A 118,242-nucleotide genomic window follows, 5' to 3' on the forward strand; every position below is an offset into this window, starting at 1 on the left:
TACATAGTGAATTGCAGGTCAGCCTGTGCTAGAGTGAGATCCTACCCCGGGGGGCGGCGGGGGAGAATGCTTGCATGGTTCTGCACTATGGCACTTGCTTGACATGCATAAGACCCTAGCACTATCTCTAGAATTGAAAGTGAAATAGAGAAAACAGAAGTAGGGAAAGGATTCAGTTTATTGAGAAAGATGAGGTCATAGTAGGTATTTCACACCGAACATTTCCTGTGAGCACAAAGGAGTCGTTTCTGAAAAATGTGAAAGTGCTATCCAGTCTATACAGGAAGATTTTTTAAAATTATTTTTTAGTTAATTAGAGAGAGAAGAGTCAAATAGAGAGAATGGGCTTGCTGGGGCCCGAAGCCACAGCAAACAAACTCCAGACACAAGCACCACTTTGCACATCTGGCTATGTACTTGGGTACTGGAGGATCAAACCAGACCCTTACACTTGCAGGCAAGATCCTTACCCACTGAGCTATCCCTCCAATCTCTTGTTATTTTCTTTCTTTATCTGATTTCTTGAAATCATTCCATCCAAATCTAGTGACTTTATTGGGGTTATGAAAGCAAGACCAGTGACTCAAAGGCAGCTGCACCTCAAAAAGCCCACATCTGCATGGGCTGTGAGTCAATGAAGCAGAATCCCGGAAGTTCTACAGTCAAGTGCAGGAAGCTGAGCTCCTTGGAGTCTGAGGACATTCCTTCCTTTAAAAAATTTTTATTTTATTTTTATTTATTTATTTGAGAGAGAGATACAGAAATAGGGAGAGAGAAAGAGAGAGAGAGAGAGAGAATGGGTGTGCCAGGGCCTCCAGCCACTGCAAACGAACTCCAGATGTGTCCGCCCCTTGTGCATCTGGCTTACATGGGTCCTGGGGAGTCGAACCTAGGTCCTTTGGCTTTGCAGGCAAGTGCCTTAACCGCGGAGCCATCTCTCCAGCCCCATTCCTTACTTTTTACAGACTCTTGTGGAAGGGCCTTGTGAATATTATATGTTTCAGGAATTTCCTGAGACTTGGAGGTGTTGACTTCCTGGGCCATAGAGAACTTTTCAACTTCCTAATTATCCCTCATATTTCAGTTTAGAATTTCCCAAGGAGCCTCACTCCCATATGAAATGTTTCTACATGGAGGAAATTACTACACAAGTCAGGAAATCCTGGCTGGAGGAAGAAATGTGTCAATGGTTAAAGGCACTTGCTTGCAAAGTCTGCTGGCCTGGGTTGAAATCCCCAGTACCCCACAATTCCCAAGTGCCTACTAAAAGCCAGATGCACAATATAGCACATGAGTCTGGAGTTTATTTGCAGTGGCAGGAGACCTTGGCACACCCATTTTATTTGCAAATGCATATGGACTTGGCAGAATCTACTGTTACTGCAAATGAATGCAAGATGTTTGCACTACTTTTCTATCTGGCTTTAGATTGGTGCTGGAGAATTGAATCTGGGTTACCAGGCCTTGCAAATAAGTGCCTTTAACCTTTGAACCATCTTCCCAGACCCTTTTTGGTTGTTGAGGTAGGGTATCACTGTAGTCCAGGCTGACCTAAGACTAACTCTAGCCCCCAGGATGGCCTCTAATCTCATGAATCTTACCTCAATTCTGGGATTAAAGGCATGCACCACCACACCAGGCTCTTGCTGGGAGTCTGAATGCAGCCTGGGCTACATATTAAGTTCTAGAACAGCCTAGCTAGGGACTGGCTCAACCTGCCCCACCTTGAGAAGAAATAACAAATAGTGGATGAGTTTTCTTATATTTCACAAGCTGAACATTGAAACTTTTCCCATGGAATGAACTGAATATTGTCAGGCCCTTTAAAAAATTTTTGGCTATTTTATATTGATTTGCAAGGAAAGAGAGAGAGAGAGAGAGAGAGAGAGAGAGAGGAGCCAGGAAGAGAGAATGAATGTGCCAGGGCCTTTTGCCATTGCTAACAAACTCTAGACATGTAAACCACTTTGTGCATCCAGCTTTACATGGGTACTGGGGAATTGAACCCTGGGTCATTATGCTTTGCAAGCAATCACCTTAATGTAAGCTATCTCTTTAGCCCCTGTGACTTTTTTTTTCAAAGAAGGACCTTGCTCTAGGTCAAGCAGACCTAGAATTCACTATGAAGTTTCCAGCTGGCATTGAACGCACAAATCTCCTACCTGGGGCTCCCCAGTGCTTGGATTACAAGCACTCATATTTTTCTTATTTCATTTATAAGCATAGAATGACAGAAAGAGTATGGGCAAGTCTGGGCCTACTGCCATTGCAAAGAAACTCCACACACGTGCCACTTTGTGCACTTGACTTCATGTGGGCACTGGGAAATCAAATAGAGGAAAAGTCCAGGATGGCAGGCTTTAACCAATGAACCATCTCCTCAGCCCCTCTTCTTTTTATTTACTTATTTAGTGTCTTTTTTTTTTAAAGTGAATTTTTTAAATTTTTTATTTATTTATTTGAGAGCGACAGACACAGAGAGAAAGACAGATAGAGGGAGAGAGAGAGAATGGGCGCGCCAGGGCTTCCAGCCTCTGCAAACGAACTCCAGACACGTGCGCCCCCTTGTGCATCTGGCTAACGTGGGACCTGGGGAACCGAGCCTCGAACTGGGGTCCTTAGGCTTCACAGGCAAGCGCTTAAACGCTAAGCCATCTCTCCAGCCCTAGTGTCTTTTTTGAGTTAAGGTAGGGTTTTACTCTAGCCCATGGTAACCTGGAACTCACCCTGTAGTCTCAGGCTGGCTTTGAACTCACAGTGATCTTCTAACCTCTGCCTTCTGAGTACTGGGATTAAATGCATGGAAAACCACCCCAGCAACCATAGGCATATATATTGAGTGCTGGGATTAAAGGCCTGCACCACTTATCCTGTTTTATTTATTTATTTATTTCAGAGAGAGAGAGAGACAGATAGAGAGAATGGGGATGCCAGGGCCTCTAGACACTGCAAACAAACTCTACGCATATGCATCATTCTGTGCTTATAGCATTACATGGATACTGGTGAATCAAACCCAGATCCTTGGGCTTTGCATGCAAGTGCCTTGACCACTGAGCCATCTCTCCAGCTACCCTTTCTCCCTCCCTCTCTCCCTTTCTCCCTCCCTCCCTCCCTCCCTCCCTCCCTTCCTTCCTTCCTTTCTTTCTTTGTTTTTTTTTTGTAAAGTTGGTTCTCATTCAAGCCCATGCTGACCAGGAACTCACTCTGTAGTTCCCGGCTGGCCTTGAACTCAGTTATCCTCCTACCTCTGCCTTCTCAGTGCTGAGATTAAAGGTGTACACCACTACGCCTGCCTTATTTTTCTCTAATTAAAAAATACAGGGCTGAGCCAGGCGTGGTGGCACACGCCTTTAATCCCAGCGCTCAGGACGCAGAGGTAGGAGGATCACCGTGAGTTAGAGGCCACCCTGAGACTCCATAGTGAATCCCAGGTCAGCCTGGGCTAGAGTGAGACCCTACCTCGAAAAACCAAAATAAATAAGTAAATAAATAAAATACAGGGCTGGGGAGGTGGCTTAGCGGTTAAGCACTTGCCTGTGAAGCCTAAGGACCCTGGTTCCAGGCTTGACCCACATTAGCCAGATGCACAAGGGGGCGCACACGTCTGGAGTTCATTTGCAGTGGCTGGAGGCCCTGGAGTGCCCATTCTCTCTCTCTCTATTTATCTGCCTCTTTCTGTCTGTCTGTCACTCTCAAATAAATAAATAACAATTAAAAAAAAAATTACAGCTGGTCCAGGTGGTATATACCTTTAATCCCAGTATATTGGAGGCAGAAGTAGGAGGATCACTGTTAGCTTAAGGACATCTTGAGACTACAGAATGAATTCCAGGTCATCCTGGGCTAGTGTGAGACCCTAACTCAAAACCCCCCAAAATATAATAACAATTCTTTTCTTTTTTTTTTTTTTTTTTTTGAGGTAGGGTTTTGCTCTAGTCCAGGCTGACCTGGATTTCACTATGTAGTCCCAAGGTTGCCTTGAACTCAAGGCAATCCTCCTACCTCTGCCTCCCTACCTCTGGGATTAAAGGCGTGCGCCACCACACCTGGCTCTATAATAATAATTCTTGCCTGGCGTGGTGGCACATACCTTTAATTCCACTACAAAAGCAGAGGTACGAGGATTGCTGTGAATTCAAGGCCAGCTTAAGACTAGTCAATTAAAGGGCAACCTGGGCTACAAGAAGACCCTACCTCAAAAACAAAAAAACCCAAAGAACAAAACCAAATGCATACATACACACAAACACACACACAGAGAGAGAGAGAGGCAGAGAGAGAGAGAGAGAGAGAGAGAAGAAGAAGAAGGAGGAGGAGGAGGAGGAGAAGGAGGAGGAGGAAGAGGAGGAGGAGGAGGAGGGGGAGGAGGAAGAGGAATGGAGGAATGGGCTCACCATGGCTTTATGCCATTGAAGATGAATTATAGATGTTGTGCATCTGGATTTATGTGGGTACTGGCAAATTCAAACCAGGGACTTTAGGCTTTGTAAGCAAGCACCTTTCTTTAACTGCTGAGCCATCTCCCAGACCCATTCAGAAACTTTTAAAAAAACGTTATTAAACATTTATTTGAGAGAAAGAGAGAGGTGGGCAGAGAGAGAGAGAGTATAGGCACACAAGTATAGGCACCCTGTCACTGCAAACCCAGATGCATGTGCCACTTTGTGCACCTGGATTTACGTGGGCACTGGGGAATCAAACTTGAGCCAGCAGGCCTTGCAAACAATCACCTTTAGCCACTGAGCTATTTTAAAGTTGGTTTATTTCTTTGAGAGAGAGACACACACAGAGAGAAAGTGGGCAAGAGAGAGAAAGAGAGACCCCTCCTGCAACAGGCTATGTAGCTCTTTCCAGAACCATGACAGCAGCCAACAGGGAGCAGGCTTCCACCTCAGCTTCAGCTTGATTTCTCAGTGTCTTGCAGGGCAGTCCTGTGGTGTCTTCAATGATAGGGTCTGGCTTTACATGCCCAATAGCAACACAACCTAGGACTTCAGTCTTTGCAAGCAAGCAACACTAACCACTGATCCACCTCTCCATCCTTCCTGTTTTAACATATATAACACATATAAAGATGAATGTCTTTAATTCTAGCACTCCAGAGGCTGGGGTAGGAGGATTGCTGTGAGTTCCAGACATCCCTTGGCTAGGGTAAGACCCTACTTCAAAAACCCAACAACAGGGCCTGGAGAGATGGCTTACTCAATGAGGCACTTGCCTGCAAAGCCTAATGATGGAGGTGACCCAGGTTCGATACACCATTACCCATGAGAAACTGGATGTATGGTGTGGCACACGCATCTGGAGGTCATTTGTAGCAGCTGGAAGCCCTGGCATGTCCACACTCCCTGATACACCCACACTCTCTCTCTCTCCTTACAGATAAGTAAAAGAAAAAAATTTTTTTTTTTTTTTTTTTTTTGAGGTAGAGTCTCACTCTAACCCAGGCTGACCTGGAATTCACTATGGAGTCTCAGGCTGGCTTGAACTCACGGCAATCCTTCTACCTCTGCACCTAGCAAATTGTTGGGTTTTTTTTTTTTTTTTTTTTTTTTTGGTTTTTTTGAGGTAGGGTCTCACTCTGGTCCAGGCTGACCTGGAATTAACTCTGTCATCTCAGGGTGGCCTTGAACTCATGGCAATCCTCCTACCTCTGCCTCCCAAGTGCTGGGGTTAAAGGCGTGCACCACCACGCCCGGCTAGCAAATTGTTGGTTTTTAAAAAATATTTTTTTACAAGCCGGGCGTGGTGGCGCATGCTTTTAATCCCACCACTCAACAGAGGTAGGAGGACTGCCGTGAGTTCAAGCCAGCCTGAGACTCCATAGTGAATTCCAGGTCAGCCTGGGTTACAGTGAGACCCTACCTCAAAAAAAAAAATATATATATATATATATAGGGCTGGAGAGACGGTTCAGTGATCAAGGTGCTTGTCTGACAAGCCAAAGACCAGAGTTCAATTCCCCAGTATCCACGTCAAGGCAGATGCACTGGATGGCACATGCATCTGGAGTTCATTTGCGGTGGCTAGAGGCCCTGGTGTGGCCATTATCTCACTGCTGGCAAACACCTTTAATCCCAGCATTCAGAGGACAAAAGCCAGGCATGGTGGTGCAAGCTTGTAATCTCAGCATGTGAGAGATGGTGGAAGGTTGATGAAGAACTCAAGGCCACCTTTATCTAAATAAGGAGCTCTGAGCTCATCTAGATTTTACTGGACCTTGTCTTAAAAAAAAAACAAACAAACAGCATGTCACCCCAATGTCTACTCTCATGTGGTCTGTTTGAAGAAGGGCACTAGGGAATTATCAGCTCAAGAATAGATTTTAACATGAAGCACAGAAGCAAGAATTTAAGGGCTGAGGAGATGGCTTCAACTGCAAAAGTGCTTACTAAAAAAGGCTTTCCAACAATGTTCAGTCCACCAGTCACTTCCAGAAAGCTGACATTTATTTGGAGTAAAGAATCTGGCTTGCAAACACAACATGTGTGCATATGTGTGTGTGTGTGTCTGTGTGTGTGTGCGTGCACACACATCAGTGCATCTGAAAAGTGGAGCTTGTCTAAACCAAAGTGACAGAAGGCTGGAGAGATGGCTTAGCGGTTAAGGCGTTTGGCTGCAAAGCCAAAGGATCTCGGTTCAATTCTCCAGGACCCACGTAAGCCAGATGCACAAAAAGGAGCACACATCTGGAGTTTGTTTACAGTGGCTGGAGGCCCTGGCATGCCCATTCTCTCTCTCTCTCTCTTCCTCTTTCTCTCTCTCAAATAAATAAATGATATTTTTTAAAGCTGGAGCTGAGGGCTGGGGAGTTGGCTAAGCAGTTAAGGCATTTGCCTGCAAAGCCAAAAGATCTCGGTTCAATTCTCCAGGACCCATGTAAGCCAGATGCACAAGGAGAAGCACACGTCTGGAGTTCGTTTACAGTAGCTGGAGGCCCTGGCATGCCCATTCTCTCTCTCTCTTCCTCTTTTTCTCTCTCTCTCTCAAATAAATAAATAAATAAATAATATTTTAAAAAGCTGGAGCTGAGAGCTGGAGAGTTGGCTTAGCGGTTAAGGCACTTGTCTGCAAAGCCACAGGACCAGGGATCAATTCCCCAGGACCCACGTAAGCCAGATGCACAGGTGGCACATTCATCTGGAGTTAGTTTGTGGCAGATGGGGATCTTGTCATGACCATTCTCTCTCTCTCAAATAAAAATCCATTATTTTGGGCTGGAGAGATGGCTTAGCGGTTAAGCGCTTGCCTGTGAAGCCTAAGGACCCCGGTTCGAGGCTCGGTTCCCCAGGTCCCACGTTAGCCAGATACACAAGGGGGCGCACGCGTCTGGAGTTCGTTTGCAGAGGCTGGAAGCCCTGGCGCGCCCATTCTCTCCCTCTTCCTCTGTCTTTCTCTCTGTCTGTCGCTCTCAAATAAATAAATGAAAAATGACCAAAAAAATATTTTAAAAAAATCCATTATTTTTAAAAAGCTGGAGTTGAGATGGAAAAAAATGGTGAGAGAAGCCTTAGTATATGCACTTAAAGATTTAGAAGGCAGCTTCATGGGCATAGATATACCTATTTCGCCAATAACAGTACTAGCTTACTCCCCAGGGCTTATGAACCTCTCCAGCCACGTGCACTTGACTACAGTTTCAGTACCAGGCAGGAATTCCCTCCCAAGGAGCAGGCCTCAAATCCAGTCAGAGAACTTTTGATTTCCCCCCGTAACAGACATGCCCCATTGCACCAGCGGACAGATTTGGCCTGGCTGGGCGCCGGCCAAGCTTGCAGGGTCCACTTCTGTTAAACCATTGTCAGCCAACAGGAAGCATCTCAGCTCCAGCTTGTTTTCTCAGTGTCTTGCAGCGCAGCTCTGTGGTGTCTTCAGTGACAGGGTCTGGCTTTACACGCCCGCTAGCAGCAGAACCTGGGCCTTTGGTCTTTGCAAACAAGCACCATTAACCACTGAGCCACCTCTCCAGCCTACCTGTTTTAATATTTACAACGCATATAAAGATGCATACCTTTAATCCCAGCACTCAGGAGGCTGAGGTAGGAAGATCGCTGTGAGAAACAGACGTCCCTGGGCTAAGGTAGGACCCTACCTCAACAATCCAACAGCAGGACCTGGAGAGGTGGTTTACTCCATGAGGCACTTGCCTGCAAAACCTAGTGACATGGGTGACCCAGGTCACATACACCCGTACCCAAGAGAAACTGGATGTGTGGGGTGAAGCATGCATCTGGAGTTCATTTGCAGCAGCTGGAGGCCCTGGCATGTCCATACTCCCGCCACCCTCCCCCACCTCCTTACAAATAAATAAAAATAGTTTTTAAATTGCACTAATAACAATAAACAAAATGCGACCCTTCTGTCACTCACCCCCCCACCCCCCCGTTTTTCACCACTTGGATGTGGGTTTTCTCACCCATGTCCACACCTGAGGTTCTTAGCAAGCCTAAGTGGTCCCTGGGAAATTCCAGAACCAAGCATTCCTGGCTGCTCCCAAGAGCGTTGGTGTGTTGTTGCCCTCTAGTGACCAGAGAGGATCACAACAGCTCTGTGGATGCAAAAGCTGACTTCTGGACCGCTGAGTGGACCTCCTCTCTGACCCTGCTGACCTCGAAGCAGGAGCAGTAAATTCCTGAACTTCTTCTTGTCTTTTTTATCTTTAATTAATTAAATTTATTTATTTATTTATTTATTCATTCATTTGAGGGAGAAAGAGCACACCAGGGCATCCAGCCACTGCAAAACTCCAGATGCATGTGCCCTTATGCATCTGGCTTACGTGGGCACTGGGGAATTGAACCTGTGTCCTTTGGCTTTGCAGGCAAGTTTCTTAACTTCTTTTTTTTTTAAATTTTATTTATTTATTTGAGAGCGACAGACACAGAGAGAAAGACAGATAGAGGGAGAGAGAGAGAATGGGCGCGCCAGGGCTTCCAGCCTCTGCAAACGAACTCCAGACGCGTGCGCCCCCTTGTGCATCTGGCTAACGTGGGACCTGGGGAACCGAGCCTCGAACCGGGGTCCTTAGGCTTCACAGGCAAGCGCTTAACCGCTAAGCCATCTCTCCAGCCCAAGTTTCTTAACTTCTAAGATAGATAGATAGATACAAGCATACAGAGAGAGAAAGAGAGAATTGGCATGTGAGGGTCTAAGTCCCTGCAGAGGAGTCCAGATGCATTCTCTACCTTGTACTCATGTGCAATCTGCACATGAGCTACTTTCTGTCTCTGGCCTACCTGGTTTCTGAGGAGTTGAATATGGGCCCTTAAGCTTTGCAGGTAAGAGTCTTAACCATTAAGCCATCACTGCAGCCTTTTTTTTTTTTTTTTTTTTTTGGTTTTTCGAGGTAGGGTCTCACTCTAGCCCAGACTGACCTGGAATTCACTATGGAGTCTCTGGGTGGCCTCAAACTCACGGCAACCCTCCTACCTCTGTCTCCCAAGTGCTGGGATTAAAGGCGTGCACCATCATGCCCAACTTTTTTTTTTTTAGTTATGTATATAGTGTGTATACAGCCATCGTTAGCCTTCTCCCTGTTGTCCCCCCCTGCAGATTGTGGATGTTGCATTGTGGGGGTGACCATCAGTTATGGGGGAGAGGCAGTGCATCTGTGCATAATGACCCAACTTATGGCTCTAACAATCTTTCTGCCCCTCTTCCGTGAATTTCCCTGAGCCAAGTTGGATTCATTTTAGGTCTGTTTCAGTGACAGGAGGTCTTGGGAGTCTCTGTGTCTCTGGATATCTTATTTGGTAGGAGTTGAGTGTTCTCTGTGTCTGTCTCCTTCACCCTTGTGCTGGTACCAGATTCATCACAAAAAAAAAAAAAAAAAGGGATCTCTTTCTCATTACTCTATGGTGCCCAGGTGGTGTCCTGATGAGGTGTCCTGGTGGGGCTTTTTAACCGCTGTTTCCACCAAGCTGGCTACTTCAGCAGCTCCCATTAGCAAGAGAGTGGGACCTGATAGGATTGAGCCATATTAAGATTAAGGTGTCTTTTTCATTGTCTTCCAAGTGGGCAAAGGAAATAACAAGGCTCTGTCACTTAATCGCTGTATTTAGTTAGCTCCTTGTACACATTGGCCATTATGACGTCAGAAGGACTCTAGGTGTAAATAGAGGGACTCAGTTTCTCCTTTCTGATGCTCTATCATTCTACCTATAAGATGGTAGATAGTATGTCCAAGTGTAAAGTCTTCATGATATTCATGTGGCCAAAAGTCAGTGTGGGTTTTGTACCATGGAGGTAATCTTGAACCAGAGGAAAGGCAAGGCTGATGTGGTGTGAGTGGGTGTGTTGTCTTCTGGTGCAGACTGGATTGGGTGAGCCACTCTCTCTACTGGCTTTATTCCAGGGCTCCCTGCTTCACTGCAGGTGCACATTTACACTGCACACAAAAGCATCAATCTGCACACAGGTAATCCCGCCTGTTTTCCTGACCCATCATCTGCCCCACTCTTGTTTATCTGGTCTGTGCTACCTTTTGCATGAACCACGTATGTGTTCTGGAGGTTCACATTTTGATAGCTGGTGAGTTGGGGAGAATTAATGTATATGAGACAGAGAAAAATGTGTGGAAGCAGCAATTGTCTCATGTCACTGCCTGGACATGAAATGGGACATCTCCATTTATTTGATGTATATTAATCTAATATTTTCTCAAGCAAACAATCATTCCTTGACATGTGAGTATCCTCTTTGAAAGTTTCTTCCTGTCTGAGACCATATGAATTTATACTGTAATTTTATTTCCCATTCTGACTGTTCTGAATTGAGTCAATTAGCTTAATGTAGATTAACTTTGGTCACTCTTTGCACTTGACTTCAGTGATTCCTGGCATTTCATAAGGATATGCCTTCACTGACATTAACCCAAACCCTCCTGACTGTCCTGATCACAGGGAATCACACATGTGTGTACCCAATACTATGCAAGATGGAAAAATGACATTAATGGTGCAGTCAGGTTCACATTGCTGGTAGAAATCACCCAATCAAGAGAAGCTTGTGAGGGGGAAAAAAAGAGATTTATTTTGGCTTACAGGCTCAAGGGGGAAGCTCCACGATGACAGAGAAAATGACAGCATGAGCAGAGAGGAAATCACCCCCTGACCAACATCAGGCAGACAACAGGAACAGGAGAGTGTGCCAAGCACTGGTATGGGGAAACTGGCTATAACACACATAAGCCCGCCCCCAACAATACACTCCCTCCAGGAGGCATTAATTCCCAAATCTCCATCAGCTGGGAACCTAGCATTCAGAACACCTAGGTTTATGGGGGACACCTGAATCAAACCACCACATTCTGCCCCTGGCCCCCATAAACTGATAACCATACATGACATAAAATGCAATGCATTCATCCAACTTTAAAATTCCCCATAGTTTTTTTTTAATCAATTCCAATGATGTTCATACATCTCCATAGTCCAAGAGCTTTTAACTGAGCCATAATACCAAAAATTAATCTCAAAAAACCTATAATGGCACAGAATAAACATTCACACTGCAAAAGATTGCATTTACTATGCACTGGGCATAGCAAAGAAATATTTAACCAATACAAGATTTAAAGCAACCAGGGCAAACATAAAACTCTGTAGCTTCAGGTCAAACAACTCTAGTCAATGACAAATCTCCAAGTCTGATAATTCTAACCAGCAACGAGTCTCTGGCATTCCAATTCCACCCCTCCAGCTAGGCTATTCACCGTCCTGGAAAACTTCATCGGGGCCGGCAGCTTTCCTTAGTAACCATCTCGTGGTCCCGGCATGTCCACTGGGTCTCCACTGCAATCCACGGTTCATTCTCTTGGCTCCATTCGGTCTCCATGCAGGCATGCGGCAAACCTGCTTCACACTGCCCATGGCCACTTCCAAAACACAAGACCATGTTGCAAACTCAATTACCCTCTTTTTCCTGCATTTCTTTTTTTTAAAAAATTTTTTTGTTCATTTTTTATTTGAGAGCGACAGACACAGGGAGAAAGACAGATAGAGGGAGAGAGAGAGAATGGGCGCGCCAGGGCTTCCAGCCACTGCAAACGAACTCCAGACACGTGCACCCCTTGTGCATCTGGCTAACGTGGGACCTGGGGAACCGAGCCTCGAACCGGGGTCCTTAGGCTTCACAGGCAAGCGCTTAACCGCTAAGCCATCTCTCCAGCCCTTCCTGCATTTCTTATACTCCTCAATACCAGGTAGAGTGCCAATTTGTTAATCTAGGGGGGAATAAAGTAGACTTTGAAGAACAGAACACTCCTTGAGCACTTGGGCCCCTTCAAAAGAGTCTACGTTCTTCCTGTTGCCCCAGTGCAGGTCAGCTGGCCCAATCTCAAAGGTTGTAATCTCTCAAAAAATTTGCAGGTGAGTGGGCAACAATTTAGGCCCAAAGGTTTCATTTTTCTGTGCATATCCCTCTGCTTACACCAGTTCATTTCTACACAAAGCAACCCTGCACAACAACCCTGCTATAGGCCTGGACACTCATCTCTCTCAGTGGGTGAATCCTGAGCTTTAGCCTCCTACACACATTTTAATCTTCTTGCTGTCTTCTGATCAGGTCTATCTTTGGTTCAATCTATGTTCAAACCTGGGTCCCTAGGTCCTTTTTTGAAATAATTTCATCCAAATGTAGTGGGTTTATTGGGGCTATTAGAGCAAGACAAGTGACTCAAAGGAGGCTGCACACCAAAAAGCCTACCCCAGCACAGGTTGTGACTCAGGAAAATGGAATCCCTGGAGTTCTACAATCAAGTTTGGGCAGCTGAGCTCCTTGGAGTCTGAGGAGTCTGTATTCTTCATGGCAGCAGGGGTGTCCCCGGGGGTTGTCAAGGCCTAGGGCTGTCGTTGGTGGTGGGGGGAAGGTCACCATCTGGATAAGGTCTCAGCTCTGGGGGGATCCTGGCTACCACAGCTGAAAAAATAACATTAAGAGAGAGAGGAAGATCATACTCCGGAACCGTTCTCTTCCTTGTCCAATGGACTTTTCTTTCTTTCTTTCTTTTTTTTTTTTTTACAGTCTCTGTAGAGACTGTCAAAAATTGCCAATGCCGACTATATTGCAGTCGTCACGGCAGGGTATTGGGAAAAGTTTTCAATTAGCAATAATCGCGCCTCGGATAAACCTCATTGGCTACGATACTGCCACTGCGCAAAGCTCCAGTGGACTTTTCATTTATTCATTAATTCACTCATGTATGTCCTTTCCATGTGCTAGGCCCAGCATGCTGCAGACATTAAGCACATAACACTGAGAAGATTGTGGGATTTCTTTTTATAATGAGAGAAAGGATTTGTTTCAAGCATACAGATCCAGGAGGAAGTTTCATCAGTGGTGGAAGAACATACTTCCATAGATCCAAACACAGAGAAACAATTGCAGCAAGCAAATGCCAACACCAGCCAATGCAAACCCACTAGAGCACAGACCTCCCTTACACCTTTGGGTTGGAATCAGATCTGCCCCCAGGACACCTTAGGGCTGGACTCCAGGATCCACCCTCAGTGACACCTCCTCCAGGTAGGCGGCTAGAGATCCAAGTTACAAGTTGAACACCTGAGTCAATGAGGGACATACATTCACACTACCACAGCCTCCATGGCTCCCTGCTACCCTCCAGGAGCTCTTATTACCCTCCAGAGCTCTCCCTTCCCCCTCCAGTGACTGTGCCACAGATGACCATCTCCCTCCATGGCTTCCCCCCACATCCAGCCCATCTGTTCCTTTCTTTGACAGTTCTCCTGGCATCAGCTGCGAGAATCTTCTGAAACACTCACCTCAGTGTTTTGCTTTGCTGTTCCCCGCACATGACTGTCACCTCAGACAACACGCCACAGGCCCATTCTAGAAGCTGCTTCCTGTTTCACTGCCACCTAGAATCACTGTGGTCATAACCATGTCCCATGCAGTGCACTTTTCTATGTGATCGGGTGTAGAATGGACTCTGTGGGGCAGGGGTCCTGCAAGCGCGTTGAGGACCTTGGTGGTCCTCAGAGCCCATGGCACCAAGCTTTTTTCTTTTTTCTTTCTCTAGCTCAGTCTGACCCAAAATTCACTATGTAGTCTCAGGGTCCACTTGAACTCACAGTGATCCTTCTACCTCTGCCTCCAGAGTGCTGGAATTAAAGGCATGCACCACCAAACCCATCTTACCTAGCCTTTTTGACAAAGACTCACAAGGATGAAAAAACGATTTCTGTGTGTGTGTTTATGCAACTGAGGATGAAACCAGAGGGATTGTGTAATCTAGACAAGAAATCTACTGCTCTACCACTGACCATGACCTCAGCCCTCACTGTGGATTCTAGGCTGTCACTATCACTGACCATGACTCTAGAGATAACGGTGGCTGTAGGAGGAAGTTCATAGATATACGTGAAGTTGTGGGGTACATAAATGCTGTGCTTGGGTGACATAAATTTTACAATAAAATTTCAGTGTCAGAGTCAGAGATGAAATGCTTTCCATCCAGTTGTTGCTCATGTAGGATACTTATTCTCCCCCAAATAACAGGTATTTCAAGGCTCTTGGTTGCCCACCAGAACTAGATGGTAAGACCCTAGTGATCAAGACACCACAGGCTTGGGATGCAAGATGCTGAGAATTCAACCTGGAGCTTAAGTGGAAGGCTCCTCCCTATTGGCTAATAGTCATGGTGCTGGACAGAGCTATGCAGTCAGTTGAGGGAGAAAAGTCATCCATGGTCCTCACCAGCACCAGGCTCTGTAAGTACTACAGGTAATCAGCCAGGAAAAATGCACCAATGGATGCAAATGCACTCCAAGTACATGTGCCACTTTGTGCATCTGGCTTTATGTGGGGAATAAAACCCTGGTCACTAGGCTGTTGCAGGCATGTGCTTTAACTGCCATCTCTTCAGTCCAAGATAGGAACTTCTGAAGACACTCTTCGTCGTATGAAATCTTTCTCAGAGGCATGGCTGAGTAAGCACAAAGGGAGACACCAACCATCATGTGGAACAGGGAAGACACTCCCTGGCCAGATGCTGTTGTGGAACCCTCCATCCTGGCATGACATGGTCATTGCTCTCTTGACCTGTCAGTAATTGTAGTGACAAAAATACTCAGACAATGTTGGCCCCAGTTAATTCTTTAAAAAAAATTTTTTTTTTGTTAGCTGGTCATGGTGGCTCATACCTTTAACCCTAGCACTTGGGAGGCAGAGGTAGTTGGATCACCATGAGTTCGAGGCCACCCTGAGACTACATGGTGAGTTTCAGGTCAGCCTGGGCTAGACTGAGACCCTACCTCAAAAAACCAAAAAAAAATTTTTTTTTGTTTATTTTTATTTATTTATTTGAGAGTTACAGACAGACAAAGAGGCAGATAGATACAGAATGGATGCTCCAGGGCCTCTAGCCACTGCAAACAAACTCCAGATGTATGTGCCACCTTGTGTATCTGGCTTACATGGGTCCTGGGGAATTGAGCCTCGAACTGGGGTCCTTAGGTTTCACAGGTAAGCGCTTAACCACTAAGCCATCTCTCCAGCCCTATCCCTGTTAATTCTTCATCATAGGAGTGTGGTGTCTAGAGGTCATGCCATGCTAATGAGGTGGCTCTCATGCAGGGGATTTAAGTACCCTTCACAGTTGCTTGGGGAAAAGGACAGGTTCTTCTGTGAGACATTCACTCATAAATTGCCCGTGCTCCTGTGTGAAGCCTGATGAACCCCACTGTTTCCCCAAACTACACTTGCGCAGAATTATTGTTATTTTGTTTCTGTCACTGGTGCTTCCTCTGTGGAGAGCAGGTGTTTGTTCACATCTACTCAGAAGCTCAAAGATCAGGTGCCCACCACAGCTCAAGGGTGTGGATTTAAGGTTGAACTGTGAGCCATGTGCATGTTAGGCAAGCGTTCCACCGCTGATCTGCTCACTTCCGAGCCCTCCCTTTAACATAAACATTGATACTGATTGAGATTTAAAATCCAGTCGGTCTGGAATCTATAAATAAAATTAACAGTACTAAAGAGCAAAATGAAAGTCATTATCCATACTTATGCTGAAACATTTAAAAAAAATGGTAGGGCATGGAGTGTGTAAAATTTGATGAGATTTTATACCTTGTGGTAGTTTCAATGTATGTCCCCCATAGACTCAGATGCTTTATTAAAGCTTGTAACTTGAATCTCCAGCAACCAGGCTTTAGAAGGTGTAACTGGGGTTGGATCCTGAGGAGCAGCCTGAAGATGTGGCTTTTTTTTTTTTTTTTTGTCCCTTCCTACCTAACATCTTAGCTCCTCTAATGTCCTGATTCTCCAGTGCATTTACATGTAACCTATCCAATGGGGCAATGCTTATATTACCTAATGCATTTAATTGACACTATTTTATTAAAATTAGACATAAAACAACAAAATATATGGGAAAATATCGGGGCCTCATGAAATACCTGAATTCAATACCTTAGGACCCTTCTCTTTTCATGAAATGATGGTGCATTATTTCTCCAAAATCATCTGGCATTGACACACTGAACAGCAATTGATGTCTCTGTGCTATTGGGTGGTCAGTATGGGAAGAATTATGAGAATGGGAAGAGGATCAACTGAGGGGAGAGAAAAGAGCAGCCCACCATCATGCCCTCTTCATGGGGCTGGATTCTAGGGAACCCTAAAATCTACCCCCAGATACCCATAAAATGCTCTCCTAATCAATCACTTCTGAACCTCTCCAACAAATATTTCCTTGGAGAAGAAGTGACAGATCTCACCTGAGCTGGGCTGCAGGCCACTGTGACACTATTTTGCCCCCAACACTATCTCTACTGTGTCCAAAAGAGGTTCAGATGGAAGAATAGGAGCCAATGCCAAAGGGACCTGGGGGCAAAATACTGGGGTGTGGGCACACGTGGGGATTGGCCTGACCTCCACACTGGGAGTCAGGTAGACAGAGAACTGCTGTGCACTGAGGCCCATTCAAGCCATGCAAAGTGTTAGGGGACTATGCAAAATTGGGAAATCGGCTTGCTCACAGAGCATCAGCGCCATCCCTGCACAAGGTGTGTGTCACGAGCCTGTGGAGAGCTGGCTGACCTCAATACTCACATGTTCTGGGCCCCAGCAAGTGGAAAGCTTGCTGATCCACACAAAACAGTGTGTTTGGGGCTGGCCCACAAGCAAGGTTCTGCCTGCCATCATTGAGCCTAGACCATCCCCACAAATGTATGGCCTAGGCAGGCCTTGCAAGCACCGTGACTGAGTTGTCAAGGTACAGTCTGAACAGCAGGGCTCCTTCTTTCCCAAGTTTTGTCTGCCACCAGAAGCCACAGCCAAGCCCATCATCAAGGACCAGGCATCGAGTAGCAGAGGTGAAACAAGTCCCTGCTTGGTCACTGAGTTGGCCAGGCCTTCCAGGGTCCCACGCAGAATTGCTAGGAGACTGCACTCACAAGGAAGACCCAACTCAGACTCAAATGCACCCAGTCACAACCTGCAGATATACCACTGTCTTACTACCATCTTGATGAAACCTGAGAAAAGCAATCAACACAGATGTGGCAAGAGCTACTAGTTGCTGCATTTTTAGCAAAACAAGACAAGTACTTCGAGATGGGAAAACCCCAATGTAAATCGGATAACGCAAGACACCACGCCTGGCCCCACCGAGGATGCCTGGTCCCATAATGGAAGCGTCCATTGCAAACTTAGAGGAAACTCCAGCCACAGAATCCCCAAATAAAATTGTGGCAAGCACATTAAACAAACTTAGTGAAGCCATGGAAAAGGCTGAAAGAAACGGAGGAGAATCAACATAAGCAAGTCACAAAAGAATGTAAAGCATGGCTGAATGAAGAAAATCAACAAAAAGAACTCAAAACATGGCTGAAAGAAATGGAAGCAAATCAACAACAAAAAAAATTCAATGCATGTCTCAAAAAATTGAAGAAAAGGCAGCATCTTGAGATCCTAAACTCTGGGATGCAGACCTGGCATGCCAGCTTTCCTCTTTTTTCTTTCTACCCAATAAAACTTTGCTACACACACACACACACACACACAAATTGAAGAAAAACAAAAATAACTAATAGAAGGATAAAGAAAATGGGGCAGTGCTGGGCGTGGTGGCGCACGCCTTTAAACCCAGCACTCAGGAGGCAGAGGTAGGAGGGTCACTCCTGAGTTCAAGACCACCCTGAGACTACATAGTATGTTCCAGGTCAGCCTGAGCTAGAGTGAGGCCCTACCTTGAAAAACCAAAAAAAAAAAAAAAAAAAAAAAGGAGCAGAACCAAGAAAAAAAATGCAAACAAATTCAAGAACACATCAAAATTATTGTCCAGCTAGATCAAGCAGGATGCATCCCAGGAATGAAGGGAGGGTTCAGCATAAGAAAATCAACAAATATAATATATCATATAAATAGAGTTAAAGACAGGAATCACATGTCCATTTCAACCTAGTGCCAGAAAAGGTCTTTGGCAAAATTCAACATCCTTTCATAAAACACTGGAGAAAGTAGGAATGGAAGGATCACAGATCAACATAATAAGGACAATATACAACACACCTAAAGGCACTATCATGCTCAGTTGGGAAAATCTTGAAGCATTCCAATTCCGGTCTGGACCTAGACAGTGGTGTCCACATACACCACTGATTTTCAACATAGTACTTGAACTCTTAGCTCACACAAGAAGACAAGAGAAATGGCACATCTTCTAGGCCCCTAAAGTCATTACAAAGGAAGTGGAAGCACAGTACTATTCTCACTGCTATCGTGAAAACCAGTTCTAGGAGATGGCGACAGACACTGTAGCTGCCCAAATCCCACCAAAACTGATATCTAAAGGCTACAAAGAATTCCACACTGAATTAAATTTCTAACATGCCCTCCAAGGCTGGGAGAACATTGGGGAAGAAGGGGTGGAAAGATTGTAAGAGCCTCAGGGTGGGTCGGATTAGGCCCCATCCACAGACACTGAGGCCTTCTAACTTCTCAATGAATACCAATAACCCCACCGAGAAGGGGCCTTGGTGGAATGGAGGCAGTGGAGAGGAGATACAAGAGTATAACCTTTTTAAAAAAATTAAGTGAGGGTTGGAGAGATGGCTCAGCATTAAGCGCTTGCCTGTGAAGCCTAAGGACCTCAGTTCGAGGCTAGATCCTCCAGGACCCACATTAGCCAGATGCACAAGGGGGCGCTCGCATCTGGAGTTCGTTTGCAATGGCTGGAGGCCCTGGCATGCCCATTCTCTCTCTATATCTGCCTTTTCCTTTCTCTGTCTGTCACTCTCAAATAAATAAATAAAAATAAAAAATAAATGAATAAAATTTAACTTAAAAAATAGGAGCTAGGCCAGGCGCGGTGGCGCACACCTTTAATCCCAGCACTTGGAAGCAGAGGTAGGAGGATCCCCGTGAGTTCAAGGCCACCCTGAGACTACAGAGTTAATTCCAGGTCAGCCTGGATCAGAGTGAGACCCTACCTCGAAAAACCAAAAAAAAAAAAGAAAGAAAGAAAAAAATAGGAGCTAGGAGATGGCTGAGTATTTAAAGTGCTTGCTTGAAAAGCCTGATGGCCAGGGTTTAATTTCTCAGTACCCACATAAAGCCAGGTGCACAAAGTTCTTTTGCAGTGGTACATGGCACTGGTGTGCTCATATTCTCTCTCTCTCTCTCTTTCTCTCTCTCTCTCTCTTCCTGCTCTCCGCTCTCAAATAAATAAATAAAAAATAAATCATTTTACCAATAACTGGGGGCTAACTCCACAATGCACGACCCATTTTCATTAACAAGGAGGGTCTAATGGGAGGGGGTAGATCACAGATGAGCCTAAATAATGGTACCAAACTGCCTGTATTTACTGAAAAGAAAACTAATAAATTAAATTAAAAAAAAAGATAAATAAATAAATAAATAAAAAAGAAATCTAAATAAATAAATAAAATAAATCAGATATCTGTCATGCCACCAAGGGTCAGGGAACATTGCAGAAGAGGGGGTAGAAAGACTGTAAAAGCCTCAGGATGGGTGGGGATAGCCTGAGGCAACATGTTCCCTTCCATTTCTCCCACAGACTGACTGAGACCTCTTGGTCTTCACAATGCATACAAGTAACCCTCCCCCCCCAAAAAAAAGATCCTCACCAGAATTGGGGATGTGAGGGAAGGTCTAAGTACCACCTTTCTTAGTTAAAAAAAAAAAATCAATATTTTAAAATAAAATAGGTGCAACAGCAGCTGGAGAGCCCTGGAGCTGGCTCAGCAGCTCCTGTCCTTGCCATGAGGCCGCAGCAGGCACCTGTGTCCGGGAGGGTCTTCATCCAGCGACATTAACAGCAATAGCCCACGCTGCCAGTTCTAGACCATGCTCCCCACCAAGCTGGAGAACAGGGTTGATAGACAGCAATTTGAAGAGAGAGTTTGAACTCTAAACAGCCTTTATGCAGAAACCGAGAAGCTTGGGGGCCAGTCATATCTTGAAGGCTGTCTGGATAGTTTGACATCATGCACCATCTTCTTGTGCATGGAGACCCACTACAAGAAAGTTCTCAAGAAGATCTCCAATACATTCCAGAACAGAATGAGAAGATATGTGCTCCTCAAGGCCTCCTCCTGACAGACCCCATTGAGAGAGGGCTTCGAGTCATTGAAATTACCCTCTATGAAGACATAGATGAGCAGTGGCACATAGAATTACAGATCCCCCCTCCAGCTGGACCCCTCGTCTGTCCACTGGCCAATGGTAGAATGCCCCTACCTCCTCTCCAGAGCATCATTCCCTTGTTTCTGCTGTCCCAGCCACGGTGTCGTTTACTCCAACAACTGACTTTCTCAACTGCCACACCTGTGGTGACCTCCAGTCACCCAGCACCCACTCTGCGTTTCTAAATTGCGTTGAGCTCTAATCATTTGATTTGTTTCTGAAAAAAGAAAAAACGTAATGAAGCGTTACACTTTTTAAAATTCAAAGCCATTTAAAAAATACGCAGTTGGTGAACCCATTCAAAGTTTACTTCCCCCTTGCCACTAGGACGGCTGGTTCTCTTCATGCCTTGGACCAGTTTCTCAGGTGGCTTCAGACTGAACAAGTCGTAGCTGGTGTTCAGCTATCCTCCAAGCTAGGACAGGGCTTTCTCCAGGCAAAGGTGTGTTGTGTCTGTGGTTTTGCTAATGCAGCTCCCACATTTCACAGAACTGCCAGTTTTGCCCTGATGTAGATCCTGAGACTTATTTCTGCTCTTCAGTTTCAGAAGCTCATTGAAAATAATGTATAATGTTGTTTGTTTTATTATTGCAATTATTTCCGACTAAAACAATATTTAATGCAATCTCCAGTTATCTTTCTTTGGGACTTTTATGTTAGTGTGCATTACCTGGAAATGTTTGGAAGATGTGTGTGTTGCTTGTTCATTACACCTGTAAGTAAGCACAATGAGTGGATTCTCAGCCATCAGATGCACACACCTCTGCTATCTCTGATTGTGTAAAAAGCAAGTGTCATAAACCATTTTACCCATTGTTTTGTTATAAACATAACTTAGGAGGAAAATGTGATAGGAATAATACTTCATGTTACTATTTTTGTTTATTTGTTTTGGTTTTTGGAGGTATTTGTTTTGGAGGTTGCTCTAGCCCAGGCTGACCTACAATTCACTATGTAGTGTCAGGGTGGCCTTGAACTCACGATAATCCTCCTACCTCTGCTTCCCAAGTCTAAGATTTAAGGGGTGTGCCACTATGCCCAGCTTATGTTACGAATTTTAATGTTCCTGACAAACTTTGTGATTCAAAGACTGTCATACAATACTCATTACACAGGCATATTAATGACTAGTCTAAGTAAAGTCAGCTATGACGTTCAGGTTCAACTTGCAAGTTCAATATTTCTAGTTCTTTTTGTCTCTATGTTCTTGGTATTGGAATTTCCTAAACCTTTCTTTTGGGGTTTGAGAGCACTGTATTTGGGAGAAATTTCAATATATTAGGATTCTTGAGAAATAAACAGTTAAAATTTGACTTTCTTTTTTTTCTTTTGTTCTTTGTTTTTTTTTTTATTTTAAAGTTTGACTTTCAAAGATACAGTAGATATTAATACTGATTTAATCTTTAAGATTTAATATTTTTGCGGGTCTTATAGTTATTCAAAAAATCCCATAGGCCTGGGTAATAATTTAACTGTATAAAATTTATTTGTTACTTAAGCCTATAATAGTATCTTCTTTTTTTCTTTCAAATTTTTATTAACATCTTCTATGATAAAAAAAATCCCATGGTAATACCCTTCCTCCCCCCACTTTTCCCTATGAAATTCCATTCTCGATCATATCCCCTTCCCATCTTAATCAGTCTCATTTTATTTTGATGTCATGATCTTTTTCTCCTCTTATGATGGTCTTGTGTAGGTAGTGTCAGGCACTGTGAGGTCATGGAGATCCAGGCCATTTTATGTCTGGAGGGAGCATATTGTAAGGAGTCCTACCCTTCCTTTGGCTTTTACATTATTTCTGCCACCTCTTCCACATTAGACCCTGAGCCTTGGAAGGTGTGATAGAGATATTATAGTACTGAGTATTCTGGTCAATTCCTTCCACCACCTTCCATGACACCTTCTGAGTCATCCCAAGGTCATTGCCATCTGAAAAGAGAAGATTCTCTACCAAAAGTGAGAGTAACATTAATATAAGGTATGAATATTAAGAGAAGTGCTTACTGGACAGTTTGATAAGCATAGTATATACATTTAGCCAGACAGCAGCAAACGTTACACCCCTAGGGCTCATGACTACCCCTGTTTTAAGTTTTCAGTATCAGGGATGTATTCCCTCCCATGGAGCAGGCCTCCAGTGCAATTAGAGGGCAGTTGGTTTCCACCATGATAGACGTGCCACTATTGTACCCATAGGTTCATTTGGCCTGGCTGGAAAAATATAAGGCTGTAATGTCCATTGTTGAGTCTCTTCACTGGTGATTTCTCTTTCTCCCATTGAACTGCATGTAGAATGGCTTCTTCCAGCTTTCTGTCATCTGGTCTACATGGAGGAGGTTATCAACTCAATTCCAGCACGATTTCACAGTGGCTTTGCAGCCCAATTATGTGGAATCTTCAGCAATAGGGTCTTACTATCTATTCCTGGTGGGAAACCTAGGGCCTTGGTAATGGTCTATAATGTTTTGAGGGTATCAGGGACCTCCCAGGCCAACAACTCACTGGAAAATATCCCATCCCTGTCACTAAAAATTTTCTAGCAACAATCTACGGCTCCTGAGTGTTACATTGTCCAAAAAGTAAGATTCCATATGATTTATTTATATTCTCTTAGATTTTGATTAGACCACCCTCCACTTTTCCTTTATTCAATCTCTTCCCCTAACCACACTTTGGGCCTTTTCACCCCCCATTAATCTATTCTTCTATTTACATATGTACAATGCCATCCTATTAAGTACCCCCCTCCCTTCCTTTCTCTCCCCTTTATATCTCTTTCTTAGCTTACTGGCCTCTGCTACTGAGTTTTTTCCTTCTCACACAGAAGCCCAATCATCTGTAGCTAGGATCCACATATGAGAGAGAACATGCAACACTTGGCTTTCTGGGCCAGGGTTATCTCATTTAGTATAATCTTTTCCAGATCCATCCATTTTCCTGCAAATTTCATAACTTCATTTTTCTTTACTGCTGATTAAGAACTCCATTGTGTAAATGTGCCATATCTTCATTATCCACTCATCAGTTGAGGGACATCTAGGCTGGTTCCATTTCCCAGCTATTGTGAATTGAGGAGCAATAAACAAGGTCAAGCAAGTATTTCTAAGGTAATGAGATCAGTCCTTAGGATACATGCCTAGGAGTGCTATAGCTGGGTCATATGGTAGATCAATTTGTAGCTGTCTTAGGAAATTCCACACTGATTTCCACAATGGCTGAACCAGATTGCATTCCCACCAGCAGTGTAGAAGGGTTCCTCTTTTTCCACATCCCCACCAGCATTTATGGTTATTTGTTTTCATGATGGTAGCCAATCTCACTCCTGTCATTTTTAATCTGCATTTCCCTGATGACTAGGGATGTAGAACATTTTTTAGATGCTTATACACCATCCGTATTTCTTCTTTTGAGAACTCTCTATTTAGTTCCATAGCCCATTTTTAATTGGTTTGTTTGATTTCTTATTATTTTTTTGAGTTATTTGTATATCCTAGATATTAATCCTCTATCAGATATATAGCTGGAAAATATTTTTCCCATTCTGTAGGTTGCACCTTTGCTTTATTCAGTGTCTTTTTCCATACAAAATCTTTGTAATTTCATGAGGTCCCAGTGGTTAATCTGTGGTTTTATTGCCTGAGCAATTGGGGTTATATTCAGAAAGTCTTTGCCAAAACCAATATAGTGAAGGGTTTCCCCTACATTTTCCTCTAGCAGTTTCAGGTCCAATGTTAAGATATTTAATCCATTTGGACTTAATTCTTGTGCATGGAGAGAGAAAAGGATCTATTTTCATCCTTCTACAGATGCATGCCCAGTTTTCCCAGCATCATTTGGTGAAGAGACTGTATTTTCTCCAATGAGTATTTTTGGCATTTTTGTCAAATATCAGGTGGCTATAGCTACCCAGACTTACATCTGGGTCCTCTATTCTGTTCCACTGATCTACATGTCTGCTTTGTGCCGGTACCATGCTGTTTTGGTACTATGGCTCTATAGTATAGGTTAAAATCAGGTATGATGATACCACCAGCCTTATTTTTGTTGCTCAGTATTATTTTAGATATTGGAGGTTTTTAATAATTCCAATGAATTTTTGGATTGTTTTTTCTCTTTCCATGAAGAATGCCATTGGAATTTTGATGGGGGTTGCATTAAATGTGTAGATTGCTTTTAGCAAGATTGCCATTTTCACAATACTGATTCTTCCAATCCAGGAACAAGGGATGTTTTTCCACTTCCTAGTGTCTTCTGTAGTTTCTTGCTTGAGTTTTATAAAGTTTTCATTGTAGAGATCCTTTACTTCTTTGGTTAGGTTTATTCCAAGGTACTTTATTTTCTTTGATGCAATTGTGAATGGGAGTGATTCTCTGATTTCATCCTCTCTGTGTTTGTAATTAGCATATAGGATGGCTACTGATTTCTGTGTATTTATTTTGTATCTTGCTACATGGCTGTAGGTGTTTATCAGCTCTAACATTTTGCTGGTAGAGTATTTAGGGTCCTTTATATATAGAATCATGTCATCTGCAAATAATGATAACTTGATCTCTCCCTTTCCAATTTATATCCTTTTTATGTGTGTCTCTTGTGTTATTGCTATGGCTAAGACTTCCAGTACTATATTAAATAAAAGTGGGGACAGTGGACACCCTTCTCTTGTTCTTGATTTTAGTGGAAAAGTATCCAGTTTTTCCCCATTTAGTAAGATGTTGGCTGTAGGCTTGTCATAAATAGCCTTTATTATATTGAGATATGTTCCTTCTATTCCCAGTCTCTGTAGGACTTTTATCATGAAGGGATGTTGGATTTTATCAAATGCTTTTTCTGCATCTAAAGAGATGATCATGTGATTTTTGTCTTTTAGTCTATTTATATAATGTATTACATATATCAATTTGTATATGTTGAACCATCCCTGCATCTCTGGGATAAAGCCTACTTTGTCAGGATGAATGATCTTTTTGATATATTCTTGTATTCTGTTTGCCAGTATTTTGTTGAGGATTTTTACATCTATGTTCATGAGGGAGATTTGTCTGTAATTTTCTTTTTTTTTTGTTCTATCTTTGCCTGGTTTTTGTATCAGGGTGATGCTAGCTTCATAGAAGGAATTTGGTAGGATTCCTTCTTTTCCTATTTTATGGAAAAGCTTAAGGAGCAATGGCGTTAGTTCTTCCCTGAAGGTCTGGTAAAATTCAGCAGTGAATCCATCTGGGCCTGGACTTCTTTCAGTTGGGAGATTTGTGAAAACCACTTGGATCTTGATACTTGTTATAGGTCTATTTAAGAGATTAATCTCATCTTGATTTAATTTAGGTAGGTCATATAAATCAAGGAAATCATCCATTTCTTTCAGATTTTCATACTTAGTGGACTATATGTTTTATTTTTCTTTTTTTATATTTTATTTTTATTTCAGAGAGAGAGATATACAGATGTAGGCAGGTAGACAGAGAGAATGGGCTCGCCAGGGCTTCCAGCCACTGCAAACGAACTCCAGATGCGTGCGCCCCCTTGTGCATCTGGCTAATGTGGGTCCTGGGGAATCAAGCCTCAAACCGGGGTCCTTAGGCTTCACAGGCAAGCACTTAACCACTAAGCCATCTCTCCAGCCCGACTATATGTTTTTATAGTATGTCCCTATGATTTTTTTAATGTCTCTGGTATCTGTTGTGATGTTACCTTTTTCCTCTCTAATTTTATTAATTTGTGTCTCTTCTCTCTTTATTTTGGTCAGACTTGTTAAGGGTTTATCAATCTTGTTTATCCTTTCAAAGAACCAACTCTTTGTTTCATTGGTTCTTTGGATTGTTTTTTTGGTTTCTATTTCATTAAGTTCTGCCCTAATTTTTATTATTTCTTCTTGTCTAGTGATTTTTTGTTTGCCTTATTCTTCTTTTTCCAAGGCTCTACGGTGAAGCATTAGGTTGTTTACTTGAGACCTTTCTAATTTCTTTATATAGGCACTTAAAGCTATAAATTTACCTCTTAGGACTCCCTTTATTGTGTCCCAGAAATTTTGGTATGTTGTGTTCTCATTATCATTTGACTCTATAAATTTTTGGATTTCCTTTTTGATTTCTTCATTGACCCATTCATCATTTAATAGTGCAGTGTTTAGTTTCCGTGATTTTGTGTATGTTTTATAGCTTTTCTTGCTATTGATTTGTAGTTTGACTCCATTGTGGTCAGATAGAATGCAAGGAATTATTTCAATTTTCCTGTATTTGTTAAGATTTGCTTTGTGTCCTAATATATGGACTATTTTAGAGAATGTTCCATGTGCTTCTGAAAAGAATGTATATTCTGCAGCATTTGGATGAAATGTCCTGTATATATCTGTTAGGTCCATTTCTTCTATAACCTCATTTAGTCCAGATGCCTCTCTGTTTATTTTTTCCTGGGATGACTTGTCAATTGATGAGAGTAGGGTATTGAAGTCACCCACTACCATTATGTTTGGTGTTATCTGTGACTTTAGTTCTAATAACATTTGTTTGATGAAGTTGGGAGCCCCCATGTTAGGTGCATAGATGTTTAGGATTGTAATGTCCTCCTGTTGGAGTGTGCCTTTAATCAATATAAAGTGACCTTCCTTGTCTTTACTAACTAATGTTGGACTGAAGTCTACCTTGTCAGATATTAGAATAGCGACCCCTGCTGCCCATTTGCTTGCAATATCGTTTTCCAACCTTTCACCCTAAGGTAGTATCCATTCTTTGTTGAAAGGTGGGTTTCTTGGAGGCAATAAACTGCAGGATCCTGCTTGTAACCCAGTCTGCAAACCTGTCTTTTGTTTGGGGCATTGAGGACATTGATATTAAGAGGTATTATTGAAAGGTGTGTATTTATTTTTGCCATTTTTTTTATAGTTCTTCTGGTTTTGCCTTTGCTCTCTTCTTTTAACTAGTATTTGAGTATTGTTTGTTTTTTCCAGGTTCCTTATATGTGTGCTTTACTTTCTCTTCAGCATGGAGAATTCTTTCAAGTATTTTCTGTAGAGCTGGTTTTGTCTTCAAATACTCCTTTAGCCTGCTTTTGTTATGGAATGTCCTGATTTCTCCATCTATTTGATTGGATAGCTTTGCAGGATAAAGTAGCCTTGGTTGACAGTTGTTATCTTTCAGAACTTGGAATACATCACTCCAAGCCCTTCTGGCTTTTAAAGTTTGTATTGAGTAATCTGCTGTGATCCTAATGGGCTTGCCTTTGTAGATAACTTGATTTTTCTCTCTAACTGCTTTCAGTATTTTTTCTTTGGATTGCGTGTTTGGTAGTTTGATTATAACATGGTGAGGAGAGATTCTTTCCAGGTTTTGTCTGGTTGGTGTTCTAAAGGATTTCTGTATCTGCATTGGCACCTCTTTCCCAATTTGGGGGAAGTTTTCTTCTATGACTTTGTTGAAGATGCCTACTAAGTCTTTGGAGTGAAATTCTTCTCCTTCTAATATACCCTGTATTCTTATTTTTGATCTTTTCATGGTGTCCTGAATATCTTGAAATTCCCGTTCATACTTTTCTACTAGTTTGTCTTTCTTTTTGTTGGACTGTATGGATCTGCCACCTGGTCTTCTACTTTAGATATTCTGTCCTCTCCTTCATCCATTCTACTGGTGAGATTTTCCACAGAGTCTTTTATTTCATTAGCTGTGTTCTTCATTGCTAGTAATTCTGAGTAGATTTTCTTTATTATTTCTATTTCCTTATTTTCCTTATTTCTTTATTTTTCCTTATTTTTCCTTATTTTATTTCACAAATTGGTGTCCTGTGTTTTCTTTGATTCCTTTGATTTCCTCTTTCATTCCTTTGATTTCTTCTTTGACCTTTTTTAAAAGATTTTTTTAAACTTTATTTATTAATTAGTGACACAGAGAGAGGAATGGGTGCACCAGGGTCTTTAGCCACTGTAAAGGAACTCCAGATGCATGCGCCCCCTTGGGCATCTGGCTAACATGGGACCTGGAGAATCGAACCAGGGTCCTTAGGCTTCACAGGTATATGACTTAACCACTAAGCCATCTCTCCAGCCCTCTTCTTTGACTTCTTTGAGCATATTTATAATCTTTCTTTTGAAATCTTTCTCAGGCATTTCCTCTAACTCGTTCTCACTGGAGGTCATTTCTGATGCATTAATACTTTTTGGTGGATTTATATTGTCTTGATTTTTGGTGGTTCTTGTGTTGTAATGTATATATTTTTGCATCTTGGATTATTTAATGCTTGATTTTCTAGTTAGCTGGGTATTATTATATGTGTCAATCAATCTGATGTTATATATCTTCAGGGTAGGAAATTAAGGTGCTATGTATGACTGTCATGGCTCTCAGAGTATCTACAAAAGTGACCCTAGGTGTTACGTTTGCTTGCTATGAGAGTATTCAAGTAGGCTCAGTGGAACAAAACACACATAGTTTCTAAAATTTAACCAACAATGTACACATTCAATGAAAAACAGCACAGAGCATTTATGCAAGAGTAGGTATTAATATAACCAGATTGTCTGTCCCTTAGGCTGTGTGGTGCCTCACCCACTCCCTTAATCCTGACAACAAGACAGTTAAGATTTCTGGTCTATTGAGGGTTCAAAGTCAGCTTATGACCAAGTGAGACCCTTCCCTAATGTATAACAGAAGAGGAAACAAAGCCACTATCAATCAAGAAGCAACAAATAACAAGCCCAAAATATAGCTTATTTAAGGATGGCAAATCTGACCATCCATCAGATTCAACATATAATTTATCCTGATATAAAGGTGCAATTAACACTTCCATGTCAGGCCATTATACCAGGTTTATTAGACGGGTATGAACTGGTGTAATCCCAGTTACCTTTTGGGATGATTTTGGTCTCAGTTGTGCTGCGCTCCTGCTTGGGTCCCTCTTTGGTGCACTGTGGGTTCAAGTAGGCTGGCTGGGTCACTGGATCGCTGCTCTGGTCGCTGGTGCTGGGTGCTGTGATCGCTGCTCTGGTCTCCAGTGCTTGCTGGCACTTGTGCTGGAGGTGGGGGAGGGGAGGCTGTGGATGGTGGCTCTAGTTCTCCTGCTGGTCCACATGATCATCTACCTCGTGATCTGCGCTTCCAATATTCACTGCCGTTCTCCCTTCACATTTCTGGAGTTTGTGAAGAGCTCCGGTGTGAGTGGAAAATCCCCTCACCTGGCTTTTCCTGTGGCTCAAGCTGAGCCTGGCAGCTGTGGCCCAATGGACCTGTTGCCTCCACTGCTGCAGCCGCTTCCACTGGCCTGTGTGGGCTCTAGATGATCTGTAACCTCCTAATTCTCTGCTGCCACTTTAATTGCTTATACACCTCATTTATGGTAAGAGAGAGACTTTTGCTTGGGTATTTTTTGGCTTTCTCTCCCCCAGGTTGCTTTGGTGTGGTTCCCACACCGCCAAGTTAATCAGAAGCCACTGTCTGTTTTTCAAATGCATTGCAATAACATTACAGAAATATTAAGAGATTAGTAAAACTTTTCTTAAACAAAACAAAATAAATAAATCAGAGAGGGGGTCTGACAGGAGGAAAGAGCGAGGGAGAGAGGGGGGGCTGACAGGGAAAAGGGAACAGGAGAGAGGAGGGCTGACATAACGAAAGGGAGATGGAGATGGGGCTGACAGGAGGGAAGGGAACAGGAGATGGGGGTCTAACAGGAGGAGAGAGAGAGGGAGATGGGGGGCTGAGAGGATGAAAGGGAGAGGGAGGGCGGCTGACAAGAGGAAATGGAATGGGAGAGAGGAGTGGCTGACAGGAAAAAAGAGAGAGGGGGGCTGACAGGAGGAAAGGGATCAGGAGAGAGGGGGCTGACGGGAGGAAAGGTTAGGAGAGACAGGGAGCCTGACAGATGAAAGGGAGAGGGAGAGAGGGGGTGACAGGAGGAAATGGAGAGGGGAAGAGGGGGGCTGACAGGAGGAAAGGGAGAGGGAGAGAGCTGAGACAGTTCCTGCTGACTGTCACCTTGACAGGACCTAGAATCTCCTAGCACCCAGTCTCTGAAGATGTCTGTGACAATTATCTTGGTTAACTTGAGGTGTTAAGACCCACCCTTATTGTGCATGGCACTATTCTGTCTGTATGGATCTTGGACTTTCAGAAAAGGGGACCCACTCGCATATCCAAGTCCTTTTCTGCTGTACTCATAGCAACTAGAAAGTGGAATCAACCCAAACATCTCTCCACTGATGACTGGTTAATTAATATGTCATGCAAACACACAGTGGAGTTTTATTCAGCTGTAATGAAAATGAAATTATGAAACTTAAAGGAAATGATAGAACTGGAAAGATCGTTACATGATATGTGAGGTAACCCTAAACCAGAAAGGCCAAAATTGCATGTTCTCTCTCACATGTGGATCCTGTTAATAATATTGCGTGCAAGTCCATAAAGGGATGTGAAAGTGGGTGCACGCTATGAAATTGGACAGGAATCCACAAGAAGGAAACAAGGAACCGGGAAGGGGGAGGGGAGCAAAAGTATACATGTGACATAAAAGCAGAAAAGAGGCTATTTTGGTAGGAGGGCAGAAGAGCAGGACAGGGCAACAGCAATTTTGTTAGAAAAATGCCAAAATTAAATTTGATTCTTTGTTAAAAATAAAAGGAGACCCGGGCGTGGTGATGCATGCCTTTAATCCCAGCACTCGGGAGGCAGAGCCAGGATTGCCATGAGTTCAAGGCCACCCTGAGACTACATAGTGAATTCCAGGTCAGCCTGAGCTAGAGTGAGACGCTACCTCAAAAAAAAAAAAAAAAAAAAAGGAGAAGGCTGGAGAGATGGCTTAGTGATTAAGGCATTTGCCTACAAAGCCAAAGGACCCAGATTCAATTCCCTAGGACCCATGCAAGCCAGATGCACAAGGTGGTGCATGCATCTGGAGTTCGTTTATAGAGGCTGATGGCCCTGGCACGCCTGTTCTCTCTTTCTATCTGCCTCTCTCTCTTTCTCTCTCTCTCAAATAAAAAAAAAAATACATTAAAAAAATGAAAGGAGAGAGTTAGCTGAGCACTGGCATTCCGCACACCTTCCTTCATCACTGTTGACTGAAAGTCACCAGCTCCTAGCACCGTGTCTTCTCCTCCATGATGGACGGTGATCTCTGTCCCTCTCCCTCCCCTTCTCTCTCTGCCTTTTCACACACTCCTTCCTTCTCTCCTCTCTCCTCCCCTTAACTGAGGAATGAACCCAGGACTTTGCATATACTGTATTAGGAGGTAAATACTCTCAGTGAGCCACTGAGCTATAGCCCAGCACCCTTTTTATTTTGAGATAAGGTCTTTCCAAGTTGCCCAGACTGGCCTGAACTCTGTGCGTGTGCAGCACTGGTGGGCCTCAAACATATTTTCCTCCTGCTTTAGTAATCTGATCACTGGGCTTATAGGCCTTCACCCCCAGGCTTGGGTAGGAGCTAATGTTGCCCTTCATTCCCTTCCCTGCGCCATCATTGGGTTCGGCTGCTATTCTTTCTGTATTTTCAATTCTGTATGAGCAATGAGGACATTGGTTTGAAGGCCTTTTAGTTGCTTAAGTATTTATTCATGGGTCAGAATTTTCCAGTTGCATAGTTAAGTGTATCATGGTTACATTATCCTTCAATTCAGAAATTTCACTTCAGTTTTCCTTTCTCATTTCATCTATTTGTTATTGAAAAGCCCTTCACTTTGTTTAAACAATGAAAGGGTGTTAGTTACACCTAATTGCAGAATCATATCTCCACAGTTCCCAGAATCCTCAAGTGGCATATGAAGTATGTATGACAGCTGGGTTCCCTAGTTACTATCCACTGGGGGCAGATCCAGTGCCCTGAGATGTCTTAAGTGCCCCTCTATGAAGTGTGGGGTCAGGCTCTTCATGGACAGGTAGACTTCAGAGCAGGGTGGTGGCTGGTCTCACCTCTCAGGCAGGAAGGAGGTGCAGCTGTCACTGTCAGCATATCTTGAAGTTCACCTTGGGCTTAGGTCCCATCCTGGATGTGATTCCACAACCTGGAGTGGAGAGAGTGAGAGCCTGGGGACCTGAGAAGGACAGGGTCCACCTAACTGTCCATCTTTCTATTTTCTCCTGTCCATCATTCATGCCCAGGAATTCCTCTGATTGGGGAGAAGGGAGGCACAGCCCCCATCCTCCTGAGCCTAGACAGTTTCATCTAAGTATATGTCACTGTCCAAGGGTCTTTCTCTTCTGGGCTCTGTAGCAGGGAGTCAGTAAGACATAGACAGTGTCTCCTGTTTCGCTCAGGATTTCCCCAACCAGATTTCCACAAGGTGGCCAGAGTGAGGCTTGAGACAAAAGCATCAAATTATGGCATTCCTAGTTGGGTCTTGGTGGGGGGGGGGAAGCTTCCTCAGTCCTTAGCTGGTCTGGCAGCTAGCTTCCTCCCCAGATTCTGGCCTCTCGTCTGAGCACAGTGCGTGTTGCTCAGTTGATGCTATCTACACAGTCCATCTTCCTTAAAGCACATGTTACTGCTCCAGGACCTTTGTCTGCGCAGTTACCCGTTTGTAAGAGCTGGTCCATTAGATGACTATGAGAGCCTCCCCAATTAGGCTTCATCTCAGAATCTGCCCCCAGTGGATTTTTAAAAAAAAAACATTTAGATTCATTCACTTATTATTACTGCAGCTCAGCACTCATTTGCATATTGTGAGGTTGACACCAGGTAGATGGGCAGCTCAGCTCTCTGCTGTATCTGCAACCCTCACAGGCAGCCTGGTCAAGAGGGAGCTCCCAGGCCTGGGGAACTTGCCCAGTGGGGAAAGCGCTTGCCCTGCCAGCATGGGAAGCTGAATTCAGTCCCCAGCCCACGCCCATGTGCAAAAAGCCAGGCAGAGCAGTGCATGCCTGGAACCCGGAACTGGGGAGGCGGGGCAAAGAGGATCCCCCAGGCTTGCTGCTCAGCCAGTCTGGCTGAACTGGTGGCTGCAGCTTCCATGACAGATCCAGCTCCAATGACAAGAAGGAGAATTGATTGAGGAATAGCACCCAAACACTTCAACCACTGAGCTGCAAACCTACGTACCCACACATGCCCACACAAGAGTACACACACCACACAGAGAGGGAAGCTCCCTCCAGACACCTGGGTGAATGAGTGGGGTAGTGGCTCATTAACTCATGTGTCCTGTTTTTTGGTTTTTTTTTTTTTTTTTCATTTCTTTCAGTGCTGTGAATCCAAACCAAGACCTTTCATATTTTAGACAATCATACTGCCGCTGATCTGTAAATAGTGGCAGCCCTTCATGTGTCCTTCTGAGATCCCAGGGAGATACCAAGCAGCCAAAAAAAAAAAAAAAAAAAAAAAAAAAAAAAAAAAAAAAAAAAAAACGAACAGGAGGAAAGGATCCCATGGTCAGAGGAAAAACAAGAATGAGTGGGGTCATACATAAAGAAGGCAGGTGCTTTCAGCAGGGAGGGCTTGGCTGAGCAGGGAGGACAGGGAAATGTCTAGTAGACTAAACTTAGCCATAAGCTCTTCAGCACTATGGGGTGGGGGGAGCAGGCTTCATGATATACACAGTTCCCAGCTGCTCTTCATATAGGTAGGACCTCCAAATAGTTCTGTGAGGATTCTTTTTCCTCCTGCAGTTAAGCTTCTGGGCCTCTGGGATTCTGTGGATTCTGCTAGATGTCTGAAAGACTCTCGGGCCCTGGACACAAGCTGAGCTGACACAGGATGTGGGTGAGTTTAAAGTCTCCAAGGGAGCCTGAGGATGGAGCAAGATCCCCAGACAGATGCACTCCACAGCTGTTGGGATGCAACTGGGGGGGGGGGGGCCTGGAATCCCAGAGGATAATGAAAACAAGAACAAGAAAAGGGTGAGGGGCAGGAGGCTCCTGCAAGGACCCCAGTGTCTACCAGCTGTCCTACATGTGCCCTGAGGCCTCTACAGGACCCTGCTGCTGCTCATTGGAATCTTCTGGAGCTCGGTAAAAGGCATGGGATCTGTATACCTTGATGGAACCCTGTTGGTATCCACCCCTCGGAGAGGTGAATTCCATTCCGGCTGACCCTTCCCTGGGTTCCCTCACTGGAACCCCAGCCAAGAGCTCTTGAGTTCAGAGAGACCATGGTACCCTTACCTGAGACCATGACTTCCATGGGGTCACTGTGGTGTGACAAGAGGTGGGGGACAAGTCATGAGAACCATAGCACCTGCAGGTTCCTCTGAGGTCCAACGTCACAGCACTGATGAAGAATTCTGCCTGATACTGCTGACCTTGGGACATTGATTTCAGACTCAGGGTGGCATCAGCTATCCCCTCTCTATAAAGAAGAAAAGTGTCCACCTGGCTCTGTGACTGACACAGCAGGGCCACAAGCCTTCCTGAGGACACTTTGGGCCTGGGTGCACTGAAAGGGAGGGTGTGATAAGAAGGTGTCTGAGACAGAAGGGTGGGGGAGAGGCTGCCCACCTTGTTTTGCACTGAGACCTCACCAGGGCCTTCTCCTAGGACCTGGATCATTCTCTGTTTTCTCTGACTCTGCCCCTTCCTCATTCCCCTCCTCCATATTTTTCCCTTCCTGAGACTCCAAGCCCTCATCAAGACCATCACCTCCTGCCATCCCACAGCAGGTCCTGTGCAGAATCTGGGTCTACCTCTGCCTCCCAAGAGCTGGTAGTAAAGGCGTGCACCACGGTGCCCCGCTGAAAAAATATTTTTAAACAGTTCAGCTGGGAGTGGTATCTTATGCCTTTCATTGCTGCACTCAGGAGGCAGAGGTAGGAGGCTTGCTGTGAGTTCAAGGCCAGCCTGAGAATACAGAGTGAGTTCCAGGTTAGCCTGGGCTAGAGTGAGAGCTTACTCAAAAAAAAAAAAGCACAACAAAAAATTTAAAGAAATATGTGCCAACCACAGGTCAGGTATATGGATTTAGAATTAAATCACTGGTCTTAAGCCGGGCGTGGTGGTGCACGCCTTTAATCCCAGCACTTGGGAGGCAGAGGTAGGAGGATCGCCGTGAGTTCGAGGCCACCCTGAGACACCATAGTGAATTCCAGGTCAGCCTGGGCTAAAGTGAGACCCTACCTCGAAAACAAACAAACAAACAAACAAACAAAATCACTGGTCTTGTGCTAATGTTCCACTGCTTATTTGACCATCCATAGACCCTTATTTAATGTAAGTGTCCAAGGAAGAAAATTTAAATACCAATTTATGATCTATCAATAAAATTAATAATGACAAAGAACAAAGTGAAAAACATTTGATGTATCATTGACAAATAAAAGTGCATGTGTTTAAGGTGTACAGTTTCATGATTTTATAAACATCTACACTGTGAAAGAACTGGCCACAATCTATCTAATCAGCATATCTGTCATATACACATTCTCTGTCGTGTTTCCCTTGTAGTGAGCACACTGACCATACATCCCCTTGAAGGTTTCAGGTGAGTAATGTACTGCTGCGGTGTGCAAGACGCAGGGCTGGGTGAGGAAGTTCAGAGGTGCTGGCCACAGAGGACATGATGCAGCTATGCCAGACGGTGGGGTTCCAGGAAGCTGTGCACACCACAGGGACTGTCGTGAGAGATGATGTGGACACATTGGTGGGTGATGATTTTCACTGGGGACTTAGGACTGGGTTGAACCCCATGTCTCTCCTCACAGTTTGCCATGGCTCCCATGCCTGCCATGCTAAGTTAGGCATATGTTGTGTGGTGAGCAAGAAGAATGTGAACTAGGGCAGTGATGACCACAGCCTGCTCATTTTCTGACAGATTAGTGTGTGGTCCTCAAGGACAGGTCAGTGAATTTAGTTTCTCACACACTACTGGCAGCCTTCTCCATTGGATGTTACTCGGTGATAGTCACTCTTTTTAAAAAAAATTATTTTATTTTTATCACTTTATTTATGAGAGAGAGAGAGGAAGAGAGGGAGGGAGAATGGGTGCACCAGGGCCTGTAGCCACGCAAATGAACTACACGTACATGTGCATCTGGCTTACATGGGTACTGGGGAATTGAACATGGGTCCTTAGGCTTTGTAGGCAAGCACCATAACCTCTAAGCCATCTCGCCAGCCCTGTGATGGTCACCCTTGATAGTCAATGTGACTGACTCTGGAATCCATGAAGACACGTGCTTCTACACAGATCTGTGCGGGCATTCGCAGGAAGGGTTGGCAGTGGGAGAGCCTTCCTCAGAGCAGGCACCTCTTTCTGGCAGCAGCCCAGATGCACAGGTCCCAGCAGAAGCCAGCACTTCCTCGGGTGAGCGCGTCTCCCTGCTGCCAACACCCAACTTCCTCAGCCGTCCAAGATGACCTGAAGACCAGCAGCTCTCCAGGAACATTCCTGATCTTCAGCACCACATTGGGAGCGCTGAAACATCCAGCCCTAAGAGCATGGTTCTCAGGGGAAAAAAAACAAACAAACCACTAGATGTTTCCTGAAGGAATAACTGACAAGAAATTAAACATGAGTGTGATGAGAGTTTGCATGCTCATGGGTCACACAGTGTGGCTGGTTGATTTTACACTTCAGTGAGGTGTCAATCCCCATGTTCTAGAACATGGGTCATCCCATTTTCCACTCATGAAGCATTTTCTTTCTTTCTTTCTTTTTTAAATTTTATTGACAACTTCTGTAATTGTAAAGAATACGTGGGCTGGAGAGATGCTTAGTGGTTAAGTGCTTGCCTGTCAAGCCTAAGGACCCGGGTTCGAGGCTCGATTCCCCAGGACTCACGTTAGCCAGATGCAAATGGAGTGCACATATCTGGAGGTCCTTTGCAGTGGCTAGAGGCCCTGCCGTGCCCATTCTCTATCTATCTATCTGCCTCTTTCTCTCTCTGTCTGTCGCTCTCAAATAAATAAATAAATAAATAAATAAGAATATCCTATGGTAATTTTGCCCTCCCCACCTTTCCCCTTCCCCTCTCAGTCTTTTATTTTGATGTCATCATCTTTTCCCCCTATTATGATGGTCTTGTGTAGGTAGTGTCAGGCACTGTGAGGTCATGGATATCCAGGCCATTTTGTGTCTGGAGGAGCATGTTGTAAGGAGTCCTACCCTTCCTTTGGCTCTTACATTCTTCCCGCCACCTCTTCTGCAATGGAGCCTGAGCCATGGAAGGTGTGGTAGTGATATTTCAGTGCTAAACACTCCTCTGTCACTTCATCTCAGCACCATAGTCATCCCAAGGTCACTCGCTATCTGAAAAGAGAAGCTTCTCTACCCAAAAGTGAGAATAGCATTAATATATGGGCATGAGCTGGGCATGGTGGCGCATGCCTTTAATCCCAGCACTTGGAAGGCAGAGGTAGGAGGATCACTGTGAGTTCAAGGCCACCCTAAGACTACATAGTGAATTCCAGGTCAGCTTGGAATAGAATGAAACTGTACCTCAATATATATATATATATATATATATATATATATATATATATATATATATATATATACACATATATATATATATATATATATATATAATATTTTGAGGTAGAGCATATATATATGTGTGTGTGTGTGTGTGTGTGTGTGTGTGTATGTGTATATATATATATAGACATACATACACACACATACATATATATATGATGAACATTAAAAGAAGTGGTTACTGGGTAGTTTGGTGAGCATAGTATATACATTTAGCCAGACAGCAGCAGACGTTACACCCCTAGGGCTCACGACTATCCCTGTTTTAAGTTCTTAGTATCAGGGATGTATTCCCTCCCATGGAGCGGTCCTCCAGTCAAATTAGAGAGCAATTGGCTTCCCCCAAAACAAATATGCCACTATTACACCTGTTGGCTCATTTGGCCTAGCTGGCCAAATATAAGGCTTACAGTGTCCACTGTTGAGTATCTTCTGGTGATTTCTCTCTCTCCTAATGAACTGCATGCAGCTTGACTTTCTGTCAACTGGTCTACATGGAGGAGGTTTTCAGCTCAGTTCCAGCAGGATTTCTCAGTGATCTTGCAGCCCAAGCATGTGGAGTTTTCAGCAATAGGGTCATACCATCTATTCCTGGTGGGAAACCAAGGGCCTCAGCAATGGCCTGTAACACTTTGGGAGCATCGGGGACCTCCCTGGCCAACAACTCACTGGAAGTTATCCCATCCCTGGCACTGAAAATTTTCTAGTTAATAATCTATGGCTCCTGAGTGTTCCATTGTCCAAAAAAGTAGGTTTCCATATAACTTATTTATATCTTCTTAGATTTTGATTAGCCCTCCCTCCATCTTTCCTTTACTCAATCTCTTCCCCTGACCTCACTTAGGCCTTTTTGCCCCCATTAATCTGTTCTTCTACTTACATATATACAATACCATCCTATTAAGTACCCTCCTCCATCCCTTTCAATTCCCTTTATATCTCCTTTCTGGCTACTGTCCTCTGCTACTGAGTTTTATTCCTACTCACATAGGAATCCAATCATTTGTAGCTAGGATCCACAGATAAGCATTTTATTTCTTTACTTCTAATAAGTCATTCCTACATGACCCAGGGATCTACACCTTTCATACAGATTTGTAATGGGAATTGTGTGTACATGCTTTTCACTCATCCATATTAGTCCATTTTTCTCTTAATTTCTGGTTTTGATTTTACATGCAATTGATTCTTAGTATTTTTGCATACTTTAAGTCTTGGGAGACATGTGAATGAGTGGGTTTATATCAGAGTACTATCATTCTGCAGTGTTGTGTTTCATATAGAAAATTTCTTTAAAGTATATCCTGTTTTGACAATATTCAGCCCCTTAAATGTCTGTCCTTAAGTCCATCCCACCCCTGTACACTTCTTGCAAGTCTCTTCCCTTTCCCTCATCTCCCTTCAACTTTCATATACATACATACATGTGTGTGTGGTTTTATGTATCTATAATGAATTTGGGGGCTGTACAGATGGATCTTTGCATAATAGTACTTTCAATGAAAGCATAAGGGTATGATGGGCCAGTGACTACCTGAGTTTGATTTTTTTGGCCTTTTTTTGGCGGATGCAATAGAATCCATAGGAAATCTGTCGAAGAGGAGGCTGTAAATGAATCCAGGGGACTGCTACCTGTGGGCTGAGGGAGAGGAGCCAGGACACGCTTGTAGCGGGAAGAACCACATGGCGAGGAGCCCGGGTCCTGCGACTGGAGCTCTGTGCTCCAGGAGGCGAAGCCCTCAGTCAGAAACTTTCTCTGAAATTTCAGTTAGCATGGTGTTGCAGTGAGGTCCGCATCGCTGGTAGAAATCACCCAACCAAGAGCAGCTTGTGGGGAAAAGAGGCTTATTTTGGCTTCCAGGCTCGAGGGGAAGCTCCATGATGGCAGGGAAAATGACGACATGAGCAGAAGGTGGACATCACCCCCTGGCCAACATATGGTGGACAACAGGGACAGGAGAGCATGCCAAACACTAGCAAGGGGGAGCTGGCTATACCCATAAGCCCACCCCCAACAATACACTGCCTCCAGGAGATGTTAATTCCCAAATCCCCATCAGCTGGGCACCTAGCATTCAGAACAGCTAAGTTTATCAAACGCATAGTGTTGTGAAAGTTGGGAGGTACGGTAGTATTGTAAGTCAAGTGTTCTCAGCTGATAGTCCATGTTGTCGTTATCTTTTAGCTGCTGGGACATAGCACTCAACCCAAAGAAGCTGATGGTCAGAAAACTGTTATATTGGCTTAAAGTCTCAAAGGGAAGCTTCATGATGGCAGGCGACTCATGGGCATGAACACAGAGTGGACAGTACCTCTACCACAGCAGGTGATTAACAGCAGCAGAAGAGTGAGCAGAAGCCAGACTCAGGGAGCTGGTTATACCACCCTTAAGCCTGCCCCCAGCAGCACACCTCCTCCAGCAAGGACCCGTGTTCCAAATTGCCATCGCTAGAGACCCTGCTTTCAAACACATGAGTTCATAGGGGACATCTGACTCAAACCACCACAGTCCCAGTGCTATTTATGCCATAGTCTCTTACTTTGGCCCTTTTCTACTGGGAAGATCACACTCAGCTAACGGCCATCTTGGAATAGAGACTTCTGTGGCCTGGTATCTATGACAAAATTGAGCAGAACAATACAGTGACAGTCATTTATGGTAACAGGACTACTGACACTTTCTTTTTTTTTTTTTATAGCAGCTGGGCGTGGTGGCTCACACTGCTATTTATTTATTTATTTATTTATTTATTTTTATTTGTTTGAGAGTGAAAGACACAGAGAGAAAGACAGATAGAGGGAGAGAGAGAGAATGGGCGCACCAGGGCTTCCAGCCTCTGCAAACGAACTCCAGACGCGTGCGCCCCCTTGTGCATCTGGCTAACGTGGGACCTGGGGAACCGAGCCTCGAACCGGGGTCCTTAGGCTTCACAGGCAAGCGCTTAACTGCTAAGCCATCTCTCCAGCCCGACTACTGACACTTTCTAGTGAAGTGAGGAGCAGAGAGTCTCAGAACGCTTACCTGGGTTCCAGCCGTCCTTCCTTCCATCTGTTACCAGGCTGTGAGTGAACTTATGAACTAGAAAGTTAAGTGGAAAGGGGACTCTATGATGCACCCTCCCTGAGATCGCCATCTATGAGGAGGGGGGGTGGGTCAGCTATTACGGGGTCACTCATACTGCAGTAGTAACCCCTCCCTCACGGTCTGTAAAAAAGCACAATAAATCCATCGATTTTTTTTTTCCAAGTTCAACTTTGGTGGAATCTTTACTTAGGTCTGTCATCTGGTCACTATCTGGAGTGGATGCAAGTTTGTTCATATCTCCCTAGGAACAGGTAACAGAATAAATTGATCTCCGAATGTGAGGCATGAGAGAACTAAATATGAGTTGGGGGTCCATGGTCTTGGGTGTGGGTAGCAACGGATGCAGTTGAAGCTGAACAAGCTGGGAGTCGAGCACCTGTGGGAGAAGCCCCACCATGGGCACGCGGCGTTTGCTGGTGTGATGGTTCACTTGGAACCATCTGCCTGTATCTAATCTGGACATAGGTGCCCATTACTCTCATGGAATGGCGGCGCCTGGAGGTCAGCGACTGACCCTGTCCCTGGATGACTTATGTAAGTTTCCCAGACATGAGCTCATTGTCGCTCAGCGGTACACTATGAATCACCTCCTTTCAGGAGGGCTTGGGACAAAGTCACGCAGGTTGAGCACTGCACAAGAGAACCATATCAAAATCTGTCATTTACCTCACTGGCTTGGGTCTTATTTTGACAACTTTACAGCAGGTGGTAGTAAAGTGACTTTTTCTAATAAAATTACTATATTTTGGTGATTTTTATCAAAAAAGAAAAAGATATGTCATAAGGAAATTAACCCTTCCAAGTTCGATTATTTTATAAGTGGTCCTACACACAAGTAGTAGTAGTAAGAAAGCTAGAATGGGGTTTGGAGAGAGAAAGACGGGGGGTAGTAGGAAGGGATGAGAGGAGAGAATATTTGACAGGCAAGTGGAGGGACAGAGTACAGGGGCTTGAAGGGTCTGGGGGTGTTGGGCAAGGCAGAGAGAGGAAAGAGAAGAGACACACGAAACTAAAGATGGCATGAATTGGTATATTATAAACCTTCCTTTTGTTTAGCTGATTCAGAGATGTAGCTCTCTTAATAAGAGAGTTTGGGGCTACAGGGATTGCTTCGTGGTTAAGGCACTTGACTGCAAAGCCTAAGAACTCATGTTCGATCTCCAGGTCGCACGTAAGCCAGACACACAGTGACGGAAGCGTGCAATGCCACACATGTGCATAAGGGGCACATGTATCTGGAGTTCGTTCCCAGCAGCTGAAGGTCCTGGCACATCCATTCTCTCACTCTCACTCTCAAAATAATAAAATTAAATAAGTAAAAGAGTTTGGGTGAAAAACCATTACACTAAAATCCTATTGCTGAAGACATCGAAGGCTACCTTTGCAGAACATCGAGAGGTTGTGCAGGAATTGAGATGGAAGCCAGCTCCCTGTTGGCTAGATTTCATAATGCTAGAAAGTTCTTTGTGAGTTGTTGGGGAATAAAGGTCACCAACAACATGAAAAACTTTGGATTCTGCAAGTTAAAAATCAACCAAACGGGCAAGATGTACACTCTGTTGCAACAGTGGTACACAGGCTATGGGGGTAAGCAACTGGTCTGTGATGGGTACGAGGTCAGCTTAGTGGTATGGAATTCATACCAGGCTCTGAGAGCCAATTCAGAAGCATATGGTCCAGATGGTCATAGGCCCTAGAGGGAAGCTTCCTCTCTTCTTGGGCTAAAAGGAGAAGTTATGTTCATCAAAAGTCTTCTTGGAGATGGAGAGATGACAGCTTAGTGGCTCATATACTTACCTGCCAACCCTAACAACCTGGACTTTATTCCTCAGTACCCACATAAAAAGCCAGATACACAGTGGAACATGCAACTGGAGTTCATTGTTCAGTGCCTGGAGGCCCTGGCACACCTATTTTCTCCCTCTCCCTCTCTCTCTCTCTCCCTCTCTCTTCTTGCCAATAAATAAAAAATAATTAAGTCTTCTTAATGTCTGTATTTATCCTTTTTGATCCATTCTGCTGTCACTCTTGGTTAGAGAATCTGCTTTATATAGATAACACTGAAGGGCTGGAGGGATGGCTTAGCGATTAAGATGTTTGCCTACAAAGCCAAAGGACCCAGATTCAATTCCCCAAGACCCAACAGGCCAGATGCACAAGGTGGCACATACATCTGGAGTTCGTTTGCAGTGGCTGAAAGCTCTGGTGTGCCCATGCATTTTCTCTGCCGCCTTTCTCTCTTTCTCAAACAAATTTAAAAAAAAAAAATAGAAGACACTGAATACCAGGGAGACCCAAGACCCATTAGCATGATCAGAAAGAAAGTCTAGCATGAAACAAGTCCATCTCTATCACATTTACCAGGGCTGAGGAGACATTACAGAGGAAGTGGCAGAGTAAGTATGAGTGCTGCTCTGGCTACTAACTTCCAAGGAAGTGGAGTTAGACACTAAGGAGACTCAAAACTAACCAAAGCTGAGAGCTCAATATTCCAGGAGACTTATAACACCCCTCCAAGGCTCAGGGGCTATTGCTGAAGATGGTGCGGAAAGAATATAAGACAGTCAGGTTGGGAAGGAGTATTCTGAGGCATTGCCACAACGAGACTTGCTGGTAGATTCATGATCCCACAGTCAATATTAATAACCCCAGTGAGGAAGGCCATCAGTGGACGGAGGTAGGGGGAGGAATAGAAGAGCATAATCCAATGGGTTTATGGCCAATATGAAGTATGTTTATACATTAATGTTCTCAATTTTAATAAAAGAGAAACATAATCTTTCTTATGTGAAAAAATACTTTAGTGGATGCCCCCAATAATAATAAAATAATCAACAATAATATAATTACATATTAAGATACATGGTAGAGCACACAGCATCATGGAACTAATAGCGAGATAACAGGATGACGCAGGCCTGGCCTATGATGGAAGCCATACATCGAGGAGAAGTTGTGGGAGGAGAGAGCTGAGGGACATCCTGTTTACAATGAGATGTGGAGAAGCAGGTGGCAAGTGTCTTCTTCCCTGTCTGCATTGTTAACATTAGTGCTCTACAAATGTGCTGGAGTTTCTGGTTCTTCTTTGAATTCCTTGTATCATCCCTCTAGTTCACTCACTAATAAATTTTAAAACTGTAACATGAGGGCTGGAGAGATGGTTTAGTGGTTAGGGTGCTTGCCTATAAAGCCAAATGGCCTGGTTCAATTCCCCAGGACCCACATAAGCCTCTCTCTCTCTCTCTTTCTCTCTCTCTCTCTTTCTCTCTCTCTCTCTCTCTCTCTCTGTGTGTGTGTGTGTGTGTGTGTGTGTGTGTCTGCCTCTTCCTTTCTCTCAAAAAACTCAAAAAATAAAATAAAACTCTAACATGGGCTGGAGAGATGGTTGAGTGGGTAAGGCATTTGCCTGCATAGCCTAAGGACCCAGGTTCAATTCCCCAGTACCATGTAAGCCAGATGCAGAAGGCACATGCATCTGGAGCTCGTTTACAGTGGCTGGAAGCCCTGGTGTGCCCATTCTCCCTCCCTCTCTTCCCCCTCCCCCCCTTTCTCTCAAGTAAATAAATAAAATATTTTAAAACTTTAACTTCTTTTTTATTCCATTCATGAATAACACTAAATAACTTACCTGTTCTGCACTGCTGAGGACTGAACCCAGGACGCGAACACGCTAAGCAAGCAGTGTACTTCTCAGCTTTACCCCAGTCGTGCCTTTAACCTTTTAGAAGTTGTCTTTCACAGAACGTATTTATAGAAGGACTCTCGGGTGGGAGGGAGCATGTGCCAGTTTTGACTCGGTCCTCCACCAGGAGGCACAGGGATCAGCTCATGGGCAGCGTTGCCCCGGCAAGCCATCATGAGACCAGTGCCCGACGTTCTATAAACTGTGGGTTTCTGAGGACACTGTGACCAGTCACAGAGCACAGTGCCAACCTGAACCCAGGCCTTGGACCACGAGCCAGGGAGGAAAGATGAAGCGAATCTCATTGTCTCAGGTCCCAATAGCATCTCAACTCTCTCTCACCCTGGGGACACTCCAAGACTAAGTTGTCTCCTGGCATCAGACAAGCCCCAGCTACTGGAGAGAGCCCTTCTAAAGTCAGCATGTAGAAACGATGAAAGTTCAAGGTGATGGACATAATAGCTCAACTGAATTGCCACTGCAACATGTACAGGAATGGAAATACCACCTTGTCCCACATCTGTGGATCCTGAACACACGCGGACCCCACGGGGCGCAGCCTCGGGGCTGTCACGGCGCCCGCTTCGTCAACTCTTGGGCAGCCGCTCCATAGATGACATCTTAAATCTCTCAGCCGATGTCACACGGAACTCGCTCTCCTGAAGTCCCAATTTCTTTGGGGGCCCACCTCGGCTTTCTGCGTAGAGTCTATACAATATGGACAGTGAGTTTAAGCCCATTAAACTTCATCTTGACTGCACACTGAACACCCCTGTGTCCATTCGATTGAGAGTGTCTGCTCTGGGGTCAGAAGGATGAGGTCATTAGGACAAAATTACTGATGACAAATGTTTTGTCAACTGTGACTGTTGCTGCTAGTGAATTGTACAAGCCTGAGGCTAATTGTATTTTTGAAAATGCTATGAAAAAGCTACATGTTCTTCCTCTGTACCAAACCTGTCCCCCTCCTCTCTCTCCTACCCTCCCTCCCTCCTTCTACCCCCCCCCTCTCTCTCTCTCCGCTACAGGAAGTCCCATAACTTTCACTGAGAGTAGAACCAACAGACTGCTTTCTTTCCACGCCTCCCAGCCCAGCCCCCAGTTCACAGGGTTCATGATTCCTCCAGGGGAGTGAGAGCAGAGCCGGAGGAATGTACCAGAGACAAGTTACTACCTCAGAGCAGATCAGCCTTCACTTCCTATGAGTCATTATGTCGTATTTTAGGGTTACAGTTGACCAATCATGGAAAATGGGTCAGCAAAATCTTGATCTTGCCTTTGTTCCTTCCTCCACAGTGGAGGAATGGACACAAAATTAGTCCATAGAGACCTGAATCCCAAGAAAGGTGAGTTCTAACCCTCCAGAAGTCCCTGTCTCAGAAGCTGAGACATGACAGAGTGGAAGAGCAGACCATTGCCTCTGGCAGATGGGAGAACAAAGTCCTCTGTTTTGAAATAGTAAGTCAAAGTCTCCATCCCAAAGGTGCTTGAAGCAACTCAGCTTCAGAAAATGACTCAGTGTATCTCAAAACACCATGGTTGGGCTGGAGAGATGGCTCAGCTGTTAAGGCATTTGCCTGCAAAGCCTAACGACCCAAGTTCTATTCCCCAGTGCCCATGAAAAGCCAGATGTACGAAGTGGCACTTGCAGCTGGAGTTCGTTTTCAGCTCTCTGTCTCAATCAATCTGTCTCTTTCTCACTTTTTGCTTGCAAGTAAATAAATGTGGGGCCTGTAGAGATAGCCTAGCAGTTATGATTCTTTCTTACAAAGCCGAAGGACCCAGATTTAACTCCCCAGGTCCCACACAAGCCAGATGCACAAGGTAGCACATGCATCTGGAGTTTGCTTGCAGTGGCTGGAGGCCATGGCATGCTCATTCTATCTCTGTCTGCCTCTTTCTTTCTCCTTCTCTCTCTTTCAAATAAATAATGATAAATAAAATATTTTATTTATTTATTTATTTATTTATTTATTTATTTATTTATTTATTTGAGAGGGACAGACACAGAGAGAAAGACAGATAGAAAGAGAGAGAGAGAATGGGCGCGCCAGGGCTTCCAGCCTCTGCAAACGAACTCCAGACGTGTGCGCCCCCTTGTGCATCTGGCTAACGTGGGACCTGGGGAACCGAGCCTCGAACCGGGATCCTTAGGCTTCACAGGCAAGCGCTTAACCACTAAGCCATCTCTCCAGTCCCAAATAAAATATTTTTAAATAAATAAAGGGGAAAAAAGAAAATAAAACCATCATGTTCCCCAAATGAGGTGTTCCTTCCACAGTATTCTATTCTGTGGTTGCTATTGTATGTGACCAGGTCCCACTATGCAGCCTAACTTTGTTTGGGGCTCACATCAATACGCCTGACTCTGTTTAGTGCTGGGGTTACAGGCGTTAACTTTAACTTCAACTCCAGTCTCTGAGCCCGTGATTACATGTGTCTGTAGGGTGGGTTTTAGACGCCCATAGAAGTCAGCCCCATGGACAGGGCAGGGGTGGGCTGCTCCTTTCTCCTGCCTCAGCTGATTCTCTTCCCCTTCTTATAGTTCTTTCCATACTGGCCCCCCAAAAGCACTGAGCACTCAATTGCTGTTCAATATGTCAGTGACAAATGATTTTGGAGAAACTACACACGATCATATCAGGAACAGAAAAGGGTCTTCAGGTAACATTTTGGATCTAGCTATTTAAGATTGGAATTTTGCCCATTTATTTTATTGCTTTTATCAAATCTTGTGTTTGAATTGAGGAAATAGAACATCAGTAGTGTGCATTATGGGATGGGGGCACTGTCCCAACTTGGGACAGGTTCGGTGACAGTGCACTAGAGAATGAAGACATTAGGGGTGCTTAGGGGTGAGGAAGGAGGGAACCAGTCTGTGAATGTCAACATGACTTGGGGAACGTGTTTCCCTGTATCCTAAGCATATCCCTCCACTCAAGACTCCTAACACAGTATTCACTTAATGTGAGCCCTAGGATGTTAACAAGATTTTTATTAATTATAAACTTTATTGTATGAATAAATCATGTGTTGGTCATATTCCCATCAGGTTATACTCATATCACATTTCTCCCACCACCATTACACTGAGAGTCCTCCTCAGTGAGGTTACTTTTTTGTAAGATTTTCTTCCAGAACCTTCTCAGCTTGCAGGGTTCCTCTCCCAGGCTCCACCACTCTGTACTGGGCAGTGTCTTGTCTCCTATTTACCTCCCGCTGCACCTGCAGTTTTTCTCTGGCTTTGCCAAGCCCGAAACAGCAGAATCCCAAGAGCCATTAGGACCAAGCCAGACATAGCCATCCGGATGAGATTCTCCACTGTGTGATCCTGGAGCTGTGAGCCTGGGGGATTGTGGATGAACATGTCATGGAGGTGAGTGACTACAACGTAACCCCTGGCTCTGTATTAACCCCACCACTGAGAATGGTGCTTGCTCACCTGTGGTATTTTCTGATGTCTTTTGGGACTGGCTAATGATTTCTTCTGTTTATGAGAAGCAAAGAAAAGCAATGGAAGGTGTGAGGTTTATGAGAACACTAAACTTTTTCTCTGGGCTCCTCACTTCATTTTCCTCTATTTTTTAATCTTCTGTATTTCTGCATTATGCTGATCACATAACTTCATGAAAATATGAGAGGAATATTTTCTTATTGTAATAGAGTTTCCTTTGTTCTGTTTTTTTAAAATATTTTATTTATTTATTTATTTGCAAGCAGAGAGAGATAGAAGAGAGACAGACAGAGGGAATGGGCTACTTAGCGTACCTGGCTTTATGTGGGTACTAACGAGCCTGGATCATTAGGCTTTGTAGGCAAGTGCCTTAGTGCTAAACCATCTCTCCAGCCCTGGATTCTTTGTTGTTGTTGTTTATGAGAGAGAGAAATACTCAAAGAGAGAGAGAGAGAGAGAGAGGGAGAATTGGCCTATCTGGTTCTCCAGCCACTGCAAACAAACTCCAGATATATGCACCACCTTGTGCATCTGGTTTATTGCTACGTCCACGGCGACCTCGCCTGTGTAGCAAAGATGCCTCTACACTGGATGAGAGCTGAGGACAGAGGGCCAGCGCTCCTCGGAGGGATGCCCCCGGTGACCCCTTGGCAGTCAGCTACTGTAATGGTTCCTGCTGCCTATAAGAAGTCACGACGACCTAATTGCTGGCGCCAGTGGGCTATTTTCTGTGCTTTATTTCTTTTCTGCTTTCTTCTGGTTGTTTGTCAAAGAACAGCTAGTTCTACGCTACGCTTACTGGTAATCATGCACACAATCAAAGTACAAGGAACAATTTGAGTATTGAATGTGCCCCTCCTATGATTAGGGCAATGGAGAAAATGTATAACTCTACTAGGAATAAAAAATTAACTCTAGGACAGTTTTTAGATGGTGTAGAGTAGAAACAGCTTATGATGACTGAAGACAATACTGATCCTGAGAAAGTGAAAGTAGAAATGTTAATCGGTAATGTTCATAAGAAGCATGACGATTCTGCAAAAACGAAGTTACAAAAGTTGGGCATTCCCACCAGAACGCTTCCTGGGGGGTATGTTCAGTACTTGATCAAAGGCAGATGGTGGACTTCACCAAGGTGGACTCCCAGAGCTGGAAAATACCTAGATCCACTCCCTTATGAGGGAGGATATGATAAATTCGGTGACAGATGGGTAAGTTATAAAGGGAAAAGGAGGCTATGGCATTCTCTTCCATTTATGGAACGCTTAGCAAGGACACGTAAGCCTTGGTGCTTATACTCTAGATAAGAAAGAAAAGAATTCCTGGAAAGCATTAAACCAGCCTTAAAACATTGGTGGTCTTTTGGATAGAAACACTTTTATAATAAATATGAGGATTATATAAATAATCTAATAAGTGGAAAGAGATGGCTCTCTGCTCGGTTTATAAGAAATAAATAACCTATTGTTCACCTTATACCTCTTGCCCCAAGCTTCTATTCATGTAAAGCTGTGGTCAGTAGTGCGAGACGTCCTCCTTAAAAAAAAAATGAGTACATTTCCTGCCTGATAAATATTACATGGGTGCTTAGAATAGAACAATACTTAAGATTGTTTAGATTAATGATTTCTGAGATCACTTGTTAGCTTGCTAAGTTTCCTTGTTCAATCTGTATAAAACCTTCATAAAACCTTCAGTAAATTGCAGCAGCATATTCAACTTAGAGTGTGTCTGTCTGTCATTTCCTCGCTGAATCCCGAGTTCTCCTTGAGCCTTCGCCCTTGTTCTCCCTCGGTCCTGATCTCCCCGAGAGTCAGTCCGCGGCAGTTTATGTGGGTCCTGAGCAATTGAATCTGTGCTCTTTGACTTTGCAGGCAAGCAGCTTAACCACTAAGCCATCTGTACAGCCCCTTGGACTTTTTTTTTATTTTGTTTATTTACAAGCACAGACAGAGAAAAGAGAGACAGATAGAGAGAATGGGTGCACCAGGGTCTCCAGCCACTGCAAATGAACTCCAGATGCATGTGCCACTTTGTGCATCTGGCTTTATGTGGGGACTGGGAAATTGAACCCAAGTCATTAGGCTTTGCAGGTAAGTGCCTTAATTGCTGAGCAATATCTCCAGCCCCTTATTGGATTCCTTAGCCCCATTGTGATCTGGAAATTCAGAACTTGTACGTCATTAGTTTAGAACAAAATTTATCTAAGCCTTAACACATCTGGATTAGTGAGCTGAATAGTCTTGCATTACATAACTAATAATGCCCTCGTATTTTGTCACAGGCCCATCTAGGACATGGGCTTCTGTGCACTCACTCCTCTGGAAATGAGTGTCAACTGATTACAAGCTCAGGATCCAGGACACAGGGCTGAGGAACAGGTCCTCAGAGGGATGTGTGGCACGAGTCTCTGCAGCCTCCCCTTCAATGCACTGTGGATGGTTTCTTTCAACCTTCTCATCCTGAGAACCCATCAGTAACTAAGCTTCACATCATGAAAAATACAACACACAGACACCTAGACTCACCCAGAAATGTATGTAATTTGTAAATGGTGGTAATGACATTGAAGAGGATATTTTACAAGTATAAATCCACAAAGAAGGACAAATGCTAAATAAGTAAGTTTGTAGCTGAGCAACTTTTTATTGATTTGAGATAGATATGTGGAAGATAGATACATGAGAGATGGATAGATAGGTGATTGATAAAGAGAGAGAAAGAGCAAGAATATGGGTGTGCCAAAGTCTCCAGCCACTGCAAACAAACTCTAGATGCATGTGCCACCTTGTGCATCTGGCTTACATGGGACCTGGGGAATTGAACCTGGGTCCTTTGGCTTTGCAGGCAAGTACTTTAACTACTAAGCCATCTCTCCAGCCCCAGCTGAGCAATTTTAAGCACATGAATAAGTCTCTGTGAGTGTCAATACACACAGAGTGTATACATAATCATAGATGAACATGCATGCACTCATCCTGGTAGATAGATGTGCCTCTGTGTGCTTGTGTGTGTACATGCACACACACGTATTTGATAAAAATTGGTGTGCAACTGAAAATGAGAAATTAGATGAAAAGTTTCCTTTTTAAGAAAATATGGAGCCAAGCATGGTGGCACACACCTTTAATCTCAGCACTCAGGAGGCAGAGGTAGGAGGATCACCATGAGTTCAGGGCCACCCTGAGACTATATAGTGAATTCCAGGTCAGCCTGGGCTAGAACGAGACCCTACCTCAAAAAAAAATTATATATATGTATGTATGTATGTATGTGTGTGTATACACACACACACACACACACACACACACACATACATATGGACTGGGCATATGGGCTGGGCATATGGGCTGGGCATAGTGGTGCATGCCTTTAATCCCAGCACTTGGTAGGCAGAGGTAGGAGGATAGCATTGAGTTCGAGGACAGCCTGAGACTACATAGTGAATTTCAGCCTGAGCTAGAGTGAGACCCTACCTTGAAAAACAAAACAAAACAAAGTAAAAACATGTATATATATATATGGAGAGAGAGAGAGAGTAGTGACCAGGCGCAGGCTGAGACCAGGAACTTGGTCGCTGCCCCAGACCGTGGCTGGCTGAAAATATATTTAAAAAAAATTACTGGCTACCAACACTGCAGGATCCTGCACAGAAAGCTTTCGTAGGTGTCACATTTTTTAAAGAAGTATTATTATTCCTACTAAAACCCAACGTAGTTGCTCATTACAGAAAACATAGTAAGTACAAAAGGAAAATTTAAAGGAAAAAAAAACTAAGATCTCTCCCTGGTACCTTACCACCACTCAGAAGCTATCAGAAAATGCCTGGCCAGGGTGTCCTGTCCCAGCCTCTCGCCTGTGCGTTTTTGGCTTTATAAATAAATGACAGTCTTGTCATGGGCGAGGCCTGAGCTGCTCTGGATGGGTCGTGAGGTGGCACAACAGTCCCGCAGCCTGGGCAGAGCGAGTCAGTGCGTGGTTGGCTGGTTCCCCAGTGGCTTTGAGGATGACACTCTACGCAACCCAGTCCTGTGGGTCCTTGAACACCATAGCAGGCGCCTGAGCACCCTTCTCCCGACCATTACCAGGCACGACAGCCCTGTGCCTGGATTTTAAATCAGGTACTAACTCCATGGACCCAGGGCAGGTTTTTCCCATGGTCTGCTGAACAGTGTGTTTTGTGACAGAAGATTCTGCTGGCAGACCATCTCTTGCCTTACAGTGTGAGCACAGAAGATGATCAGTTGAAGAGCCACCCGTCTGTGGGCATTCTCCCCTCCGTGCCCTTTCTAACCCTAAGCATCCACGCTAGTAACTGCTAACAGTGTGACTGCCAGTTCTTAAAGCGGCACTGACGGGATCCAGGGCTCTGTGGCTGCCATCCTCACCAACCCTATCATAGTCAAGGAGGGGAGCAGCGCCCTGATTATGGCATGACCGACCCACAGGTTTAATTCCCTAGGCAAGCTGTTGAAAGAAGAGGAGAAGGAAGGAGGAGGAAAATGGCAAACACTGGATGGAGGCTTCCAGAACATCACAAGGTGTCTTTCTCAAGCCCAGGTATATACACATGCATGGCTTCTACCATCTGCGGCCCTGTGGACAACACGGTGACCCTGAGGATCGTCTTTACCTCTGTTCCGCCCAGGTGTCTACTCATGGTCGCGTGCCTCGTGGCCTTCACCATTGTCATGATCCTGAACCGTGTGGGATGAGCCGCTTGAAGAAGACCCAGAAGGCCATCAACGAGTACTTTAGGACAGAAGGTGCTGAGAAACCCCACAGGGTATTTGAGACCACTAAGTGGATGCCCACCATCACCTCAGCCAAGACTCTAGAGCTTGTGACCCAGTTCAAAGCCTTGGCGTTTGCCTGGTACGTTGAAGAGTTTGCCAGAGTGCGCCTCTGCCTGCCCTCAACATGAACTGCAGGACCTCCATGGAGGAGATCATGGCTGGGCAGGAGGAGCAAGGCCAGAACTTCGTGAGGCATACCCCAGAAGGCCAGGAGGCTGCAGACACAGTCAAGGTCTATACAGTCCCCAAATCTCTGAAGGGAAGCGACTCTCCCACTGCCGACTCCGATGCTTCATCCCTGCATGAACAGCCTCAGCGGACAGCCATCAAGGTGTCTGTTCAGCCCCGGTCCATAAAGGATCACGTGGCTGACTAAGAGAGTGGACCGTTTGAGGACAAAGATGAGGAGGAGACAGAACCATCAGTGAACATTCCCCAGAAAGAGCTGAGCGTCCTACAGTCATAACGACCACGGAGGTAACATCTGGAGAGGCCACACCTACAGAAGGATGAGAGCAAGGACTGCCACCAGCTCACCTGGAAACAACAGAGCCAGCAACGACAGATGACGCAAACACCTGCCTTATTTATGAAAGCCATGTCTAATATGTCTGAAAGGCTGGGCATACCCAAGAAAATCAGGGGCTGCTCCATGGAACACAGATGCCGTGCGCACTTGCCGCTAAGCCTTACCAGGGACTGTCATCCCTTAGGTAGGAGTGGTGCCAGGTGACAGGGAGAAGTGCCTGCCTACAGCTCATGTCACTGGACACGTCCCAGTAGAAAAAGGATGTGAGACACATTGAGGTGCAGCATTGTTAAGATCGGGCAGAAGATCTCTGTCTGTGTGATCTGGATTTTAGAGACCACTCTTTGCCAAATCCCCTAGTTGGTGACGCCTTTTTGGCAAACAGTACACTACTGTAGAATATTTGCGTGCAGGAGCCCTGTCCAATGCTTACTGCATGGCTTTTTCTTTTAACAATTATATCTCTGTTATAATAGCAAATGCTCTCACTTTCTCCTCAGTCTTAAGTACCTTCACTGTTCCTTTATAATGGAGTAGTGGTGATCATACTAACAAAAAATGTTCTCTCTGCTTTAGTCTTTACCACTTTTGTCCGTGTGTGTGTGTGTGTGTGTGTGTGTGTGTGTGTGTGTACGGCATGTCTACTGCTGTTCTCATCTTTTGTACATCATCATACTTGCAAAAAGAAATATTAATACTCCAGCTGGGTGTGGTGGCGCAGGCCTTTAATCCCAGCACTCGGGAGGCAGAGGTAGGAGAATCGCCATGAATTCAAGGCCACCCTTGAATACTACACAGTGAATTCCAGGTCAGCCTGGGCTAGAGTGAGACCCTACCTCAAAAAAACCAAAGAAAGAAAGAAAGAAAGGGAGGGAGGGAGGGAGGGAGGGAGGGAGGGAGGGAGGAAGGAAGGAAAGAAAGAGAGAGAGAGACTAATACTTGACTAAAATCTCTAGGAACCAATTGTGATAATGTGATATGTAACATGTATAAATCACTCTAGAAATAGCTGAATGTTGTCACCCTTCCCCAGCACGCTGTGTCATGTCCTTAATCCAGAATGTCTGGAATGCTTATGAGCCTGACATCCCACACAGTGGAGTCTGGATTCTTCTTCCCTTCTTCATCTTTGTTTCTGCTTGCTTCTTTAAGTACACATATCTAAATGTTGCTCAAACTTCCTTTTGAAGAGCAAAGAAAGTAACTTGAATGGATTCAACCATGGCTATGTAAATCACATCAACAGACTGACAGGCAACATGCTTTAGACCTAAAGCTTGAGTTGTTCTTTTTGGTGACCTAGGGTCTGTTCGGCTCTGCAGTCCTGGAGGAAAATGTCTAAGGGACAAAGTAACTGTGACACAAGAAAATATATGAGATTGAGATGGGGAGGTAATATGATGAAGAATGGAATTTCAAAGGGGAAAGTGGGGGGGGAGGGGGAACTACCATGGGATATTTTTTTATAATCATGGAAAATGTTAATAAAAATTAAAAAAAAAAAACAAGAACAAAAAAAAGAGAGAGAGAGAGAGAGAAAATATATGAGGTGCTGAGTGTGGTAGCACAAGTCTTTAAACCCAGCACTAGGGAAGCAGAGGTAGGAGGATCACTGTGAGTTCGAGGCACCCTGAGACTACATAACAAATTCTGGGTCAGCCAAGGCTAGCGTGAAACACTACCTTGAAAAAAAAAAAAAAAGAGAGAGAGAGAGAGAGAGAGAGAGAGAGAGAGAGAGAAAATATATGAGAATACGCTTTTCAAATGAGTTTTTTTTGTTTTTATCTTTTAGGGATGGAGTTTGTTATATACATTATCAATATATTATTATCAATTAATTATTATTAATTATAATTACATAATAATTATATTATATTATAATATAATGTATTATTTATATATTATATGTAATTATAATTCTATAATTAGAATTAAATCCAGGGACTATAAAAACTACAAAACTAGAAACTAAGCAGTTATGAGAATATGTCTGGCACAAATTAGTTTTACTTAATATTTAACCAACAAGAAAAACCTCCTTCCAATACTGTAGAACCACAAATGGTGAGTTAGGATCAAAGAGGAGGTTTCCACTACTCTTTGTTTTACTGTATTTCACTAGTTTTGTTAAACTGGAATATAAGATGAAAAGTGCATCCTTTTTTTTTTTTTAATTTATTTGAGAGTGACAGACACAGACAGAAAGACAGATAGAAGGAGAGAGAGAGAGAATGGGCGCGCCAGGGCTTCCAGCCTCTGCAAACGAACTCCAGACGCGTGCGCCCCCTTGTGCATCTGGCTAATGTGGGACCTGGGGAACCAAGCCTCGAACCGGGGTCCTTAGGCTTCACAGGCAAGCGCTTAACCGCTAAGCCATCTCTCCAGCCCCAAAAAGTGCATCTTTAAAGAAACGTCAATCTAGTGATTTTTGTGAACTAAAAGTGTTCACTTAAAATAAAGATGCAAACAAATAACTAATAAGTTGTTATTGCCATGGCAAAAAAAAGTGACAATCTTGTATCTTGATTATTGTTCTAACAAAGTGTTTACACAGGTGTAAAAAATATGGAAAGCTAGAGAGATAATTTAGTGGTTAAGGCACTTGCCTGCAAAGCCTAAGAATTCAAGTTCAAATCTCCAGGTCCCACGTGGCCACACGCAGTGACACAAGCATGCTATGTTGCACATGCACACAAGGGGGCGCACGTGTCTGTAGTTTGTTGGCAGTGCGCCCATTCTTTCTCCTGGCCTCTCTCTAAATAAATAAATAATAATAATAAATATGGAATGCTTCATGTGTTTGCGTGTCATCCTTGCGCAGGGGCCATGCTAATCTCTGTAGCATTCCAATTTTAGTATATGTGCTGCCAAAAATGAGCGTGATGACAAGGGTTCTTGTTTTATCTGATGTAGATGTTATCAAATCAAAAGAAATTGATCAAGCAGCTTTTAGGAGTAGGAGAGTTCCAGGTTAATAAAGAATAAAATTATACTTTCAAGCCCACTGTCTTTATACTCATATGCGAGTAATATGTACAAAGTTACTAGACATACAATAAAATCGCTCATTTACAAATTACTAAAATCTCACAAAAGACAGATCACACAAGATGCAAACATAAAATGGGGAGCAGAAATGACCTGACTTGTACAAAGGCAAGCTGGGTGGAGACCCCCGGGTCACTGTTGGGAGCCCTTCCTTAGTTCACTGAGCGTGGAGACCCAGGTGAGCTCAGGAAAGCCCCTGAAGACTGGTGCCCCCAGCTTGGACCGCTTCTTTCTAGGGGAGCGTGTGTGCTGAGGTGGCCGCCTCCTCCCTAATCACACGCGCTGTGACCTGAGCAGTGTCCTGTTCGGATCAAAGACGCCAAGGCGTGGGTGAGTGGCTGCCTCCTCATCTCTCTCAGAGATGAGGAAAATGGCTGCAAATGCAGTAGCCCCAGGTTCTGTCCCTAACTTGTCCACTGTGTCCTCCTCTCCAGTGAGCCTGAGCACAGTCTCCAGTTCAGGGCGAGGCCTGGACACTGCCTCCCGCCCACCAGCCTGATCTTCCTTCTGTGACCCTTACGTGTCCACTGTAACCTGCAGGGTTGAAGATGCAGCCAAGGGCATCTTCAGCGTGCTGGGCAGGACCTTAAAGACAAAATCCGAGTGATCCTGAATGATCTTATGGGCTGCACCAAACACCAGGGTGGGGTGGGAGCTGTATCTAGACCAAGAGGTTTCATTATCTTTGTGGTTTTCATAGTACCTTGACTTCCTCTTACTAATCTGACGCCTTAGGTCAGATAGATGAAACCCAAACCCTGGTTTTCCTTCCTTAATTTTTGTTTTTGTTTGTTTTGCTTAGCAAAACTCAAAGTTGTTGAGATAAGCAATGCACACCTCCGAGAGGGCAGGGGATTTGAGCAGGTCGAGAATGTGCCTCATCGCAGAAGCCTGAAATGCCAGCAAGAAAGGATCCCTGGAGGTCACAGCTAGGCAGCTCCGCGTGTTCAGACAGGGCTGCGCAGAGCTAGCGGATGAGGCAATGAGACCTACGTAGGTGTCACCTTCACAGGACTCTGCTGGAGAAACGCTCAGCCCAGGAAGGTCTATCCCAAGGTGCTGCTCCGGGAAGTCACTTATGGAAGAGAGGGTTCTCTCTTCTGCTGGTGAGCTCAGAACATTGAACTTAGATGATGTGAAGTGGGGGGACCTCCAACCCCCTTTTTGCACAAAAGAAAACTGTCTCCCAGTCTCTACATTGTTGGCATAGCACCATCTCCTACCTCTGAGGACACTGTGGGGCTGGGCTGCACTCAGAGGGAAGGTGTGACAGGGAGCCATCCTAGAGAGAAGAACAGGTGAGGAACTGCCCATCTTGTTCCAAGCCCATCTGGTTTGTCTGTTTCTGTCCCTTCCTAACACCCCTATCTTTGTATTTGTTGCTCCCTGAAAAACCAGGCCTCACCCTGCCCGACACCCCCTTTAATCCCCAGCACTGGTACTGTAAAATCCTGGCCCCTTATTAGACACACTGGGCTGCTGTTCTTTGATCAGGATGTCCAGGGGGTCATTGGGATCAGACCATTAGAAGGAGAAAGGGTGTGTGTATCATAGCATCTGGCCCCCCATGGGAGCTGTTCACAGGGCCCAGAGGGAAGGCAGACTCAGAGAGTCCAGCCTAGGGCTTTTGACCAGACTGGAGGCAGATGTGACCCGCTTCCTTGGGCAAGGTAAAGCTATCATCCCAGCATCAGAATAACACTTGTAGGGCCAGGGTATCTCCAGGGAGGGAGGGGTAAGACAGAGCCATGCTGAAGGCAGGAGGGCTCCCTGGACTGTTCTGAAGGAAAGACTGTTGGAGCTAAAGACTAACGGGCTAAGGAATTGTCCCGTTAAACCTCCACCTTCCCTTCTTGCCTTCAGGTCTCACTATCCCTCACACACTGTGTCTATGGCTCAGAAACCCTGCAATCCAGCCAGACAAGATATACATACCTGTGCAATAGTGCCACTGAGCCTATGCAGGCAGCTTGTTAATCAATGAGAAGGAATTCATGGCTGGTACTGAAAACTAGGTCAGAATCCTATGGAGATGAGAATCATGGCCTCCAGTGAGATGCTCCCACGTGTCTTTGACCAAAAAAGAGGCTACACTCAAGAAAAATTCCTCTCAGTTAACTCTGCTCATCCCCTTAGCCCACATTGCTCTCCCTATCTATTGCAAAATCTGTTTCCTTTGTTACAGGAGGCAGCGAAAACTGGGGAGAACCAAAATCTCATCAACACTAAGTGAAAATCTAGATGTCTCCGTATCATGAGATGAGCTAACTTTTGCACGTCCAGGTCAAACCACAGAGGAACTGGAGGTCAAACGTGAGTGCTGCTCTGGCCGCAAGTCTGACCACACGCACCAGGAAGAGGGCAAAAGACAGTGAGGACACGCAAACACCAAAGCAGAAATCCAGAAGTCGCTGAAGCCGGGCGTGGTGGCGCACGCCTTTAATCCCAGCACTCGGGAGGCAGAGGTAGGAGGATCGCCATGAGTTCGAGGCCACCCTGAGACTCCATAGTGGATTCCAGGTCAGCCTGGGCTAGAGTGAAACCTTACCTCGAAAAACCAAAAAAAAAAAAAAGAAAAGAAAAAAAAGATACAGAAGTTGCTGAAAGCTCAACACTAAAGTAGACTTAGAACACACCCGCCAAGGCCCAGAGAACATTGTAAAAGACGGGACAGAAAGATTGCAAGAGCCACGGTGTGGGAAGGGATACCCAGAAGCATTGCTGCCCCTCTCAATGACTGACTGCTGCAGTCATAAACATAAAACCCATAAGCCCATGGTTAACTCCACTGAGGAAGGCCCTTAGTGGAGTGGAGGTGGGGAGGAGGGGATTGGGACCAACACATGATTCATCTAAACAACCAAGTTTCTTACTAACAAAAATTAAAATAATAAAAAGTTTTTAAAAATTAAAAAAATCCACACAGCTACTGCAACTTGTGTCACCACTGGGAACAGGGCTCGTAGCAATGTTTGGGGATCCTGAAGTACTCTTGTGTCAGAATTGAGGCGTCCTCACCTGAGAGCAGGAGTTCCAGGGAGTCGCTGGGCACTGACCACACCTGGGAGGTTTTCCTGTAAAAGCCATAACATCTGAAGGACCACCTATGGCCATAAGTCACAGGACCCACAGGAATCAGGGCTTGCACATGCCCGTTGGGATGTCGCTGAGAGTCCTTTGTCCAAGAGACATTGTGTTCTCCTTCCTTGATCAGAATGTACTTTGTATACACCTGGTGTGAGTCACACTGGAGGGTGACATTCCCTCCTGGTGTCACCAAAGCACTGGGCAGGGCTGAGAGGCTGGGTTTGACATAGAACCCTGGGAGAAAAGGAGGCATCTTGTTAAATGGACTTACATGTCCCACATTGTCTCCCAGGACTGGGTTGTGAGAGGAAAACACCCCAATAACAGTACCCCTTCCTGAGCGCAAAAGCTTGTCCTCTCACCTGTCACCACCAGCTCCAGGGTGTCGCTGCCCTCTGACTGCCCAGCAGGACTGCGGTAGTAACAGTGGTATAGCCCTGCCTGGTGCTCTGTCATGGACAGGATTGAGAAATTGGCCTTGTCCCCGGGCTCCACTTGGGTCTTTCTGTGCCAAGGAAATTGACTTCTATCTTTAAGTAGATAATATTCTTGGGCCTCCTGGGTTCCCAGACACCAGAGGGTCACAGGTTGCCCCTTGCTGACCACAGAGCTTGGCTCAGCCCAAAGGGTGGGTTTGGGGAGGGTCCCTGGAAGGAAATCAGAATCTTAGTTCCAGGATATTACCCCCATCATATTCCAGCTCACAGCCCCAGGACAGTTCAGACATCCCCAGCATCAGTCTGCGCTATTGTCCATGCCTATGCCCAGTGCCCAAGGGCATCCTCTTGTCCACAGCATGGAAGCAGGAATAGTTAAGGATGGGAATGAACTCACCTGCAACCACTGTGGTCCTGAGTCCAAGACTCACCCCTGGAAGAGAGTTCCCTGTGAGAAGCTTGACCCCCGAAGCTTGAACAGGTTCTTTCCTCCCAAGCACCTCCTGAGCCTCTGTGGTCTCCCGGAGGAGCCAGAGCTTGGCGATAGGGTGTGATTCCTCCCCTATCTGTATGCCCTCTTTCCACCCTGAAAACCTCACCCAGGTAGATCAATTCCGTGAGAGCGGGCATCATGATGACTCCTGCCACTGGCCTCAGCTGTGGAGGTGGACGAGACTATGCGGTGCTCTGCAGGAGATGTACAGAAAATGCGTCCACAACAGTCCCAGGGCTCTGCAGTGGATTGTCACATGCAAGGGTCAGAGAGGAAGTGTCTTCCCCACAGTTCAGGCTCTCTATTCCCTATGGCTGAGGCTGGCCTGAGCACAAGGAATCTTGTTGAGGCCATAGAGAGGAACAGGGTTCCAATCCCATCCACCTCCACCTCTTCTCTTCCTCTCCCAAGGCTGAAAATAGATGCAAGCGGACTCCTGCCCTTGCTGAGCTGCCACTTCCAGATGAGGCCGACTGAGGCTGGTCTTTCCCTCTTAGACCCCCTGCATTGGGTCTCCTTCACTCTGCCAGCCTGGCCTCCCCTTGGCAGGACAGCAATGCCAACATCTCCAGCCCTGGAGCTGCTTCGGGGAAGATGCAGGCTGATGACTCAGACCAGACTCCGAGCGGCAGAGACGCAGTGACTCCCTAACCGTGCAGACAATCTGGAAACTCTTACAAGGATCTTTACGAACTGTGCCAAGCCTTTGCTCTTTTCAGGCCTCAAACAGATGCAAGAGCTGTTCCTTCCTCCCTTCATCCATGCAAGTTACTCCTATTCCCAGAGCCCTTACCATGCCCTCCTCTGTCCCGGGCATGAGAGTCCCTGGTGACACACACTACTTTCTTTTTGGATTCGTGGATCTCAGAGTGCTGCGCAGAGAGATTGAACGGGCTGCAGCAATGGGCAACTCAGTGGTTGCTTTCTGGGCTACACTAGGAAATGAAGCCTCAATACTAATGTCCCTCTGCTGAGCCCTCAGGGTGAAGACACACTGAACAGGAAGGGGCCCGATGTAGAGCAAAGGGCAGGACAGACTTGACAGTGGTTACTCAATAATGAAGAACATCACATTTTCCTAGAAGTGAAACTCCCATAAGGGTTAGAGGCCCCATCTCAGACTTGTACAATGACTATACTCAGGGGTTTCATCATTAAGGCAATGGGAAATATTTTTATGAGCGAGAGAAAGAATATTATGGAGTGAAGGTCTCTAGCCACTGCAATTGAACTCCAGACACATGTACCACCTTGTGTGTATGTGTGACCTGTGTGCATGCATCACCTTGCAAGGCTGGCACATGTGGGTCAAACCTGGGTCCTCAAGCTTTGCAGGCAAGTGCCTAAACTGCTAAGCCATCTCTCCAGCCCAGCAATGGGAAATCTTTAGTCAAAAGAACATATGAATGTTATTGTTGTTGCTGTTGTTAGAAGACCAGCAGTTGGTAACAAATGGACATGGGTAACCGAAGACAGAGATAACACTCCAGTGTCTGCATGCAAAAGATACGCCCTTCACTATTCTTTGTGATATATGCAGGTATCCTGTGTGGCCCCAACACAGATCTTACTTCATGAAGACACTTAGGGTTGAGTAGCTGAGACAGGAAGACTTCTCTGGCCCTATCCCAAAGAGGATGTTAGCATGGTGCTTTCTTGGCTCCCACTGGCTTAGGGCACAGACTGTGAGAGATATGTGTGTTTCAGTGACTGAAGAGCTAGCTATATGTTTGGCAAGGGCAGCTGCGGTGAGCTTTCCCTGTGGGGCTGAGTTGGCTTTGCTGGTGGCTATATTCACTCAACTGACCGTGAATATCCGAATGAGATACTGTGTGGTACAAGAAGATGCCACCTTTTTAAGGTTTTAGTATGGTGTGGGGTGAGGGCCTGAGGGGTTGCTAGAGGAGTCTCTGGAGGCTGAGAGGGGCAGACTGCAGTGGGAACAGGAGCATGGAGGGTGGCAGGAGGAGGCTAGAGTGATGGTCCAACAGAATATCTTGAGTCTCATTGAGTCTGGACTATGACGATGCCCGGGGGAAATGGGCAGGTTGTCGGTGGGGGGAGTTTGGAATTAATATTGAGATAAGAAGGGAAAATAGAAAAACTGAAAGAGTCACTCTGCCTGGGTGACTTGAAGATAAAGGGACTGTCACAGGACAGGAGGTCTGAGAGAAGGAGGTTGGGGGAGATTTTCCAGAGATTTAGCAACTCAGTGAGGTAATTTCCCCTCCTTCCTGGCCTGGGCTTGTGCTTTAATTACTGGTGAGTTTCTCCATCTGACTTCCTCAATGCTTCTGCAATAAACGGAAGTACCTATTCCTAACCTATCCCCACCAAGACCTCTTATCATTTCTTTTTCTGACTTTGAAGTATTTTATTTATTTATTTATTTGCGAAATTTGAGAGAGAGAGAGGCAGATAGAGAGAGATAATGGGTGCACCAGGGCTTCCAGCCACTGCAAACAAGCTCCAGATGGATGTGCCACCTTGTGCATCTGGCTTTATGTGGGTCCTGGGGAATGAAATTGGGCATTTAGGCTTTGCAGACAAGCACCCTAACCGCAAAGCCATCTCTCCAGCCCTCTTTTTTCGTATCAAAAATCATTTTTTCAAGCTTCTGTATTCTCAGGACTTTATTTTTTAATTTTTTCAAAGATGATAGTTAAAATTTGTTTTGACAATATTTTGCATGTATGTGATGCACTTCAATCACATTCCTCCTCCCTTTTACTCTTTTTGCTTCCTCTAAACCCCTTCTTTTTCCCAACTAATCTTCCTCCTTCCATTTTCTTTTGTGACCCACTGAGGTGAATTAGGGTTGCTTTCATGGGCTTGTTCGGGGTTTATTTAATGAAGTGTGGGCACCTTAACAGTGGCTATACCATTGAAGAACATGACTCCTCCTGGCCAACAACCAAACTGCGCATTACTCCTCGGGGAGGAGGGAGGGAAGGGCTCATGAGTCCCTCCATGATGAAATGTTATGAGTTTTTTGTTTTGTTTTGTTTTTGAGATAGTCCAGCTCTAGCCTAGGCTGACCTGGAATTCACTATGTAGTCTCAAGCTGGCCACAAACTCATGGTGATCTTCCTACTTCTGCCTCCTGAGTGCTGATTTAAAGATGTGTTTCACCATACCTGGCAACTTCAATCTCATATAGGAAACTACAGTTGCAGCTAGTTCATGACTGTAAAAGTTCAATCAAGTTAGGAGACAGTATTCCATAGCACTTCTCACCATGTTCTGGCTATGACCTTCTTTTCCTCCCTCTTTTCTAAGATATTCTTTGAGCCTTGAATGGCATTGTGTATGTTTCTCAATTTCATTACCATTCATCACTTGATGTACATCTAGGCTGATTCCATTTCATAGCTTATCTGAGTAGATCAGCAATGAACATGGATGAAAAAGTAGTTCTGTCATATGATATGGAGACCTTGAGCTATATGCCTGCAAATCATATATATAGCTGGGCCACATGGTAGTTCTGTTTTTTAGCTTTTGGAGAAACCTCTACACTGGTTTTCCTTGTGGCTACAGCATTTTACATTCCTACCAACTATGAATCGGGGTTTCCCTTTTCCCACACCCTGGCCAGCATTTGTTTTCTTTTTAAAATAATTTTTATTTACTGATTTGAGAGAGACAGAGAGAGGCAGATAGAGAGAGAGAGAGAATGGGCAAGCCAGGGCCTCCAGCCACTGCAAATGAACTCCAGACGAATGTGCCACCTTGTGCATCTGGCTTATGGGTACTTGGGAATTGAAACTGGGTCTTTAGGCTTTGCAGGCCACTAAGCCATCTCTCCAACCCAAGCATTTGTTTTCTTAATGGTTGTCATTTCATCATGGTGAGCTGGAGTCTCACCTCATAGTTTTGATTTGCATTTACCTGACGACTAAGGATGTTGAAAACTTGTTTTTTAAAATCATCCATTTGTACTTTTTATTTTTGTAGTCAGTTAATACAGTCAAGTTGGTACCATTGTTCGCCTCTTCCCTATTCTCCCCCCTCCCACAGGGACCCTTCTTGTTGGGGTTTATGGGTTGTGCATTGTGGGGTTAGCCTTTAGTTTTGGGTTGAAGGAAATGTCTCTGCATGTCATGACCCAACGTGTGGCTCTGACATTCTTTCTGCCCCCTTTTCCACAAAATTCCCTGAGCCATGTTGGGTTCATATTAGGTCTGCTTCCGTGTTGAGATCTTGGGAGCCTCTGGGTCTCTGGATCTCTGGTTTGGTAGGGGTTGGCTGTTCTCTGTGTCGATCTCCTTCACCCTTGTGCTAGTTCCCGGTTCACCAAGCAAACAGCATTCTTAGGCAGGCATGGTGGAGCACACCTTTAATCCCAGCACTCAGGAGGCAAAGGTAGGAGGATCATTGTGAGTTCAAGGCCACCCTGAGATTACATAGTGAATTCCAGGTCAGCCTGAGCTAGAGTGAAACCTTACCTCAAAAAAATAAAAAAATAAATAAAAATTTTAAAGCCGGGCATTGTGGCGCATGCCTTTAATCCCAGCACTAGGGAGACAGAGGTAGGAGGATTGCCATAAATTCAAGGCCACCCTGAGAATACATAGTGAATTCCAGGTCAGCCTGAGCTAGAGTGAGACCTTACCTCAAAGAAAAAACAAAAAGAAAGAAAGAAAGAAAAAAATGAAAAAGAAATAATGAAAACCGCATGCTTGAATGTTTCCCCAATTATTCTTAGTTTCAACTGGGGCCCTTTTGAGGTATGATGGGGTGGTTCTGTGTGTCATTCTGAAAAAGAGAAACAGATTCTCCAGCAGAGAGTAAAGTTAGTGTACGATGTCTTCAGCAGTAGGGTCTTACCACTAACCTATGGTGGGTCATCACGCGCTCTGACATAAATCTGTCTTCTTTGGGGAGTCCTTGTAGGTCTCTCTGATCAAAAGCTCATTGTGGATGATATCCACCTGTTCTACTGGGAGTTACATGTCAGCGCTCAAGAAGGGAAGGAAGAAAAGGATGAGTGATATAAAAGAGATAGAGAGATGAGGGATAAGAGGGAGGGAGAGAGAGAGAAAGAGGGAGAAACAGAAACAGGAGGAGATAATGGCCAGTTTTTGTTGTACCCTCTCTAAGGCCTTGTGAATCCGGTGTTCCCTCAAAGGGCCTGATGGAGGTTCAACCATTTGGTCTGTCTTTTAGAGTTTTATGGTACTATTGCCTTTTGGGTCCAGTTTTGTGTCTCCCCCTCCCTCCCCACCCTCCCTACTGTCTGGTCCTCAAGATGCTTGCTAGGTATGTAGGCAACTTGGGTAGATTTGGGTTAGGAGCTATAGATGAGTGAGACTATGTGGCGATTATCATTCTGTGATTGGGTGAGTTCACTGAGAATGATCTGTTCCAGGTTCAACCATTTTTCTTCAAATTTCGTTGTGTTGTTTTTCCTTAGTGCTGTGTAGAATTCCATCGTGTAGATATACCACATCTTAGTTATCCATTCATTTAATGATGGACATCTGGGTTGATTCTAGCTCTTGGCTATTAGGAATTGAGCAGCTATAAAGATGGTTGAATATGATGGAGAATGGAATTTCAAAGGGGAAAGTGGTGGGGGGAGGGAATTTCCATGGGATTTTTTTTATAATCATGGAAAATGCTAATAAAAATTAAAAATAAAAATAAAAATAAAAAAGATGGTTGAGCAAATCTCTGTGAGCTGAAGCATGGAGCTTGTAGGGTACAGGCCCAGTAAGGGAATAACTGGGTCTGTTGGTAACTCTATAGTCAGCTTTTTTAGGAGTCTCCACATTGGTTTTTCAAGGTAGGGTTTCACTCTGGTCCGAGCTGACCTGGAATTTACTACTTAGTCTCAGGGTGGCCTCGAACTCACAGTGATCCTCCTACCTCTGCTTCTTGAGTGGTGGGATTAAAGGTGTGCGCCATCATGCCCAGCTTCCATTTGCATTTATTCATTTGAGAACTCTCTATTCATTTCTGTAGTTTTTTTTGATTGGTCCATTTTTTTTTTGATGTTTAGTATGTACTTGTTTTATATTTGAAATATTAATCCTCTGGTAGCTGTGTAGCTGGTAAAATTTTTTCTCCCATTCTATAGTCTGCCACTGGATTTGATTGACAGTTTCTTTTACTGTACAAAAGCTTTTGCACTTCATTAGGTCTCAGTTGCTTGTCTTCCTGTGATTGAGCAGTTTTTTCTCCTTTCTGAATGTTCCTTCCATAGCTGGATTACTGGTGCTGCCCAGGTCTGGGCAAAGGGCTGCAGCGGTGGGGTCTCAGCTGCTGGCTAACCCTCTGCTCATTCCACCAGGACCCTTCCCTGTGCAGCTCCAGCCAAGCACTGAGAGTTGCTGGGGTCTGTGTGGAAGTTCCCATGCGCAGGCTAGATCCCACACGGTGTTCAGCTTGCTGGATGCTGTGTAGATCTCATTCAACGTTTCTTTTCTCCAGTCTTGCAATATTCTCCTCCCAGTTCAAGTGTTTAGCTCTATGCCAGCTGGTTTCAGTTTCGCCAGATTATGGTTCACAGAGCTCTCAGGATTGCTGCTGCTCTGTTGATTCTAAGTGCCAACCACCCAGTGCCAAGGAGAAGGGATGTTTCCCCACTTCTGCTACTGCTGCTGCCTCCCTGGGCATGGCCTTTTTTCTCAGCTGTTACTCCTTTTCTTTCATTTTGTTCTTTTTCTTTCTTTTTTTCTCCGAGGTAGGGTTTCACTCTAGCCCAGACCGAGAATTCACTATGGAGTCTCAAGGTGGCCTCACGGCGATCCTCCTACCTCTGCCTCCCAAGTGCTGGGATTAAAGGCATGCACCACCATGCCCGGCTCATTTTGTTCTTTTTAAATAATATTTTAGAGCTGTAGAGATGGCTTGGCAGTTAAGGTGCTTGCCTACAAAGCCTAAGGACCCAGGTTCGAATCCCCAGTACCTACGTAAAGCCAGATGCACAAAATGGCGCATGCATCTTGAGTTCGTTTTCAGTGACTGAGGCCCTAGTGTGCCTATTCTCTCTTTCTCTTTCACTCTTTCTCTCCCTCCTTGCAAATAAATAAATAACAAAACTTTAAGTATATATTTTTAAATTTATTTACTTTTGAGGGAGAGAGGCAAGAGAAAGAGATGATTGGATACACTGGGCCCCCTTGCTGCTGCAAACAAACTCCAAATGCAAGCCCCACTTTGTGCATCTGGCCTTACATGGGTGCTGGAGAACCACATCCAGGCCAGCAGGCTTGTCATGCCTATGCCTTTAACTGCTGAGCCATCTCTGCAGCCAGTCCATTGCTTTTCTGATAGCTGTTTCCAGAACCTTCAACAGATTATTCCTTGCAGATGCTGGCTGATCATTTCTGAGTGTTGTCCACTACCTTGGAGCCAATCCACTTCTTTCTTAATGTCTCTTCTCTCCAGCGTCTGTCCTCTGACATTACAAATTCTGTCTCAACACTACAGGTTCTAATGCTCACTGAAGGAAATTCACCAGTTTCCAGTCAACATGTTGGGGAAACATTTAACATTGATCGAACTCAAGGAGGTGCCATACTCCTTTCTACCTCCTTCTGGCTGGTCATGACTTTGTTTCTGATTTGATGTGAGGCTGAGCCTGTCCAGTCCCATGGGAGGGTTTAAGTCCACAGTGATTAGCTTTGCCAGAATAAGAAATGAGGCACAAGAGTCAGTACAGTGGGAATGAATCACTAATGCCTCAGATCTGTCCTCTCAGCTACAAGGAGGCATGAGAACCCCCAGTGTATTCAGGGGGGACAAAGAATTACAGGATGCAGGTCACCACCGGAATTCTGTTCTCAGCCACACTGTCACTAACTTCGGAAGGTAAAGATTTCGTCACAGCAGCAATGTCCAGGTGCCATGACCCTTACTGCTTAAGACACTGGGACAAGGTACTCCTGCTGAGGCTGTAAGAAGTGCTGCTATCTTTTCTCTTATCCTTGGAATGATCTAAAATTCTACATAATATAAATTGAGCCATTAAATACTCAGAAGTACGCACCCATGATGTGGAGCACATTCCCAGTGTTGCATGACCAGCACCTGTACCTAGTCCTAGACATCGTCACTACCCCAAGCAGAGCGCCTGCCCACTCAGCAGTCACTGCCTTCACCCTCTCTCCTCAGTTCTTTCTTTCGACATCTGTAGACTGGGCTATTCTGCACGTGCTTTTAGACTGACTCACACAGCATACGGCGCGCTGGGTCTAAGTCCCTCACTGGATACCTTTCCAAGTCCATTTACACTGCATGACGCACCCCTGTTTCATCCTCCAAATTACACACTGTCCCATATCAATATTTTTGCTACTTGCTATATGCAGACACTTCTTCTCAACAGATAGGAAAGCCAGGCATGGTGGCATACACCTCTAATCCCAGCACTTGGGAGGCAGAGGTAGGAGCCTTGTTGTGAGTTTGAGACCACCCTGAGGCTGCAAAGTGAATTCCAGGTCAGCCTGAGCTAGAGTGAGATCCTACCTAGAAAAAAACAAAAGACAAAAAAGATAGGAAAGATTCCACATGGATTCAGAGTTTTCAACAAATATAGCCATTAATTTCTAAGTCTTTCTCCTCATTTTCCTTACATAAAGGACCCGAAATATGCACAATTTATATACTTGTGACATTGCTTGGTACCGCTCCTCAGCTCCTCAGAGACCTCTCACTTTAATAAGCATTGCTGTTCCATTTTCCATTTTGAGTGCCTCTACTGCCATGCCTGGAAGTTCACAATTCTTTTTTAAATTTTATTTATTTATTTATCTATCTATTTTCAAGAGAGAGAGAGAAAGAATGAGTGAGAGAATGAGCACATCAGGGCCTTCTGGCATTGCATATGAACTCCAGACGCCTGCACCACCTATGCATCTGGCTTATGTGGGTTCTGGGGAGTTGAACCTAGGTCCTTGGGCTTCTCAAGCAAACACCTTGACCTTTAAGCCATCGCTTCAGCCCTCACAATTCCTTTATTCTTTAGTGTCTAACAGTCCAGAGATAGAACCATGGGGTTTTTTTCATTATAGTAATTTTCCTTGCTGAAAGGTCCATTTTCCATCTTAGATTTATTTGCTTAACCTTTTGAAAATGCAGTTTTCATAACTGTTCCATTTTTCTTTTAGTATCAGCGATGAGCCCAGGCCTCACTCACACATGCTAAACACATATTCTAGCCAAACCTTATGGAAACTGTCTAACATTGCTAAAATGCATGTTGGTTCTCGGCTGGTGGCTGTGTTGGATGTTTCTATTCTGTGTGCTGTGTGCTCCATAATGGCCTGGGGTCAAGTCATTGTGGTTTTCTCTCGTGATTGATGCTGATTCTCGTAGGACCATATAGACGTCACTTAATATCATGTAGTTCTGGAAAGGGGAGGCTAGAAGCAGAAGGCCCGGGATTGGGCCTCACTGGCAAGTGGACAGGACTCAGCCAAGTATCCCTAAAATAAGCTGCTATACCATTTCCTTGCCCAGTACCTGAGCCACTGAGCATTTTCCCATGGCACAGATCCTGGTACCTTACCCATGGAGGACCATTTCTCTGTGCAACCTCTCAACCACTCTGCACTGGCCTGGGCATCCTCTGTCTTCCAGCTGACCATGCCCTTCATTGAGAATACCCCAGCTTTGCCTCCCTTGGTGCCTCCATGCTCAGCAGGTCCGTATCCCTAGGTCCACACCCTGCTTCTCACCCAATGAGCAAGAAGACTCCAGAAACAGGGCAAGCTGGGGCAGCCACGCTGTCTTTCTTTAGTGAAACAGCCCTACGCCCTGAGGTAAGGCTCTCCTTGTCTGCAGTCTCAGATCCTCCACATGCAACCTGGGGATGAAAAGATACCTTTGTCTCTCAAGGATGGAAATCTCTCTCAGGGCCTGGTGGCGTCCCTCCCACACACTGAGAAGCAAGCAGAGAGGCAGAGGCTGGGGCATCTGACGTGACCATTGCCTCTCATCTGCTCCCAGCATGGAGCCTGCTGACCTGGATGGAGGAGGAGGAGCGGAGCCTTCCAGGGCACTTGGACACTCTGCTTGGTCTGTTGAGGCCTTTCTCTCCTCCTTCGCTTCGGATGCTTCTCTTCTCCCTTCCCATAAAGTCAGAGTCCATTCTGAGGCCTTGGGTTTTCATCAGGGATGGGAATTGCTAGAATGACCCTGTTTTCTCCCTGAGACAGGAAGGATGAGTTCTGATGGCCTCTTCTTAAGAAAACTCCTCCTTATCCATCTTATCTGTCTGAGGTCATGTGTTGACTTTTCAGTGTGGAAGACAAGGACCCCATGGGCTAAGCGGGTCACATGTGGAATTCTTAGTCCCACTGCATCCCATGACACTGACATCCTGTGGTGCTGAGTGTCAGAGCCTTGAGATCTTCAGATCCTGCTAAAACAAAAGAACACGGGACCAAGAGATAGCACCTCCCTCCATGGGGTCTGCAATATAAGTTCTGGTTGGCAAATTGTCATATGCTTGCTGAAAGTTGACTCTGGAGCAGGATAGCCCCTCTCCTGTCTCAGATTGTCCCCTGGGATCCCTTTTCTAGGGGTAGATGGGCCCCTGGACCTGTGCCAGGGAGAAAGGAGAACAACAAACATCCCAGGATATACCCTTGGGAACACCTGGAAAGCCATCCGGGACTGCCCCTCCTCAGTCTTAAGTTGAACAGACATCCCTATGGTTTGTCATATGATACAAAAATACCAGGGGAGGGGCTGAAGAGAGAGCTCAGTGGTTAAGGCACTTGCCTGCCAAGCCTAAGGAAGTCAGATAAAGTGGCACATGCATCTGGAATTTGTTTGCAGTGGCTATGGGCCCTGACAAGCTCACTCTCTCACTCTCTCTCACACACACACTCTCTCCCCCCCCCTTTCAAATAACTAAAAATAAAATTTTTTTTAAATGCTAGTGGTTGGATTGGCTAATCAGAAGCCTTGATAAAGATGTTTATGCCTAGGACTCTCAGTCAAGAAACCTACCACCTTAGTTATAAGCATGAATCACCAGCCCAGGAATTTGAAAAATCTTTATTATTATTATTAGAAAATATCTTATTTGTATTTATTTATTTGAGAGAGAGAGATAGAGAGAGAATGGGCAATGGGTGAGTCAGGGCCTCTGGCCACTGCAAATGAACCGCAAAAGACACATGAACCAACATACGCATCTGGCTTACGTGGGGATTGGGAATTGAACCTGGGTCCTTAGGCTTGGCAGGCAAGCACCTTAACCGCTAAACCATCTTTCCATCCCTAAAAATCTTATTTTGAAGATTTTCACACATGATTATAATGTATTTTTATCAAACTCTTCTCTGTGGCCTTCCCGTGTAGCCTCTCCCCTGTCCCTCTTGCTGAGAACGCCTTCTTTCCCATCAGTCCCTATTCTTCTTTGAAGTCTTCTCCTTTTCTTTGCCCTCGGTTTCCATCCATGATGGAACGTTGATAGTTCTTGTACGGATACTGATGGTCACTATGAGAAGTCAGAAATGCAATGACTACTTCATGTCCAGAGGACAGCAATGGAATGCACTCCTCCTCATCCTCTGGCCCTTATATTCTTTCTGCAATGTTCTCTGTGCCTTGGTGGGTATGGTAGAGATGTCTCACTTAGCGCTGAGCACTCAACAGTGACTTATTCTCATCTTCCCAGCATTTTACATGGGTTTTGGTGATCCAAATTCAAGCCCTCAGTCTTGAACAACAACACAGAGTCAAGTCCTACCCAGGCTAGCCAGGTGCCATGGTTGGACATCCAGTCATCCCGGAGTGATCCTTGTCCTCTTGGACCTCTTTGTTCACAACCCTCATCCTCACAGCCGCAGGGTCACACAGTGGAGAATTTCATCAGGATAGCTACGACTGCCTTCATCCTGGTGGTCCTTGGGATTCTGCTGTTTGAGTTTTGCCATGGCCAGAGAAGGACCCAGAATGCATCCAGGAGGTAAACCAGAGAAACAGCAGTGTGCCTTTTGTGGTGACAGATTCTGGGAAATCAATCTGATGATCCCAGATATTTTCATAAGAAAATACTATACTTGTGTTCAGAACAGTTTCTGGAGAGTGTAAAAGAGCTGCTGTGTTTTGGTGATCCAAGCTCAAGCCCTCAATCTTGCACAACGAACCCATTGCCCACTGAGCAATCTCTCCAACTCTCTAGAGTCTGAATTTTGCTCATTATTTTGTAATTGGGCAAGTTCCCTGTTCTCAGTAATAAAGATGGAGGCTCATGGTGAACAAAGGAGAGTGTATAGATTTAAAATGAAGAAAATGTTACATGAAAGCAAGAGAAAGTGTGAGATGCACCAGCTGGGCATGGTGGCACACGCCTTTAATCCCAGCACTCCAGAGGCAGAGGTAGGAGGGTCGCTGTGAGTTCAAGGCCAGCTTGAGACTTCATAGTGAATTCCAGGTCAGCATGGGCTATAACAAGACCCTACCTAAAAATAAACAAATTAATTAATTAATTAATTAATTAAAAGATGAGAACCGAACCTAGCTAATGGGATAGGACATTTCTTCCTGCCATGGAATAAGGAAGAGGGGCCAGTCAGTAAAAGTCCACAGCTAGCTGAAGGAACAGCATCACAGTGTCATGAGGAAGACTTCTCTACTCCAACACCCAGGACTTTCCCTGCACCCAAAACATGAGACATGGCCTTACTCACCTGCATTGGTTTCTGAATTATTTTGTAATGGGCTGATGGGTCCTCCTGCTCCTGAGAACCAAAGAAGAGGATTAGCATGTTTGAGGTGCTTAAATTCAAGCCTTTCCTCTGAGCATCACATTTTTATTCTCTGTGTTTATTTCCTACAAACACATGATATTTCTATCATACAGCTCCATGAAGATCTGGGACAAACACGTTTCCTGCTGGAGCAGGGTCCTTTAGGTCTTTCCACAGGACTTTCCCACCCCACTGTGTTCTAAGAGTTCAGAGCTTCTGACTGAGTTATTTTGTAAAAAGTTCATCTGAGCCCTGAGAACACAGGGTGACAAAAATAATCTCCCAGTTCAGAACTAGTGGGGGCTTCGTAAGCTCGCTGTTCATTATTGGATACAAGAGTGTATGAGCTAGTTCCTGTGGATATGGGTTTCCACTGATTCACCAGCTGAAATCCCAAGTTCCAGGGCTGCTCCACAGGTGCTCCTGAATAACTGTAACAAAATGGAGTGGCAGTACAGTACAGGACTATCTTCCCTGAATGTAAATCAGCCGCTTCTCATGTATATCACTAATTTGATATCTATTTAAAAATTTATCACATAGTTGGAAACACTCCCAGTGTAACTGATAAAGACATGTAGATAAGCAATGTGTGTACATGCACGTTCTAATGAGTGTTAACGTAAACTGTCACAGAATATTGAATAATGAACATGTAAATACATGCGACCTATGTAATGTCTACATGGATGAAGTTTGTGAGTATAAATACATAGCTGGAGAGATGGCTCAGTGGTTAAGACACTTACCTGCAAAGCCTAATGTCCCAGGTTCGATTCCCCAGGACCCATGTAAAGCCAGGTGCACAAAGTGGCACATGCATCTGGAGTTTGTTTGCAATGGTTAAAGGCCCTGACTCGGGTTGGAGAGATGGCTTAATGGTTAAGACATTTGCTTGTAAAGCCAAAGGATCCTGGTTCAACTCTTCAGGACACACATAAGCCAGCTGAACAAGTGGGCGCATGCATCTGGAGTTCATTTGCAGTGGCTGGAGCCCCCGGCACTCCCATTCTCTCTCTTTCACTTTCTCTTTCTCTCTGCTTCTTTCCTTCTCACAAATAAATAAAAGAAAGTCCTGGGTGTTGGAATAGAGAGGAGACTTGGCTTAGCAGTTAAGCACTTGCCTGTGAAGCCTAAGGACCCAGATTCGAAGCTTGATTCCCCAGGACCCACGTTAGCCAGATGCACAAGGGGGCGCATGCGTCTGGAGTTCGTTTGCAGAGGCTGGAAGCCCTGGTGTGCCCATTCTCTCTCTCTCTCTCTCTCTCTCTCTCTTTCTCCCTCTTTCTCACTATGCCTTTCACTCTCAAATATAAATAAACAAAAAAATTATATAAAAATAAATAAATAAAGTTTTTAAAGGCCCTGACTCATCTATTCTCTCTCTCTCTCTCTCTTTCTGTCTGTCTCTGTTTTGTCTCTCTATGCTTACAAGTAAATAAATATTTAAAATATATAAATTAAATAAATTAATAATACATGTAGATATAGAATGTATATAATTTTAGATGCACATGTATATGTTTACATATTACATATATAATTATATATTTAAAATTTTTTTTCATTTTTCAAAGTAGGGTCTTGCTCTAGCCCAAACTGGCCCAGAATTCACTATGTAGTCTCAGGTTGGCCTCAAATTCATAGTGATCCACCTACCTCTGTCTCCTGAGTGCTGGTATTAAAGATATGTGCCACCATGCCTGGTAGATTTATTTTTTAATTTACTTTTATTGACAATTTCCATAATTATAGGCAATAAAACATGGTAATTCCTTCCCTCCCCCCACTTTCTCCTTTGAAACTCCACTCTCCATCATACTCCTTCCCTCTCTCAGTCTCTTTATTTTGATGTCATCATTTTTTCCTCCTATTACGATGATATTATGTAGGTAGTGTCAGGCACTGTGAGGTCATGGATATCCATGCCATTTTGTGTCTGGAGGAGCACATTATAAGGAGTCCTACCCTTCCTTTGGCTCTTACATTCTTTCCTCTGCCTCTTTCACAATGGACCCTGAACCTTGGAAGGTGTGATAGAGATATTGCAGTGCTGAACACTCCTGTCACTTCTTTCCAGCACCATGATGCCTTCTGAGTCATCCCAAGAAGGTTCTTTACCAAAAGTGAGAGTAGCATTAATATATGAGTGTGTACATTAAGAGCAGTGCTTACAGACATTTTGGTGAGCATACTATATATATTTAGCCAGACAGCAGCAGACATTACAACCCTAGGGCTCATGACTATTCCTGTTGTAGGTTTTCAGTATCAGGCATATATTCCCTCCCATGGGGCAGACCTCCATTCCAATAGAGAGCAATTGGTTTCCCCCATAACAGACGTGCTACTATTGCACCCATTGGCTCATTTTTCCTGGCTGGCCAAATTTAAGGCTTGCAGTGCCCACTGTTAAGTATCTTCACTAGTGATTTCTCTCTCTCCCATTGAACTGCATGCAGCTTGGCTTTTTCCAGCTTTCTGTCAACTGGTCTACATGGAGGAGGTTATCAGCTCAGCTCCAGCAGGATTTCTCAGTGACCTTGCAGCCCAAGTATATGGAGTCTTCAGCAATAGGGTCTTACCATCTATTCATGATGGGAAAACAAGAGCCTCAGCAATGGCCTGTAATGTTTTGGGAGCATCAGGGAACTCCCTGGCCAACAACTCATTGGAAGGTATCCTATCCCTGGCACTGAAAATTTTCTAGTAACAATCTATGGCTTCTGGGTGATCCATTGTTTAAAATGTAGGTTTCCATATGACTTATTCATATCCTCTTAGATTTTGATTAGCCCTATTCCCCCACACCTTTCCCTTAATAGCTTCCCCTAAACCCACTTAGGCCTTTTCACCCCCATTAATCTGTTCTTCTACTTACATATATACAATGCCATCCTATTAAGTACCCCCTTTCTCCCTTTCTATTCCCTTTATATCCCCTTTATTGTTTACTGGCCTCTGTTACTGAGTTTTATTCCTACTCACATAGAAATACAATCATTTGTAGCTAGGATCCATATATGAGAAAGAAAATATGATGTTTGTCTTACTGGGCCTGGGTTACCTCACTTAGTATAATCCTTTCCAGAGCCATCCATTTTCCTACAAATTTCATAATTTCATTTTTCTTTTACCACTGAGTAGAACTCCATTGTATTAATGTGCCATATCTTCCTTATCCACTCATCAGCTGAGGGGCATCTAGGCTGGTTCCATTTCCTAGCTATTGTGCATAGAGTGGCAATAAACATGGTTGAGCAAGTATCTCTAAGGTAGTGAGATGAGTCATAGGATGTCAGGCACTGCCAGGCACAGGTTGGAGCCTTCAGGAGACGGGCCTGAGCTGCCAGGCAAGGCTAAGGACCCCCAGGCTACAGGAAGCCACTCTATCTCCAAGCCCAGCACACCTGAACTTAGGCTTTGCCCTGTGACTTTGGCCAGTTGCCTAGGAAACTTGTTATCAGCCAGCAGCCTTCACACTGCCCATCCCCCTGCAACCCTCTTCCAGCCGCTATGTAGATCACCTGACTCTCCCAGTGTGCTGGAATTAATGTCCCTAGGCCTCGGCTGGCAACCTTTGAATCCGCCAATCCTCTTAGGACCCTCTTCATGCTCTCAACTGCTTATAAACCCATTTCCCTGACTAATAAACCAAGCTGTTCACTGAGACTGCCTCCCAAAAGTGGTTCTTTCATCATGCTTACAGCCGCTCAAGACCCTGCTCTCCATGGTTGCCTGGACGCCTTAGGGAACCACAGCCCTGAGGATCCAGGGACCCACAATAGGATATATTCCTAGGAGTGGCATAGCTGGATCATGTGGTAAATCTCTTTTTAGAGGTCTCAGGAACCTCCACACTGATTTCCACAATGGCTATACCAGATTGCATCCTCACCAACAGTGTAAAAGGGTTCCTCTTTTCCTGCATCCTCTCCAGCATTTATTGTCATTTGTGCTCATGATGGTAGCCATTCTGACAGGAGTGTGATGGAATATAAACATAGTTTTAATTTGCATTTCCCTCATAGCTAGGGATGTAAAACTTTTTTAGATGTTTATATGCCATCTGTATTTCTTCTTTTTAAATTTATTTTTATTAGATATGGACATATTTAGTGTGTAAACAACAAATGTTGGTACCATCCTTTCCCTCCTCTCTGCCCTTTTTCTGAAGAGACCTTCCTCATTGGAAATGCAGGTCATTCCCATGAGAACTGTGGGTCATGCATTGTAGGGGCAGCAGTCAGTTATGGGGAAGAGGCAATGTCTCTGTGCATAATGTCCCAACTTGTGGCTCTAACAATCTTCCTGCCCCCTCTTCCACAAAATTCCCTAAGTCATGTTGGGTATATTTTAAGTTTACTTCAGTGATGGGCATTTATGCCTCTGGATCTCTGGTTTTGTAGGTGTTGAGTGTCCTCAGTGTCTATCTCCTTCACCCTTGTACTGATGTCAGATTCACTAAGAAAGCAGCACTCTTGCTTATTTCCCCAATTCCTCTGTGGTTTCAGCTGGGGCCGGGGATGGAGTGCACTGAATCATTTCTCCTCAGGTCCAGCTCCCATCTGAAAAAGAGAAGTAGATTCTCCAACAGGGAGTGAAGTCAGCACCTTTTAAATGGGATAACAATTATTTAGAGAGAATTTAAAGGGTTAGAAGCTATAAACATGGTTGCATAAATATCTCTGAACTGAGATGTTGAGCTTTTAGGGTAAATGCCTAGTAAGGGAATAACAGGATCTGTTGGTGACTCTACATTCATCCTTTTCAGGAATCTCCATATTGATTTCCATAGTGGTTGCACCAGCTTACATTCCCACCAATGATGAATGAGGGTTCCTATTTCTGCACCTCCTCACCAGCATTTGTTTTCATTTGAATTTTTTAATGTTTGCTATACTTCCTGGGGTAAAGTGGAATCTCATAGTTGTTTTAATTTGCATTTCCCTAATGGTTAGGGATTTTGAACATTTTAAGTGTGTGTTAGCAATTTGTAATTCTTCCACTCCATTTAGTTCTCTGCCCCATTTTTGGAGTGGGCTTATTTATTTATTTATTAGTTCTTTGTAGATTCTACATATTAAGCTTCTGTCAGTGGTATAACTGGCAAAGATTTTCTCCTATTCAATGGGTAATCTATTGGCTCTGCTCATGGCATTTTTGTCTATGCAAAAGCTTTTTAGCTTCATTAGATCCCATTGGTTAAGTGCATGTTTAATTTCTCAGGCTACTGGGGTTTTGTTCAGGGAGTCTTTTCCCAGTCCTATATCATGGTGAGTGCCTCCGAATTTTTCTTCCAGTAGTTGAAGCATTTCAGGTCTTATATTGAGGTCTTTAATCCCTTTGGACTTGATTTTTGTGTATGGCAAAATGAGTTGGTCTAATTTCATTTTTCTATATATGGTCATACAATTTGTCCAACACCATTTGGTGAAGATGCTGTCTTTTCTCCAGTCTACATTATTGACACCTTTGTTAAAGATCAAGCAGCTGTAGTTATTTGACCTAAGGTCTGGGTCTTTAATCCTGTTCCACTGGTCTATGTATCTGTTTTTATTCCAGTACCATGCGGTTTTTGTCAGTATAGCTTTGTAATATAGCTTCAGGTATCAGGTATGGTGATGCTGCCAGAGGTTTTGTTTTGTTTCTTTTTTTCCTGAGGATATGTTTGGATATCCAAGGCCTTCTGTCATGCCATATGAATTTTGTGATCATTTTTTTTCAATCTCTGTTAAGAATGATGCTGGTATTTTTATTGGTATTGCATTAAATCTGTATGTTGCTTTTGGTAGAGTTGCCATTTTCACAATATTAATTCTACCTGTCCAGGAATATGGGAGGTCTTTCCATCTTCTCAAGACCTCCTTGATTTCTTTCTTGAGTTTTTTATGTTTTCATTATATAAGTCTTTCACATCCTTGGTTAATGTTATTCCAAGGTATTTAATTTTGTTGTTGTTGTTGCTAGTGAAAATGGAAAAGCCTCACTGATTTCTTTCTGTGTTTAGTTTTGGTAGGTGGTATGTGTCTAGGAATTCAACCATTTCTTTCAGATTATTCATTTTTGTGAAGTAGATGTTTAGAAGTATGCCCTGTTGATTCATCCAATTTCATTGATGTCTGTTGTGATCTCTCCTTTTTCATTTCTGATTTTGTTAATTTGAGACTTCTCTTTATTTTGCTTTGTAAAATTGTCCAGGAGTTTGTCAATCTTATTTATTTATTTTTTTTGTTTTATCTTTATTTATTTATTTGAGAGCAACAGACAGAGAGAGAGAGAAAGAGGCAGACAGATAGAGAACAGGCGCACCAGGGCCTCCACCCACTGCAAACGAACTCCAGACACATGCGCCCCCTTGTGCATCTGGCTAACGTGGGACCTGGGGAATCGAACCTCGAACCGGGGTCCTTTGGTTTCACAGGCAAGCGCTTAACTGCTAAGCCATCTCTCCAGCCCTTGTTTATTTATTTTTTTTCAAAGAACAAGCTCTTTGTTTCATTGTTTTTTGTTTGTTTGTTTGTTTTTATTTGAGAGTGATAGACAGAGAGAAAGAGGCAGAAAGAGACAAAGAGAAAGAGGGAGAGAATGGGTGTATCTGGGCCTCCAGCCACTGCAAAAGAACTCCAGATTCATGTGCCACCTTGTGCATCTGGCCTACATGGGTACTGGGGAATCGAGCCTCAAACCAGGGTCCTCAGGCTTCACAGCCAAATGCTTAACCACTAAGCCATCTTTCCAGCTCTCATTGATTTTTTAAAATTGTTTTCTTAGTTTCAAATTCATTAATTTATGCTGTAATCTTATTTCTTTCTGTCTGGAGCTCTTTGGGTTGGATTTTTCTTGTTTTTTTCAGTGCCTTTAGGTAGACAGTCAGGTTATTAATTTGGGATCTCTGTCTTTATAATTAAGGCATTTAAGGCTATAAATTTTCCCCTTAGGACTGTCTTTATTGTGTCCCATAAATTTTGGTAAGGTTATGTTTTCATTATCACTCAACATTAGGAATTTTGCAATTTCTTTTTTATTTCTTCCACAACACATTCATTGTGTAAAAGTGTGTTGTTTAGTCTCCAGGAGCTAGTGAAGTTCTTGATGTATCTCCTGTTGTTAATTTCTAGCTTTAAAGCATTGTAATCTGACGTGATGCAGGAAGTTACTTCAATTTTCCTGACTTTATGGATGCTTTATGGCCTAATATATTGTCAATTTTGGAGAAGATTCTGTGGACTGCTGAGAAGAATGTGTATTCTGTAGAGTTGGGGTGGAAAGTTCTATAGATATCTATTAGGTCTAGTTGATCTATGATGGTGTTGAGCTCTATTATTTCCCTGTTAATTTTCTGCTTGGGTTATCTGTATATTGATGATGGTAGAGTGCTGAAATCTCCAACTATGATGGTGTTGGTGCTTATTTCTGTTTTATTGTCGAGTAAATTTTGTTTTATAAACTGTGGCACACCTGTGTTTAGCATATATATATATTTATGATTGTGATGTCCTTATGTTGGATCATTCCCTTGATGAGTAAGAAATGGCCTTATTTGTCCTTTTTGATTACTTTTGAAGTATATTTTATCAGATATTAATGTAGTAACAAATGCTTGTTTTTTATTTCCATTTGCTTGGAATATCATTTTCCAACCTTTCACCCTCAGGAGGTGTCTATCTTTAGTAGTGAGGTGGGTTTCTTGAAGACATCACATAGAAGAGTCCAGTTTTTTGATCCAACCTGATAGACTGTTTGATGGTTAAGACCATTAATATTTCAGATTTTTATTGTGAGGTTTGAATTAATCCTTGCCTTGATGAGGTGTTTTATATGATTGGGTTCTTACTTGTGTTATGTACTGTCTTGAGCCTGGTTTATTTTGGTTATTGTGATCTTTCTCTTGTTGGCTCTTGAGATTGGTTGTTTGTTCTTTGTTGAGCATTCCCTCAAGTATTCTCTGTAGATTTAGCTTTGTGTTCATATAATCATAGAGTTGACTTTTTTCATGGAAAGTTTTTCTTTCACCATCTATGATGAGGGACACTTTTGCTGGATAAAGTAGCTTGAGTTGGAAGCCACACTTTCAGACTTTGAAGTGTTCCATTCCAGGCCCTTCTGGCTTTCAGAATTTCCATTGAGAAATCTGATGTTATTCTAATGGGATTGCCTTTGTATGTTGTGAATTGCTTCCCTCCTGCTGCTTTTAACACTGTCTCTTTGTTTCATTGTTAAGTGTTTTATTATGTGTCTTGGAGAGTTTCTTCTTTGGTCCTTCCTGTTTGGTGTTCTGTGGGCTTCTTGTATCTGATCTGGATTTCCTTTTCTTCTGTTATACCCATGATCCAGATGTTTGGCCATTTTTGGGTGAACCACAGTTCTCCCATATTCTGTTCACTTGATTATTTGAACTTAACAAAGTTTTTGGCCTCCCAATCATTTATTCTATCATATCTTCCAGGTCAGAGGCTCTGTCTTCCACAGGGTAACTCTGTTAATGAGTGGTTCTAGAGATGTTTTTATAAACTCTGTTTGATTTTTGTTTTCTGTTGTGTTATTTTCTAGTGCGTTTGAGTTCCGATTTTCTTGATGCTTCCTGCACTTTATTCTTGCATTTGATCAAGTCTTCATTAAGCTTAATCAACCAGTTGTTGAGATCATCCATTTCTTGACTTACCTTCAATTTATTCATATCTCTTTGAAGTGTTCGAACATTTTCTTCAATCAAGTTAAGCCTACTGTCAAAGGCTGAACCCTCCAGGAGATGATTCTGTTCTATTTCATTGAAACAATTGTTGGTTCTGTGATAGTTTGCTTTAATTTCAGTGATTTTTTTTAATCCAAGTCTCATTGATTGTTGTGTTTTCATTTTGGGAATGAATTTCTGTTGATTTCTCTATGATTTAACTGGAGGTTTCCATGATAGGACTAGGCATCCTTCATGGAGATCTCTCAATTTTCTGACTTTCATTGACTTTTTTGTATTGTCTAACCATCTTAGGAAGAGTATTTTATTGAGGAGGAAGCAAGTTTTTGTCTTTTTGCCTATTCACCATGATATTGCAAATATCTAAGTTAATTGTATTTCTTTGGGAATGAAATAAGGTGGAGCTGCACATGTTGGCAAAGGCCTTTATTTCCAGCACTCAGGAGTATGTAGCAAATTCCAGGTCAGCCTGGGCTAGAAACTAGAACCTACCTCAAAAATATTTTTTTAATAAATAAATAAAATGGTATCCAGAATCCTTGCGTAACCCCAAATGATCACTGTGCAACAGCCCTTAACCCTGAGTGACCACTGTGTGATGATTCCTAACCCCAAGTGGTTGCTTTGGCATGGTTCCTAACTCAGAGTGATCACTGTGTGATGATTCCTGACCCTTAGTGATTATCATGTGATAATTCATAATTCCAAGTGATCACTATGGGATGATTTTTAACCCTGAGTTATTACTAGGAGATGGCTGCTAACCCTGAATGATCACTGTTGGATGGTTTCTAACCATGAGTGATCTCTATGAAATGGTTCAACCCTAGTGATGATGGTATGATGGTTCCTAGCCCCAAGTGATCACTCTGGTATGGTTCCTAACCTTGCTTGATCACTGTGGGATGATTCCTAATCCTGAATGAACCCTCTGGGAGGGTTCCTACCCACCAGTGATCACCGTGTGATGGTTCAGAATCCTCAGTGATTACTATGGGATGGTTCCCTCACCCCAAATGAACACTGTGGGATGGTTATTAGCCCCAAGTGATTACTATGGGATGGTTCCTAACCCTGAGTGATCACTGTGTGGTGGTTCCTAATCCCATATTATTATGGGATGGTTCCTATCCCTGAGTGATGACTGTAGGATGGTTCCTACCCATGAGAGATCACTGTGCAGTGGTTTCTAGCCCTGAGTGATCACTGCAGAATGATCCCTAACCCCTAGTGATTACTGTGGAATGGTCCCTAACCCCTAATGATCACTGTGGAATGGATTTTACTCCTGAGCGATTACTATGGAATGTTCCTTATCCTGAGTGATTACCGTGGGATGGTTCCTAACCCTGAGTGAGCACTTTATGTGGTTCTTTTTTTAAAAATATTTATTTAATAGAAGCTGTGGCAGTTTCATTATGTGTGCCTTAATAGATTTAAAAGGTTTATTAAAGCTTCTAGTTTAGCTCCCTAACCACCTGGCTAGTGGAAGTGTTGATGTGTGTGGATCCTAGGGTCCAATGGATTTGAAATTCCAGTCTAAAGATATGCAAAGTACTGGAGCTTTGCTGGAGTTCTGCCTGGGTTTTCTGTGATTTGGCCGATGGGTGTGTGTGTGTGTGTGCTTTACTCTCGCTTTTGATAGTGGATTTTTCTTTGCTTCTATCTGTGAAAGGGGGGCCAACTTCTTCTACTGTTATGGAAGGTCCCTTGGATCTGTAAGCTTCAAATGAATTCTCTTCCTCCTATAACTATGTCTGGTCTGGCAGTTCATCCCAGCAGCTTAGGCTGTCTACTACAGAAGCAAAGAAAAAGAAAGAGAAAGCAAGACAATGGATGTTCCAGGGCCTCCAGCTGCTGCAAATAAACTCCACATGCATGTGCCACTTTGTGTGTCAGGGTCTATGTGGATAATGGTGAATTGAAACTGTGTAGTTAGGCTTTACAGGCCAGCTCCTTAAACAAGTCATCTCTCCAGCACAACTTTACTTTTTAAAATTTGTTTATTTATTAGCTTTTTTTTTTTTTTTGGTTTTTCGAGGGAGAGTCTCACTCTAGCCCAGGCTGACCTGGAATTCACTATGGAGTCTCAGGGTGGCCTCAAACTCATGGCAATCCTCCTACCTCTGCCTCCCGAGTGCTGGGATTAAAGGCTTGTGCCACCATGCCTGGCTCTTATTAGCTTATTTTTTATGAGGTAGGGTCTCACTCTAGGAGCTAGCCTGGAATTCACTCTATAGTCCCAAGTTGGCCTGAAACTCATAGCAATCCTCCTACCTCTGCCTCTACAGTGCCCAGGCATACACTTTAGAATGAAGTTTTTCTTGACTTTTCCCCCAAATAGAATGTAAGCTTCAGCAAGACAGAGCCTTTTTTCTCCTGGTTCAAGTTTGCTCCTCATACCTTGTACCAAGCAAGGTATGTGAGACTGGTGGATACTCAGTAAATATTTATGATATTACATACTTTTCACTGCTGTGGCTAAATAGCTGACAAGAAGCAACTTAGGAAAGAGGGATTTTGACTCATGATTTTATGGTACAGCCTGTCATGGCAAAATGCCTCATGATGGCAGGGAAGGTTGAATGCAGGAGTGTGAGACAGCTGTCATGGTGTGTGACTACAGTCGTGAAGTACAGAAACAGGTACAAGTCACAGTGTGTGACCAGTCATGAAGCAAAGGAACAGGTAATACTCATATTGTGTAACCACAGACAGGAAGAAAAGGTACAGCAACTAAACTTTTTTAAAATCATTGTTTTAGAATTTTATTTATTTATTTGAGGGAGAGAAAGAAAGAAGGGGCATGCCAGGGCCTCTAGTCACTCCAAATGAACTCCAGATGTATGCATCCCCTTGTGCATCTGGCTTACGTGGGTCCTGGGGAATCAAACTGGTGTCCTTAGGCTTCATAGGCAAATGCCTTAACTGCTCAGCCACTTCTCCTGGTCTTAATCCTTGTTTAAAAGTTTATTTTTAATTTTAATCTTATTTTTATTTTTAGAGAAAGCAAAAGACAGAGAGAGAGAATTGGCATGCCAGGGCCTCAGCCACTGCAATGGAATTCCAGGTGCTTTTGCCACCTAGTAGGCATGTGCAACCTTGTGCTTGCCTCACCTTTGTGCGTCTCCCTTACATTTTGCTTACATGGGATCAGGAGAGTCAAACATGGGTCGTCAGACATCACAGGCAGCCACCTTAACTGGTAAGCCACATCTCCAGCCCTTTTTATCCTTTAAAAAAATGCACGTGTGTGCGTGTGTGTGTGTGTGTGTGTGTGTGTGTGTACACCCTTCAGGGAACACCAGATGTTTGTAACCCTTTTTGTTTTTTGATGTACAGTCTCACTGTAGCCCAAGCTGATCTGGAACTCACTCTGTAGTCCTAAGCTGGCCTCCAACTCACAACTATCCTCCTACCTCTGCCTTCCATGTGCTGGGATTAAAGAACTGCACCACTATGCCCAACCATTATTTGTGTCTGAATTTACATGGGTGTGGGGAATTGAACTGACACCAGAAGGCTTTGCAAGCAAATCCTTTAACCACTGAGCCATTTCCATAGTCCTCTCGTTCTACTTTTCAGTATGGAAGCTCAACCCACTACACGGTAGTCCTCCTCTCAGTTAAGCCTCTGAAAATATAGAGACATGCTCTTGGGTGGTTCTATATCTAGTCAAGTACACATGATTAGTCATCATAACACCAAATGGATACTTGCATAAACAGTATACAGAGAACAGATGGAAACTTCAGTTCCACTTGCTCTGTCTTTGAACCGTGATGTTTGACAGTCTGTGCTTGCATAACTATAATTGAGTAAAAATCATTGTAAGAGGGATGGAAAAAGTCCATTGGTATCCCCCCTGCCCTTGGTTTTTGTTGTTTGTTTGTTTGTTTGTTTGTTTTTATTTGAGAGCAACAGACAGGGAGAGAGAAAGAGGCAGAGAGAGAGAATGGACATGCCAGGGCCTCCAGCCACTGCAAACGCTCCAGATGCATGCACCACCTTATGCATCTGGCTTACGTGGGTCCTGGGGAATCAAGCCTCAAACCAGGGTCCTTAGGCTTCACAGGCAAGCACTTAACCAGTAAACCATCTCTCCAATCCCCTTGGTTTTTTTGAGGTAGGGTCTCACTCTAGCCCAGACTGACCTGGAATTCACTCTGTAGTATTAGCTTTACTTTTACAGATTTTTTTGGGAAGTTTTTGGTGCTTTTTGGCCTTATGAGGAATATGAGCAGTTGTTAGGTGTTAATAGGGATTCAGCTCATGCCCTCCATGCTAGGAAGCAGGTATACTGGGAACACAGGTCTCAACTCAAAGACTGCGCACGGCAGAGGCAGGAAGGGCATCTGAGCACAGCAGGGTTAGAGTACAACATCTTTTGGGCTCACTTAGGAAATGTCATTCTCCATTCACTTCCCACATGCAGATTCCCAATTTTCCCGGCCACCACCTATTGTACTGATGACATGGGGAAATCCAAGATGCCTTCACTCAGGCCCCCACTCCATAACTTCTATGCTGGAAAAGTGCCCCCTGTACTTCCCAGTAACTTCACTCCCTCCTCCAGTTCTGACGTCTGCGCCCTCACATTTCTAACACTAGCAGACCCAGGACTCCCAGCTCTCTCCGAGCAATGCAATTAAGAGAACATGCCTGACGTGCTCCTAGATGCTGTCCATAACTCAGTGTGTGCCGATCCCCACTCCCAAGGAGGCGGTGCTCATATCAGCTAGTGTCACCTCACAGGAGACACAATCATGCGGCCTCCATTATTTCTGTGTCATTGGCCCACGCTCATGCTTCAGACTGGAAAGTCTCATGTCACAGGCAATGGAAGTTCCAGCTTACAATATTATCACCCTGCCATCACACATTACTAACCCACCATGACTCAGGTCAGCTCCCAGTATGGGATGAAGTTCTCATCCACCTGAGAAGGAGGAGGGCCCAGTATGAGGAATGGTGACTGCCCATGGTGGCAGATTAGACCAGGGAAGGTAACTGGAGCCCAGATTCATGCTGGGGCAGAACAGGGAAGTAAGAAGACAAATTAATGGTCATCAGATCAGAGCTGAGTTTCCAGTTCCAGATGAGGACCTAGGCAGGGGAGCATTTACAGGGTGAAGGGTCTAGTTTGATACCATCACAGAAACTTCAGAAACTGGAACCTATGCATGCATTTCTCATATTTTCCTATGCTGGATGCCATAGCTAAGATCAGGACACATCCTGCACTAAAGGAAGTTATTGTGAGGAGCCCAAGGAATAAGGTACTTCATGGTCTGACAGCCACCACGGTCCATTCTCAAGTGGTTTTGATCCAGTCCAAACAGATTACATGCCTTCCCCATGACACTTTCATGCCAACTATAGGATTTAATGGCAGTGATTATAATTCCTATAAAGAAATAATGCAGATACCTCAGTGGTTTTAGATGTTTTAGCAGTATGTTGGAATACAGGTCAGGTATTTTAATTAAACATTTTGAAATGATTTCCGTTGTTCCTAGGGCTTGTGACATCTTGAAAGTATAAACACTTAAAGATCTTCATTAATGTCCAAGACATAATCACGCCACATACTAAGCGATTCGTCCTCAGAAATTTCACCTGGGGTGAGAGCGGGAAAAGGGTCAAGATGGGTGGAGTTTTCACACAAAGCCATATCACAATATTGAATACTTCCTGGAGGGACTAAGTTGATCTTCTTAGGTGAGTGATTGATTCCTTCTCTGCTATCCGCAAGATCTGTAACAATCTTTTGCTTCATTTTTGTTCTTTTTCTGACTTATCTCATCCTAGGGATGAGACTTCTGATTAAATCTAGAGCACTGAGCTAATTCCCTCTCTGCTCAGCTGTACTGCTGGTTGCAGTTAGCCATCAGCAACTGTTCACCTCTGTTTCCCAAGTGAAAGAGCTCAATCAGATGCTCTACTCAGGGATGGAGAGATGGCGTAGTGGTTAAGCACTTGCCTGTGAAGCCTAAGGATTCCAGTTCAAGGCTCAATTCCCCAGGACCCACATTAGCCAGATGCACAAGGGGACACACACGTCTGGAGTTCATTTGCAGTGGCTGGAGGCCCTGGTGTGCCCATATATTCTCTCTCTCTCTCTCTCTCTCCCTCTGTCTGTCACTCTTAAATAAAGAAATAAATAAATATAAACAAATGCTCCACTCAACTATCTGTCTTCCTAGGCATGTTGTCCCTAAGAAGTGTCATGGGGTATTTTGTTGTTGTTGTTGTAATTGCTGTTGTTTTGTTTTGCTTTGCTTTTTGGTTTTTCAAGGTAGTGTCTCGCTCTAGCCCAGAGCTGACCTGGAATGCAGCCTCAAGGTGGCCTTGAACTCGCAGTGGTCCTCCCACCTCTGCCTCCAGAGTGCTATAAGTGTTGTGTTCTGTCCTCTCCCTACTGGGTTTCTGATGTGCTATGTGTGGGGGAAACTGAGTTCACACCTCAAGGAGAAGGCAACATGGTGCTCAGAGGGAGTCAGTGATGACAATGCAAACACTTAAAACACTCTCGACTAAGGCTGGAGAGCTGTGTTTCAGACCATTAGACCAAATGAACCCAGTAGCCAGAATCAAGAAAAAAGTGGAAAGTGGAAGGAATCCTTAAGCCTTGGTGACCTGCCAGGCACAGGCTCCAGAACCATGAAGTTCCTCAGGAGATAGGACAAAGAGGATGGGAAAAGCTCTCTGGGTAAAAGTTACCAATGAGAGCGGTGTTTGAAAGGTATGTTCAGCGAGGTGGGTTCTTGGGTCTTTTCAGGAAACATTACTCACGATCAAGAGACCCCTCAGTTTACAAAGAGCTGATGCAATGGACGAAATATACAGACATTGCCTAGTAAAAGAGTACCCAAATTCAGCAGGCAGGTGTACTTTCTGATGATTAAAGTCTCTGACCATAAAGCACAGGTGCAAGAGAAAAAACTTGGGGGAAACAGACTCCTTACATTATAGACTAATGCCACAAGAACAGACAAAACCGATCAGAAATTTCCCAAGAGTGAACTTGCAGATTTCCTAGATGCTAAGAAGATAGATTGAACCAAAGACAGACCTGATCACAAGACAGCAAGATTAAAATGTGTGTGGGAGGCTGAAGCTCAGTATTCACCCACTGAGAGAAATGATGTGTGAGTGTCCAGGCCTGGAAACCTGAGCAGTCATTTGGGAAACCCCAAAACCTACCTTCTTGCATCCTGGATGCCCAGCCAAGAAAGCCTACAAGAGGGAGAAACGCTGAGCTTATGGGTCCAGATTTCTTCTCTCTCACTAGTGCTGAGGGACACAAGATGGATACTGGGTCTCTCAAATCCATTGCCTCGTCCACCCTTCAAGCCTGGAAATGGACTCAGGATCCTATGTTCTGTAATCTCTCCCCAGGACTGTGAGCTTCTGCAGAGAGCACAGAGGAGGTGTGTACTCTGCTCTGTCACTCAGCCCAAGGTGCTCCTTACAGCAGAACTGGAGAGGCATGAAAGGAAAGCCAGGTACTCCGTGCTGCGAGTCCTGATGGAGCAGAGGGAGAGGAACTTCTCCAAGTCCCACACTTGAAGATGTAGTTCCACACACATGTCAGTTTTCTGTGAGAGTTGTGCTCCACCCAACCTCATTCCCAGTATCACAGATCAATGCTCGAAACTCAACACTTCAGGGCTGGAGAGATGGCTTAGCAGATAAGGTGCTTGCCTGCAAAGCCAAAAGACCTTGGTTTGATTCCCCAGGGCCCATGTAAGTCAGATGCACAAGGTGGTGCGTGTGTCTGGAGTTCATTTGCAATAGCTGAAAGATCCTGGTGCGCCCATTCTCCTCTTTCTCTCTCTCTCCCGATCTCTCTCTCTCTGTCTGTCTTGCTCTGTCACTGTCTGGCTCTCTCTCACTCTGCCTCTTTCCATCTCTCAAATAAATAAGTAAAAATAATTTTTTTAACTCAGCATTTCATGGGCACACTAGCCAATAAGAAATATGACTCACAGACAAAGGCTTGAAGGTTGGGCAGAAACAGAAGATGGAAGGAATAAGGCTTCTGAGAAAACTCATCTTCAGGAAGAGCCAGAAGAGAAGCAAAGCATGCTCAGTCCCACAGACACCACTGCATTCAAAGGTGTTTTCCCACATTTCCTGGCCTAGCTGAAAACTGTCTCTTACCCTCAGTACAAGGCACACCCTGACTGATCCTGGGACCTTCTCTCATCCAATCTGAAATGCTGTCACTTACTTACCAAGGAATTGAAGCTTTAGAAATATCAAGTTTCTTATGCTGTTTCGACCTATGTTGGAAGGAAGTTAATAAAGAGATCAATTTCTGATTCCTGCCTATACCACATGAAGGCACATTGGCTCACATGAGATAGCCCTCAGCTCTCTATAGAATTTCTATACAGCCTACACAGCAGAACCATTTCCTCCCATTGACCCACAGCCCCTTCCTAGCATCACCTCACACTCAGATCACAACTGAAGCAGTAAGAAATATACTGAAAATATTGATTTCACAACACTTACTGTATTTACGGGCACTTCCCCAAGTGGGCTCTTTCTGTAATTATAGAAAAAGAAACACTGTGAGGTCAAGCCAGACCAACACTTTACATAAATCTGGCTTTCTTCCACAATCTGAGAAAACAGACAGAGTTGGGAAACAGTGGCTTCAGTCAGTGGTCACACACAGGTATCAAGTTGTCTCAAAGGAAAACAGTGAGAAAGGCATGAGATTTTCAAGCACAGTGTATCTATCAAGTCCATTTACACTTTCAAGTACTCAAAATTTAGTATAATAATAAAAATCATTTTTGAGGTAAATACTCCTAGCATTCAGTTATAAGGGATGTGGCAAGATTAATTGTCCTAGAGAGCCAGAAATTGTTGGTAGAATATGTGCATTCAATTCCACCCCACTCAACTTCACGTCTGTCCAAAACAGTGTACATTGACTGAACATGGAGCTACAGATCTCTATAAGACAGAAAATGGTGGACTTACTGTTTGTAACACTAATTCATCCAAGTTGGCCTGCATTGACTCTAGGGAAAGAAAAAAAAAAAGAAGAGTAAATGTCAGTATGTCGATAACTTGTGATTAGAAATCACTCAGGGATATTTATCTGTGTGTGCAGGCAGTACAGATCAAATATCCAAAATATTTACTAATGTGGACCAGAGGGATGGCTTAGTGGTTAAGGCACTTGCCTACAAAGCACAAGGATCCAGGTTTGATTCCCTGGTACCCATGTAAAGCCAGATGCACAAGGTATCACATATGTCTGCAATTCATTTGCAATGGCTAGAGGCTCTGGTATGTCCATTCTCTATCTGTCTGTATCTGCTTTTCTTGCATTATCTCTCTCTCTCTCTCTCTCTCTCTCTCTCTCATAAAAAAATTAAATTAAATTATTGATTAATGAAAGCACAGGGCAGGAGGATGCAGGTAAATAGGATCATTACCGGTCCATTCTAGGTCCCTAGCCGAGGGGTGCTTGTCCACATTGGCGAAATCAGGAATACCTAGAATAAAGTTGATAGAGTGGCTCACGCATTCCCATCTATACCAGTTAGGGATATGCTCACACAAACAACCAGCCTTGGCTTCCCCTGGTTCACAGATTACCTATGTGGTAACAAACTACATTTGAATCTTTGCCAGACAAATATGCTCATTTCTTTCTCCATGAAATATACTATCTTCCTTTGTGGAAGAAGGATGCAAGGAGGATCAAGACACAAAGGAGAAACTGAGTCCCTGTATTTATGCCTACAGTCCACACTATGTGACACAAGACAGTCAATCTATATGTGGCTCTAACTAAACCCTATGATTCAGTGACAGAGTCTGGTCATTTATTCTCCCATTTGGAAGTCAATGAAAACTGTCACTCTCCTGTCACCCTTCATGATCACTCTGAAGCCTTGGTGGATAATATTCCAACACCATGAAACAAACTGAGTTATAATGCCTGTTAATGGCTCGTAATCCACACTTGTAGGGATATTTTTGCATAGACTATGATCCATGAGCATTCAAAATAATAATGCAAATGGGATGGAATCGGGGCATATAAAGACTGCCCCAAAATTTCCCCTCTGCAACACATCATAGATATTTCAAGGTACAGGAAATTAACCAAAGCTTTCAGTAAAGCAGGAAGTATAATTCAAAACCAATACATTTTATGCCATTTTATGTGTCCTGGCTCCATCCTTCACTCTCCACTTCAGGGTTTGGACTAAAAAGTAGCAGCCACATCATGGAGAAAATGACAATCTTCAAGACACAAGCATGGGCAAAGAATTGGGGGCGAGGGGTCTCTTTAAAACCTCTTCCCAGCAGAAATGCCATTACTGGATCAGTCTGCTGTCTAGCAATACTTAAATAAATGACAAAGATTTCCGATGTACTTCAGAGCAAATTTTTCAAAACTTCATTCACAAGCGGGCAGACACAATTCCACCACATGCTGTTTAAGGATCAACTTAGAATCACTGTGCAACTTAATTATAAAACAACAGAATTTTTCCCAAACCCACAAAACACTTACAGATGCTGCAGCAAAGATGAGAGAATTTTATAAATCTAGGGTTCAAAGTAGTTATAATATTTCCTTGAAATGAAGAAATAAACAAAATTCAGTAACTGAAATGTAACAAAAGCTAAGCTTATACAGAAATGTTTAGAATTGAGGAATGGGGAAGTAGTTTACTTCCCAAGTCTTCCAGCATGGGTTTGAAACCCCAGTACCCACATAGAGTCAGATGCATAGTGTCATACATGTATCTGGAGTTTGTTTTCAGTGGCCAGAGGCCCTGCCATGCCCATTTTTATTCTCTCTCTCTCTCTCCTTCTCTCTCTCTCTTTCTCATATAAATTAATAACAAACAACCTATGAAAAGGAAACAGAATTTATTGGAATGTATATAGGGTATGATAATTGAAATGTTTCAATTTGGAAATGATAAAATGTAGAGGAATGCAAACATTGCATATGATTAAACATATCAGAGTTCTGTACACTTGGAAAATAAACATGACCAGGGATGGGAAGCAGCAAACGCAGATGATGTTATTAAAGCAACCTTAACAAATTCTTATGAATTTTAACCATGGAATGCAGCATCTGTGGTATTCCACATTTATCCAGTTGCCATTAAAAGTTGTATCTACAAGCCGGGTGTGGTGGCACATGCCTTTAATCCCAGCACTCGGGAGGCAGAGGTAGGAGGATTGCCATGAGGTCAAGGCCACCCTGAGATGACAGAGTTAATTCCAGGTCAGCCTGGACCAAAGTGAGACCCTACCTCGAAAAACCAAAAAGAAAAAGTTGTATCTACAGAAACTCTTCCCAGGACCATGTTCATTGCCTTTATCTACAATCACGTAAATAAATCAAACATGATTTCTTTGCAGTGGTAAATGGATTACAGTTTTTCGTTCATCCATATAGAAGACTGTATTCTGTATTAAAATATGTACTCCATGAAGAAAATACAGAATGGGCAATGTATGTTGATTAACAAAACAGGATTGCATAGGGAAGCTGTATTCTGATTCCCACTCAATGACATTATGAGAAGCACAAAAGTGGGAACATAATATACAAAATGACACCAAGGTTCCAAGCAAAGGGCAAAGTATTAGTTATTGAAGGACAGGGGATATCTATGATTTAGGGCAAAAAAGGTTTCTGCTTGATACAAAAACATGATCATATGGATATTTCAACCATGATATACACAGTAAAACAATGTGTACATGTATACTGATAGATATTAGCAGAATCCACATTGTAGATCATTATAATTTCTACTGTCAAAGAAAATCAAAATTTACTACTTTTTGAGGCACAGTCTCACTCTAGCTCAAGCTGATGTGGAAATGACTTTGTAGCAGGCTGGCCGTAAACTCACAGTGATGCTCATACCTCAGCCCCCTCCAAGGAATGAGATTAAGGATGCATAATTTAAATGCATTTTTAAATTCTGTGGTTGGCACTCTACCCATGAGCAAAAGAAATTGACACTATTCACATCTTTATTTTATTTTATTTTTTTGTTGTTTTTGTTTTTTCGAGGTAGGGTCTCACTGTGGCTCAGACTGACCTGGAATTCACTATGTAGTCTCAGGGTGGCCTCGAACTCTCGGCGATCCTCCTACCTCTGCCTCCTGATTGCTGGGATTAAAGGCGTGCGCCACCATGCCCGGCTCTATTCACATCTTTAAAATTACTGCTAGCTGGGTGTTGAGGCACATGCCATTATCCACCATGAATTCAAAGCCATCCCAGAAATACAGAGTGCATTGCAGGTCAGCCTGGGCTAGAGTGAGACCTTACCTCAATGAAACAAAAACAAACAAATATATCACCAAAACACTTCATACATTTACTCTGGGATATGGAATAATATAATGTATAATTACTGCTCATGCTTCAAATAAATTATTGAATTTCTACTTACTTGATTTATTTTGTCTGCACAGCCATTCTTCCTCATACTCTTCATCGAGATCACTCTGATTATGGTTTGTCCCAGTTCTTCGAAATGTGTTCGTGATGGATGACACTGAGAAAGCATTCACAACACAGTTAGGTCAGCTTAATGGTAGAAAAACAGAGGGAAATAAGTAATCATCCTGAGATTAAACACATGGTCTTATTTCATGCTTTCAGTACACTCATCTCATCCAGAACAGGGCTTTAGGAAAATCAGTGTTCAGTGCACCCTTAACATGGGCATTACATGGAGTGCAAGTGAGGCCTAAATTCATGAGATCATGTAGGAAAAAAAGAAAGAGCAGCACATGGTTCCTACTGGTCAGCATACAAATTCCTTTTAAGGCTCACATGTAATGAACACAGTGAAATTCCTGTGACTTCTGTGTTCCCCGTTCTTTGCACCATGTCACTATAATCATCACAAGGCCTCCCTTTGTGAATGTTGTGAGTCTAAATAATGTAAGGGCTTTTAGTGAAAAGTCTGATACTTCAGAACTGCTCTATGATGTTTGTTAAACGCCAGAGGAGTGAGACCAGGGTGGTTGAATGAAGAGAGCATGTTTGGATGTCTCCAGGAAAGGGGAGAACCAATGTTCTGTATCTAATCATGACACTTACCAGCTCAGGAGCATCAAACAGTATCCTCTCCAGTAAGGGAGGCAGGTAGGGGGCTGTCCATACTGCCTACTTTTCATCTGAGGGTACTGTAATTGGTAATAGCAGATCTTTGTGACCAAACTACCTGATAGAAAAAAGGGAGGACCAAGGCATGGTGGCTCATGCCTTTAATCACAGCACTTGGGAGACAAAGGTAGGAGGATCACTGTGAGTTCAAGGCCACCCTGAGACTACATAGTGAATTCCAGGCCAGCCTGGGCTAGACCCTACCTTGAAAGAAAGAAAGAAAGAAAGAGAGAAAGAAAGAAAGAAAGAAAGAAGGAAAGAAAGAGGGAGAGAGAGAGAAAGAGGGAGGGAGGGAGGGAGGGAGGACGGAAGGAAGGAAGGAAGGAAGGAAGGAAGGAAGGAAGGAAGGAAGGAAGGAAGGAAGGGAGGGAGGGAACTCTACATTTCCACTCCTGATGCAAAACAGAACAGATTTTGTTCAAAAGTCACCCAAGGGAATCTTGATTAGGATAGGTGAGGACATTGCCTGTGCCTCCCACCATGACTCAGAATCCTAGTCATGGTAAAAAAAAAAATAAAAATAAAAAAAAAAAAAAAAAAACATAACATGATAATGTTGTCCAATATCCTGAAGCATTTCACAAGTCCTTAGAAGAATGAGATATGCCTAGACACATCCTAATTATGATTCACACCCACAATTTCCTGTGGAATGTTCCCCTTTTTCAGAATCCATGATTTCCTGAGAAGCATATGGGTTTCTATATCGTGTATGTTGGTGAAGGCCAGCCGGCAGATGTGTAGATGCTATCTTTAATGATTGGCCACTGAGGCAATCATGGTAGTGTTTGGAATCTCTATATACACAAGAATTTCAGGTACATACAGGGAAGCTAGAACTGTTTTTCTTAGTGCTGGGATTGAACATTGAACTAAATTATAATATCCAACCCAGAGAGGCAGGAACTCTTACTTGCAATGACAAGTAGAGATTGTAACATGTGAGCAACTTTGAGCTTCATGTCAGTACACACTGGCTTTGGCACCTCATAGCTAGAAGCTTGCTCCCTCTGCTTATTCATCTGTGGATTGGTATGTAAGGCAATAAATCTGCCATACATGTTAGCCATGAGGTTGGAACTAGTTAATGAAAGAACAGTATATGCCATATTTTTTTCTTTCTTTTTTTTTTTCAGAAGTAGGGTCTTGCTCTAGCCCAGACTGATATGGAATTCACTATGCAGTCTCAGGATGGCCTTATACTCATGGCAGTCCTCCTACCTCTGCCTCTTGATTGCTGAGATTAAAGGCGTGCACTACCACACCTGGCTTTTTCCTTTCTTTCTTTCTTTCTTTCTTTCTTTCTTTCTTTCTTTCTTTCTTTCTTTCTGGTTTTAATATTTTTCAATTGAAAATATTGGGTTGGGAGCCGGAGAGATGGCTTAGCAGTTAAGGTGTTTGCCTGCAAAGCTAAAGGATACCGGTTTGATTCCCCAGGACCCACATTAGCCAGATGCACAAGGGGGTGCATGCATCTGGAGTTCATTTGCAGAGGCTGGAGGCCCTGGAATGCCCATTTCTCTCTCTCTCTCTCCTTCTTTCTCACTCTCAAATAAATAAAATATATTTTAAAAAATGAAAAGAATTGGGTTGGGTTGAGTTGAGAGAAATAGCTTCCTATGATAAACATACATGTAGATAGACATTGATGCCCCAAATCCCACAGGAAGTAAGGAACAGAGCTGAATTCAGAGGCTGTACACCCTATTCTGAGCAAATGGCTCAGATCACAGTAGCGCACTGGAGAAACAAGCATTCCTATAATTTTTATCTAAAGTGTGTCTTCAGGGGCTAAAGAGCTGGCTTAGTGCTTAAGGCACTTGCCTGCAAACCAAAGGACCTCAGTTTGATTCCCCACAACCCAAGTAAGCCAGATGCACAAGATGGCATATGCATCTGGAGTTCTTTTGCAGTGGCTTGGAGGCCTTGGCACACCCATTCTCTCTCTCTCATTCCTCTCTCTCTCCAATAAAATAAAATAAAAATAAAAATGTGTCTTCACAAATGACTCCAGAATACGTACATATCCGTCTCTTCTTTGACATGACCTGTAATGTAGAGAGGGAGAAACATTTTGAGGCTCAAATCATGCTGAGTACTCTTGACCCAGGTCTGTGGTTACACCAAAGGCTTGGAGTAATGAGAGTGAGTGGTCAAGTCAAAGACCATGTTAGTCTTTTATGTGTGGCTATCATGTGAAACTGGGTACTTGGGAAAGAAAAGTATTTATTGTAATTTTGCTAACTCAAAGTTCAGATCATGCTACTTTGTCTGCTGAGGCTACACGTAGAGTACCAGAGATACAAAACAACTTGGCAGAGAAACTTCATAACAATCTGCTCTTGTGAGAGCTCATTACTCCATCCTAAAGTAGTTGGGATGTCTCTGTGTCTCAGTTATCTAGACTAGGTCTTGTGACTTAAATGTGTCTTCACCTCAGTGCCACAGTACTGGACATATGAAACATACACCACAAAAGCCTCTGGATGACATTCTAAAATTCCACCCAAACCATAATATACCCCAGAAGAAGTGGAACAAGTCACATAGAAAAGGGACAGGTTTTAAATGCAGAATGTATTAATCAAATCCATTTGGAATTTCAAGTATCCTGCTTATTATGAGATGGAAATTCGTTTATTAGGAAAATCATTCTACCATTTCAATATACTAGATTTGGCAACATTAGTTATCATTGGAAATCAGGAATAGGTTAGTGAGAGATTCCCATGGAGTTCTAATACCCTCAGGAACTCATTCTGTCTGAACACAGTGCACATGGACTGCACATAGAACTTCATTTCTATAAAAGATGCAGAACTGTCGACATACGGGAATTTTTGTAGCTTCCAGATTGTCACGTTGCTCCAAACCTGGAAGGAAACAGAACAAATATCATTGTGTTGGTAACCTGTGCTTACCACTCACTGGTGGAAATTTCTCTGTGTGCACAATGAGTGGAACTGGCTGGTTACCAAGTGGTACTGAGCTGCTAATGATCCCTCTACTGGGTGAAAGGACAGAAAAGAAGCAGGAATGACTGGCACAGAGAAGCCCTGGCCCTAAAGCTCTGGGCATTGTGCATGATACAAAACAATCCTGCTGAGCTGAATGTCAGCACTGGGGATGTGGGGTGAAGAGGGCTTGAGAACATGCTGAGGCACACTGCATTTAAGGCCTAGCTGACCTACAGGAGGCCCTTTCTCAAAACACACAAATAAGGAAAATGAAATGTCATGAATGCACAATACTGTCTAACAGACGCCTTAACCATCCTTCCCACACGTTCGGAAAGTCATCAAAATGAATCAGGAGCTTTTTGACTGTTTCAAAACCATTTCAATGTGTCACGCTTTAAAACACTCAAGCAAGAAATTGCAGAAGACACTAGAAAGTGGAGAAACATACCCTGTTCCTGGATTGGAATAATCAATATTGTGAAAATGACAATCCTACCAAAAGCAATCTACACATTTAATGCAATCCCTATCAAAAATCCAAAAGCATTCTTCATGGAAATAGAAAAAAACAATCCAAAATTTCATTTGGAATCACAAAAAACCTCGAATATCTAAAATAATACTGAGCAACAAAAATAAGGCTGGTGGTATCACCATACCTGATTTTAACCTATACTACAGAGCCATAGTAACAAAAACAGTGTGTTACTGGCACAAAAACAGACATGTAGATCAGTGGAACAGGATAGAGCACCCAGATGTAAGCCCAAGTAGCTATAGCCACCTGATATTCGATAAAAATGCCCAAAATACTCATTGGAGAAAAGACAGCCTCTTCAGCAAATGGTGTTGGGAAAACTGGAAATATATCTGCAGAAGGATGAAAATAGATTCTTCTCTCTCGCCATGCACAAGACTTAAGTCCAAATGGATTAAAGACCTTAACATCAGACCAGAAACTCTGAAACTGCTAGAGGAAAAAGTAGGGGAAGCTCTTCAACATATTGGTCTTGGCAAAGACTTTCTGAATACAACCCCAATTGCTCAGGCAATAAAACCACAGATTAATTACTGGGACCTCATGAAATTACAAAGATTTTGCACAGCAAAGAACACAGTGGAAAAAGCAAAGAGGCAACCTACAGAATGGGAAAAAATCTTCGCCAGCTATATATCTGATAGAGGATTAATATCTAGGATTTATAAAGAACTCAAAAAGTTAAATAATAAGGAATCAAAAAAGCCAAACAAAAAATGGGCTATGGAGCTAAATATAGCATTCTCAAAGCAAGAAATACGAATGGCATATAAGCATCTAAAAAAATGTTCTACATCACTAGCCATCAGGGAAATGCAGATTAAAACTACATTGAAGCCGGGCATGGTGGCGCATGCCTTTAATCCCAGCACTCGGGAGGCAGAGGTAGGAGGATTGCTGTGAGTTCAAGGCCACCCTGAGACTCCATAGTGAATTCCAGGTCAGCCTGGGCTAGAGAGAGACCCTACCTCAAAAAACCAAAAATAAATAAATAAATAAATAAAACTACATTGAGATTCCATCTCACTCCTGTCAGATTGGCCACCATCATGAAAACAAATGATCATAAATGTTGGCGGGGATGTGGAAAAAGAGGGACCCTTCTATACTGCTGGTGGGAATGCAATCTGGTTCAGCCATTGTGGAAATCAGTGTGGAGGTTCCTAAAACAGCTAAAGATTGATCTACCATATGACCCAGCTATAGCACTCCTAGGCATATATCCGAAGGAATCATCTCATTTCCTTAGAAGTACGTGCTCAGCCATGTTTATTGCTGCTCAATTGATAATAGCTGGGAAATGGAACCAGCCTAGATGTCCCTCAACTAATAAGTAGATAATGAAGATGTGGCACATTTATACAATGGAGTTCTACTCAGCGGTAAAGAAATATGAAGTTATGAAATTTGCAGAAAAATGGATGGACCTGGAAAGGATTATACTAAGTGAGGTAACCCAGGCCCAGAAAGCCAAGCACCACATGTTCTCTTTCATATGTGGATCCTAGCTACAGATGACTGGGCTTCTGCGTGAGAAGGAAAATACTTAGTAGCAGAGGCCAGTAAGTTAAAAAGGAGACATAAAGGGAAGAGAAAGGAAGGGAGAAGGGTACTTAATAGGTTGATATTGTATATATGTAAATACAATGATTGTGATGGGGAGGTAATATGATGGAGAATGGAATTTCAAGGAGAAACGTGTGGGGGGCGGGAGGGAGGGAATTACCATGGGATATTTTTTTATAATCATGGAAAATGCTAATAAAAATTTTTAAAAGAATGTCACGCTACTGCTACATGAAGTCATTTTTGCATGACATGTAATTTGATACGAAGCTAATTCTGATGATGAAATACACTAGATCCTCGGAAATGCACTGTTGTTTGGTTATAATCAGTTTGTATCCATAAAATAAACAAATATCATTTACAGGAATTAAAGTACACTAACTTGTTTGTTTGTTTCGTTGGTTGGGGTTTTTTGTGTGGGGGAGGGTGTTTCCAAGGTAGTGTCTAACTCTAGCCCAGGCTGACCTGGAATTCACTATGTAGTCTCAGGCTGGCCTCAAACTCATGACCATCCTCCTATCTAAACCTGGGATTAAAAGCATGCACCAAGATACCTGGGGAAGGGAGATCACAGCACCCAGCACCAGCTACCAGAGCAGCAATCCAGCAACCCAGTCAGCCTCCTTGAACCCACAGTGCACTAAAGAGGGACCCAAGCAGGAGCACAGCATAACTGAGACCAAAATCTTCCCAAAAGGTAACTGGGAATACACCAGGTCAGTAACCACCAAATAAGCTCCTTCAGCTCCTACCCTGAAGATATATAACGTCAGATTGATTGACACAGCAAATAATACTGCAGCTTACTACAAAATCCAAGCATTGAATTACTCCAAGATGCAAAAACATGTACAATACAACACAAAATACACCAAAAGTCAAGACAACATAAACCCACCAAAACGTCTTAAGGCATCAGAAATAACCTCCAGGGAGAATGAGTTAGAAAATGCATGAGAAAGATTTCAAAATAATGACTACAAATATGCTCAAAGAAGTCAAAGAAGAAACCAAAGGAATAAAAGAGGACATCAAAGGAATCAAAGAAGACACAGGAAACCAATGTAATGAAATAAAGAGGTCAATACAAAACATAAATAAGGAAATAGAAATATGAAAAACCAGCCGGAATTACTAGCAATGAAGAACACAGTCAATGAAATTTAAAAAAAAAAAAAAAAAAAAAAAAAACTGTACAAAACCTCACCAGTAGAATGGATGAAGGAGAGGATAGAATATCTAAACTAGAAGACCAGGTGGCAGATCTAATACAATCCAACAAAAAGAAAGACAAACTAATAGGAAAATATGAATGGGAATTTCAAGATACTCAGGACACTATGAAAAGATCAAACATAAAAATTCAGGGTATAGTAAAAGGAGAATTTCACTCCAAAAGCATAGTAGGCATTTTCAAAAAAATCACAGAAGAAAACTTACCCCAAATTGGGAAAGAGATGTCAATGCAGATACAGGAATCATTTAGAACACCAACCAGACAAAACGTGGAAAGAACCTCTCCTAGCCATATTATAATTAAACTCCCAAACAAAAACCAAAGAAAATATATTGAAAGCAGTTAGAGAGAAAAATCAAATTACAGGCTGGGCATGGTGGCCCACACCTTTAATCCCAGCACTCGGGAGGCAGAGATAGGAGGATCGCCATGAGTTCAAGGCCACCCTGAGAATACATAGTGAATTCCAGGTCAGCCTGGGCTAGAGAGAGACCCTACCTCGAGAAAAAAAGAAAAAAAATCAAATTACAAAGGCAAGCCCATCAGGATCACAGCAGATTACTCAACACAAACTTTAAAAACCAGAAGGGCTTGGAGTGATGTATTCCAAGTTCTGAAAGATAACAGCTGTCAACCATGGTTACTTTATCCTGCAAAGCTATCCATTCAAATAGATGGAGAAATAAGGACATTCCACAACAAAGCAGGCTAAAGGAATATTTGAAGAAAAAACCAGCTATACAGAAAATACTTTAATGAATCCTCCATGCTGAAGAGAAAGAAAAGCACACATATAAGGAACTCAAATACTATTTAAAAGAAGAGAGCAAAGGTAAAACTGGGATAACTACAAAAAAATGGCACACTGTTCAATAATATCTCTTAATATCAATGGCCTCAATGCCCCCAACCAAAAGACATAAGTTTGTAGACTGGATTAATCAGCAGGATCCTTCAGTTTGTTGCCTCCAAGAAACTCACCTTTCTACAAAAGATGGGCACTATCTTAGGGTGAAAGGTTGGAAAACGGTGTTTCAAGCAAATGGGCTTAGAAAACAAGTAGGGGTTGCCATCCTAATATCTGACAAGGTAGACTTCAGTCCAACATTAGTTAGTAAAGATAAGGAAGGTCAATTTATATTGATTAAAGGCACACTCCAACAGGAGGACATTACAATCCTAAACCTCTATGCACCTAACATGGGAGCTCCCAACTTCATCAAACAAACTCTACTAGTACTCAGGTCACATATAACACCAAGCACAGTTGTAGTGGGTGACTTCAACACCCCACTCTCATCAATTGACAAGTCATCCCAACAAAAAACAAATAGAGAGGCATCTGGATTAAATAAGGTCACAGAAGAAATGGACCTAACACATATGTCCAGGACATTTCATCCAAATGCTGCAGAATATACATTCTTTTCAGCAGCACATGGAACATTCTCTAAAATAGACCATATATTAAGACACAAAGCAAATCTTAACAAATATAGGAAAGTTAAATAATTCCTTGCATTCTATCTGACCACAATGGAATCAAACTACAAAGCAATAGCAAAAAAAGCTACAGAGCAGACACAAAATCATAGAAACTAAACAATACGCTACTAAATGATGAATGAGTCAATGAAGAAATCAAGAAGATAATCAAGAAATTCATAGCATCAAATGATAATGAGAACACAACATATTAAAACCTTTGGGACACAATGATGGCAGTCCTAAGAGGTAAATTTATAGCTTTTTTAAGTGCCTATATTAAGAAATTAGAAGCCAGGCATGGTGGTGCACGCTTTTAATCCCAGCACTTGGGAAGCAGAGGTAGGAGGATTGCTGTGAGTTTGAGGCCACCCTGAGACTCCATAGTGAATTCCAGGTCAACCTAGGCTAGAGTGAGACCCTCCCTCGAAAAACCAAAAAAAAAAAAAGAAAGAAAAGAAAAGAAAGAAATTAGAAAGGTCTCAAGTAAACAACCTGATGCTTCACCTTAAAGCCTTGGAAAAAGAAGAACAAGGCAAACCAAAAATCCATAGACAGGAAGAAATAATAAAGATTAGGGCAGAAATTAATGAAATAGAAACCAAAATACAATCAAAAGAATCAATGAAACAACGAGTTGGCTCTTTGAAATGATAAACAAGGTTGATAAACCCTTAGCAATTCTGACCAAAAGAAAGAGAGAAGAGACACAACTTAATAAAATTAGAGATGAAAAATGCAGCACCACAACAGATACCAGAGAAATTTTAAAAAATCATAGGGACTTACTATAAAAACATATACTCCACTAAATATGAAAATATGAAAGAAATGGATGATTTCCTTGATTTATATGACCTACCTAAATTAAACCAAGATGAGATTAATCACTTAAGTAGACCTATAACAAGTATGGAGATCCAAGCAGTTATCAAAAGTCTCCCAACTAAAAAAACGTCCAGGCCCAAACACATTCACTGGTGAATTTTGCCAGATCTTCAGGGAAGAAATAACACCATTGCTTCTTAAACTTTTCCTTAAAATAGAAAAAGAAGTAATCCTACCAAACTCCTTCTATGAAGTCAGCATCACTCTGATACCAAAACCAAGCAAAGACAGAACAAAAAAAAAGAAAGAAAGAAAATTACAGACCAATCTCCCTCATGAACATAGATGCACAAATTCTCAACAAAATATTGGCAAACAGAATGCAAGAATATATCAGAAAGATCATTCACCCCGACCAAGTAGCCTTTATCTCAGAAATGCAGGGACAGTTCAACATACACAAATCAATAAATGTAATACATTATATGAATGGACTAAAGGACAAAAATCACATGATCATTTCATTAGATGCAGAGAAAACATTTAACAAAACCCAACATCCTTTCATGATAAAAGTCCTACAGAGACTGGGAATAGAAGGAACATATCTCAACATAATAAAGGCTATTTATGACAAGCCTACACCCAACATATTGCTAAATGGGGAGAAACTGGAAGCTTTTCCACTAAAATCGGGAAAAAGACAAGGGTGTCTACTGTCCCTACTTTTATTTAATACAGTACTGGAAGTATTAGCCATAGCAATAAGGCAAGAGACATACACAAAAGAGATACAAATTGGAAAAGAAGAGATCAAGTAATCATTATTTGCAGATGACATGATTATATACATAAAGGACCCTAAAGCCTCTACTAGCAAATTGTTAGAGCTGATAAACACCTATAGCCATGTAGCAGGGTACAAAATAAACACAGAAATCAGTAGCCTTCCTAAATGATATCAACAAACACACAGGGGATGAAATCAGAGAATTATTCCCATTCACAGTTGCATCAAAAGAAATAAAGTACCTTGGAATAAACCTAACTAAGGAAGTGAAGGATTTCTACAATGAAAACTTTAAAACACTGAAGCAAGAAATGCAGGAAATGAAAAAACATCCCTAGTTCTTGAATCGGAAGAATCAATATTGTGAAACTGGCAATCTTTCCAAAAGCAATCTACACATTTAATGCAATCCCCATCAAAATTCCAATGGCATTCTTCACAAAAATAGGAAAAAAAATCCAAAAATTCATTTGGAAGCACAAAAAAATCTCGATTATCTAAAACAATTTTGAGCAACAAATATAAGGCTGGTGGTATCACCATACCTGATTTTAACCTATACTACAGAGCCATAGTAACAAAAACAGCATGGCACTGACACAAAAGCAGACACGTAGATCAATGGAACAAAACAGAGGACCCAGATGTAAGTCCAGGTAGCTATAGCCACCTGATATTTGACAAAAATGCCAAAAATATTCATTGGAGAAAAGACAGTCTCTTCACCAAATGATGCTGGGGAAACTGGATATGTATCTGTAGAAGGATGAAAGTAGATCCTTCTCTCCCTCCATGCACAAGAATTAAGTCCAAATGGATTAAAGACCTTAACATTGGACCTGAAACTGCTAGAGGAAAAAGTAGGGGAAACCCTTCAACATATTGGTCTTGGCAAAGACTTTCTGAATATAACCCCAATTGCTCAGGCAATAAAACCACAGATTAACTGCTGGGACCTCATGAAATTACAAAGATTTTGTACTGCAAAAGACACTGTGAATAAAGCAAAGAGGCAAACCACAGAATAGGAAAAAAAAAAATCTTTGGGAAGAGAAAGGAAGGGAGGAGGATCCTTAATAGGTTGAAATTGTATATATGTAATTACAATGATTGTAATGGGGAGGTAATATGATGGAGAATGGAATTTCAAATGGGAAAGTGTGGGGGAGGGGAGGGAGGGAATTACCATGGGATATATTTTATAATCATGGAAAATGTTAATAAAAATTAAAAAATAAAATAAAATAAAGAAAATAAATAAGTAAAATTAATTTTAAAAAATCTTTGCCAGCTATACATCTGATAGAGGATTAATATCTAGGATATACAAAGAACTCAAAATATAAAATAATGAGAAGTCAAACAACCCAGTTAAAAAATGGGCTATGGAACTAAATAGTTCTCAAAAGAAGAAATACAGATGGCATATAAGTATCTAAAAAACTGTTCTACATCCCTAGTAATCAAGGAAATGCAGATTAAAACTATATTGAGATTCTATCTCACTCCTGTCAAATTGGCTACCACAATGAAAACAAATGACCATAAATGCTGGCAAGGATGCAGAAAAAGAGGAATGCTTCTACACTGTTGGTGGGAATGCAATCTGGTCCATCCATCGTGGAAATCAGTGTGGAGCTAAAATATATTCAAGCCTGGCAAAGTACAATAACTTTATAATAGTTCAGGTCTTCCATTGTCAATTTTGTCATTTTTGCATAATATGTGGTACTCATGCATTTGTTCCCCTGTGATCAAGACAGTCTGAAGATTTTGTTTGTTTGTTTGTTTGTTTTCTTTTAGTTTTTCGAGGTATGGTCTCATTCTGGCCCAGGCTGACCTGTAATTCACTATGTAGTCTCAGGGTGGACTCAAACTCACAGTGATCCTCCCAGCTCAGGAATTTTTGTGTCACACTTAGTGAAGATGGTACCATTAAGAAATGCTTTGAGTCATTGAGATCAAGTTCAAAGACTCATCAAAATTAACTACATGAAAATAAGAAACCAATTACACAATAGTCAGAAGAGGAAATAAAGTTACAGTATAGGGTTGGAGACACGGGTTAGCAGGTAATGTGTTTACTGGGAAGGCTGAGGACATATGTATAATTCCCCAGTACATAAGTTACACTGAGATGCACAAACATCTGGAGTTCCTTAGCAGTGGCTAGAAGCACTGGAGCACACATACCCTTTATCTTTCTTTCTCTCTCTCGCTCTCACTCTCTCTCTCTCTCTTTGAGGTAGAGCTCATGGCTATTCTCCTATCTCTGCCTCCCAAGTGCTGGGATTAAAGGTGTGTGCCACCATGCCTGGCTTCTCTCTCCCTCTCCCTCTCTCTCTAATATACAAATACAATAAAATATTTTTAAGAAATTAGAGTATATATATTCACATGGTCTCAGACAGGAAGAAATTTTCAAAGAAGTTGCTCAAACGTACAAGAATGATTGCTTGCTTGTGAAAATATGAGAACATAGACATCAAATAAATGGAGATATCTCCTTTGGCAACTAGGCAGTGACACAAAAAAATTGCTACTTTCACGGATTTCTGTCACTCTGATATATATAATTCTCCCTGACTCATCAGGTATGAAAACAAGATTCTCCAGAACACATGCACGGGCCATGCAAAAGGTAACACAGACCAGATAACCAATAATAGGGCAGATAAGGTATCAGGTAAATAGGAGGAATTACCCAAGTGCTATTCTAAGATTTTGCACATAATGTGTATAGCCACCCATGGTGAGAGAAGAGAGCCTGTAAGAAAGCCAAAAGAGCTGGTGTATGTCTTTAATCCCAGCAATGGGGAGGCAAAGGTAGGAGGTTGCCTTGAGTTGGAGTCCACCTTGAGACTACATAGTGAATTCCAGGTCAACCTGGGCTAGAGTGAGACCCTACCTCAAAAAGAAAGAAAGAAAGAAAGAAAGAAAGAAAGAAAGAAAGAAAGAAAGAAAGAAAGAAAGAAAGAAAGAAAGCCAATAGAGACAGGGGCTCACCCATTTCAGTCTGCACTAGAAGACAATACACCCACTCACACCAGACAGCCTCACCTTTCCCCTGGTTCACAATTACCTACATGGTACCAAAAGTACATTGACTTTTGGCCACATGAGTATCATGAAGACTTGGATCTACTACCTACCATCTTATAGGTAGAATTATAGGAAAGCCATCAAAAAGAAATTGAGTCCCTCTGTTTACAACTAGAATATTTCTGCTGACGTCATGATGGTCAATGTGTACAAGGAGCTAACTAAATACTGTGATTAAGTGACAGAGACTTGTCATTTCCTCTGCCCACCTGAAAGTCAATGAAAAAGTCACCTTTATCTTAATGTGGAGCAAACCTATCAGATCCCACTCTCTTGCTAATGGGACCCGCTAGAGTAGCCAGCTCAGTGGAGAGATTAAAGAGAGTGGGCTGGAGTGATGGCTTAGTGGTTAAGTCTATTGTCTGTGAAACCTAAGGGCCCATTTTTCAAATCCCCCGAACCCAGGTAGGCCAGAGACAGAAAGTGACTCATGCACACAGGTTACACATAAACACAAGGTGGAGCATGCATTGGGACTTGCTCTGCAGTAGCTAAGGCATAGCCTTATCAATTCTCTCTGTATATCTATCCATCTCTGCATCTATCTCTTCCTTTCTTCTCTAATGTATATAAGAAAAGAAAGCAGCAGCAGATAATGAGCAAATGAAACATTTTTCAGTCCATCCATGGCTCGGGAAGACATCAGGCAACAGTCTTCAAATGGTACTAGCCTCGCATCACTCACAAAATCACTTTAAAGTCTTCATCAATGATATGCTAAATCATGAAATGCTCCAAATGGCAATGCATGCTAAGATTATCGAATGCAAACACTGAAGGAACCATCCTCATAGAGTCATAGTATACAAGCCAAGGATAGCCAGAAGATGACAGTATTTAGATAGAGGCCTCAGGGACTGTGAGTATGTAACCTGTTAAAAATAATTCCCTCCAGGGCTGGAGAGATGGCTTAGCGGTTAAGCGCTTGCCTGTGAAGCCTAAGGACCCCGGTTCGAGGCTCGGTTCCCCAGGACCCACGTTAGCCAGATGCACAAGGGGGCGCACGCGTCTGGAGTTCGTTTGCAGAGGCTGGAAGCCCTGGCGCGCCCATTCTCTCTCTCTCCCTCTATCTGTCTTTCTCTCTGTGTCTGTCGCTCTCAAATAAATAAATAAAAAATATTTAAAAAAAAAATAATAATTCCCTCCACAATATCATCTGAAATATTTCAGTGTGTTCAATATGCAAGGAAGACAGATAAAAAAGAGGAACAAGAAGGTGCAGTGAAGAAGTCCTGAAGGAACAGAGGGGAGGACATAGCTTTCCATGGGCTCAGCCTTGATGATACTATCTACACATTCATGCCAGTGCCATGTGAGAGGCGATCCCCACCACATGGCCCAGATGAAAACTTCCTCTTGGGCACGATTCCTAAGAGCTACTGATCACGAGTAAAGTGTAGAGAACTGACAGGGGCTGATGCATCACTGGGCAGGTCCTCTTGGCAGGATCTCCACAAACCAGCAGCCTGAGAGGTCAATCAAAAACAATCAAAAGCGAAGTTTCCCACCATGCCTGGCAAAAGGAAAGGCTCAGGAACCTCCACACTCATTCCTTGTCCTCACCAATAACATTCTCCACACCCTCAGCTTCTTGTGCAGAAGGCGCAACCTGGGACTCACTCTGCATTGGATCTAACCAGGCTTCCTTTCTCTTACAGCCATCATCGCTCTGCAGGCTTTTGACACTGATGAGATCTCATTGCTCCTCATTACCAGTGCCTGGAAAGAAGTCCCAAGAATGTGGTTCACCCATTCCAGCCTCCACCAGAGGAAGGATAATAGGTGCATCGGAGAACTCAGCATTCCAAATGAATTCTACAGAGCCTGCATGGCAAAATCTTGTCATCTCATTGATACTTTCACCCCCTCTCTTTCCTACCAGGAACAAACAACTCAAATGTCTCAGCACTGAAAGAGTAAGGTGCTTCCTTAATGAATGTGGGATTTCACACTACATACCAGGCTCCTCAACTTCCCGGAATTTCTGCACCTAGAGAAAAAGAAACACTGTGAATCTTAATCTAATCCCTTCAGTACAGTTCATGTCATGTTTTAGCTTTATTAGGATACATTAGGAAATCATGCAATGGGACACTGCATAGATCAACAATGTCACAGTGGACCACACATGAAAAGGTATAGGATTTTAATGCAGAGTGCAGTTACCAAATCCATTTGGACTTTTAGGTGTCCTGCTGGTATTATGAGATGGAAATTCATTGATGAGGAAAATCCTTCCACCCATTATATTGAATTTGGCAACATTAATCCTCATGGGGAACCAGGCATAGGCTGGTCAGAGATTCCCACTGAATTCTAACGAGCTCAGGATCTTATTCTGTCCAAACACGTTGCACATATACTGAACATAGAAGTATATTTCTATAGAAGACACAGAACTGTGGTCTTACGGCAGTTACTTGACTTTCCTGGTCCTCCTTGTACTCAAGATCTAGAAGGAAGCAAAACCAGTGTCATTATTTTGGTAACTTGTGATTACATCTCACTGGTGGAAATTTCTCTATGTGGACCTAAACAGTGCTTTGAAGTGTATGGTGTGAAAGTGGTACTGAGCTGCTAATGATCCCTTCTACCAGGGAAAGGAGAGCAAGAAGCAGAAATGACTGACACATAGAAACCTAGGCCCCTAAGCTCTGGGCATGGTGAATGGTACAAAACAATTATACTTAGATGAGGGAATGGCTTAGCAGTTAAGGCATTTGCCTGCAAAGCCTAACCCTGGTTCAGTTCCCCAGGACCCATGTAAGACAGATGCACAAGGAGGCACATGTGTCTGGAGTTTGTCTGCAGTGGCTGGAGGCCCTGGTGTGCCCATTCTCTCTTTCTATCTGCCTCTCCCCTTGCCTCAAATAAATAAATTATAAAATATTTTTTTAAAAAAAACAATCATACTGAGCTGAATGTGGCAACTCATACCTGTCATGTTAGCTCTAGGAATGAAGGGTGAAGAGAGTTTGAGGCTATTTTTAGGAATACTGAATTTAAGGGCTACCTCGGCTACAGGAGGCCTGTCCAGACACATACAAATAAGGAAAGTGAAATGGCATGAACTGCACACTCTTTTCTAAGGGAAGCCCTTCCCCATTCTTTGCACATGTTGAGTAAGTCATCAAAATGCCCAAGGACCTTCTAGATTTTCTCAAGCTCTTTGAATATATTATGCTGTTATAACATGAAGTCACTTTTGCAGGATGTTAAATTTGATACAAAGCCATTTCTGATGGTGAATATACTATAAATTAGAAAATGCAACGTTGTGCACTTATCACAGGTTCTCATCCATAAGGTACACAACATGATTTGCAAATATTAATGTGCAATAACTTAATGGTAGTTCAAATTTCTAATGTCACTTTTTCCATCTTGCATAGTATTCGATACATGCATGTGTGATTCCCTGTGATCAGGACAGTCAGGAGGGTTTGGGTCACTGTCAGTGAAGGCATATCCTCATGCAATGCCAAAAATCACTGAAGTCAAGTTCAAAGAGTGTCCACTACTAAGGAAAAGGCAGAACAAGTGTTTTTAATGTTCAATTTGCCTGACCATATCAATAAGACACCATGAAGGAACTCCAGAATCCTTGGAGGAAAAACATTATTTAAAAGTTCTAGAATGTGAGCCGGGCATGGTGGCGCATGCCTTTAATCCCAGCACTCAGGAGGCAGAGGTAGGAGGACTGCTGTGAGTTCGAGGCCACCCTGTGACTACATAGTGATTTCCAGGTCAGCCTGAGCTAGAGTGAGACCCTACCTCAAAAAGAAAAAGTTCTGTGCTGGAGAGATGGCTTAGCGGTTAAGCACTTGCCTATGAAGCCTAAGGACCCCAGTTCGAGGCTCGATTCCCCAGGACCCATGTTATGCACAAGGAGGTGCACGCATCTGGAGCTCGTTAGCAGTGGCTCAAAGCCCTGACATGCCCATTCTCTCTCTCTCTCTCTCTCTCTCTCTGTGTGTGTGTGTGTGTGTGTGTCTTTCTCTCTGTGTCACACTCAAATAAATAAATAAAAATGAACAAATTTTTTTAAAAATTTTTCTAGGATGAACATGGTGGTGCATGCCTTTACTCCCAGCACTCAGGAAGCAGAGGTAGGAGAATCACTGTGAATTCAAGGCCAGCCTGGGACTCTACCTCAAAAAAAAGAAAAAAAAAAAGTTCTAGTGCCTGTGACAATCCACTATATTACTGTATTAATTCCTCACAAATATAAGGGCCTCTACATTTAGTTCATTGCCAAATGAAAGGAAAGGCCAGGGTCAGGAGAACTAAGCCACAGATCAAGTGACAACAGAATTAACACTTAGCTTTTATTAATTTTTATTTTTATATGTTATTTTATTATTCATTTATTTATTTGGCTTTTTGAGGTAGGGTCTCACTCTAGCTCAGGCTGACCTGAATTCACTATGTAGTCTCAGGGTGGCCTCAAACTCATGGCGATCCTTCTGCTTCTACCTCTGGATTGCTGGGATTAAAGGCATTTGCCACCATCCCAGCTTAACAACTTCTTTTTAAGCTTCAAGTACAGCCATGCAGATATTCACAATTATCTGAAAATAGCTCTTATTGGTCATTAAAACTATGTATATATCACATATCAGTATAAATCAAGAGCAAATCTTTACATTCTTATTATTCAAGTGAATGTCTTTAGTTCAATGACACAAAATATACATACTTAGGTACTTTTACAATGTTAAAAATAACGTCATGTAATTTGGTGAATAAAATTACAATGATAAAAGAATAAATCACAGTATAAAATGGAATTATCACTAGGTGATTTAGAAGAAATATTTTTAAAAAGTAGTTTAAAAGATACAGTCCAGTCTACTTGAAGGGAAAGCACCCAAAGACAGTGTGAACATACCTCTCAAACTGAAAAAGTTGCCCATAGTCAAGTATCTCGGGAATCTAGCACTGGCTGGTATGTGTCTCTGGTGACTTACCAAAATTCCCACTGGCCCTAACAGTGCTGAGGGGAGTCCATATCACAGATATGTCACAGAGCTTTCAGCAACCTCACAATGCTCATTGTGACATCCAAAAGCTGCTATTAAATAAACTAGTGCGCTCATTTTCTATTTTATTTATTAAAGAAAGAGAGAATGAGAGGGAGGTAGACAGAAAATGGGTGCGCCAGGGCCTCTAGCCACCAGAAAGGAACTCCAGACGCATGTGCCAGCTCGTGCATCTGGCTTATGCGGGTAGTGGAGAATCGACTCTGGGTCCTTTGGCTTTGCCAGCAAGTGCTTTAATCACTAAGCTTTCTCTCCAGCTCCCACAAGTGTGCTTACTTTAAATCAGCTCATGATTACATTTAATAGATTTTTTTTCTTTCTTCCCCTCCCCCCCCCACCCAAGGTAGAGTCTCACTCTAGCCTAGGCTGACCTGGAATTCCTCAGGCTGGCCTTGAACTCAAAGCGATCCTCCTACCTGTGCCTCCTGAGTACTAGGATTAAAGGCAAGTGCCACCACGACCGATTTAGTAGATTATAAATATATGGGTGTAGTATACACTTTCCCTAATATAACTTTCAAAGTATATTTCTCCCCATGTTTAGAGTTTTACAAGTTACTTTTCTGTAAGTGTTTGACTACACTGAAGAACGCCCCTTTTACTGAGCTATTTACTAATGCAGTAAGAGGAAAAAAGTGGGGAAAAAGTTGAAAAATGGTGGCTGTCGCGGAGCTGAAGGCGGATTTAAAGGACACCTTAGAAAAAAAAAAAGGGGGGTGTTGGGACATCTAAAAGCAAGGATCCTAGCTGAAGTTTTCACCGCCCTGGATGATGACTGTGAACCTCGGCCATCTTTGTCTCACGAAAACCTTCTAATTAAGGAGTTAATCCGGGGGCCCTTGGAACTCAACAAATACAAGTACACAGCCTCGGTCCTCATGGCAGATGAAAGGCTCAGCATTTCCACGCACTGTTCCCCCAGAACCTGGTCAACCTGTAGTTCCGCTGGACAGACAGTTTCTCGGGACCGACGCGTCAGCTAGCGCGCGGATGTGAGGTTCTGCAGGTATTGTTTTCAAGGTCATGTTTATAAAAACTGAACGGGGGCTGGTGGGATTGCTTAGTGGTTAAGGCGCTTGCTTACAAAGCCAAAGGACACAGGTTCAATTCCCCAGGACCCACGTAAGCCAGATGCATAAGGTCATGCGTGCATTTGGAGTTTGTTTGTAGTGGCTGGAGGACCTGGTGTGCCCATTCTCTCCCTCTCTTTCTCTCTCAAATAAATAGCTAAAAATAAAATATATTTTAAAAAAATAGAATATATTCTAAAAAGTGAAAGGGCTCTTTAGTACTCTGTACAGTTTAAAAGCATGCGGCTCTGTGGCAGCTGGTGTCTGTCTTCCGATGTAGGCTGCAGGCGCTGCTGAAGCAGCCACGTGGCAAAGCAGCGGAGTAAGTGGAAGGAGCTGGCTGAGAACCCGGGCCCCAGGCCTTGCCTGCAAGTGCTTCGGGGAGGGCACCCGCCAACGAGGGGCCCGGCGCTGTCTCTGGAGCCCCTGCTGATGCTACCCTTAAAATGTCAGACCCTTAGCTAGAACTGCCCTGGGCCCGGAGTTGCAGCTGGGATAGGTGTGAACTGAGCTTAAAAAAAAAGAGACTTGGGAGGCAGAGGTAGGAGGATCACTGTGAGTTCAAGGCCACCCTGAGACTCCATAGTGAATTCCAGGTCAGCCTGGGCTAGAGTGAGACCCTACCTCGAAAAAACAAAAAAAAAAAGAGAGAGAGAGAGATGTCACTTTGCCCTCCCCTGCAAATACGGCTCTCAGGGCTGGGGCGTGGCACACTGGTAGACCGCCTGCCTAGCGCCTCCGTACCTGGTTCCATCTCCAGCACCGCCCGCAAGAAGGAAAACACAGGTGTTCATTCTTACCCTGTGTTCTTTGATATGCACTTTCATTAAACTTCCTTCCCCTGGATTTATGTGGATTTGTAGGACATTCATATTTTGAAAAAAAAAAATTAAAACAACATTAGAATCAGGAAAACTAATTCCTGTAAAAGTTAATTTTAAACACTTGGACACACCACACATAATTGGAGAGATGCTTCGGTAGTTAAACGCATTTGCTTGCAAAGCCTGACGCCCTGGGTTCGGCGTTCTCCAAAGTCAGGTAAAGCCAGATGCACAGAGGGTTCATGTGTCTGGAGTCTGTCTGCAGAGGCAAGAGGCTTGCTGTACTCATACCCGAGAATGACAACCATGTAGGACTAGATTAAGAAAGAAACACTGGCATTGGTAATTTTGGTTACTGATAAAAATCAGATAACTAAATTGTCACACGTAGTCCAAAGTGCCATCCTGTGGGTGCTATGGGTCTGTAGTGCCGTCCTGCGGGTTCTGTATTTAGTTTTTGCCTGGGCACCTTGTCTCCCTTTAGCAAATCATTTAATAAAGCATTTAAGCAGCTCAAAAAAAAAAGTGGGAAAAAATAAACAAATTAAAATTTAAAAACCAAAAAAATTTTTAAAACTTTAAAAAAAGAAAGTGGCAGGGGGCTTGGGAAATTGCTTAGTGGTGAAGGCACTTGCCTGTAAAGACAAAGGACCCAGGTTCGATTCCCCAGGACCCACGCAAGCCAGATGCACAAGGAGGCACATGCATCTGGAGTTTGTTTGCAATGGCTGGAGGGCCTGGCGTGCCCATTCTCTCTCTTTCTCTATCTATCTATCTCTGCTTCTCTCTCTCTCTCAAATAAATAAACATAAAAATAAAAGAAGGTGGTAGAGACAAAGTGATGAGCTCTGGGCAAGGTCAACTGTGAGTCCACCGGGCACCACAGAACCTACACGGCGAAGGGGCTGTCCACTCTGGGCAGGTCGGGGGGAGGACGTCAGTGAGCCCTTGGGATGCAGGCGGCAGTGCATGCCAACATTCCCTTCCAAGCACAGGGCCAGAAAACACCTTTTAATTTATACATACAATAGAGCACTATGGACCCACAGCATTACCTCTACCTTTACAATAGGAGTCTAGGATCGGGCAGCCTTGTCCAGTGCCTCAGTGATCACCACTGTCAGTAGGGATCTGCTGGGTAAGGGCTGGCATTCAGAGAGCGCTCGGCTCCACCCAACAGAACCCCAGCCGGCATGGCCTGCCAGCCTATGGCCTGCTCCTCGCCCTCTCAGAGTCACCTACAGGCCTTCTCCCACCAGACAGGGAGGAATCTAATCATGGCCAGCAAGCAAGTCCAGCAGCACTAGAGATTTCCAGAAAGACGCATGTCACAGACACAGCTCCAGCTCAACCCAGCTGCGAGCCTTCTCTTCCAAGGACTGGTTTTACTTTACAGAAACCACACGTGCAGACAGGCCTAAGGACCAGCATCTCCAAAGGACGGGGTACACTCCATCCTTCTGGACTGCAGAAACACCATTTAAAAGGACGAGCACCTTAACCAAACATGTTTCATAGGAAATTAATGGAGAGTCCGATAATCATTAAGCCCTGTCTGAGAACACAGACAACAGGGTTGGGACTTGGATCAGAAGTTAAAGGAGCTGGCTTGCAGAGACGGGAGACCTGGATTCAATTTCTAAGACAGCCATATAAGCCCACCCAAAACATGGTGGAGGCTAATACAACATAAACACCCAGAGACACACACACATGCATGTAATACAAATTTTTTAAAAAACTATGCCGGGCGTGGTGGCGCACACCTTTAATCCCAGCACTCCAGAGGCAGAGGTAGGAGGATTGCCATGACTTCGAGGCCACCCTGAGTCTACATAGTGAATTCCAGGTCAGCCTGTGCTAGAGCGAGACCCTACCTAAAAAAAAAAAAGAAAAAAGAAAAAAAAAAGAATGCTTGTACGCACGGCTCTCTACTATAGCACTTGCCTTACATGCATAAGACCTTAGTACTATCTCTAGAATTGAAAATAGAGAAAAGAGAAATGGGACAATGATTAAGTTTATTAAGGAAGGTATAGAAAAGATGAAGCTAGATCATAGAAGGTTTCACACCAAACACTTCCTGTGAATACAAAGCAATAGTTCCTGAAAATGAGTGACAGCGCTGTCCAGTCTATTCCAGAAGATTTAAGCTATTTTTTAATAATTGATTTGAGAGAGCAAGAGGCAGATAGAATGGTTGTGCGAGAGCCTGTAGCTACTGCAAATGAACTCCAGACTCACGCATCACTTGGCTCACCTGGCTAGACTTGGGTACTCAAACCAGATCCTTAGGCTTACTGGAAAGAGCCTTACTCACTGAGCCATCTCTCCAGTCCCTTGTTTTATTTTCTTTATTTAGTTAGTTTTTAAGAATAAGATGAGGCCCGGCGTGGTGGTGCACACCTTTAATCCCAGCACTCGGGAGGCAGAGGTAGGATTGCCATGAGTTCGAGGCCACCCTGAGACTCCGTAGTGAATTCCAGGTCAGCCTGGGCTAGAGTGAGACCCTACCTCGAAAAACCAAAAAAAAAAAGTACTGAGTTTGGGCTAGAGGGATGGTTTAGCGGTTAAAGCATTTGCCTGCAAAGCTAAAGGATCCAGGTTCAATTCCCCAGGACCCATGTTAGCCAGATGCACAAGGGGCTGCACCCATCTGGAGTTTGTGTGCAGTGGCTGGAGGCCCTGGCCCTCCCATTCTCTCTCTCTCCCTCTTTCTGTCAAATAAATGAAAATAAAATACTTTTCAAAAGAAGAAAAACAAAAACAAAAAAAAATTTATATGTACTGAGTTAACTGAGATTATTAAAGCAAGACAAATGATTTGAAGGCAGCTGCACACGAAAAAACCCACTCTAGCCCAGGTGTGACTCACTGCAGCTGAGTACCTGGAATTCCATGGTCAAGTGCAGGCAGCTGAGCTCCGGGGAGGCTGAGGACATTCCTTACTTTTTATAGACTCCTGAGGAAGGGCCTTGTGAGCCTTGCACGTTTCAGGAACTTCCTGAGACTTGGAGGTGTTTACTTCCTGGGCCTTAGAAAGCTTTTGACCTTTTAATGATTTCATTTTATTTTGTTTCTTTTTATCTGTTTTCATGGCACAAGTTTGTGCTGATTCACACAAATACTTTGGCCAGAGCATCGGCACCTGCACTGGCAATGTATGCCTTGGATGGATGGAAAGCAACATCATAAATTGATTCATCCAGTTTCTTCCTATGAGCTGTTATTTCTTGTACACATGTCTTGCTGTCTAAATTTCTTAATCTGATGGAACAATCATGGCTTCCCGACATCAAATAGATTCCATTAGGATCTATCTACTGCTAGACTTGCAACTGCATCCAAATGAGCTACCATAGAATGTATCATTTTACCTGTTTTATTGTCAAAAAATTCGATATGTCTATCTTCATGGGCCGTTATTGTAACAGGGAGTGTAGGATGGCTTACTACTCTATTAATGTGATTACTGGATTGTAAACCTTCTTTTTCTTGATCCAAGTATTTCTTTATCTTTTC

General features: G+C 43.4%; 1 protein-coding gene, 2 non-coding genes and 3 pseudogenes across 5 annotated transcripts; 3 read left to right on the forward strand and 3 right to left on the reverse strand.

The window, feature by feature from the left end:
• Positions 1-13,026: 13,026 nt before the first annotated feature.
• On the reverse strand, positions 13,027-13,166 carry LOC123455010. Its single transcript, XR_006633635.1, has one exon. It is a non-coding gene; the product is annotated as a U4 spliceosomal RNA (small nuclear RNA).
• Positions 13,167-20,252: 7,086 nt separating this feature from the next.
• LOC101617982 lies at positions 20,253-20,646 on the forward strand (annotated as a pseudogene).
• Positions 20,647-45,516: 24,870 nt separating this feature from the next.
• On the reverse strand, positions 45,517-61,606 carry LOC101593378 (leukocyte immunoglobulin-like receptor subfamily A member 5). 3 transcript variants are annotated; one of them, XM_045133588.1, is made up of 6 exons: positions 61,472-61,605; positions 60,785-60,917; positions 60,583-60,618; positions 60,111-60,395; positions 59,680-59,982; positions 45,517-45,635 (listed from the first exon to the last, which is right to left on the reverse strand). In XM_045133588.1, the coding sequence occupies exons 2-6, from the start codon at positions 60,816-60,818 to the stop codon at positions 45,574-45,576; spliced, it is 720 nt and encodes a 239-aa protein (XP_044989523.1). In that variant the 5' UTR covers positions 60,819-60,917; positions 61,472-61,605; the 3' UTR covers positions 45,517-45,573. The 3 variants fall into 3 exon arrangements, with proteins under 3 accessions (XP_044989523.1, XP_044989522.1, XP_044989521.1); XM_045133587.1 differs by lacking the exon at positions 45,517-45,635 and adding an exon at positions 47,915-48,179 and having other exon boundaries at positions 60,785-60,872; positions 61,472-61,606; XM_045133586.1 differs by lacking the exon at positions 45,517-45,635 and adding an exon at positions 47,915-48,179.
• LOC105944998 lies at positions 48,205-53,690 on the forward strand (annotated as a pseudogene).
• On the reverse strand, positions 56,390-56,494 carry LOC123454897. The gene has a single exon (XR_006633552.1). It is a non-coding gene; the product is annotated as a U6 spliceosomal RNA (small nuclear RNA).
• A 51,874-nt stretch (positions 61,607-113,480) lies between the features above and the next one.
• On the forward strand, positions 113,481-113,809 carry LOC123454622 (annotated as a pseudogene).
• The last annotated feature ends 4,433 nt before the right edge of the window (positions 113,810-118,242 follow it).

Source organism: Jaculus jaculus, chromosome 14 (genome assembly GCF_020740685.1).
Source record: "Jaculus jaculus isolate mJacJac1 chromosome 14, mJacJac1.mat.Y.cur, whole genome shotgun sequence".
In the NCBI taxonomy this organism is placed as follows: domain Eukaryota; kingdom Metazoa; phylum Chordata; class Mammalia; order Rodentia; family Dipodidae; genus Jaculus; species Jaculus jaculus.

Coding starts and splice junctions, on each gene's coding strand:
- LOC101593378 (XM_045133587.1), bottom strand. CDS start 60,818: ATGATGCCCGCTCTCACGGAATTGATCTACCTGG. Junction 59,983..60,110: donor CCTGGAGCTGGTGGTGACAG/GTGAGAGGACAA, acceptor CTTTTCTCCCAG/GGTTCTATGTCAAACCCAGC. Junction 48,180..59,679: donor CCTGGAACTCCTGCTCTCAG/GTGAGGACGCCT, acceptor ACAATCCCCCAG/GCTCACAGCTCCAGGATCAC.